This window comes from Scyliorhinus canicula, chromosome 17 (genome assembly GCF_902713615.1).
Source record: "Scyliorhinus canicula chromosome 17, sScyCan1.1, whole genome shotgun sequence".
In the NCBI taxonomy this organism is placed as follows: domain Eukaryota; kingdom Metazoa; phylum Chordata; class Chondrichthyes; order Carcharhiniformes; family Scyliorhinidae; genus Scyliorhinus; species Scyliorhinus canicula.
In genome coordinates, this window is record NC_052162.1 from 20,840,504 (window position 1) to 20,984,682 (window position 144,179).

The 144,179-nt window shown below is 48.1% G+C and overlaps 1 protein-coding gene across 2 annotated transcripts; it reads left to right on the forward strand.

Moving 5' to 3' along the window:
• The first annotated feature begins 21,776 nt into the window (after positions 1 to 21,776).
• LOC119951185 (tumor necrosis factor receptor superfamily member 19-like) lies at positions 21,777 to 72,730 on the forward strand. 2 transcript variants are annotated; one of them, XM_038774207.1, is made up of 11 exons: positions 21,777 to 21,865; positions 30,261 to 30,346; positions 32,157 to 32,267; positions 42,464 to 42,642; positions 43,880 to 43,965; positions 45,523 to 45,687; positions 45,979 to 46,119; positions 48,548 to 48,647; positions 56,222 to 56,753; positions 65,645 to 65,692; positions 72,038 to 72,730. In XM_038774207.1, the coding sequence occupies exons 2-10, from the start codon at positions 30,308 to 30,310 to the stop codon at positions 65,684 to 65,686; spliced, it is 1,395 nt and encodes a 464-aa protein (XP_038630135.1). In that variant the 5' UTR covers positions 21,777 to 21,865; positions 30,261 to 30,307; the 3' UTR covers positions 65,687 to 65,692; positions 72,038 to 72,730. The 2 variants fall into 2 exon arrangements, with proteins under 2 accessions (XP_038630135.1, XP_038630136.1); XM_038774208.1 differs by lacking the exon at positions 65,645 to 65,692.
• Positions 72,731 to 144,179: the final 71,449 nt, after the last annotated feature.

The following is a 144,179-nucleotide window of genomic DNA, read 5'->3' on the forward strand; positions in this document are numbered from 1 at the left end:
CTCCCGGGGCCTCGAACGGCCAGTGGCCGCTCCCATTTCCCCCCCCTCAGTCCACGTGTGGCCCATGGGTGCCGCCATCTTGTCCAGCCCCCACAACGTGCGGCCCATGGGCGCCACCATTTTGTCCCCCGCAGGGTCTTCAGGCGTCGCCATCCTTTCTTCCCTACGGGGCATGGACGCCGACAGCATTCCACGACCTGAGCCCCCCACGCTCTCCATCTTCTGATGCCAGAGATGACCGACCGCAGCTCGCCTCAGTGGCGATCGACCAGTCTCGTCCGCACAACCTGGCCACCGCTTCGACCAGTGTGAGAATCAACGGTCACGTGACCTCTTGCCTGCTGGACTCCGGGAGCACCGAAAGCTTCATCCACCCGGATACGGTAAGGCGCCGCTCCCTCGCGGTCCACCCCGCCAATCAAAGAATCTCCCGGGCCTCCGGATCCCATTCCGTCGTGATCCGGGGGTTCTGCACAGTCACTCTGACAGTCCAGGGCGTAGAATTCAGCGGCTTCCGCCTCTACGTCCTTCCTAATCTCTGCACTGCACTACTACTAGGCCTGGACTTCCAGTGCAATCTCCAGAGCCTTATATTCAAATTCGGCGGGCCCCTACCACCCTTTACTGTGTGCGGCCTCGCGACCCTAAAGGTCGACCCACCCTCCCTCTTTGCCAATCTAACTCTGGATCGCAAAGCCGTTGCCACCAGGAGCAGACGGTACAGAACCCAGGACAGGACCTTCATCAGGTCCGAGGTCCAGCAGCTGCTTCGGGAAGGCATCATCGAGGCCAGCAACAGCCCCTGGAGAGCCCAAGTGGTAGTCGTTAAAACTGGGGAGAAACACAGAATGGTCGTGGACTACAGCCAGACCATCAATCGGTACACGCAGCTCGACGCGTACCCCCTCCCACATATCTGATATGGTCAATCAGATTGCGCAGTACCGGGTCTTCTCAACGATAGACCTCAAATCCGCCGACCACCAGCTCCCCATTCGTAAATTGAACCGTCCATACACTGCTTTCGAGGCGGACGGTCATGTCTATCACTTCCTCAGGGTTCCCTTCGGCGTCACTAACAGGGTGTCGGTCTTCCAAAGGGAGATGGACCGAATGGTCGACCGGTACGGTTTGCGGGCCACCTTCCCGTCCCGAGACAACGTCACCATCTGCGGCCACGATCAGCAGGACCACGACGCCAACCTTGCCAAATTCCTCCACACCGCCACTCTCCTCAATCTCACCTACAACAAGGAGAAGTGCGTGTTCAGTACAACCCGCTTAGCCATTCTCGGCTATGTGGTCCAGAACGGAGTTCTGGGGCCCGATCCCGACCGCATGTGCCCCCTCATGGAGCTTCCCCTCCCCCACTGCCCCAAGGCCCTCAAACGCTGCCTGGGGTTCTTCTCCTACTACGCCCAGTGGGTCCCAAACTATGCGGACAAGGCCCACCCACTCATTCAGTCCATCCACTGTCCCCTTACGGCCAAGACACAAGAGGCCTTCGCCCGTATCAGAGCTGATATAGCCAAGGCCAGGATGCACGCAGTAGACGAGACACTGCCCTTCCACGTAGAAAGCGACGTATCAGACTTCACACTTGCCGCCACCCTCAATCAGGCAGGCAGACCCGTGGCATTCTTTTCCCGCACCCTTCATGCCTCAGGAATTCGGCACTCGTCCGTTGAAAAAGAGGCCCAGGCTATCGTTGAAGCGGTGCGGCATTGGAGGCATTACCTGGCCGGCAGGAGATTCACTCTCCTCACTGACCAACGGTCGGTAGCCTTCATGTTTAACAACATGCAGCGGGGCAAGATCAAAAACGATAAAATCTTGCGGTGGAGAATCGAGCTCTCCACCTATAATTACGAGATTTTGTGTCGCTCCCGCAAACTCAACGAGCCCCCAGACGGCCTATCCCGAGGTACATGTGCCAGCGCACAAGTAGCCTCTGGGCCCTACACGACAGCCTTTGTCACCCGGGGGTCACACGATTGTATCATCTTGTCAAGGCTCGCAATCTACCCTACTCCGTCGAGGAAGTACGGACAGTAACCAGGGACTGCCAGGTCTGTGCGGAGTGCAAGCCGCACTTCTACCGGACGGACCGTGCGCACCTGGTGAAGGCCTCCCGCCCCTTTGAATGCCTCAGCGTGGATTTCAAAGGGCCCCTCCCCTCCACCGACCGAAACACGTATATTCTCAGTGTGGTCGATGAGTACTCCAGATTCCACTTCGCCATCCCATGCCCCGATATGACGTCTGCCACCGTCATCAAAGCCCTAAACACAATCTTCGCTCTGTTCGGTTTCCCCGCCTACATCCACAGTGACAGGGAATCCTCATTCATGAGTGATGAGTTGCGTCAGTTCCTGCTCAGCAGGGGTATCGTCTCCAGCAGGACGACCAGCTATAATCCCCGGGGAAACGGGCAGATCCTCTCGCTGGCAGGATCCTCCCTGATACTCTACACTCCATCCGGTCACTACTGTGCACCACTACGAATAACACACCCCATGAACATCTTTTTGCCTTCCCCAGGAAGTCCACATCCGGGGTGTCGCTCCCCACTTGGCTCGCAGCTCCAGGACCGGTCCTGCTCCGTAGGCACGTCCGACTCCACAAGGAGTGGAGTCTGCTTGGTGCAGTCTGGTTGGTGGATAGGGTGCACTTGCTCCATGCCAACCCCCAGTATGCCTATGTGGCGTACCCCGACGGCCGCCAAGATACTGTCTCCCTCAGGGACCTGGCACCAGCAGGTTCCACCCATACACACTTCTCCGGCCCGGCACCACCCTCCCCTCCCCCAGCGTTCCCAACATTAACCCCACCAGGACCATTCCTCCTTCCCCTGCCCAAGCCAGAGGATGAAGAGGACTGCGGCACACTCCCGGAGTCATCCAACATCAGGCCAGCATCGACATCGCCAGCATCGACATCGCCGCCACCGCTACGTCGCTCCCAGCGGAACGTCAAGGCACCAGACTGGTTGAATCTCTAACTGGCACTGGACTTTCAAAGGACATTTTTTTTTTCTTTTCCCTGATAAAACACTGTACATAAATTCACTACAGTATATAGTTCTCCACCACCCCCGCCGGACTCATTTTTAACAGGGGATGAATATGGTAAACCACTGTTACACCTGTATTAGGTGATGTAAGGTAGGACCTGTACTACAGGTTCGCCGGTAGCCCCTGCCTACTGGCTCCGCCCAGTAGGAGGAGCGTGTCCTCTATTCAGCAGCCATTTCGCCAGCTGCTGTGGGAGGCCACACATCTTACTGCAATAAAGCCACTATTGTATCCAATCTTAGTCTTTGTACAATTGATCGTGCATCAGGGCCTCAATAAACAGTGGTGCAAACAGGTTGGAAATGGTCCTGCTCAGAGCCTAATTCTGGTAGAGGCGGGAGGTTTGTGAGGTTCCAGCCAACTCTCAATCCAATCTAGTACTCTACCCCCACCCACCCTGCGATCTCGCCTTTTGGATCAGTCTTTTATACGGCACTTTATCAAACGCCTTCTAGAAATTTAGATATACCACATCCACCACTAACTTTTGAGTCTGGATTAGTCTTTGTCAAAGCCTTGTCCAAGCTTTGAATCCCTCTTGGAAGTTCCCAGGTAAGCGTTTATGCAGCAATTGTCCAGAAGGGTTAAATTCCCCGGGACAATTGCGTTGCGCTGGGAACCATCTGACAAAGCGATTTAAATCACTAACTTCAGATTGTTCTGTCAGTTTTACATGAATAATCATTCTGAAAGAGTTAGAAGAAATAAAAGCACTTCTAACTTCAGCGTTTTAAATACCCAGGCAGCACGGGACATCTCCCAAAACCCAAAACCCTACCCAGCTAAGCTCTCCACCACCCACGGTATTCCCCACCCTGACGGGAATCCCCACCACCCACTCCCCCCTCGATCTGACTCCCACTCCCCTCCAACCTGACACCACACGCCTGTCCCGCACAGGTACCCCCCCCATGTCTGAATCGGCAACCCCTCCTCCGATGTCCAAACCCCGCAGCCCCCTACGATCTGCCACAATGTCTAACTCCCCCTTCCCCACGTGAGAACTTTAGCGCAGGTAGGTGGGTATAGATGGCAATCCACCGCTGATTGCAACTCCGAGGAAGTTACGGCCATTGTTTTCCTATCTGGAGGGTTAGAATTATGAAGGGCTTCGATGGAATAAATATCAATAAACTGTTTCCATTTGATGGAGAGTCCATGGTGTTTAGCAAAAGAACAAGAGGTTACATGGGGGGAAACGTTTTGATGCAATATGCGGTTTGGAACTGGATTGTGCTGTCAGAGGAGGGGCTACAGGACACAAAGATGCTTTCAAAGGGGAATTAGATAAATATTTGAATGAGGAAAAAATGGATAGGAATATGGAAGGAGAGCGGGAAGCTGATTGCTCTGCAAAAGAGCCGGTGGTGCAGCTATGATGGACCGAACGATCTTCTGTGTGGTACTCCTCTATAACTCTACGGGCGAGGTCTCCCAGCCCTGCCCACCGCCGGGATCATCTGGTCAACCCGAAAGTCAATGGACTTTTGGCTGAGCCGTCGAACCTCCCGCGGCGGGTCCCACCACATCGCGGTCAGAAAATCCCAGTCTACTGAAAACTCTCACTCGCCCATAACTCACTATGTCTCTTGCAGGAAGAATGTTCAAGGGATCAAATATTGCTGTCACGTTTTAGAAGTGTTTACAGTCAGTCTCGGGTCAGGATTTTCATGGCCCTGCTCCCACTTCATCGCTGTAGCTGCCAGACGTGCACTGGAAACTGCATTCACGTAATTAAATGAAACATCCATCACATTTGCAGTAAGGTTTCAGCTCTGGGGAAGTACTATGCATTTGTTTCCACTGGTTGATAAATTCGAGGATGGGGGCATAAACTCAATTCTGTTAATACAAGATAGAATGATGGGCGAGGGGGTGGGGGGGGCTAGTTAGAAGATTGAAGACATATTGTCACACAGAATGTTGTTAGGACATGGAGGAATAAAAATTTTCATTTCAACATGGGTGATATCACATCAGCTGTCTATCATACACCAGATGTAAGCTCGTGTTGGGAGTGTGATAATAACAATAATCTTTATTGTCACAGTAGGCTTACATTAACACTGCAATGAAGTTACTGTGAAAAGCCCCTAGTCGCCACATTCCGGTGCCTGTTCGGGTACATGGAGGGAGAATTCAAATTACCTAACAGTACGTCTTTTGGGACTTGTGGGAGGAAACCGGAGCACCCGGAGGAAACCCACGCAGACAAGGGGGGAATAAGCAGACTCCGCACAGTCAGTGACCCAGGCCGGGAATCAAACCTGGGACCCTGGCGCTGTGAAGCAACAGTGCTAACCACTGAGCTACCATGCCGCCCGTGGAGACGAAGTGCATAACAGGTGATCGAACAATATTGCCCCGTTTTTTTTGGTCAAGTCGGATTTCTGCCTCGGAATATGTTCGCGTGATTAATTTTGAAGTGACGCTGTATTAAAATATCTCGGCTTCTATTGGGAGAGTGTAGAGAAAGCCACACTCTGGATATAATCAGACTTGAGGGTATTTCCTCAGGCAGTGAGGTAGGTGTATAACCCTCAGCTTCTCAACCAGGAGTGATTGATGGTTAAAACTGTGAGAAAAGCAGAAGCCTTCCTTTCCTCAGCTCTGATATCTCTCATCTCAAGGGGAACAAATAAAACCCACACCAAGGAACCGGGCAGAAAATGAACCTGAGACCTTCCAAATCGGACCATCCCATCCAGCAGGGGAACCTTTCTTCCACTAAGTCTGTGGGATGAATTGGATCGGGATCTCAGTGGTTTAAATGTTCCTTACAAAGAGGTTTAAAAACATTTCTGCGTGGGTCTCACCCCCACAACCCAAAAAAAAAAATGTGCAGGATAGGTAAATTGGCCACGCTGAATTGCCCCTTAATTGGAAAAAAAAAGAATTGGTTACTCTAAATCAGGCATTGTCAAACCCGGGGGCACAACCAGCAGGTGGGTCGTGGGCGGGTGTCGGGAGGGTTGCGGAGCCGTCCGTCGCGGCGCTCCCAATCGCGCAAATCTGCGCACAGCAGCCGGCTTTTAATAATGCCAGCTGCGAGCGGCCTTCAAAATGGCCAGGAACAGATTTTTAAAAAGTCAGCCGCATTGCACATGCGTGCCCAATCATCGATGCCCATGCGCAGTGCGGCCGCATTTTTTTTTATATAGTCGCAGCCTTTTTTTTTCAAGTTCGGGGGGGCCAAAGGGATCAAAGGGACCATTGGGGCCAAAGGGACCAAAACCATTTCCTTCATTTTTGTCAGCAACAAATAAGGTAAGAGAAAATGGTAGGTCACGCAGGTCGGCCGGCGTGGGTCGCGAAGATCGGCTGGGTTGAGTCCCGAAGGTCGGCCGGGTTGGGTCGCGAAGGTCGGCCGGAATGGGTCGCGAAGGTCGGCCGGCATGGGTCGCGATGGTCGGCCGGCGTGGGACGCGAAGGTCGGCCGGCGTGGGTCGCGAAGGTCGGCCGGGTTGGGTCCCGAAGGTCGGCCGGGGTGGGTCGCGAAGGTCGGCCGGAGTGGGTCGCGAAGGTCGGCCGGCATGGGTCGCGATGGTCGGCCGGCGTGGGACGCGAAGGTCGGCCGGCGTGGGTCGCGAAGGTCGGCCGGGTAGGGTCCCGAAGGTCGGCCGGGTTGGGTCGCGAAGGTCGGCCGGAGTGGGTCGCGAAGGTCGGCCGGCATGGGTCGCGATGGTCGGCCGGCGTGTGACGCGAAGGTCGGCCGGCGTGGGACGCGAAGGTCGGCCGGCGTGGGTCGCGAAGGTCGGCCGGGTTGGGTCCCGAGGTTGGCTGGTTGGTAAAAATGGGTCCCCTGGAAAAAAAGTTTGAAAAACACTGCTCTAAATTTATGAAAAGAAAGATGTTGTGGACAGAAAGACAAAGGGAATATAAACAGGGGTGAATAAGGCAAAGAAGGGTGCTGCTGGTGGCACATGAAGAGATTAGGGTACGCTAATGGCAGATCAAAGGTGAACAGTGATGAAGAATGAGGTGGGAGCTCACCAGAACCGAACATTACTCATTATTTAGAAAAGTGTTGAAGATCCGCATATCAAATTGTTACACAAAGGGTGAGATTCGACAATGTACCTTAGTGGGTGACATTCATGTAAACATTGAATGCCAAAGTGGTTGATGTCAGATTGCCGAGTCAAACCTGAGGCCAAAGTCTGGAGAATTCTGTAAATTCTTAGCCTCAGTACAGTATGTACGGATGCATGGGGAATGTCAAATAGTTTGGATGTGTGCCTTGTGTGTGCACAAATTGTACTCAGAATTTTACATTTGAGTCTTGGGACCTGAGCCTGAAGAAAATGCTGCATCGGTTATTTCACTAATCTGATTGTCTGTCTGTATAATCAGGTCGTGCTGATTTGCAAAAATGATATTTCACCATAGACTCAATCAATTAATATGGTGCAGCAAGCACCCTAAAGGGGGCCCATATTTTGACTGCACAGAGTTCCATGTCAGCTTTCAAAGTGCAAATCAATTCACGCCAGATCTCTGAACCTTCTGGTAAGTGAGAAGTTAGATTGTTGTTTAAGCACCACTTTCCGGTAAAGACACATGGTTACTTATTCTACCTCTTAGTCAGGTAAATGTGTAGATTCTCCATTTCCATTCACTGGGATAATTGCACAGAAACACAGTGCGAGAGACAGAAAACCGAAGGAAAAGAGAAAGGAAGAGGAAGTTAGGAAGAAGATTACAAAGCACCTAAGAGATTGCCAGAGCAATATAGAGCTGCAAATTGCTGTGAGTGAGTAGTATGATGTGGCAGATGATAACTGCCCAAATGCCGAAGGGAAACTTGGACAAGCTATCACAACAATTTGCAATTTGTATTTTACCATGTGTGCTCAAGTCAGGAGCAAGAATTGCGAAACTACTTTTGAAGGTTTTAAATATTAAATTAGAGCATTTATTAACAAAAAAAAGCAAACTTAAACACACAAGATTACATTTACATAATTAACGGTAGTTCTACAAATATTTTCCAAAAGATTTCTGCTTCGTTAAGCTCAGGGCTAAACACCCCTTTTGAAGCAACAGTCTCTATGGATTTTTAACCTGTAAAAACCCCAGTAGCATTACCAAAAGACATTCACTGCTGCTATACGAGAATAATTTCACAGGTCTTCTCACTCTCATTCGATAATGGAAATCCAATACGTGTATCAAAACGTTACAGATGAAATATCCTTTCCTCTGACGGTGGAGAGGGCCCAGTTGGCTTCTTCCACAGCTTTCTCTGTGCATGTTCTTCAAGATAGCATGGCCTTTCCTCCTCAGACAACCTCCCGTACCAGCCTCCCCGGACAGGCGGCGGAATGTGGCGACTAGGGGCTTTTCACAGTAACTTCGTTGAAGCCTACTTGTGACAATAAGCAATTTTCATTTCATTTCATTTCATTTCCAATCTCTCTTTAAATATGTTTCTTTTTGCTTTCGTGTTTAAACCTATAGTTGTTTAACTTCTTTGGAAGTCCCCATCCCAGAATATAACCATGTTTCATGTTGCTTTTATGGATATCTCTTCTGGGTAAAAATAATCATAATACTTTACATTACTCATTTATGATCTTTGTCAGTTGTAAAGTTTCCTTTTGAAATACAATAGCTAAACTTCAATTCACCCCGTATATTTTGATGCAAATCTCTATTCATGCGGCTTACTGGTTTCCCATCTTAGCTTTGCTCACCTCAACTTCAACGTGCTACCTTTCACAGCTACCCACTTCTGATGTTTTTAACCTTGTAGCCCAACTATCTCCCGCTTAATTAAATCCCCCACCCACACAAACCACAGTCTACCACAGGGATATTAGGAAAATATGATATTTCTTTAGAGTGATGCTGCCACATACATTTGATTGAAATGATCTGCTTTTTAATGAAGACAGGCTTATAAGTGTGCTGGGACAATGGGTAGATGAATCCGATATGAATATTTTAAAACTTCATTTGATAGCACTGCATCTAGTGGTTTTACAAGCTACAGGCAACAAGATAGAATAAAGGGAGAGCAGCAAGAGAAGAACAAAGTCAGAATGAGTGTGAGTCAAAGTGAGAAGAAAACAAGAGTGAGTAAAATTAGGACTGAGAGAGAGGAAAGGACCGGGATTCTCCCCTACCCGGCGGGGCAGCGGGTCCCGGCGGGATGGAGTGGCGTGAACCACTCCGGCGTTTAGGGGCCAGGCCCTCACCTTGAGAAGCTAGGCCCGCGCCGGAGTGGTTTGCGCTCCGCCGGCTGGCGTGGACGGCCTTTGGCGCCTCGCCAGTCGGGGCCGAAGAGACTTCGCCGGCCGGCATAAGTCCGCGCATGTGCCAGAGCGTCAGCAGCTGCTGATGTCATCCCCGCGCATGCGCAGGGGAGGGGGTCACTTGCACCTCCCCTGTGGTGAAAATCATGGCGAAGGCGGAAGGAAAAGAGTACCCCCACGGCACAGGCCTGCCTACCGATCGGTGGGCCCCGATCGCGGGCCAGGCCACCATGGGGGCACCCCCCGGGGCCAGATCGCCCCGCGCCCCCCCCAGGACCCCGGAGCCCGCCCGCGCCACCTGGTCCGGCCGGTAAGGTAGGTGGTTTGATCCACTCCGGCGGGAGAGGTATGACAGCGGAGGGACATCGGCCCATCGCGGGCCATAGAATCGTCGGGGCGGGGCCTGCTGACCGTCGCGATGCGATTCCCGCCCCTGCTGAATCTCTGGTGGCGGAGAATTCGGGACACGGTGGCGGCAGGATTGACGCCGGCCCCCAGCGATTCTCTGACCCGGCGGCAGGGAAATATAGAAAATCTGGTATTTTACCAATCCAGCAAGACTTGGTGTTGTCGCTATTGGTGATGCTATTTTCAACACATGTTCATTTAGTCACTGGGCTCAAATGCAGAAGTGTGAGCTGGAAGATTATATGCAAAGTGTGAAAACGCCTTATAATCACAATGGAAATATGGGAGCAGTAAATCATGAACTCACCGGTTAGATGTCACTATTGCCGCATCTCTGTGACTTGCTGACCCATATGGTCAGAAATTCTGGTAGTTGTCCATCATCATGGGTCAGGGTGTTGTCAATGTACCCCTGCAAAGAACATACTCATCCTTCCTTCAGCTCTTCTATATGGGAGTTGTTCCAAAATCATTTCTTCTTCACCTGTCTGGTCATTAAATACTGGCCCAGACTGTTTATTTTGGCCGCTTCTGCATTTACCACTCCACCTCCCCCTCACTCTCCCCCTTCAGTTGTACTCATCTTGAAGCTGCTATACCTTGCCTCTTGCTGTGCTGACCTCCTCTAATCCTCTATAGCAGCAGTGCCAAACATTCTAGGAGCGAATCAGAAGACAAATTTTCTCCCCGGCAGGTTTTCTTTCCCATTACCTGGGAAAATATTGCCAAGATTTTTTATTTCAAACACAATCATAATGCCAGTGAGATTAGTGATGCACTATCAATTATGACGAGACGAGAGTAGAGTGTAATCGAGGCTCTATTACGCAGAGATCTGTAGCCTTCCGCAGCTGCTGCCAAAATGTTTACAAATTCAGACGATCGGGCGCCTTGATCCGTCGTTGTCAGCGCTGCAGTCCCGGTGCTGATGCAGGCGTTGGTTCGGTCACCGGTGACTCCTGGAGCGTGTCGACCTCATCTTTATCCCTGGGTGGGACCAAGGAGAGGACGGATCGTCCTGGAGCGGGGGCTGTGTGGGGTGTGGTGGTTGGGGGGGGGGGGGGGGGGATATGTGGGGACCCAGCTGGCGCCAGGTCGCTGAGGGAGACTGTATCTTGGCGGCCATCGGGGTACGCCCAGCATACTGTGGGTTCGCGTGAAGTAGCTGTTCCCTCTCAACCAACGAGTCCGCCTTGTGGAGCCGCACGTGCTTGCGGAGGAGAACAGGTTCTGGAGCCGCCAGCCACGTTGGGAGCGAAACCCCGGAGTTGGACTTCCTGGGGAAGGCAAAGAGACATTCACGGGGAGTTTCGTTAGTTGCAGTGCAAAGGAGCGACCGAATGGAGTGAAGTGTGTCAGGGAGGACCTCCTGCCAGCAGGAGGCAGGCCGGGTGATTTCTGGACCGTAGGGCCAACTGGACGGCCTTCCAGACCATCCCATTTTCCCGCTCCACCTGCCCATTTCACCGGGGGTTGTAGCTGGTCGTCCTGCTCGAGGCAATGCCCCTGCTGAGCAGGTACTGGCACAGCTCATTACTCATAAAGGAGGATCCCCGGTCACTGTGGATGTAGGCAGGGAAACCGAACAGAGCGAAGATGGTGTTGAGGGCTTTGATGATGGTGGCAGACGTCATATCGGAGCATGGGATAACGAAGGGGAACCTGGAGTATTCGTCGACCACGTTAAGAAAGTACGTGTTTCGGTCGGTGGAGGGGAGGGGCCCTTTGAAACCCACGCTGAGGCGTTCAAAGGGGCGGGAGGCCTTCACCAGGTGCGCTCGGTCTGGCTGGTAGAAGTGCGGTTTACACTCCGCGCATACCTGGCAGTCTCTGGTGATATCCCTGACTTCCTCGATGGAGTAGGGCAGATTGCGGGCCTCTATGAAGTGAAAAAAACGTGTGACCCCTGGGTGGCAGAGGTCGTTGTGCAGAGTCCGGAGTCGGTCCATTTGTGCACTGGCACATGTACCTCGGGATAGGGCATCGGGGGGCTCGTTGAGCTTACCGGGGCGAAACAAAATCTCGTAATTGTAGGCGGAGAGCTCAGTCCTCTACCTCAACATTTTACCATTTTTGATCTTGCCCCGCTGTGTGTTGTTGAACATGAAGGCAACCGACCGTTGTCAGTGAGGAGAGTGAATCTCCTGCCGGCCAGGTAATGCCTCCAATGTCGCACAGCTTCAACGATGGCTTGGGCCTCCTTCTCGACGGAGGAGTGCTGAATTTCGGAGGCATGGAGGATGCGTGAAAAGAATTCCACGGGCCTGCCTGCCTGTTTGAGGATGGCGGCCAGAGCGACGTCTGATGCATCACTCTCGACTTGGAAGGGGAACGTCTCGTCGACCGCGTGCATCGCGGCGTTGGCAATGTCGGCCCTGATACAGTTGAAGGCCTGGTGAGTCTCGGCTGCCAGTTGGAAAACGGTGGAGTGATTGAGTGGGCGGGCCTTGTCCGCATAGTTAGGGACCCACTGGGCATAGTACGAGAAGAACCCCAAGCATCGTTTGAGGGCCTTGGGGCAACGGGGAAGGGGGAGTTCCATGAGGGGGCCCATCCGATCGGGGTCGGGCCCCAGAACCCCATTTTGAACCACATAGCCGAGGATGGCTAATCGGTTGGTGCTGAACACGTACTTCTCCTTGTTGTAGGTTAGCTTGAGGAGTTTGGCGGTGTGGAAGAATTTGGAAAGGTTAGCGTCGTGGTCCTGCTGGTCATGGCCGCAGATGGTGATGTTATCCAGGTACGGGAAGGTGGCCCGCAGTCCGTACCGGTCAACCATTCGGTCCATCTCCCGTTGGAAGACCAAGACCCCATTAGTGACGCCGAAGGGAACCCAAAGGAAGTGGTAAAGGCGGCCGTCCGCTTCAAACGCGGTGTACTGGCGGTCTGCCTTGCGAATGGGGAGCTTGTGGTAGGCAGATTTTAGCTCCACAATCGAGAAGACCCGGTACTGTGCAATCTGATTGACCATATCAGATATGCGTGAGAGGGGGTAAGCGTCGAACTGCGTGTACCGATTGATGATCTGACTGTAGTCGACGACCGTCCTGTTTTTCTCCCCAGTTTTTACAGCTAACACTTGAGCTCTCCAGGGGCTGTTGCTGGCCTTGATAATACCTTCCCGTAGCAGCCGCTAGACCTCTGACCTGATGAAGGTCCTGTCCTGGGCGCTGTACCATCTGCTCCTGGTGGCGATGGGTTTGCAATCTGGGGTGAGGTTCGCAAACAGAGAAGCGGGTCGACCTTAAGGGTCGTGAGGCCGCAGACAGTAAGGGGTGGTAAGGGTCTTCCAAATTTTAGGGTTAGGCTCTGGAGGTTGCACTGGAAGTCCAGGCCGAGTAGCAAGGCAGCGCAGAGATTGGGGAGGACGTAGAGCCGGAAGCTGCTGAACTCTACGCCCTGGATGGTGAGGGTGGCGGTGCAATACCCCTGGATTGCAACGGACTGGGATCCAGAGGCCAGGGAGATTTTCTGGTTAATGGGGTGTACCGTGAGGGAGCAGCGCCTCACCATATCGGGGTGGATGGAGCTCTCAGTGCTCCCGGAGTCCAGAAGACATGATGTCTCTTGCCCATCGGCCTTCACTGTCGTCGACGCGGTCGCGAGGTTGTGCGGTCGTGACTGGTCGATCGTGATGGAGGCGAGACGCGGCTGGTCCGCAGCGGTTGCAGGCGATGAACAGACAGATGAGGTGCCTGATGAGCAGGGGTCCTGAGGCGGGGAAGATGGCGGCGCCCACGGGGCACACGTGATGGGCGGCATTAAAGATGGTGGTGCCCACGGGCCGCACGTCCTGAGGGAGGCAAGATGGCGGAGCCAATGGGCCGCACGTGTTGTGAGGCGAGCAAGATGGTGGCGCCCCGGGCCGCACGTGGTCTGAGGCGAGGAAGATGGCGGGCCCACGGGTCACACGTGGGGGTTGCAGGGACAATAGTGGCGATCGAGCGGGCCTGGCACACAGCAGCGAAATGTCCTTTCTTTCGGCAGGCCTTGTAGAGCGCGCTCACACCGGGCAGCGCTGCCGGGGGTGTTTTGTCTGTCCGCATAAGTAGCACTTGGGTCCCCCAGGGTTGGTTGGCTGCTGCGCGGAGCAGGCCTGGGGTTGGCTTGGGGCGTCCACTGGTGGGGTCCACGATGGGGTGTTTGCTGGCGGGGTCCACGATTCGCAGGATGGATGGGCCGTGCGGTCAGGGGCATACGCCTGTGCATTGCGGGAGGCGACCATAAGTGACATCACTAGCTTCTTGGTCACCGCAACGTCAAGGGTAGCCCCTTCTAAGAGGCGCTGGTGGATGTAAGCTGACCCTATGCCAGTAACGAACGTGTCTCTAATTAGACGTTCAGAATGTTCAACGGCCGAAACGGCCTGGCAATTGCAGTCCCTCGCCAGGGTGTGCAGGGCATGCCAGAAATCTTCCACAGATTCACCGGGGAGTTGATGCCGCGTGGGCAGGAGGTGCCTGGCGTAGATTTTGTTGGTCTGTTGAGCGTAGTTCTCCTTCAATCGCACCATGGCCTCAGCGTAGGTAGGCGCGTCCCGGATGAGGGGAATAATATCGGAGCTCAGCCGCGTGTAAATGATCTGGAGCTTCTGTGCCTCTGAGGGTGGCTCTGTCGCAGATCCGAAGTATGCTTTGAAGCAAGCTAGCCAATGTGCGAAGGCCAACTCGGCGTTGTCTGCTTAAGGGTGCAGCTACAGGCGATCAGACTTGACACGGAGATCCATTGTTGTAAAATCTCTGCGTAATAAATTAATGCACTATCAATTACGACGAGACGAGATTAGAGTATAATCGAGGCTTTATTACGCAGAGATGCGGAGCCTCCCGCAGCTGCTGCTGAAATGGCTGCAGCTCGGAGCCCACACATTTATACTCCGCCTACTGGGCGGAGCCAGCAGGCAGGTATCTACCCCCGTACCTGTAGTAAAGGGGCCTTACCGTATATGCGATATATACAATAAAACAGTGGTGACTACCACAATTAGAAAGTAATTCTCCAAAAAAGAGTTTGAACAAACGACTTGCGAATTGCAGTGGAAAGAAGATCAGCGACAGTGAAAAATCAGCTGCTGATTGCCTAAGAGCCTGTTTTGCACTGCTGCCAGAGACCACTTTCATCTCAATGCTCGTAGAAAATCCTGATCCAGGGAATTACTGAACCCTCGCATTTCATTTGTGGTTCTGTCAAAGGTGGGACTGGGAGCTCGGTGACACCGACCCTAATGTGCAGGACAGACTGATCAAGGACATTATCAGGGCGGCAGTGTCAAATGGAACAGGATCACTTTGAAAAGTTATTTTTGGGATAGGAGCAACACTCACAAGATAGTATTCATTTCCCACCCAGAGTTGACCTGAAGGCTTTAAGAGTCAGCTGTGCAGAGTGCGACTGCTGTCACGTATAGGTCAGACTAGGGACCTCTGAGTCATAGAAGGCAGGTGCGTCTTGTATCTTTCCCATTTCCTGATGTTGCAAAATTAGAAATAGAAGTTGTAGTCATTGTAATTCCTGATTGCACATTTCTGGCGACTCAGACATATTGTGCACTTTCATCATATGGCCATTCAGTATTTTATATCAGTAAAGAAGAACACATTTGAAACAGATTGACCAATCTGTGTGCAGATTGTGGGCATGATCAGCAGAGAATGGGCATCAAAGACAGCGCAGAAGAGGTCTACCTGGAAAGGACCACTTTTAACTCAATCAACCATTTCTACTGGTTATGCTGGTGTTTGATGCAGGCAGTTGCTTGTATTTCATTGTCCACCTTTTGCACCTCAACTGGCAGAGCAGCCTGCCAACTGTCTGCAAATGACTTAAATTGTGAATTCAGATAGGACCGAGTACACAAGGTATTGGTGAGACTGAAGTTTCCCATATAGCAGTAAACTGGATTCATTGGTTTTCAGGCCTGAGTACCTCTTTGGCTACTTGGAAGGACCAACAGCATAAAAAGTCATGGAAGTAATAAAATCCAATAGCCCGAAGCAATGGCTTCTAGGTCTGACACTGTCAACCTCTGTCATGGCATCCTTGGAGAATTAGAAGGATGTGTTTATCAGGGGTGGGTGAAGTCAGACCTTACTCTTGCAATGACCCACACCCTTCTTTGAACCAATCCCATATTTTGCAATAGGATGTTTGATTATAATAAAATGATAGGAATTTATTTGAAACCACCCTTGTCCATTTCACGTGGCACTCTTAAACTAAAACTTTCAATCTATCAGTTTGATATGAACACAAAACCAGACCTCAGAGGGGAAGGTTAGTGTCTAGCCCAGTTCACCACTTGTTTCATGTTATTTCTTCATTATCTGGCATTTGAAAAAATATATAAGTGGACTTGCATTGCTTCAGGACTCCTGAATATTTCCAGAGGATAATAGACAGCAAACTGGTGAAGCATTTATTAGAAACAGACTCAGAACAACTAGACAGTCCATAGGGAAAATCTGTTCATGATTTGGACTTTGGGTTTGAAAGACTCTGAAAGTATTATCACATTAACTGCAATCCATAGTCCAACAATGTGCCAAGTGTAGGTAGCATTAAAGAGCAATTTATCCTCAACTTCATGATAAAACATTTTGCAAGCATGCATTTCTTAGTTAGAACATATTGTCATGACATAAATCACATGAATAGTTATCATAATTACTTGTGACAAACATAACTCAAGGCTCCTCACTCTTCACTAGCCTCACCCTACCCACCATACAACGCACCCAAGGATAAAACTCTGCTGAATGCCAGAAACGTTCTTGTCTTTCCAACTTCCCTATTCCTTTCTAGAAGTCAGAAAGATGATACCATGGTGCAGAAAGAACCTTGCAATTGTAAAGTACCATTTATGATCATCGGACATCTCATAGCACTTTACAGGGTAAACGCAAAGCCATGGAAGTAATAAATTATTTTGTTTGAAATCACTAGCTTTCGAAGCAGAGCTTCTTCATCAGGCCTCACCTGATGAAGCAACTACCCTCCAAAGGCAAGTGTTTTCAAACAAACCTTTTGGACTTTAACCTGGTGTTGCAAGACTTCTCACTATGCCCACTCCAGTCCAACGCCAGCATCGCCACATCATAAAATTATGTAGCACCTTTAATGATGACAGGATATCCCAAAGAACTTTACAGCCAAGGAAATATTTTTGAAGTGTAGTCACTGTTGTAATATAGGAAACACAGTAATTGATTTATGCACAGCAAGTTCCCACAGCCAGCAATATGTTAATGAATCTATCATCTGTTTTAATGATACTGACTGAGGGATAAATATTGGCCAGGATATCAAGGGCAACTTCTATGCTTGTCTTTAAAATAGGGCGAAGGGAACTTGTACACCCACCTGAGATTGCAGTATGGGCCACGATTTAACATCTCAGCTGGGAGATACACAGTCCCATGGAAATTAGCCTCGTTGTGGCACCTCACCCAAGTAACCAATCTTCATGTGTGATGTTAACCAGAAAGGACCAGTAGACTAATTTGGTATTGATTTTGGCCTCATGTAAGTTTCATCTGTGCCTTTGCAAAACCTGATTGTAATCAGGAGTGGAAATACTGACTAACGTTTCTCCTCCCGAATTAAGTCATGCGACATTCAATTGTAATGACCTTACTTATTGCTGGCCTGACGGAGATCAGCTAAGTTAGCACACACCCACCAGAATTTGAATGTGGTCCATATGACTCAGTGCTGACTTAAGCAACTGAGCAATTGGAAGAGCAAATACGATCTAATTTGGCAATGGGGAGACTATTCACTTACTCCTACTGCCAGTAAGAAGTTTAGCTCAGTGGGCTAGACAGCTGGTTTGTGATGTAAAACTAAGGCCAGCAGCGTGGGTTCAATTGCTGTACCAGCTTACCTGAACAGGAGCCGGAATGTGGCGACTAGGGGCTTTTCACAGTAACTTCATACTTGTGACAATAAAATATTATTATTACAACACCAGGTTAAAGTCCAACAGGTTTGTTTAAAATCACTAGCTTTTGGAGCACAGCTCCTCCATCAGGTCTGTGCTCCAAAAGTTAATGATTCGAGACAAACCTGTTGGATTTCAACCTGGTGTTGTAAGACTTCTTACTGTGCCCACCCCATTCCAACGCCGGCATCTCCACATCACTTACTGACAGGAAATTAGATGGATATTTATAGGACATATTGGAAGCTTTGTATAGATTATAGTTAAAATATACGGCAATTTCGGCAACTCTGAGTCTGTTTTGAAAGTTTTTGAAGTATATATTAGCAATACTGTAATCTGCATTCAACTGTTGTGCCCAGGGTCTTTATTCAATAAGCAGTGTGCAAGTTTTGTGATTAAGTATTCAACATTTATTTATTTGCAAGCACAATATATTGCTGGAAATCACATAATCCTGAGTTACAATGTCATGTCTCTGTGACCACAATTACCTCAGCTCCTCTCCTGCCTTTCTCTACCCCCACCACCTTCCACACACCCCCACTGGCTCCCCGCCACTCCATTCCACCCTGTGTTGAATAACAAAGGCAGTGTGTAAAGTAATACTCCATGCCTCAGCTGTGCTCATTACCACCCCTTTCTGTCCTAAAGGCAGATATATTTGTACTTACTGAGGTACCACAGTGGCACAAATGCCAATCCCCAAATCCTCATGCCCTTGCTCCTTTGTCATGTATGTATGTAAGCAATAGATTCAACCATTCTACCTGGTAGTCCTTTATAATTGAGCCCAATCCTGTTCTCACCCAGTTTCCAACTGGTGCCTTTGGATAATGACCAGCCCTTTTCTCCCCAAAACTTGAGCACAAAGTTCAAATACGGACCAATCAATACACAGATGCAGGCTGTCTGGTCCATCCAGTCTGTGTTGATGTTAAACGTTCATATGTATCATTGTTCTAACCCCCTACCTGGTCCGTTCGCAGATCCCTTTATCCCCTATTTTATTCAACCAACAGTTTAAGATATTAGTTAATGTTGACATGGTCTTGGCTGCAGTCCAGAACTCTGATAATTCATTCCACACCCTTCACAATCCCACTTTCTCCCTCTCTGTGTACAAAATCACTTACATTTATGTTATCATGCAGAATCTGGAATTATTCTGTTCACATTGCTTCATAATTTTAAACAGTGCAATCAAATCTCATCCAAATCTATCATCATGCTTTGGGGACATGGGAGACGTCCGTTCCCTCGTGCTTTCCCCAAGGCACCGCCTTGACCAATCAGAGTCAACATGGAATTTGTAACTCTTGTCGTTGCCCTGATGAGTGCAAGAGGAAAAGCTTCGACAGCAAGTCTCTTTTTTCCATAACACACGAACGCAGGGCAGTACTTTGCAATATCCTGGCCAATATTTCTCTCTCAACCCACATCACCCTCTTTCTCTCTCTCTCGTTTAGATGGGGTCCACGCAATTTTATTTTATCACCCTAATCACCATTCATACCAACTACCATGATGTAATTTAGTGGGTGGGGTGCTAGTCTCTCCATTTATCTGGGCTGGGAGAATGACAGCAATACACATTTGCTTGCTTATGCTTTTATTGTATTGGCATCACAGACTAACATCCATATTCCATTTATCAATTAAGTATGTAAGTGACATAGTCACCATAGTTCCAGATGACCCTTTGAGGGGGAGATCTGACTGGTGACGATTAACCTGAGATTAACAATACCTCAGGTGAGGGGGAAGCTGGAGAAGTCGAGGTCTTGTTGAATAACTTCAGCTGGTTCGGGAATTGAACCCTCGCTGTTGGCCTTGCTCTGCATTGTGAACTAACTGTCCAGCCAACTGAGCAATAATGATGTGATGATGACCAGATAATCCCTTTGAGGGTTAAATATTGGCTTGGACACCGGGGATAATTCCCCTGCCCTTCATTGAAACAGTTCCCTGGGAGGCACTCGTGGTATTGTCACTGGGGCTCGTAATCCAGAGACCCAGCCTAATGCTCTGGGGACTTGGGTTCAAATCCCACCACGACTGATGGCGAAATTTGAATTCAATAAAAACCTGCAATTAAAGTATCATTGTGACCACAAAATCATTGTTGATTGTTCTAAAAACCCATCTGGTTCGAAAATTAACTTTAGGGAAGGAAATCTGCTATCCTTACCTGTCTGGCCTACATTTGGATGAGTTGGATGATCAGCCATCATCATAATGAATGGCGGGGCAGGCTTGAAAGGCCAAATGGCCTCCACATGCTCTTATTTCTATGTCACTCCAAAGTCACAGCAATGTAGCTGCCTCTTAGATGGCATGGCAAGCCACTCAGTTCAAGGGCAATTAGGGATGGGCAATAAATGCTGGCCCAGTCAGAAATGCACACATCTCATGAATGAATAAGGAAAATATTGTACATGCAGCTGAGCAGACAGATGTGACTTTTTATAATAATCTTAATTAGTGTCCAAAGTAGGCTTACATTAACACTGCAATGAAGTTACTGTGAAAATCCCCTAGTCGCCACACTCCGGCACTTGTTCGGATATACTGAGGGAGAATTCAGAATGTCTAATTCACCTAACAGCACGTCTTTCGGGACTTACGGGAGGAAACCGGAGCACCCGGAGGAAACCCACGCAGAGCGGAGAGAACGTGCAGACTCCGCACCAACAATGACCCAAGCCAGGAATCGAACCCGGGCTGTGAAGCCATAGTGCTAAGCACTGTGCTTCCGTGCTGCCAATCTAGATGTACGGTACATCTAGGATGTTAGATGCAGCATCAATGAAGACGGACAGCACGTAAATATTCAGACGATGTGTGATTTGGAGGAGAATATGGAGCTGATGAACTGAGATTAAGTCCAGAGGCTCAAACTTTCCATGTGGTGCTTGGAGGAGAACCTCTCCTCCTCCTGACCCTGCAACTGATAAGTTTAAATGACATTTTGGCACCTTCATTTCCATGTCACATTTTACTCAGCAAATTTGTTTTACAACTTTTCATTAATTTTTGGGTTCTGGCTCAAGGCTCGTAGTATGACATACATTCGCCTAGTTTAGATGATATCCTTGCACAATTCTTGTAGTCATTGACATTAGCTGTAACCAAAGTGTTCAACATGAAACTTCTGTTAGAATTCTGTTGGAAGCAACAGTGCTAACCACTGTGCTGACATCTCATCCACAGGAAAGATGTCGAGTAGTTCGGTGCACCCTCGGCATGGCACTGCAGTGTTAACCTTTGGTGGGACGTCAAACCAGGAACCGTATGGTTCCCAGGGAACAGCTGAAGCACAAGTTAATCCTCAGAGGTTATGGGTTCTGAGTTCTTCTCAACCCATACAATTAAAATGGGATCATCATGTTACAACCGCAGTGCTCCTTGTGGGAGCTCGGTGCAGGACCCTGTGACAGCCAACACTTCAGACGTATTTTGTGAGCTGCAAGACACTGAGGAATTCCCGAGATGATGCAAAGTCTTCTTCTTCCAATGCCCTGACTGAGATCAGCAACGACTCCTGATTGAGGGCAGCATGGTAGCACAAGTGGCTAGCACTGTAGCTTCACAGCGTCAGGGTCGCAGGTTCGATTCCCCGCTGGGTCACTGTCTGTTCGGAGTCTGCGCGTTCCCCCCATGTCCGCGTGGGTTTCCTCCGGGTGCTCCGGTTTCCTCCCACAGTCCAAAGATGTGCAGGTTAGGTGGATTGGCCACGCTAAATTGCCCTTAGTGTCCAAAAAGGTTACTGGGGTTACGGAGATAGGGTGGAAGTGAGGCCTTAAGTGGGTCGGTGCAGACGTGATGGGCCGAATGGCCTCCTTCTGCACTGTCTGTTCTATGCTTGTTCTATTATACCTATACCTTTGTGGATGAGGGGGAGGAGAAGGGGGTTGGGGGGGGGGGGGGGTGAGCAGTTTCATGCTTCAGGAGATGACCCGCCCCGATACTGAAAGCGAAAGTGCAACACCCACAAAGGGTTAAAGGGGGACTTTGCACCAATCACCGGGAAGGGGAAGGGGAGGGGGAGGAGTTGGAAACAGGAAAGGAATTTAAAATTTCCACATCAATCCTGGCTCCAAACATTGCATGGGAGTGAATGAAATCCAGGTTTAAGATCTGATGGCTGCGGTGCTCAGCACGATCCGCGTATAGACTGGCAAAAGGTAACGAGGGAGAGAGATGTCAGCAGTTAATTCAGCTCTGGATAAAAGAATATTTACGTTTGGAGAGCTGCCGAGTGATTCCCACTTCACTATCGTGTATAATATTGTTAATACTCCCCTTATTGTCCGGCACAGAGATGAATGAACACATCCAAACCCTGCAAAGAACCTTATTTGAACAAGGTTTCACTGCAAATATTTCGTTTTAAAATCGTTTAAATCGGTTAACAACACATTGGAGTTTGCAAGCCACGACCTGTTAGAAATCGGGAAGGTTTGTTCGGCCAATTTGATACGTTCCTACTAACTATCTGACGAAGCCGTTGGACTTGTTCAATAAGATAAAGTCACATTTTCGTTGCAAACTTGCTATGTGTCCAGCAGCAGGCGGCTGTTTTAAGCTCGGTTTGCGCTCCTGCCCTTTGCTGCAATATAAACGGGAAGTTAGTGGTTTTCCCATAACCAGCCCCAGTGTGTAAGTGGACATGTCGAGGCTTGTCGAGGAAAGCTCACTGCTGCTCTCTCCTCCCTCTGAAGGGGGCTCCAGCGCTGCTGGAGACAATGCTGAGTTCATGTCCCCGAAAGCTCTCGACTCCGATTATACAATACATAGGTGGAGGAGATTCGACCTCCGAACACTTGACAAGCTGGAGAATCGCATATAGATTTCCTATAGATTATCACTGGTTTGCAGAATTATTAGCCCACTCATGCTTGTCCAACCTGGTATGGAAAGTGAGGGGTGGTGTTCTCTGCATGAATCCATTTTTCATAGTGTTTCGTGGACTTATACATCACTTTAATGTAGTAATAATAATCTTTATTGACACAAGTAGGTTTACATTAACACTGCAATGACGTTACTGTGAAAAGCCCCTAGTCGCCATATTCCGGCGCCTGTTCGGGTGCACGGAGGGAGAATTCAGAATGTCTGAATCGAACGCCCCAAGATTCAGGGCATTGTAATCAGACAGCATTTTATAGCTGAGTCATTAGGTAAATATTCGGAGATGCGGCCAGGAGATTTTCAGCAGCATCCTGAGAGGAAGGGAACACAGAAGGGTTTATGGAGGAAAGCCCTGTTGGATCGATTAAAATCAGGGATATAAAAGCGGCCAGAATTGGTGGAGTACTTTTTCTTTCAATCCATTCGTAGGACATGGGCAGTGATTAGCATTGCTGCCTTTCAGCGCCAGGGACCCAGGTTCAATTCCCGCCTCGGGTGACTGTGCAGAGTCTGCACATTCTCTCCGTGTCTGCGTGGGTTTCCTCCGGGTTCTCCGGTTTCCTACCACAGTCCAAAAGATGTGCAGGTTAGGTGGATTGTCCATGTTGAATTGCCTTAGTGGAGGTAAGGTGAAGTTGCGGGGATGGGGTGGGGGAGTGGGCCTAGGTAGAGTGCTATTTTGGAGGGTCAGTGCAGATTCGATGGGGCGAATAGCCTCCTTCTGCACTGTAGGGATTCAGTGATTCGATGAGCATCGCTGGCTGGGCCAGTATTTATTGCCCATCCCTAGTTGTCCTTGAGAAGGTGGTGGTGAGTTGCCTTCTGGAACTGCTGCAATCCATGTCATGTAGGTACATGCACCAAGCTGGTAGGGAAGGATTTCCAGGATTTTGACCCAGTGACAGTGAAAGAATAGCAATATATTTCCAAGTCAGGATGGTGAGTGAGTTGGAGGGGAACTTCAAGGTGGTAGTGATCACAGGTGTCTGCTGCCCATGTCCTTCCAGATGTAATGGTCGAACATTTGCAAGGTGCTGCCGAATGAACCTTGGTTTATTCCTGCGCTGCATCTTGTAGATGGTACACAATGCTGCTACTGGTGGTGGAGGGTGAATGTTTGTTGAAGGGCTGGATGTGCCGCCCTTCTTGAATGTTGTTGGAGCTGCATTAATCCATGCAAGTGGGGAATATTCCATCACATTCCTCACGGGTGATTTGCGGGTGGCGGACGGGCTTTGGGGAGTCAGAGGGTGAGTTATGCACCGCAGGATTCCTAGCCTTTGACCTTCTCTCGTAGCCACACGGGATGTTGCAGGGAATGACCCAGTCTTGCCCTATTTCTATCTCTTTCCAGGCCCAGGTCATTCACCTCTCTACCTAAAGGCTGGAACTGGGATGTGTGTTCTGTTCATTTGGAATGCTGCCAACAGGCAGAGGTGACAGTGAACCCCAACTATCTGGTGCATTGTGATGGCCCTTATGCAACTTGCCCCATTTATTCCACTTGACTGGGCGAGATGGCAAATTTAGACTTCATTTTTGCACTGGCCATTTGTAACCTCACTGTACTTGCTGAGAGATTTGAGGCATGAGATCAGAGCAAATGTGCAGTTCCGATCTCAGCCCTACCCATGGATGTGTGCCATGCCCCTGTTTTAGACTGACCTAAAGCCAATCGACTCTCCACCCTGCTATTGCTGATGTCTTGTCCCAGCTTGAACGCGAGCAGGTAAATGTTATCTATATCTTTGATGCAAGATTTTGGTCTCGCAATGTCTTGCATTCAAAATTACTCCATGACCTCAACCTTCCTATCTCTGCAATCTCCACATTTGCACAATCCTCCTGGATACCTGTCCTTACTTATTCTGGGTTCTTGAGCGTCACTAATTTTAATTGCTTCATCATTGGCCATCATGCCTCCACTTGCCCCAGTCCTAAGTTCTGGAATACTCTCCTTAAACCTCTCTGGCATCTCTATCCCCCTTTAAGATCGACCTTAAAACCAATCTCTTTTTGACCAACGTTTTGGTCATTGATCTAATATCTCCTGCCTTGGTTCAGTGTCACATTTTGTTTTGTAACTCTCCTGTGAAGCGCCTTGGGATGTTTTATTACATTGAAGGTGCCAACATCAATATAAGTTGTCATTGTTCTGATTTTAACTCTTTCAGTGCAAATAGGGTGGATGGTTAACTTCCATCAAGTCAAGACTGATTTTAACGCCTAGACCCCACCCACATGGGCCCAATTAATCTTCTGTCCAGTTCCCATGGGAAGTGCTTGCGGGTTGGCAGTTGGGAATAAAAATTCCATCTGGAGGGACTACCACCTGGAACCAAAAGGAATGGTGTCTGACACTTGTAAGAGGGTAGAAGGCAGGAATTGAGAGGGCATTGCAGTCAGTGGAGGGACCAAGCATCGAGAAAGGGACAGCTCAAGATTAAAAGAGAAAGACTTTCATTTTCATAGCGCCTTTCATGACCACTGGATGTCCCAATACACTTTGCAGTAAATGAAGCTGTTTTGATGTGTTGTTTACTGGTGGAACATAGAACCATGGAACCCCAACAGTGCAGAAGGAGGCCAGTTGGCCCATCGAGTCTGCACTGATCCTCCGAGAGAGCACTCTCACTCAGCCCACCCCTCCACCCTATCCCCATAACCCTACCTAACCTGCACATCTTTGGACTGTGGGAAGAAGCTGGAGCACCCGGAGGAAACCCATGCAGCAACGGGCAGAAAGTACAATCGTCGTACAAACATAGACAGTCACCGAAGACCAGAATTGAACCCGGGTCCCTGGCGCTGTGAGGCAGCAATGCTAAGCACTGTGCCACCATGCCACCCGTGTTAATTTACAACAGCCAGTTCTCACAAACAGCAATATAATAATGACCAGATAATCTTTTTTAATGATGCTAATTTAGGGAATGGCCAGAGGGTGCCAGAGATAACCTCCCTGTTCATCTGCAGAGTAGGGCTTGATCTGCGATCTTGGGTCGGAGAGGTGAGAAGAGTCGGGTGTTGGGGGGGGGGGGGGGGGCTGTGTGGGGTGGGGGTGGGTGTGGGGGTGTGTGGGGGTGGGTGATGGGGGGGTGGGGGTTAGGGGGTTGGGGGGGGTCTGGAAATTCTGACCATTGTCTCAGATGGTGACCTTTCATCAGAATTGGATTGAGCAGTAAAAACGGCTTTATTTTCTGGGCCTCTCTTGCCTCCAGCCTGCTTACCAACTGGTTCCGGTGCTCGGTGTGACTCTTAGTAAAAACGTGTGGCATTGTGGCCTGATTTAAATCTGCTCACAGAGTCCCCTTCCCCGCCTATGGCAGACTCTAAAGCAGCCTGTTGAGAGTATGCCATTCAAACGGCAAAAAGCAGGAACGTAACTAAATCGCGCCAGTGAATTGCTCTTGTTCTAACCTTTGACCTCACTCCGTTCCTGTCAGGTGAGTCGGGTTAAAATTGAGCTGAAAGGTGGCTGCATCACAGAGAGGCAACAACTAAGTTAATTGGAGCCCAACGATGCCTGTTCTGAAATGATAGTCTGACCGCATCCATGATGTGGACAAAGCCCAAGAAAAACATGATGCAAAAAGGAAATACTACACCTTGTTGTAAAAGTTGGGTAATAAAACAAATCATTTGATGCAAGTTCAAATAATCTTCCAGCAAGATGTGCAAAGTTTCAGTTCCATCTTAGACTTTATTTTGGCTTCATTTTTAAACGTAATCAGGGTGACACCAGCGATGTGAAACTAGTTCTCAGACTTGAAACATTCGGCCCATTTTCACGAGAGCAGCACAGGGTTTTTATTCAACGACTGTGAACGACTGTGTTTCCTCGGGGAGTCAAGTGGTGAGAGCTGATAAATTTGACTTGTCCCCAAGTGAGGGGAGGGCTGAGGAGGAATTTCTTTGCAGCAGCAGGTTGTTGGGGGACAGACTCCTGTGACACCAGGCATGGCTGCGGCAGGGGCTGATCCACCTTAAGGGAAAATCGGGTAAATATTTGAAGCAAAGGAAGATTGGGAATTGAGCAGGATGTGGGTTTAGTTCAGGATTGCTCTAGGAATGCGTTGGCATGGATTCGATGAATCGATTGACTTCCTGTGCCATAGAATCCTGGGTACCCGAAAGCTTGTAGTCTTTGCTACGCCACCCTTGGGATCGTGCGCAGTCAATTCCAGTCCCACTTGACCCGGAGTCAGAACACAAGTGAATTAATCAAAATACTCAAGTCTTGGCTGCCCAATAATTACAGTCACCAGGCTTGTAGGTTCACACAATTAGTATTTATTTATAACAAGAACTGTAATGAAATATGCAGCAAATAAAATGGGTAATTAGCACACACAAGACAAACAGAGTGGGGAAGGTCGGGGTAAAAGACATAAGTAAAAGGAGAAAAGAGCCTTTGTTTCAGATTTTTTTTTAGCATCTTACTCCTTTTCAAACTTTGCTTTTAGTTTGAGGCTTTACTGTAGATTTATTCAGGTATCTGTAGTTTCAGACATGCAGCACTCACTGCCTTTCTGGAGAGAGAGAGAGCGAGTCCTGGGCCACGATTCTCTGAGCCTTCGCGCCGAAATGGTACTCGGCGCGGGGCAGAGAATGGGGCCTCAGACTCGCGATCGGGTCCGACGCCGGCACGTGATTCTCCGGAGAATCGGCGGCAGTTGCGTGCGCGCGGTTGACGTGGCGCGGCCCGGGGCCATTGAAAGAGGACCCAGCGGCGATTCTCCGCAGTTGACTGGCCAAATTCCCACCTATGGTTCCACCCAATGAGAGCTTGACGTCGCGGCTGTGGTTGCCGTGGCCGTCCTGGTACGGGTCGATGGGATCAGTCTCCCGGGGGGGGGGGGGGGGGGCTCCACGACGGGCGGGCCCCGGAATCAGGGGCCACTGATCGATGGGCGCACGCGATCTGGGGGGGGGGGCTACCTTCTTCCGCATCGGCCCGCTTTGTGGCTCGTCCATGTTGCGCGCCGCCGTGCGCATGCGCGGACCCGCGGCCAGCAGTGCAGGGCTGCTTACGGCAGCTGGAGCAGCACGGAGCACTCCGGCACCGGGCTGGCCCCCTGTGGGTCACGGAATCTCTGGGCCAAGAGGCCCGTTGACGCCGGCGTGAAATACTCTGGTGTTTACGCCAGTGTCAACACTTTGCCGTGTTTTTGGAGAATCTCGGCCCTGGTCTCTGTTTGCAGCCTGTAACGTTTTTCCTGGAGATTCATTCTTTTAGATTTTCTGCAATTCCAGAAATACAACACTCACAGCCTTTCTGGAGGAAACACTGAAGAGAGAGAGAGAGAGAGACCTTAACCCTGTGCTTCCAGGGATCAAACTGAACTCCTTGGGTCTCTGAAAATCATTCTAGTCAGACAGGATCCAATCACCACCTGTCACCAGGCAGAGTACGGCCTTTTGGCCAATTCATTGGCTACCAGCCAATCAATCAAATCGAATCCCACCCAATCAATCTCTCTCTGGTGCCGCACGTCTGAAGCTCCTGTTCAAAACAGCAGAGAGTGGCAGAGTTCCCTCCTGTAACTCCTAAATTCCTCATTCTCAATGCTGACTGACTTAAAGATACTTGTCCATTGACCACCCATGGATCAAAAATGATAATGGTAAAATAAAATAAATTGGAAATAAGGGAATAAACAGGATGGACTCTCACATCTTCAAACTGTGCAAGATAGGAAACTCGGGTTAAGCAAATTATTTTTGAGGAAAACATGTTTTTAAAAACAACCGCAAAAAGGAGCAATCAATGATAAATTGACAACTAAATAGACAGAAGTGTGCGATAATTTTGGCTGAGGAGTTATCAGTGTTTTAGCTAGCCGACTAATATTGGAAATCGTTGCTCTCTGTGCTGAGTTTAATGGAGTTGGTAGATATGTTTTTTTCCTATGGTCTGGTCAGAACATTTACTTGAGCTCACTCCCTTGTTTTTACAACGTAAGTTTTCATCGTTAAATCCTACAGAGGTGAACTTCACTATAGGCTACCCCATCGTTTTGTTAAAAACAAAACACAACAATGGATTTTACTGAACAAGTGTTCTATTGATCATTCACAATTGCAGTGACCACCTGTTCTTAATACCACTCCTCTCACCTCAAGGAGCAAAATATTTCTCTTTGTTATATAAAAAAAACCAAATCTCAGAATATTGAACTTTATGTTCTGTGGTGGTCCTTTGGCCTATGGATTCTAGGTGTGGCACTTGGTTAGAAGACAGACTGCAGTCATATTCTGGTATCTGCTTAAGACGTGTTTATTATTACTACATCTAAACAGCCATGTTCTCTGTAACCTGTTTATATGTCGTACATAATAATTAAGATGGGGAGGCAATGACGCAGTGATATTGTCACTGGACGACTAATCCAGTGGTCCAGAGTAACGCTCTGGGGACCCCGGTTACCTGGTCCTGGGTTTGAAACCCAGCAAATTTAAATTGTAAAAGATCTGGAATTAAGAGTCTTAATGATGACCATGAACTTATTGTCCTAAAAACCCATCTGGTCACTAATGTCCTTCAGGAAAGGAAATCTGCCAGCCTTACTCGGTCTGACCTATATTTTCTGCTGCCAAGTTTTCTTTCATTCTGTGGCTCCTTCGATAACACCAATGTATTCTTTACATCAATGTCTCCACTGCTGCTACCATATTCTACAATGACCCTTATAGAACATACAGTGCAGAAGGAGGCCATTCGGCCCATCGAGTCTGCACCGACCCACTTAAACCCTCACTTCCACCCTATCCCCGTAACCCAATAACCCCTTCAAGCCTTTTTGGTCACTAAGGGCAATTTATCATGGCCAATCCACATAACCTGCACGTCTTTAAACTGTGGGAGGAAACCGGAGCACTCGGAGGAAACCCACGCAGACACGGGGAGAACATGCAGACTCCACACAGACAGTGACCCAGCAGGGAATCGAACCTGGGACCCTGGTGCGGTGAAGCCACAATGCTATCCACTTGTGCTGCCATGCTGCCGCTTATGTCTAATAAACTTGAGGTGAGATGCTAAGTTAGACAGACTGCGGTCAAAAACTGGTATCTGCTTAACACTTGTTTATTAATACTCCATTCAGACAGGTTACAGAGGAGGCATGTTGCTTCCAAGCATGGTGTTCGAACAGATCTCTCTATTACTCTTTTGAAACTGTAATTGACTGATATCAATGATATATCATCCACACCATACATTAACATAACCCATCTGTTAACCCTGTATACTTTACTGCATATTTTCTCTTATTCTTAAAAAAAACACCAATCAGCAAAAGATTGGTCAAGTTAAAGGTCACAGGTTATACAGGACTGGTAACGAAGGTCCCCTTCTTCAGCAGTTTATCTTGCTGGTTTCCGCTAAGCAACCTGGCCTGGTGGAGTCAGGAGGGTGCTGAGCTCTTACTTGATGCATCGTGCAGGTGAGATAAGAAGCTCGGAGAGGGGCTTAATAATAATAATAATAATAATAATAATAATCTTTAATAGTGTCACAAATAGGCTTACCTTAACACTGCAATGAAGTTACTGTGATAAAACCTACTTGCATTGTAATCTATTGTGATGCTGCACATTTAGTGCAGAAAAAAAGTTGCATTTTACTAATTGCCGAATGGAAATGATTTTGTGTCTGACTCACAGGCTGCACATCCTGATCGGTTCTTGGATATTCGGGAAGAGTATTGGAAATGGGACCAAGGTTAAAGCTTCTTGTTTTTTTTTCTCTGGTATGTATTCCTCTGCTTCAAAGCACATCCACATTACAGACTGAATGGTGAAGTAGTCTGGAAGGCTAATCATTTAACCCACACCAGGTACTTTCACAAGTAATATTGAGCAAGAAGCTTTGGAAATCACTGGGCAGGTGGCTGCCAGTGCTTAATCCGCCCACTCCTTGCTACCTAAGGTAACAGAGAAAATTGTTTCGAAGACTGGTCTTTTGTGCACGACTGTCAACATTTGCTTGGACTGAGCACTTTCTGATCCTCAAAATCCACAGTGCCATTCGGCCCGTCGAGTCTACGTCAACCCTCTGAAAGCGCGCCCCACCCAGGCCCACTCCCCCACCCTATCCCGGTAACCCCACCTAACCTACACATCTCTGGGCACTATGGAGCAATTTAGCATGCCCAATCCACCTAACTTGCACACCTTTGGACTGTTGGGGGGGGGGGGGGGAACCGGAGGAAACCCACGCAGACACGGGGAGAAAGTGAAAACCCCACACAGTCGCCTAAGGCTGGCATTGAACCAGGGTCCTGGCACTAGTGGTAACCACTGCACCTCCGTGCCACCCACATTATGAATAAATCTGCCTGGGAATGCCACCTTGTTTGCTCTCTGCATGGATACTGAGTACACTCAGAATTTCCTTGTATTTTCTTTCAGTCACCATAGCACTACTTTTAATCCCTGCAATTCAGTTTACTGGGGTGGGGTTATTAATCAGGCATCTTGGATGATAACCTGCTGCCTCCTCAAAGAGTTCATGACCCCCTTCCTGACGGTTTTCATTCCTGGGTTTTTGGGTATAGCCACCTGCAGGTGGTGTGGGGCGAGGGGTCATGGCAATAATCAAATATTTGGGTTTGAATTACATCCTTGGGCCGTGACACCAATGTGGGGGGGAGGGGGGGAGATTAAAATGGGACAAGGTTGGGCCTCATATTGGGGTTGGGGCGAGGTGGGGATTGTTCGGGAGTGAGGGTGCACCTGTGTCAGTTGCTGTACACTTCCCTTATGTTCCGAGGATTTCTCCTCTCCCAATCAAAAGCTTGAGCTTTGACTTTGGTGAAAAGACATTTCTATGGAAAAGAAAATTCCCAAGCCACCTCTGGTTGCCATAATGCTGCTAGCTGCTGCTGGCTCCATTGGCATGCGCAGTTCACGCAATGTACAGCATTGCTGTCCAAATCGGATATCCACGTTTAAATATTTATGAACCCTGCCCTTGGCATTTGGGAATGATGCTCCTAAAAGCCCTAGATTTAAAATGGTGAGAAGGGGGAGCGTCTCTGGACTCCTTGTCACATTATGGAAATGCAGCACTTGGCCCCCAGCTGCCATTTTGATGTGGCAGAGTTAAAATCAGGACAAAGGTTTTATTGAATACAGGCTGTGAATCATTGTCAAATACACCTCCGGGCCTGTAAATAGAACGACACAATGGTTTCTACTGGTCTGATGCTGAAACTTTCGATGTTGATCCTCGGAACAGCTGGTATGTGCTGATCCTCCCAGTGTACTTGTGCACTGCTCTGTTCGAGAGCTTTTAATCTGGTGGGATCTTGTGAATGTTGCTCAGACTTCACATCTTAGGCTGATGCCAATGCCAGATATTTTTTTGTAATTGGAGCTGTCAAAGAATTGTTTCACCTTTGTTTGCTTTGTCTCGGTGTAAATCTTAAAACAACATTATGTTTTTAAAAAAGAGTAAAGATCAGACTCCTCATTCAGCGAGGTACTGGCTTTCAGCCGAGGACATACCTGTGCACCAGCCTAACATGTATAATTTATTCTTTCCGGCTCCTCCTTTAGCCTCTTGGTGTTTTTCCCAGCATGAAGGATTGCGGGGCAAGTGAATTTCGCGATGTCGACGGGAACTGCAAATTGTGTAAAGAGTGTGGACTGGGAATGGAAATGTCAAAGGTATGAAATTGCAAAACAAGCCAACAATAAGTTCACTCAAGACGCGGACACTTTACAATTACTGGCAACACAGGTAGAGAAGATAGTCAAGAAAGCATATGGCATGCTTGCCTTCATTGGCCGGGGCATTGAGTATAAGGATTGGCAAGTCATGTTGCAGCTGTATAGAACCTTAGATAGGCCACACTTGGAGTATAGTGTTCAATTCTGGACGCCACACTACCAGAAGGATGTGGAGGCTTTGGAGAGGGTGCAGAAGAGATTTACCAGGATGTTGCCTGGTATGGAGGGCATTGACTGTGAGGAGAGGTTGAATAAACTCGGTTTGTTCTCACTGGAACAAAGGAGGTTGAGGGGCGACCTGATAGAGGTCTACAAAATTATGAGAGGCATAGACAGAGTGGATATTCAGAGGCTTTTTCCCAGGGTAGAGGGGTCAATTACTAAGGGGCATAGGTTTAAGGTGTGAGGGGCAAGGTTTAGAGGAGATGTACGAGGCAAGTTTTTTTACACAGAGGGTAGTGGGTGCCTGGAACTCGATGCCGGAGGAGGTGGTGGTAGCAGGGACGATAGTGACATTTAAGGGGCATCTTGACAAATAGATGAATAGGATGGAAATAGAAGGATATGGACCCCGGAAGTGTAGAAGATTTTAGTTTAGACGGGCAGCATGGTCGGCACAGGCTTTGAGGGCCGAAGGGCCTATTCCTGTGCTGTACTTTTCTTTGTTCTTTGTTCTTACTGACAATCCCTGATGGGGTCCATTGAATTGACATAGGGGAAGACATGAGGGCATTGAGGACAGTTGCTTGCTTCCAAGGAAGAGCAGATTGTCTGCGGCTCTCTGCCTCTTGAGCTGAGTTAACAATGTAGAGATTCATCATTTATTTCAAGATACATATCAATTTTCCTATGATTAATACAAATCCAGCGATCAAACCATGCTTATAGTGAATGTGATGTGATATGCCTGCTCTAGTGAAATGGTGATAGAGAGAGAGAGAGAGAGACAGAGAGACCACATCTGAGTAGGTGCTTTGCATCTTTCTGAGTGTGCTCGAGATAATCAATTTTGAAGCATTTATAATGGAAAGTAAATACATTGTTAAAAGTGGTGTCATTAATCATTGTGTTTGCTGCACAATGTGCAGTGTGCAGGTCTCTGAAATATGCTGCAGGAATACAAACAAAACCCTGATGACTGGTGGCAAATTGTGGACATGAACATGAGAAAACCTCCACCCGTCATGTGTTCCCACTGCCGCATACTCCAGTACACCAATAGCAGCAATAGCTACATGGATCATCCAGCCAACTTTTCCATGCCCATATTTATGCTCCACATGATGCTCCACTCATCCTACTTCACTACTTCATCTTATTATTCTTATATTCTTCTATTTCTTTCTCCTTCATGCAATCATCTTAGCACAGTGGTCAGTACAGTTGCTTCGCAGCACCAAGGACTTGGGATCGATTCCCGGCTTGGGTCACTATCTGTGCCGAGTCTGCACGTTCTCCCCGTGTCTGCGTCGGTCCCCCACCCCCCGGAGTGCTCCAGTTTCGTCCCACAAGTCTCGAAAGATGTGGGGCGAAATTCTCCCAAAACGGGAGAAATCGTCAAACCGCCGTAAAACCCGGGCGGGTTTTACGGCATCGCGCCCCTTCCCGATGGGGGACCGATTCTGGTCCCCCGTCGGGGCTAGCAGCCCGACGTCGGAGGCTCCGACAAGTCGGGCTTAACGAAAATCGTTAAGCCCGCTTGTCGGACTTAGCGCCGGCTGACGCGTCATATGACGTCAGCCGCGCATGCGCAGGTGGGAAGACTCCACCCGCGCGTGCGCGGGTGACGTCATCGCGTTTTGCGCGAAACCCGCGCATGCGCGGTCCGGGTTGCCCCTCAGCCGCCCCGCGTATTGATACTGCGGGGCGGCGGAAGGACAAATAGTGCGCGGGCATCGGGCCTGCTGCCCGCGATCGGTGGGCACCGATCGCGGGCCCATGGCACCCTTGGCACGGCCGTGGTACTGCCGTGCCAATCGGTGCCATGGTTATTTTTTTCCAGGTAGTCACGACGTTTTTACGAACGGCAGGACCAGGTGTGTTTGCCGTTCGTAAAAAGGTCGTAAAGGGCTGGGACTTCGGCCCTTCTAACAGCTGTGAATCGCTGCCGGCCGTAAAAAAACGGCGGCAGCGATTCGTGTCGGGATTTCGGCGGGGGGGTGGGAGAATAGCGGGAGGGCGTCAAAAAAGTCGGGAAGGCCCTCCCGCTATTCTCCCACCCGTCGTGGGGGGCGGAGAATTTCGCCCGTGCTGTTGGGTAAATTGGACATTCTGAATTCTCCCTCAGTGTACCCGAACAGGCGCCAGAGTGTGGCGACTAGGGGCTTTTCACAGTAACTTCATTGCAGTGTTAAGCTTACTTGTGAAACTAATATAGATTACCTAGCTTCCTCCTCAGCCTTGCAACCTCCCAAAAGGTTTGAAGACATGCCCAAAAAGAGATTGTGAATGGAAGAAGCTGAGAACTATGTGGTAGAGGTCATTCCAAGACACCACACTGCTTAGAAAGACCCCTGCGCACCGGTCTTGTGTCAAAACTAATACTACGGGCAGAATCATCCCAGAAATCACGAAACCCAGTCTCGGGTGGGCTAATTGCCGTCTGACCCGCTGACGCCAATAGAGGCTTTTGCAACCATATTGTGCGGCACTTTGTTTAGAAAATGGATTTAATGTTGGATCATTGGATTGAATAGGATTTGGATTTTGTTTATTACGTGTACCAAGTACAGTGAAAAGTATTTTTCTGCGAGCAGCTCAACAGATCATTAAGTACATGAAAAGAAAAGGAAATAAAAGAAAATACATACTAGGGCAACACAAAGAACACAATGTATAAAAGAGAGAGGTTAGTAATTATGTTAGTCTTAGAATTAAATTTTAAAAGATTAGAATAATTGTAGGTAAAATGAGGATCCGTTAGGGAGAGCTCGCAGAGAGTCGCCACGCTCCGGCTCCATCCCGCACTCAAAAATTGATTGCTCTGTCACAATGTCAAGCCAGATGGACACCGGATCCATAACTGGAGCTCAGCCGACTTGTCGTGGTGGCCTTTGATTCTCCTGCCCTGCTGTGACTTCAGAGCTTCAGTAAAGCAGGTGCCATGGCTAACCCTGTGCAGAGCTCACACTCCTCGAGGAATAGGAAGTTGCTGGGTACTGGTGGCTGCATCCTCCTCACAGATCACCCTCCCACCCAACTTAGTGTCATATGCAAATTTGGTGATATGGTGTTTTGTTACCTCATCTAAATCATTAATATATATTGTGAAACCTGAGGTCCTAGCGCCGATCCCTGCAATCGCTAGTCACTGCCTACCAATTTCAAAAAGACCTGCTAATTCCTACTCTTTGTTTCCTGTCTGCCAACCAGTTTTCTTTCCATCTCAATTCCCCCAAACCCATGCGCTTTAATTTTACACGCTAATCTCTTTTATGCGGGATTTTGTCAAAATCCTTCTGAAAGTCCAAATACACCACATCCACTGGCATTCTCGAAGAATTCTAGTAGATTTGTCAAGCATGACTTCCCTTTCATAAATTCATGCTGACTCTGTCCGATCCTCCATTTTTCTAAATGCTCTGCGATAAAATCTTTGATAATGTTTCCCCATACTGACGTCTGGCTTACTGGTCTATAATTACCAGCACGGGGCAGCACGGTAGCATTGTGGATAGCACAATTGCTTCACAGCTCCAGGGTCCAGGTTCGATTCCGGCTTGGGTCACTGTCTGTGCGGAGTCTGCACATCCTCCCCGTGTGTGCGTGGGCTTCCTCCGGGTGCTCCGGTTTCCTCCCACAGTCCAAAGATGTGCAGGTTAGGTCGATTGGCCATGATAAATTGCCCTTAGTGTCCAAAATTGCCCTTAGTGTTGGATTGGGTTACTGAGTTATGGGGACAGGGTGGAGGTGTTGACCTTGGGTAGGGTACTCTTTCCAACAGCCGGTGCAGAGTCGATGGGCCGAATGGCCTCCTTCTGCACTGTAAATTCTATGATAATCTATGAAATTACCTACTTTCTCTCCACCTCCCTTTTTAAATAGTGGGAGTTACATTAACCCCCCTCTAATCTTCAGGAACAGTTCCGTAATCTATAGAATCCTGGAAGATGACCACCTATGCATCTACTATTTCTAGAGCCAACGCCTTCAGTATTCTCGGATGTAGATTATCAGGCCCTGGGGACTGCATTGTCAGAGTTAATATCCTCCCTCACTATTATGTTAATTTCTTCCTTGATCAGTAATGCACCCCACCGCCTTTTCCTTTTGGTCTGTCTTTCCTAAATACTGAATACCCCTGGATATTCAGTTCCTATCACTGCTCACCCTGCAGCCATGTGAAAATAAAAATGAAAATCGCTTATTGTCACGGGTAGGCTTCAATGAAGTTACTGTGAAAAGCCCCTAGTCGCCACATTCCGGCACCTGTTCGGGGAGGCTGGTACGGGAATTGAACCGTGCTGCTGGCCTGCCTTGGTCTGCTTTCAAAGCCAGCTATTTAGCCAAGTATGCTAAACCAGCCCCATGTCTCCATAATCCTGACTACAGCATACTCATTCACGTCTATTTGTGCGATTAGTTCATCCACGCATTATGGCACAAGCCTTTAAGCTTGTCTTTTTAACATTACTAGTTCCGCTCCCAATATTTTTCACTGTAGCCCTGTTTGAATCCGGCTCTTAGTTTAGCTGTCTATCACTTTTCTTATTCCCCTTTCTTTCTTTTGTTTTTGTCCTTATTTCCTCCTCTGATTCCTTGCATAGGTCTCCATTCCCTGCCATATTAGTTTTCTGCACTCCTCAGATTTCAGGTTATAGAACATACAGTGCAGAAGGAGGCCATTCGACCCATCGAGTCTGCACCGACACACTTAAGCCCTCACTTCCACCCTATCCCTGTAACCCCATCTAAACTTTTTGGACACTAAAGGCAACTTAGCATGGCCAATCAGACCTAACCTGCACATGTTTGGACTGTGGGAGGAAACCGAAGTACACGGAGGAAACCGGCATGCTTGTGAAGACTTTTTCTCTATTAACCATACAGCCATTCCAGTTGGCATGAATATGATACATGAATAGCTTGTTGAGTCTCACAAAGGTTAGACCGCCTGGTGTAACTGCAGTGTGGGTGCTATTTCTTTGCCGACACCCGTTGATTATTTGGGATTTCAACATGCCCCACACTAAATGTTCTTTGCAAAGACATATAATAATCTAAAATCCTTATTAGCGTCACAAGTAGGCTTACATTAACACTGCAATGAAGTTGCTGTGAAAATCCCCTAGTCGCCACACTCCGGCGCCTGTTCGGGTACACAGAGGGAGAATTCAGAATGTCCAAATCACCTAACAGCACGTCTTTCGGGACTTGTGGGAGAAAACCGGAGCACCCGGAGGAAACCCACGCAGACACAGGGAGAACATGCGGACTCCACAGAGACAGTGACGCAGCCGGGAATCAAACTTGGGACCCTGGCACTGTGAATCGACAATGCTAGCCATTGTGCTACCATGTTGCCCGTGATGGAGGAGGCCGTCCACCTTCAGACGGAGGCGATGGTGCTGACATGCTAATGCACTGTGGTCAACACTGGCATGGTGACCGCTGCCATGGAGACCTTGTCCAGGATATTAGTCCTGCGTTGCTGCACAAACTGCATTCCAGGGCAGAGGCAGTTGCTGGCATCCATCAACGTCAATTCCAGAGGGGCTGGGTCATCTCAAACCTGCTCCATTGCCCCTCTCTCTCAACAAGGCAGCCAGTATTAGCAGATGCACATCCTGGGGCCTTCAATCCAGGTGCCTTGGGTGTGTCCCGCCCTTCTGAATCCCCCCTTCCAGTGACTCTCTTTAGCTCCACAGGCTGAGGAAGGAAGCACTGCCTCACAGCAAGTCCTCGAAAACAGGTCAGGTCCCTCCAGGTCTTGACGCTCCAGAGGATGCCCGCAAAGGTCATCACAGATAATAGGCTACAGGAGTCAGCAAGTTGCCTCCCCTCCACTGTGAAAGTGGGGATGCACCAAAATGTATTGGTGGGGTTAGAAATGTCAACAGGGTGTAGTTGGACAGCATGGATATGAGTGTTAATGACTCCTACATAATTTCAATTTGTGTAAGTAAACTCTGTCTATGTCTCCTTGTTATGATGAGCAGTGTTCCTGGCAGTCTGAAGTGTAAACCTGCACTAGACAAAGGCAGATATCTCAGTCCAGGGCCGCCTCTCTGCACAATCTTCCCGGCCCACTGCTGCTGTGATTTCACTGTTACTGTGATGCCTGCATTTCAATGGGGCTTATTATTGCTGCCAGAATGTCCTGGGCTGGTGTCACAGACTTCCATCTCTCCCTGTGTACTCTCGGCACATTTTGGGGTGCGGCTGGCTCCCCCCACCCCAATCACATCATCTTCTGTCTCCGGTGACAAGTGTGGTCCTGATGTTACGAAGGATGCCGTGGGATCAGGAGAAGTAACATTTTGCCCGCTGCATCACCATGATATGACCCTGTTCATTGAAAGTGAGTGAGCTGGCATCGGCCAGACAGGAGTCTGAAGTTCATCGAAGCTCTGTGAGGTTCTGTGCACTGTCTTACCTGTATGTTGTCATTATGCTCCTGGAATACAGGACTATGGGCAGCTGCTACGCCTCCATGACATGAGCCTTATTGCAGAGGGTATGTACACTACCACCAGTCAGACCTGAACCTACGTGTGTCTATGGCATGTCCTCACTGCATGTCGTCATCGTCCTCCGCCAATCTAACTGCTATGAGGGCATCCCAAGCATGCCTGTCTTATCTGGACCTTGCGATGGCGTCATGACTGTCATCTACACCTTTGAGGACCTCCCCAGCCTCATTGGAGGAGACATATTCCATCTCCTCGGCAGCTGCTCCCACCATTGCAGTGCCAGACTTTGCGGGCACAGCAGGCGCCAATGATGCCTGACCACCCTCTGGTTTGTATTGCAGGGCTACACCAGACACTGGAACCTCACATTCAGCATCCCAATGGTTTGCCCCGCCAAAGTGCAGGTTACAGCATGAGCCTCATTGTACTTGCTTTCTACTGCACTGAGGCCTCCACAAGGGCATCATCAGCCATGTGCTGTGTGAGTAGCTCTTGACCTCGAGTAGCCAACACTATAACATCTGGACCCTGGAGGATATCGGGGATCTGGGACCAGGTAAACATTCAGAGAGTCCGAGCCTTTGTGGTTGACGGAGTTTCTACAGAGATCTAAGTGCACGTTGATGCACCTGTGGAATACAGAGATCTGTGCAAATCCCAGTGCTCTTGCTTCCTGGCCCTAGTCAAAATGGACAAAGTTGTGTGCCTCACGAAGATTGTGACTTCCGGATGCACTTGTGGATAGAAGCCTGCAAAATCCCACAGCGGTCACCTGTGGAGCCCTGGAAGGAGCCATTGGGGTAAAGATTGAGTGCCGCATTCACTTTCACGTAGACGTGACAGTTGATGCTCTCCAGGTCCCCGTGGCATGAAATCCTGTGGCAGGTGGCAGATGCAACCAAACGCTTTCCTGCGCAGTCTCCAGTGATACTAGTTCTCTTATCATCTGCAGGAATGGCCAGCGCCATCTGTAGACTCTGGGCCTATTGATGTACCTGTGAACGATGACTCTCTGGGGTTCATTCTCTGCGCGGAGGAGGCCCAGCCACCCTTTGCTCTGAGGTTCTGCTCCTGCCTTTGGTGAGCTGAGCCAGGCGCCTCTGTCACATTCTTCTTTGCCTTCTCTCCTGCCTATAAGCAATGAGGCAGACAGCGGTATCGCTGGGCTCCAATGTCCTGATGGTCTCCTCACTGCAGTGTCAAAGATAGAGAAGGATGGTTAACATTTGTCTTTTTAACAATCGCTCTTTTTTTAAGTCAGCACCTGCAGCTGCCTCTTAATACCCCTTTATCCATACTGCAGAAATGTGCCACCGCTTGGATCTTTGATGTCCAGTGTTTAGTATGCATGGTGGTTAACCAGGTTGCCAGACGCATACCTTTTAAAACCAGACGTAAATCACATTGTTCTAAAGTAACACCTGCACAGGGAAGGTGATTCTGGCCTGGGGCTGCAAAAATGAGATTTAAATGCATTAAAATTAAGCTTCCGTTGTTTAAAGTCGGAATATGACCAGCCATTGGGGGGGGAGGGGATAATCACTTCCCGAATTGATGTCAGAAAAAAACGGCTAGGACTTTCTCACAATATTTTCCAATCTCACCACAGAACACACCCGTCCCGCTCTCTTTTACTGTATTCCTCCCGTTGTCTTTGAGTTGTAAGGATCCTCCTGTTTAATCCCTGTCTGTTCCCTTATCCTCCTTGGTATTTCTGTTATGAAATGAAATGAAATGAAAATCGCTTATTGTCACGAGTAGGCTTCAATGAAGTTACTGTGAAAAGTCCCTAGTCGCCACATTCCGGCGCCTGTCCGGGGAGACTGTACGGGAATTGAACCGTGCTGCTGGCCTGCTTGGTCTGCTTTAAAAGCCAGCGATTTAGCCGAGTGAGTGAGCTAAACCAGCCCCTGCTATTTTATTATTTAAATTTTTGTACATGGACAATAATGTGCCTATGCCTTTAAGATGGACTGCACCTTTATTTCAAGTGGCTGGTAAACTGAGGATTGACCTATGAGCGGTTGCAAGGAGCTATTTATGTTTCAGATGAGCAGATTCCAGGAAGATCTGCACTGACCCACCTTGATGGACTTGGCTGTTGGCCAATGTACCATTTCAAATTGCCAGGCCTTATCAATGGCTGCTGGCAATTCTATGGAATGTTCCTTCCTCTGTGTGACTATGTTTTCTCTTTTATTTTTGTTTTGAAGTCAGAAGCTGGAGTGTCACAGCTCTGATCTTTCTTTCATCTAATGGATTCTTTCTGTTGATCCAAAGTAAAGACCTTTTTCTCTCCACAGCCAGATTGAACTGTAAGGAAATTTAATCCAGCCACCAGCTGAAGGCAGGGACAGTTGTTAAGACCTTTTTAAAATCTCGTGTGGGAGAACTCTTACCTCAGGAAGGCTATTGGTCATTTTGGTGGAGTTGGAAACAAGTATGAATTAAACAGGCCTGAGTCTGTTCCTCTGAGTGAAGGCCCAGGCTGGTAAAAGTTCAAGTGCCTCTCCAGAGGAAAACCTATTGTCTCGGAGTACTGGCTGAATGCTGCTGCCAGAGGACCTTCTCTAACGATATACTGGCAGCTCCCAAGCATCCTGGGTGGACAGCCTACGGCAACAACCTCGGCATCGGAAGCAAGGGCACTCATCTTTCATTTCATTTTAATTCCTATTATTTTCCTCTTCCCCTTCCTCTGTGTAAGCATGTCTTGTGTGTGTTTGGGTGGAAGGTGGGACAGTAAAGGGGGAGGAGTAGATTAGCTGGCTGTTGATCCGTAATAATTATTGCATATTTCATCTTTGTTCCTGTTATAAGTAAACAGTTATTGTGTTCAACTTACAAGCCGGGTGGCTATAACTTATTGAACAAAGGGGCCAAAGATTCTGCAAATTGTATGCAAAGTATTGGTTAATTCACTTGTGTTGGGATTTGGTGGTGTGGGGGGGGGGGGGGTGTCTGTGGGGTTGGAATCGACCGCGCACTCGCCCAGGGTGTTGTAACATAGGTACCTGCTGGTATTTTGGGATTTCAAAGAAGAACAGAATCAGGCTAGGTGTTTCAATGACTTCACCCAAGAAGAGTGCATTTGTCTTCCTGATTTTGTTACCCAGCCTTGCACACAATGGCTTTTTCAGCAAGATACTAAATGGCTGCCTGCACTCGTGAATACACCTTCTACAATGATCAATCATCTTCATAAGAAAGGGGAGGAGACCAGTTTGTTTTTTAATTGCTGACAACATTTTGTCTGTGTACATTCTCTTACTATCTGCTGCACTTTCTGTGGAAGGGGTTGAGACTCGAGTTCAACTCAAAAGGATAGTTCTGAGTTCCCATCGGGTCCCTGTAACAAATTTGGGGGATGGGGCAGAGAACAGGGGGTCCCACACTACCTTCGAATGGGTTTGTCCTGGGGGTGCGGAATTGTCCGTTGCATTGCGGAGCTCCTTATTTAGAAGCTTACAAAGTGGCTGATTGTTAATATTACTCTTGCAGGACTGTGGTTTTGGAGCCGGGGCAGGTGCGCAGTGTGTCATCTGCAGACCCAAGTGGTACAAGGACAGGTGGGGCCAGCAGAAATGCAAACTGTGTCTCTCTTGCGTGCTTGTGAATCGGATTCAAGAAAAGAATTGCACAGTGTCCAGCAATGCTGTGTGTGGGAAATGCTTGCCAGGGTAAGTGTCAGGACAGAAACATTCCTCCTGTTCTTCGAGGTTTATTTTCCCTGTTTAGTAATGTAATCCGGTTTATAGTTGGCAACATTTTCGCCAGCGACAAACAGAGGAAAATGCATCTCATGAATTCTTGATAGCTCTGCATTAGGGGGCTGTAAACTAATTGTGAATCCTACAGCGCTATTTGCGTTCATGTTATAAGGAGAACAATATTTGCGTTGGATGTATTACAAGGTAGGGATCTCGTTGGATTAAGAGGGTACATATTATTTATTTTAAAATTGTAGTTAAACAAGCGAGGGGTGCCAAATCGGCGGAACAGAGCTCCCTTCCAATTTGGGCGCGCAATCTCAGCTTCAAGGACTCCCTAGGTCAGGTTTCACATAGCCAGCTGGAGAGTGATGCTCCTGTTCGCTGTCCCAACTAAAAGACAGGGAGTGGAGGAGTTATTAAGGTTGTTGCATAAATGTGTTCGTGAAGACATTCCCTGTCCGTTGTCTTTGGTGAAGTCGTAAATACAATTTTCTTTTCATTGAATCCAGAAGGAGGCCATTCGGCCCATCATGTCTGCACCGACCCTCTGAAAGAGCACTCTGCCTAGGTCCACTTCCCGGCCCCAACCCCATAACCCCGCGTGTTGATCATGACCAATCCACTCACTCTGCACCATTTCGGACTCTGGGAGAAAACCCAGAGCACTCAGAGGAAACCCATTGGAACTTTCTGGCACTTTCTCAAAAAGACACCCCACTCTCCCAACCTCATAGAACATCCAGTGCAGAAGGAGGCCATTCGGCCCATCAAGTCTGCACCGACCCACTTAAGCCCTCACTTCCACCCTATCCACGTAACCCCAATAACCCCACTTAAACATTTTGGTCACTGAGGGAAATTTATCATGGCCAATCCACCGAACCTGCACGTCTTTGGACTGTGGGAGGAAACCGGAGCACCCGGAGGAAACCCACGCAGACACAGGGAGAACATGCAGACTCTGTACAGACAGTGACCCAGCGGGGAATCGAACCTGGGACCCTGCCGCTGTGACGCCACAGTGCTAATCACTTGTGCTACCTTGCTGCCCTTCTCCAGGCAGTCGAGGCTAGCGTTATCCAGTCACCATTCCCTGGTTCATTTCATATTTTCTTCTCACTGTTTCATCCTTAGTTGAGTCACTCCAAAGCTCGGCCCCTTCCGAGGTTTCTCAGTAAATCCTTTTTATTTTGCTTTCTTGTAGATTCTACAGGAAGACCAGGCTTGGAGGGTTACCAGACACAGAGTGCATTCCCTGCACAGATCCAGCTCCTCCTGGTGAACCTCCATGTAAGTGGTAGCTTCTGTCTGCGTGTCTTTGCCCTGACCTGAGAACATTCCGAATCTCCAATGTCGTGGGGAACCTCGCCAGGGTTTGCCAGCCCTGCTGTGGCTGGATTTGCGCCTGGAGGTTTCCACACCCTCCGGTGACACTGCCCTAGTCGCTGTGCTCTGCAGCACACTGACAACGATTCCGCTGGCTCTCCCGCTCCTGTTTTATCTACTGTGGAAAAACTGATTGATTAGCTCATCTGCTCCCGTGACGCACTACCTTTCTGTTCCAGTTGGGACTGGAGGATTTTCTTTATCCCTTGCGCAATAATTTTGGAAGTAATCAACACTCGTAAGACTTTTCAATCTGTCTCTGAGTTTTCTGGATCACTCATGGCATTGCCCTTGATATTAATCATCCAAGGCCTGGAGAGTCCAGGAATGGCAGCCCGAGTGTTGAGTGGTGACACTGGGGAATGCTGTAGAATATTGGAACATGAAACCCCTGCCTACATTCCCCCCTCACATAGCAGTCTTCTGATCTCACCTCCCCGTTATGAGGTAAACAAGTGTCAAACAAAGGTCAGGTCAGCTCCCCGCACGGCCAAGTGAAAAACGCTGCCTTCTGCTCTGCAAGGGCTATTAATAGAGACATACTGGCAGACTCCTGGGAACAGGTTGTACATCAATTCTTCCTGCCAGGCATGGTAAGCGGGGCAGAGAAAGATCGTGAAATTCTATATGTTCAACTAATAATATTGATACAAGCAGTAAATATTTTTTGGCCCAGCTACCTTATTGATTTTATTTTCTTGCCAAAATGAAAACTTCGAATCACAATGCTTCTGAACAGTGTTCATTTAAAGACAGAGAAAGTGATCGATCGCAGAAGAGTGAGGTTATAAAACCCCAGTGCAGCATATTAAATAGTTAACCAACAGCTCTCTCTGATTTTAATCTTCGCACCATCCCAATCCATAAATAATGGTCAAGTGAAGCTAAAAGGTAGTTCATCATTTAATTGGGCATCATGCTGTTTGCAGTGGCACCTGGGTCTTGAGCTGTGTGGCTGAAAATGCAGTGAGTAAGTTTCACGGGACATCTAATGTGTCTACATGATTATTTCAGCGTGGAATTGTCTGCAAGGTGAGAGGTCTGCCATGCTTGGACTGCAGTATCAATTATACGTCTGCAAAAGCATCGATCAACTCCTATCTGTAAGGAAACAAGAACATTTTAAAAATATAGATATTTGTAAATAGGTTTCCCCCCCTCCAAGACAGACATTTGTTAGAATCATAGAATGGTTACAACAAGTGTCTGCACACTAACCCTGGCTGTCAGAATGGATAGCTTGCCTGAATGCCCAGGCACCTCTGACCAGTCACTTGGAGGTAGGCAGGAGCAGGCACAGGTTGGGTCCTCCCTCTGACCTTGCTAGGACCTGATTTGTTTTTGAATTTACCAATTATCAAAGTAACTTGACCTCAGAGTGATCCTGATCAGGCAGCAGTCTCTCGGTGGCTACATGTTTGGTACATTTGGATCTCATGCAGTTTGCCCTCTGTTTCACAGGTATCTCCAGAGCAAATGTGGCGAGGGTCCTGAACTCGGAGGCTGCTCCCTATGACACTGCCCTTGTAGCTGTGCTCTGCAGTGCACTGACAACGATTCTGCTGGCTGCCCTGCTCCTCTGCTTCATCTACTGCAGAAAACTGATCGCAGACAAGCAGAACAACGGTAATCACGCTCGTACTCCAAGTTATGTATACACTAGTGTCAGCTGTGATTTGCTGGTCACTCTCTCAAAACTATTTCATAGCCTGTAAAACCTTAGAACATCCGGGGCTTGTAAAAGGCGTTGGCGGGTATTTCCTCTTTCTCCAGCACTGAGCCACATTCCGTCACCTGAGTGTCTCAATAACTAATACTTAAATAACAAACCTTTCCTCCTGGTGCAGTATGCTGGAAATTCAGCAGCTGTCGTGCCAATGAACATGAGTTGATTCATACAAATGCTTCACCTTCCAGGACACCCGAGACCCCACGCGACTGGAAGGTACAGAGTGGAATCTTTGTGTTCTGAGGCGCAGGTGGACGACGCGAGCACTGAAGGTTTGATTATGCACTGTCAGAAGATCAGTGCTGGCAAGAATGCAGCGCAGCGCACAGGTAAGACAAGCCAATCACGACAACGTCAGGAGCAGGCGTTGGCCACACCCCTAGCCTGCTCTGCCACTCAACACAATTCTGGTTGATCTTCTACTTTAGCTCCAATTTCATGCCCTAATCTCCACACGGTCCAAGAAACATTACAAGCATTTCAAAATGGTCATTCCAAATGGTGCAAAGTTGTCTACTTCGATCAAGTTGCACCCTTGGGTGCTTCCTTACAGTTGTGATTCTGATAATATTCAGTGTATACGTTCAATGTGAGTCATGTGACCTGAGGGTGTTCTGGACAATCCCACTCCCCTCTGTTCACGATGGCGGAAAGGTCAAACTGTCAATGATAACCTATTGTCACGTGGTAGATTTATGAGGTGAGGTGGTTCACTTTGGAAGGAGTAACAGGAATGCAGAGTACTGGGCTAATGGCAAGATTCTTGGTAGTGTAGATGAACAGAGAGATCTCGGCATCCAGGTACATAAATCCCTGAAAGTTGCCACCCAGGTTAATAGGGCTGTTAAGAAGGCATATGGTGTGCTAGCCTTTATCAGCAGGGGGATTGAGTTTCGGAACCACAAGGTCATGCTGCAGCTGTACATAACTCTGGTGCGGCCGCACCTGGAGTACTGCGTGCAGTTCTGGTCACCACATTATAGGAAGGATGTGGAAGCTTTGGAAAGGGTTCAGAGGAGATTTACTAGGATGTTGCCTGGTATGGAGGGAAGGTCTTGCGAGGAAAGGCTCAGGGAATTGAGGTTGTTTTCGTTAGAGAGGAGAAGGCTGAGAGGTGACTTAATAGAGACATATAAGATAGTTAGAGGGTTAGATAGGGTGGACAGTGAGAGTCTTTTTCCTCGGATGGTGATGACCAACACGAGGGGACATAGCTTTAAATTGAGGGGTGATAGATATAGGACAGATGTCAGAGGCAGTTTCTTTACTCAGAGAGTAGTAGGGGTGTGGAACGCCCTGCCTGCAACAGTAGTAGACTCGCCAACTTTAAGGGCATTTAAGTGGTCACTGGATAGACATATGGATGAAAATGGAATAGTGTAGGTCAGATAGGCTACAGATGGTTTCACAGGTCGGCGCAACATCGAGGGCCGAAGGGCCCGTACTGCGCTGTAGTGTTCTATGTTCTATGACTAGTAGGTATCCGGCAGTGTTGCTCGTTGGCGGATACATTTTTGGCTTTTACAAATTTCTCTTATTACGCATTAATGTTGTTTTTTGGTGAGAGTTACTGGTTCATAATAGCTTCTCTGATCTAACCATATTTGAGCAAATTAGCATGGATATTTTAACAATAAACAGGTGCAAATATGGACACTCAAGATGACACATTTGCATGTGTCACAAGTTGAAGTGTGGTTGATGCTGCTCTTTATCCCTTGGAATCTTGTGGAAAGGAAAGTATTTATATATAGATGGTTAGACACAGAAATGTCATACTGTTCTGAGGGGTATACGTACGACCCCATTGGGGCTTGGTTGGTTACGGTCGTGTTACTCTGCCCTGCATGCTCTTCCTCTTCCTTACAACCTCACTGTCCTTCTCGAGGGCTGTTAGGAATGTGTAATAAATGCCAAAGAAAGCCTCAGGGTGGGGGCACAGTGGTTAGCACTGCTGCCTCACAGCACCAGAGACCCGGGTTCAATTCTGGCCTTGGGTGACTGTGCAGAGTTTGTACACTTTCTCCCCGTGTCAGCATGGGTTTACTCCGAGTGCTCCGATTTCCTCCCGCAGACCGTTGATGTGCGGGTTAAGTGGATTTGCCATACTAAATTTCCCCTTTGTGTCGAAAGATGTGTAGGTTAGATGGGGTTATGGGGATAAAAGGTGGGGGAAGTGGGGTGGGGTGCTCTTTCAGAGGGTTGATGTAGACTTGATGGACCAAATGGCCTCTTTCTGCACTGTAGGGGACTCTATAGCACTCCACGAAAATGTGCTGAGTTAAATTATCTTAAATGAGCTTTACATGTAGGCGCAACATCTGGGCTGTGTGCCTTTGAGCTGATGTAAGGGAAAATCATTTAGTTGTGAGTGTCATTCAGTAATATCTGCTGGAAGATGCATTTGTACGGACATTAATCAGGGGAAGATCATGCTCAATATATGATGAACTGTTCAAAAGCCAGCTTCTATTGGCTGCCCATGCACAGACATGAGGACCAGCTGTTTTAACCAGGTTCTGGAGGTATTGTGAAACCCTTTGAATTGTATCGGAACAGGGCTTAGGATCTGCTGAAGGGCAAAGGAGAAATTATATTAGGAGAAGCTACTGGTGGCGTTGTATCTGGCTTGCAGTTTTCTGTTTTTGTGATGCGGTGGAAATGTAACTGAATGAAGTTACTGACCACCAGAAGCCAATGTAACTGCAAAATGTCACTTCAGTACAGTCAGCCCTCATGTCCTATTTTCACACTCAGGACCAGCAGATATGGTTCCACCTGAAGAAGCACCAGGGACCTTAAGATCATGTTTTGTGGCCTATCTGTCTCCGCCGGCATCTCAAGACCAAGGCAGAAGGTAAGCTTGGGAAAATTCCCTTCCAGTGGGAGAGCACATTGAGATGACACCGCCTGGTAGAGGCAAATTAAACTTGTGACCCAAAGTAGTTGGTAACAGGTATTACTCGCAACCATGAAATCACTGAGGGGGTGTAGACATTGATCAAATGGGATTTTAAAAAGCTCATTTGCATGGAATTGCACCATGAACAGAATTAATTTTCCATCAAAATTCTTACAGGCCTTTAATGTTATTGAAATGCTGATCTCCCAGTGTGTTATGCTGTAATACTATTAATGTGTATCTGTTTTAATAATAACCCTATTGAATTAGAAATTCATCTCATTGCTTTGGCACCATTGCAAATAATCTAACTGACAAGTATATGGAACCCCAAAGGCATTTCAGTTCCTTGGGCCACCGAGCGCAACGCTTGTGCGAGATCAGAGAATATCTGTGGAGAAACAAAGCGAAGATCTGGGCACAGGTTTCCCTGTCGGCTTCCAGGGCGCTGTCCTTAGGCTCCAATAGGGATCAGTAACCTGCACTGTGTCGGGAACGTTCACTCACCTGGCTTGAAGGGCTGAATTGCCTACTTCTGCTCCTCGTTCCTATGTGATGTTCTCTAATTGGCCACTCAGGGGCAAGAGGGCAGACTCTGGCCTATTAAGGATGGTGGGTGGGCTCTCTAAACTGAGGACCAAAAGGAAGCCGTCAAGTACTGATGAAGCATTAAAAGAGGGCACTCTATGATGGAGGTGATCTCTCCGACTATTTTAAATACAATGGGCTGGATTCTCCGATTTTGCGGCTACGAGCGGAGGAAGAGTCTGGTCTTGTGGTCAAACTGTTGGCGCCGCCTCTGCACCGATGCTCCGCCCGGTGGGGGGCTAGCAGCCGCGTCATGAAAAGTCCTCGGCTTTACCTCCAGAGACGGACGGAGAGAGGGCGGGTCCGTGGCCGTGCATGCACTAGGCAGAGAGCTGCAGCGGCCGCGTCGTACAACATGGCGCAGGCCACACGCTGTCCTGGCCTGCCAGAAAATGCCCCCACTGTCACCCTCCTCACCACCCTGCACCAGTGCCCCCAGCCAGCCTCAGCTGAAGACCCCTCTGCCAGCGGTACGGCTCCCCCCCCCCCCCCCCCGACCGTGGCGGCGCTGGACAGAGTTTGCAGACGCCGTGCGAGGTCCCCAAAAACTGAGATGCCGTCAGGAAGTCGACCCATCGGGGGCGGAGCATTGGGGGAGGGCCTCGGGTGACGTCCTGACGCTGTCCCAATGGCGTGCATCGTAATCAGCGATTATACCGTTTTTGAGGGGGCGGAGCATCCGATTTCACTGTAAAAATGGATTTTCCGGCCAATCGCCGAACACGATTTCGGCGTCGGCAATCAGAGAATCCCACCAACATTTTTTTTAAAACCCTTCGCATGGTGGCCTGTGGCGACAGCTGAAACCAGGCAGGCAGGGCGGGCCTCTAAGCTTGCCTACAGTGCTAACCCTCTCCCTGGCCTGCTACAACATAGCCACCAACAGACAGCTGGATTGCTGGATTCAGCTGGACAGCTGAAACCAGGCAGGCAGGGCGGGCCTCTAAGCTTGCCTACAGTGCTAACCCTCTCCCTGGCCTGCTACCCCCTGGTGGCCACCAACAGACAGCTGGATTGCTCCCCCATATCTCCAGGGACTAGAGGCCAACTGGAAAATGTCAGGGAGCACAGAATCATAGAATAGAATCATAGAAGCCCTACAAGTGAAGATGGAGGCCATTTGGCCCATCAAGCCTGCACCTACCCTTCGAAAGAGCACTCTGCTCATGTCCACCCAGCCCTATCCCCGCAACTCCATGATCTAACCTGCACATCCCTGGACATTAAGGGGCAATTCAGTGTGGTGATATGATTTGCATACCTGTCTGCCATTGGGGCAGAACACCGGCTTACCATTGGCCCTGGTCGGTCATATGCCTCTCGACCGATTGGTCGAGAGGCTGAGTTAACCACGCCTCCTTGCCGAGGTATAAATAGTCAAACGCCCGGCGGTCGTCCATTTTATTGTAGACAACCGCAGGGCTAAGTTCTAGTTTATTAAAGCCTAACTTTTGTAAAGCAACTCGTCTCTCGTGCAATTGATGGCACATCATTCAGCATGGCCAATCCACCTAACCCGCACACCTTTAAACTGTGGGAGTAAACCGGAGCGCCCGGAGGTAACCCATGCAGACGCAGGGAGAATGTACAAACTCCGTGCAGACAGTCACCCGTGGTTGGAATTGAACCCAGGTCCAGCAATAAGTCTCCATGGAATATAAATCGGGTCACTCTGGGACACACCTTTTGGACTTGACTTCAGGAATGTCGTAAAAGCCACAAAGAATAAATGGGAGTTTTTTTTACCATTTGAATCACTTCAACCAAACAAACTGGAAATAAATATTGAAGTTACTTTGTCAGATGGAATGAATTTAGTTGTTGGCCTCAGTTGCCCTGCGTTAAATTCCATTGAAAGTCAGATCAACTGGTCTCAGTTTGTGGTTACGAGAATGTTGTTCTCATGCACAACCTTTAAGATAATCTACACAGATTCCATGTGAAGCCTTTCATAGAGCTGCCAGGATGTCCAGCCTCTTGGCTACTAGTACTATTGCTCACAATATGTCCACATGAAAATAATATCTGCCACGAAGTTTCATCTGTTGCTCTGATTTAGGTTTAGCAGGAAGGCCGATGGTGGTTGGTCTCAGGGGAAATAATGATTCCTCTTTCTATTTCACCACCATTGCTGACAGTCCCCTCGATTTGTCCTGATCTTCTCAAGCTTCAAATTCACTGGGTGCGATCTACCTGCCGCGTTGCGCCTGAATGGGAGCGAGGCGCGGCTGGTAGATGCCAGGAAAGGCCTCGCAAGACATCACAATCATGATCCTGCACGCAATGGGTGGTGCCCGCGTTCCAGGGTGGCAGGGGAGCCTCACCGGGTCCAGTGTCGGTTTCTGCTCACTATCACATTTTGGTGCCTCAATTTAATGGCACGCTTAAGCAGGAGCACGACGAGGCCATTAAAGCGTGGGAGAGGCCGGAATCAAGAACCGTGCCAATCGGTTTGCTCCCAATGGCGAAATCGGGATCTCGCCCGAGCGTGGTGAGGAGCCACTAATCACCATATAAGCCCAATCTCCACACAATTAATGGGAGCGATCCCCTATCTAAAGTCTCCCGTAATCTAACCGACTCCCAGCAAGTGGTCACGCAGATGCAGATTAGTACTCCTTTTAAAACCCTGAACCTGGCAGAAGGGCTGCTGCCGGACCCGAGGAGGTGAGTAGCCATTGTCGCCCACCGGCAAAGTGCCCGTGGGCACTGCCTCCATGTGGCTGAAGGCCATTGCGAATAAGGAGTTAGCCATCGTAGTTAAGTGAGCACTTCACACACCCCAAGTGGATTTCCTTGGCCGGCGTGCCATGTAACATGTGGCAGTTATTGTCCAGCATCCCAATCAAACCATGCTGCCTGGACACTGAGAGGCAACACCTAGGACGCAGCGATTAACATCTGAACAACCAGAGGCTGGGCCCCAGTACTGGGGACATCTCCGCAACTAGAGGGTGGGTTGTGCACCGGGGAGGGGACTCGTGCCCAGTTCGGTTAACGTAACGTGCAGGTGTCTGGGGTACAGGGTCCGAGGTCCGGTGAGGAGTCACCCGATGAAGGAGCTGCGCTCCAAAAGCTACTGATTCCAAACAAACCTGTTGGACTTTAACCGGGTGTTGTCAGACTTCTTTCTGAACTTCAAAGCCGCAGGATCATTCCAGGGCATCTCACTAACTGCAGCCCACAAGTGCATCTGTGAAGTCACAGATGCCCTGGTGCCCGGGCAGATAACTCCATCGACTTTGACTTGGACCAAGCCCAACAAGATGCAGGATTGTCCGTCATTGCCTGGATGCCCCAGGTCCAGGGGGTAGTGGATGGCACGCATGTTGCCTTGCTCTCACCGTCCGTCTGGGAGTGCCCCACATCAACAGAAAGGGATCCAATTCCCTGAACATCCAGCATGTGTGCGACCACCACCTGAAGATCATGCGTGTGTGCCCGCTTCCCCGGGTGTGTGCACAACAGCTACATCCTGGGGCAGTCAGACATCCCTGGTCTCTTGTGTCCTGTGTCCTCCACCACCTGGCACAGCAGTGGGGCAACATGCTGGAGGTGGAGGGAGAGGAACATGTGGCCACCTCCGAGGAGGACGAGGAGGCGCAGGGCCAGGAGTGGCTGGAGGACGAGCCCAGGAAGGACCCTGAGGACCACCCAAGATCACCGGTTGGCTCATGGTGGATAAGGCGTACCTGCTGAGAACCTGGCTGATGATGCCAATACGGAGATCGGTGACCGATGCAGCGACCCGATACAAGGGAGTCTGGCAAACCTGGAGGGCCGGGGAGACCCTTATCTTCGCCCACTTCACAGAAGATATAGCCTTGTCCATCGTGCTGCCTCTCCCTGACCCCACCCAATTCTCTGCAAACCCCCCCCCCCCCCCCCCCCCCCCCCCAACAACGCACCATCCTTTACCATCCCAGGGTCTGTGTTACATCACTGCAGGGTGATAGGGACTGTCAGCGAGTCATGTTTGAGGGTTGGGGGCGTTGGTGGGGGGGGGGGGGGGGGGGTGTATGATGATAACCCGCAAAGAGCTGAGCGCTGGGAAATTTTCATTCAATGCCATAGTTTGACCCCTGCCTGTCTGCTGAGTGTTCCCTCTCAACCATCACCTGATTGTGGTGTGCCGAGGTGGGGGGAGGTTGGGAGGTGGTCGAGCAGGAGCCCATGACTGGGAAGATGGAGCATGGAATTGGTGCTCAGCCCATGTTAGACCACTGAAGGCTACGCTATTGTTCATTCTGGGGGGGGTGGGTGGTTTGGGAAAAGTGGAGGGGTGCTTGGGGAGATGGGATGGGGGGAGGTCGGGTGTCCGGTGCAAACTCCTTCGAGCGGCCCTGTGGAGGTCGTTGACCTTCTTGCGGCACTGGGTGCCGGTCATCCTCGTGATGCTGCTTGAGCTGAAGGCCACTGCCATTTCCTCCCAGGCGGTGGTAGCCTGTGGCTGACCTGGACCCCGGGGGGAACAGGGTATCCCGTCTGGCCTCAACCACGTCTCGCAGTCATCCCAGATCGGCGTCGCCACAACGTGGGGATGGTCTCCATGGCGTCATGGTTGCGAGTGGAGTTATGTTGGCTGTGCAGGAGCGGTTCAACTGCTGCTGTCACGTGTTAGCGGGCGGCTGGCGAGGGCGGTCCCGGGCGAATCAACTGGCAAACCATGTATTTGCGGCGTGAATCCTGTGGGGACTTTGGAAGTAAACCAATTAATGTTTAATCGTGGTGATAGCCTCGCTGGACTGAGAATTGGGAATCTCACGGCTGTTCCCCCTCCCTAGCACACTTGGAAATGTTTTGTTTACATTGGGCCCAGATTTGTAAGTGTGGGCTTGACCAGTGAGAAACTCCCCAGAGCCCAAAAAGGTAATCGAGTGTGGTTAGATAGCAGTGAGGAACTCACCGACAGAACTGGGGAGCACCTCCCAGCCAAACCTGCCTGAAATGACACTTTCAAAACGTTCCCATAGATCGCACCGACTGTTTTAAGTGCTCTTCTTTTATCTTTACTACAAAGAAATTGAGACTCATTGCGTTTCCCACACTTCTAATCTGGGAAATTCCTTAGCTGCCTTCTGCCAAAAGCCTGCACGTTTTTGAAAGAAAGAGCTTAGAATTGAGGAAACACCTTTTATGATGCTTTACAGACAATTATATCAAGAATATTCTTGATATTCAGTGACCATTGGAATGGTGTAATTGACCTCCTCAAGGGCATTTAGGGTTGGGCAATAAATGCAGGCCTAACCAATGAGGCTCACGTCCCTTGAAATAAATAAATAAATAAATGAAATGTGGCAATCAGGCTCCCACAATCAACAATGATCAGATAATCTGTTTTCTTGACCGTTTTGGTTGAGCAATAATTATGATGTCACAGGGCAGCCTGGATGGAACACCTATAATTTCCACATGCCCAGTAGCCAAACTGTGGAGTGGAAAAGTTCACAAACCGCTCTGGTGAAAACCACAGGACATGAGAAGACGTGATTCGCAGAGGTACGAGCCTGCATGGCTGATGGAACAAAATTAAAGCCTGTGGTAACTTCACAAATGTAAAACCGTGCCAAACATTGCGTTCCCTGCAGGCCATTGCGTGCGTGTGGACGGCGGAGGCTGGATGAATGAGGATGGAATGCAGCCGTGAATAATGTGTGAAATGAACATCTCGGTAGCTGATGGGCATCATTTTTCACCCCTCCATTCTGGTACCACCGAAGGCAGCCCCCACCCGCCCCCGTGGCGGGACCCCTGGGCGGGTTTGCTGATGGTGGGGCGGGTGAGCAACAGGAATGACCATTGACTTCGGCAGGACCAGAGGATCCCGCTGACAGGAGGGTGGGGGGGGCTGGAGAATAGAACATAGAACAGTACAGCACAGAACAGGCCCTTCAGCCCTCGATGTTGGGCCGAGCAATGATCACCCTACTCAAACCCACGTATCTATCCTATACCCGTAACCCAACAACCCCCCCCCCCCCCCCCCCTTAACCTTACTTTTATTAGGACACTACGGGCAATTTAACATGGCCAATCCACCTAACCCGCACATCTTTGGACTGTGGGAGGAAACCGGAGCACCCGGAGGAAACCCACGCACACACGGGGAGGACGTGTAGACTCCGCACAGACAGTGACCCAGCCGGGAATCGAACCTGGGACCCTAGAGCTGTGAAGCATTTATGCTAACCACCATGCTACCGTGCTGCCCCTAATGTGGACTGTGGAAAATCGTGGCCTATGTAAAGAACGCAGCTCATTAATGAGGGACGTATTCAGATCCCATACCATTGATGGCCGCCTGCAAAACAATAACACCCTTACTGCAGTTATACTGGGGGGGCGAGGCGTTTAATGTCCATAATTCAACCTTTGGACGTGTGCCTGAGTAAGTCATTCAAGGATCATGTTCGCGCTGAATGGAATAGGTGGATGGTTAATGGAAAGTAAATACTCATGGCACTCCACTTGGTATTTTTGTGATTTCATGATCAAATTGTGCGATGCTGACAGTACACCAGGTGCCATCAGATCATGACAAAAATGCAGACTATCCAATTGCATGGATGGAGAGAAAGGTGAGTTGTTGCGGAGGAATGACTCTGAAAGCAATCGTGCCACATCTGATCCAAAATGGGACCCTAATGATGATGCCACAGCCAACGTGACTCCGAATAAACTGAATGAACTCAATATGTCGGGTGTCAACCAATTTGATCATTTGAAAATGCTTTGATTGTGGAAAAAGTTATCCTCGTACAAATAGTCCATTCAATAAACTGTGAAATCCTGGTGTCGTGCTTCTTTATACTACTTTCAAAATGGTGACCGCATCACCCACGCCAGCCGTTTTTTGAGGTTTGAAGGGTTGATTTATCTGCTGCAATCTCCAGTATTTTAAATGATTCATTAATTACTCTTGAAATCTGTTTCCACAGCGCAGTTACTTGTCCTGCGTTATCTGGTCCTCCATCGCCAGAGTATCGTCAGGGTGGCACATCTGAACGACAGCTGCTGAACCACACATCTGGGGGCATTGACGGCTCTGCCGGTTGCCCACCCGTGGGGACTTCAAGTTGTGGGATGGATGCTGGGCCCCTCCCGGGGTGTGGCGAAGATGCTGGAGTTTCATCAGGGGGAGGAGGAATCTGCCAAACACCCGCACTGCACTGCGCCTCTGTGACCCGCTGTCGGCAGCAGCATGTTCCAGTGGAATGCACGGAGCTAGATCTTCAGGAGTATCTGACGGATGTGCGGTGTGAATGCCCAGAGTTGGCACAGGAAACCGCGGCACGCTCCCTGCCCTCGACAACACAGGAAGGGCGAACTACAGCATCCCGTAGCTTTGAACCTTGTCTTTGTATAAAGGGACCTTGCACGAGGGACCAGAATGAGAAGAGAACAGAAGAATGCTTCAGCAGTGGGGATGGCAACTCTCGACATCACAATCTAACGACTGGGAATAACTGGGTAAGTTGTTGGATCAATTACAATGTGCTTATTGATGTGATTTGGTGTCTGAGGCACTTTTACAAATAATTGCAGATTTGTTTCTTGTTTTCGCCTCTTAATGTAATTTTTCTGATTTTGATCTTCCCCTTTCATGCCAGGCACCACCAGCCCCAGCTGAGAAATGGGCACACATTAATGAACCTCTGCTGTGCAGAAATAGCGGAGCTTCTTTTTCTGTCCAAGTGTATTATTATTCTCCTCTCACTCGAGAAAGCCACAAAGGAAGCTGTACAAATACTGAGTTACGAGAAAAAAAATGAGTGTTCTTGCGAGAACTGACAGACAAATATGGACTGGCCACTAATTTGTGGAGGCTTAAGTCAAATTGTGATCTCCTTGCATCGGATTCCAGGGTTTGGGGTCTAATTCCTTGATTCCATCAATTTTCTAATGGCTGATAGCAACTGCGTAAATCAAATTCTGGGTTTGAGATTATGGGATTTTCCTGGATTTTTTTTAAGTACTTTTATTGAGGTTTTTCATTTTAGCAAATAATGCAACAAAACCACAGGAATGGGACAGCTCAGCACAAATTAAAGGTGTCAACATATATGGATACAGAGGGGGAAAGGAGAACAGCAATATAATCATTGGACTCAATCTAGGGCCTCTGTGTGCACCACCAGAGAACAAGGAAGAAAAGGGTACAGCCATGAAAATATGGTGAAATGGTGCGCACCTTCGCGCACGGCAATTGCTCGTAATGACCACGAGAGTTCAGGATACATTTTTTTTATTTTTTTATAAATTTACAGTATCCAATTATTTTTTCCAATTAAGGGGCAATTTAGAGTGGCCAGTCTACCTATTCTGCACATCTTTGGTTTGTGGGGGTGAAACCCACGCAGACACGGGGAGAATGTGCAAACTCCACACGGACAGTGACCCAGGGCCGGGATTCGAACCCGGGTCCTCAGCGCCGTAGGCAGCAATGCTAACCACTGCGCCACCGTGCTGCCCCAGGATACATTTTTCACAGCATGTTCGAATGCGCACCAGAATATATCTCCCTCAACTCCAGAGGCACCAATGACACACGCAACCTCCTCTCCTCAGATAACAGACCCCCTGTGCCTCTGCAGGAGCCAATCAAAATTCTTAAACCCCACCATAACAAAAATACAAAGAAAATAATAATATTTATTGTTACAAGTAGGCTTCCATTAACACTGCAATGAAGTTACTGTGAAAAGCCCCTAGTCGCCACATTCCAGCACCTGTTCGGGTACACAGGGAGAAGTCAGAATGTCCAAATTACCTAATACAGTAGTCCCCCTTTATAACGCGGGTGTTGGGGTCCAAGACCCCAACACCCGCGTTGTAACCGAGCCGCGGATATCCACGATGGGGGTTTTAAATTTATTTAAAAATCTATGCTAGCGCTTCCCATTGTGAGTCTACGGGGGGGGGGGGGGGGGGGGGGGGGGGGGGGGGGGGGGGGCGGGGGGAGAGGTCAGACCCCCGTAGACTCACAATGGGAAGCGCTAGCATAGATTTTTAAATAAATTTAAAACCCCCATCGTGGATCCAATTAAAATTTCAGCGGCCGGCTCACTTTGATCCGGAGAGAAGCTGCTCTCAGTGAAATAATCAGCCGGCCGCTGAAATTGACACTGCCCGCTGCTCTCTCCCTCCAATCCAACTTTTAAGTTTTAATGTTTCTGATTGGAGGGAGAGAGCAGCGGGCAGTGTCAATTTCTTTTTTTTCCCTCCGGCTTGCCCCCTCTCCTCCCACATCCTCCAACGAGACCCCTCTCCCCCCACACCCTCCGGCTCGCCCCCTCTACCCCCCAAACACCCTCCGGCTCGCCCCCTCTCCCCCCCCAACACCCTCCGGCTCGCCCCCTCTCCCCCAACACCCACTGGGCTCTGTCTCCTCCTCTCCCCTCCCCCCCCACCCCACCCACCTTACACCCTCCGGCTCGCCCCCTCCCCCCCCCCTCTCCTCCTCCCTCCCCCCCCTCTCCTCCTCCCTCCCCCCCCTCTCCTCCCCCCTCCCCCCCCTCTCCTCCCCCCTCTCTCCTCCCCCCTCTCTCCTCCCCCCTCTCCTCCCCCGTCCCCCAACACCCGCAGGGCCCTCCTCTCTCCCCCAACACCCGCAGGGGGTCTCCCCCACACCCGCAGGGGGGTCTCCCCCACACCCGCAGGGGGGTCTCCCCCCCACACCCGCAGGAGGGGTCCCCCCACACCCGCCCCCCCTCCTCTCCCCCCCCAACCAATAAACCAAGAATATTCAACCATGTCTAAAATCTCAGCCTCTCAGGATGTCCCTAATAAGCACCTTCAAGAAGGAACATCCCGAGCATAAGGAGTGTCACAGCAGCGGACTTGGCCCAATCCAGCACACTCTGAAACACAGGGGTGAACACCCCCAAAACAAGACACCCACCACCCAGCCGGTCCTGCACCTCATTAACTGTGGTGATACGCATCACTGTAGTTACACAAGGGGTTAATCAACATCACACCCACCACGTGGATTGTAGCAGACTGGTTCGTCAGTCTGAGTAGCTATAGAAGGATTAACAGTAGAGGCGAATCCGAGTAGGAGAATTGTAAATAGTTTAATAAACGTGCTGAAGTTATCTCCACGTCTGAACCTTCCTTTGTCAGAGTGAACATCAGGGAAGCAGCTTATGCTACGCCAAGAGCATAACAAGACATTAACCACAACCAGGGCAGTGCACCAACCCACCGACACCAGAGAAATCACACCAGTCTCGACCGAGGAGACCCACACCTAAGAGAAGAAATAAGACAACCCCCTCTCCTGCCCCCGGAACGATAAGAGGACTACACTTAACCAAAACAGGACTGATAACAGCATGTTTCTCACACAATTGAAGAGAATAAAAAACCCTATCTCAGGAAGGAAAGCCTGAGTAAACCCTCGAACATTAGACACATACCAGCACAGTGTGCCATTGCAAGAAGGATATTAGGGGACAGGGCAGCACTTCTTCAACAGCAACAAAGACACTGCCTCTCCATGGTGCACCCAATCACATCAAAGAAGGCACTCTGGAAACCACTATATGAGACCACCTGGAGGAGGGCTTCTAACCCCCCCCCCGGCACCCATTAAGCCTACCCCCCCCCCCCCCCCCCCCCCCCCAAGGTGAAGAGCTTCGACAACACAAAGGCATAGCATACAGACTCTCACTTCAACAAATCAAACGAGAATAAAGTGACCACACCCTGGCCTGCACCACCGCTCTTTTCCCCCTACCCCAATAGCCCAAAAATGGCAACCAAAAAAAGGAATCGAAAGGAAACCAGAGTATCTCTCCAGGATAGATACTCTGCACAGGCCCTCCAAGGAGACCAGTGCGGATTCTCCCAAAAAAAAAATTCAAACATAAAAGTGGATATCTGATATAATTAGCTCTAACTGGGGACTATCCCAATCCAAACCCTACCACCCACCTCCACACCAATCATCCACTCCATCACCATGGCCCCGCTCCACTCATCTTCATTATAAATGAGACAAGGGGTCTCTAAAATGCACTCCCCTCCCATGAATACAAGGATTGCAGTGCATCAACAAAAAGGATAAGACTGTGACAAACCACATCCCACCTCACTGATTTTTAAAAAAAAATTAAATTTAGAGTACACAATTCATTTTTCCAATGAAGGGGCAATTTAGCTTGGCCAATCCACCTACCCTGAACACCTTTGGGTTGTGGGGGCGAAACCAACGCAAATACGGGGAGAATGTGCAAACTCCACACGGACAGTGACCCAGAGCCGGGATCGAACCTGGGACCTCGGCGCCGTGAGGCAGCAGTGACCACCTCACTGATTCAATATGTTTTTTGTTAAAGCAGGATAACAAAACGACCCTTTCCCTCATACTCAAATATCACATATGGGCAGCACGTAGCATTGTGGATAGCACAATCGCTTCACAGCTCCAGGGTCCCAGGTACGATTCCGGCTTGGGTCACTGTCTGTGTGGAGTCTGCACATCCTCCCCGTGCCTGTGTGTGTTTCCTCCGGGTGCTCCGGTTTCCTCCCACAGTCCAAAGATGTGCAAGTTAGGTGGATTGGACATGATAAATTGCCCTTAGTGTCCAAAATTGCCCTTAGTGTTGGGTGGGGTTACTGGGTTATGGGGATAGGGTGGAGGTGTTGACCTTGGGTAGGGTGCTCTTTCCAGGAGCCGGTGCAGACTTGATGGGCCGAATGGCCTCCTTCAGCACTGTAAATTCTGTGATCTAATATCCTTGGCAGGAGAAAAGACAACAACATGAAATCAACAGGATAATAAAAAGGAGATAAAGTCCAGGATTATTGATGAACTGCAGGATAATAACGCCATCTGTGCCGCTTGGAAACCTCAAGGCCTAGGCCATGACCGGATCGTTGAACAACACTCAGGATCTCTCAAAGGTTCCATCGAAAGAAGCATCTTCACTTCCGTCATGCTGTCACCCCACGGCCCAGGCAACAGGGAACCTAGATGGTCAGGGAGAGGGGGGGGGGGGGGTGACTTGACATGATCAGCCATCTCAAACCCCTCACGACGAGCATCGAGGGCAGGACAGCATAAGACCAGTGGTCGGATACAATGTGCTCCGTCGAACCTTCGCTCAAGGATGCTTTGCAGTTTTTCACAGTGAACTGCAAAACCATGCACCACGGAGTCAAGATCATCATTCAAAATGGTGGTCAGCATCCCGATGCCGACAGCACCCCTGAGGCGCGGGCTCGTTCACCAGCTAAACCGTGACTACAAGCTGGGCCCCACCCCAATCACCTCAGTCAAACGAGGATTCTCTCTGATTCAACTCAGATCTTCACCATCTAATCCGACTCGGATCGTCAGGGCATGTAGGGCAAGATATGTGTCCCAACAAATCATGGACTGTGCATCAGAATAAAGTGAAGGATGGAAAGACGAGTGGAGCTAAAGGTCGCAAAAACGCGGCCGCTCCCTTGCAGACCTCACGTGATCCCCCCTTTTCCTGGATTCTTATTGCTGTTTTGTATTCCACAATTGTGAAGATGGCAAATCAGTGGCCTTGGAAATAATACATTTCTGCACAGCACTCGGAGCATTCATGAGCTGCTTGGAACATAATTGTGATTTGTTGAGTTCAGCGGAACAGGATTAAACAAGGTTACGTTGATATCCTGCAGTATTTTCTCTATTGCCTTTGAGTTCGGGGATAACTTTCAGACTTTTCTTTTGCTGCAAACGTTACTTGGGGTTAGCCACCTCCCTGAATCGGGAAGAATCCATGATTGCGCAAATTACTCCTCGTCTGTTGGGAAGAGTGGCTCAGTGAGCTGCAAGGTTCTTTCTTGTTCATTATTGCCTTTGTTCTTATAATTGCACGAGGGTGATGTTTCCATTTTCACACACTGTTTGACCTTGTAACTCTGAGTCATACTATCAATGGAACTTGGTCAACTGCCCAAACTTGTTACATTTGTGAACTGTTGACAGTGAAATTTATGATCAGTTACAGTGACACCCGCTGCAACCCCTATTTTAAGTGAATGAAGCTGCATTATTAGCGGTGACCTGTGTTTTTAAAGCAAAATAAGACAAAATCTCTTTGTGAGTGGCAGTTGGCAGACCTGCAGAGAGCATGGGCGCCAAATGTCTAGACATCTTAAAAGCTTTGACCATTGGAAATAAGGTCAACTGTGTTTTCCCACTGCTCGCCAACAACCTCTCTCCCTTCCTATCTCTATCCTAATTATCTCCATTTTATTCTTTTTATTACCTTGATTTTATTGATGCTGCTTTGTTGTTCCTTTTTGAATTTTCTTCTCTTTCTTCCTCCTGTGCCTCGTTGGACTACAATTTCTAAATCCTCTGATCGGTGGGTCCGGTCAGTTCATCTGCTGACCACTCCAACCTGAGCTGACTGTGTGGCCGGGTTCTCTCCCTCTTGCCTCTTTCAGCATGAATGATGACCATGGCGGTGAAAGGATGCTACTCTCCATCCTCTTGTTGTGGGGTGGTGGTGGAGTAATGGTGTTGTCACTGGACTCATTACCCAGAGTAAGGCTCTGGGGACCCAGGTTCGAATCCCGCCACTGCAGATGGTGAAATTTGAATTCAATAAAAAAGAAATCTGAAATTAAAAGACTAATGATGACCATGAAACCATTGTCGATTGTCGTAAAAAGAAAAAACCATCTGGTTCATTAATGCCCTTTAGGGAAGGAAATCTGTCGTCCTTACCTGGTCTGGCCTGCAAACGACTCCAGACTCTCAGCACTGTGGTTGACTCTTAACTGCCCCCTTAAAGGTAATTAGGGATGGGCAATAAATGCTGGCACAGCCTGCGATGCCCACATCCCATGAACAAGGTTTTAAAAAATCTGATCGATCGCAACCTGTTGTTTAAGACGACCTAATTCTTTTGGCACCAAAGTTCATGCTTAGGTTTATTCTCGGTGAATAAGCGAGCCCACCCTTTTGTTTTCTGCTAATAAGAGCACACTTTAGGAGTCGGCATCAATTTGTACACAACGTAGATTTGTGTTTTATTCAGGTTGTGATTCAGTGCATGGATCAGACAGGCAGTGCAGATGATGTGCAGGAGTCTAAGGCATGTTCAGAGCGCAGACTGTGAATGCAGAATGATGGACAGAAATGCGTTCTCCTACAAAAAGGTCGAAGTACGAAGCTGGTTTCAATAAAAAGCTGTAACATTTGCACATTCATTAAGTAACTGTGCTGCAGCGAGAGAATTTGGTGTTAGTGAAAAACTGGTGCAAGAATGGAAGAAGAAGAACTCCTCTCTGAAGAAGATGCCCAAGACCAAAGGCGTTTTGAGAACAGACCTGCCACTGGTTTGAACTTGAGAAGCATGTCGCTGAATGGGTCCTCAGAATGGTTACAACATCACCAGGAATGAAATAAAGTGTATCTGCGTTCAAGTGGGGCAAATTAAACCCTGAATCCAGTAAGGATCTCAGAGCAACAGCTCATTGGTGTAGTTGCTGTTTGGAATGAAAGTGTCTTGTGTTGACACAGAAAGCCATGTCCACTCAATTTCCAAAGGACCTCGGCCAAAATTCACAGAGATTCATCATCAGATGGTGGCAAAGACACGAGTATCCGTTATGTTACATATGGATGAAATGTCCATGGATTTTGAATTGCCAAGCAATCAAACTGTGGAGTGGAAAGGTTTGAAAACAGCTTCTAGTGGAAACCACAGGACACGAGAAGATCAGGTTCACTGTGGTACTCGCCTGCATGGCTGACAGAATGACGTTGAAGCCTGTAGTAATTGTAAAACCATGTTTAAATTCCCTGTGGGAGATTTTGTCCATGACAATGGTTGGATGAATGAGGAAGGTGTGGGTGGCACAATGGTTAGCACTATTGCTTCACAGCGCCAGGGACCTGGGTTCAATTTCCGGCTTGGTCACTGTCTGTGCGGAGCCTGCACGTTCTCCCCATGTCTGCGTGGGTTTCCATCGGGTGCTCCGGGATCATAGAATCATAGAATTTACAGTGCCGAAGGAGGCCATTTGGCCCAACGAGTCTGCACCGGCTCTTGGAAAGAGCGCCCACTTAATCCCACATCTTCACCCCATCCCCATAACCCAGTAACCCCACCTAACCTAACCTAAGGGCAATTTAGCATAGCCAATCCACCTACCCTGCACACCTTTGGACTGTGGGACCTCAGACAGGTCCCAAAAGACGTGCTGTTAGGTGATTTTGACATTCTGAATTCTCCCTCTGTGTACCCGAACAGGCACCAGAATGTGGCGACTAGGGGATTTTCACAGTAACTTCATTGCAGTGTTACTGTAAGCCTACTTGTGACACTAATAAGAATTATAGATTACTATATGTCTTTGCAAAGAACATAGTCCATTAGTGTGGGGCATGTTGAAATCCCAAATAATCGACGGGGTGTCGGCAAAGAAATAACACCCACACTGCAGTTACACCAGGTGGTCTAACCTTTGTGAGACTCAACAAGCTATTCATGTATCATATTCATGCCAACTGGAATGGCTGTATGGATAATAGAGAAGAAGTCTTCACCAGCATGCCGTCCCACCCGATGTCTTATCAAATCATAGCCATCGCGTTGTTCAAAAAATACATTTTGAATTATGAAAAATGACATAGGTAGTTCGTATTAAAACAATAGGGCACATAGAACATACAGTGCAGACGGAAGCCATTCGGCCCATCGAGTCTGCACCGACCCACTTAACCCCTCACTTCCATCCTGTCCCAGGAAACCAGTAACCTCTCCTGACCTTTTTGGTCACGGTTTACTGAATTAATTAATTCCAGAAGGATATCTTTAACCCCTATCAGCATGGATTAAGAGCCAATGCCTTCAGTATTCGTCACAAAAGAGTACATCAAATTTATCCTGAGTCACTTTGGTTTTGGTGTCATCATAAGGATCCACTCCTGATCCAATTAGGTGCTTTCTGATTCAGAATCATCCCCCCCCCCCCCCCCCCCCCCCCCCCACACACACACACACACACACACACACACACATAATAAATAATCTTCCTCTCCATCCATCAAAGTACCTACACCAACACTGGCAGTTCATGATTTATTCTCGGCATAAGTCGACTTCCGTTTTGAAAGGACTTTTTAAGGTTGATTTATACGCCTTAATGTACAGTAAATTTCACGGGAGTTTGTTCTGTAGCTTGGTGACCTTTTCGGAGTGGAGAGGCTTCTTGGGCCAAGCTCTCAAATCTCTGGGGCAATCTTTTTCTAGGGTATGCTCATACGTTCAAGAACCTAAAACCATCTCCTGTGTGGACTACAGATTCAGATTATTCAAATAATCATTTGATTATCTATCTAATTCACATCTTTTCTGTGTTAGGTTGGTGATGTACAGGACCTGTCCACCAAGCCTGTGAACTGACTCAAGGTGAGGCTTTTTCTATTCCATCCTCTTTTATTTCTCTTTCTCTGAATTACTAACCATCTTGGGAGAGGCTCGAGAAAGGAAAATATTTCAAAGTTTAATTGCTTCAGATCCATCACTGAACACGATCTGAATTTGAATCATCCTCTCAAAAACATCCACTTTCCCTTGAGACCAACCACAAGACCCCTCTGCCATATTTAATTTTGGATCAAGGGGGCATAACTAACCCCTCTGCCCCATTCCCCTTCATTTCTGTCCAAATCTACCCACAGTCATTTTTACTGCTATAATTGCCAATATGGGCCGGGATTTTCCACTTCGCATCTTATCGGTCGTGATGGCAGAATCCCGCGAAAGACCAAGAATCCCGCGAAAACCTTGACGCTGATGTAAAGGTGTGAGACAATAGTCCCCAACCCCCCACAACACCTCCCAATCAATAACTTAATGGGATTCCTGGCATTGAAAGTCAGGATCTCAATCATCATAAATTTGATTCCAATTATCAGGCCTCTACACCTAATAATCCTCCACCCCCCCCCCCCCCCCCCCCCCCCCCAGTCCCCCATCTCCATTATATCATCCATTCAGGTTTGCACGAGGGCATGCTAATGTGGATTACGACTTGTCTCCCATGACGTGCTGGTGGGGTTCAGGTGAATTAATCGCTTGGGGTGGGGGGTGGAAAGAGGGTCCTGCCTGGCCAGTATTGGCGGGGGGGGGGGGGTATTTTTACTTTCGTGTACCGGGCTGCCTTTAAAAATGGAGCCCCAATCTTTTAAGTAGGTTGCTGGCTGGGCTGGCCCAAATAGAGCCCATCCCGCCAATGTGACATCATTGCCCACCCTCCCTTGGATATTATTTCTCCCAAGTTCCTAATGATACGGCGGAGAAAGCCGCAATTGGGCCCGGCAGCTTCAATACCGCTCCCCCCCCCCCCCCCCCCTACACTGCCACACTCTGCAAAAAGAAAAGTTAAATTTCACCATATCGCCACAGCAGCAAGGTCTGCCGTGAGGTATATACCACCCTTGAGGAGGTCAATTGGTATGTTGCTATTAAAGATTAGCATTTCTTCACCTGAATTATTGTCTCCTTGACCTAAACATTGGGAAGACCATCATTTTCAATCCCTGACACCAACTCAGTCTGCTTCCACAGACTCCATCCTTCCCCTTGGGCTGAAACAGATGGTTCACACACTCCATGGGGTGAGCTGTTCCCATCTCGGCGTTGCCGACTTCCACCACCCTAACATTCACCATCACTGTCCACGTCTCAGTTTATCTCTAATTAAAACTTAATTTGTCCCTCTGTCAGTTCCAAATTCCTCTCATGCCCTCTTGACTAACCATCCGCCCTCTACCCTTTCGTAAACGTCAAAATTATTTTGCCGGTATCTTACGGCACACCACGTTCCACAAGCCCATCATTAATCTACAGTGGTTCCTGATCATCTTTGTGCTTCAATCCCTCCAGGGATTTACCCCTTCCCATCTGACTTCATTCAGCCTGCTTTGAGATGTGCTTTCAATAGTCCAAGCTCCACACACTAATTCCTTCCCTAAATTAATTTGCCCCTTCACTGCCACAAGGACGTCCTTAAAACCCACCTCTGGCTCAGCGAGCATTTAATCCAAGCATCTTTTGAATGTTTTTCTCTGCTGAGGGTATTAAATAACTGCAAGCTACGTTTGTTATGTTTGGAGAATGAATTGCCTACAAGCATGTAAATCGTATAAATGTGTGTACTTCTAATGCAATTAAAAAATTACACTCAAGTCTTTTCGAAAGTTTTCAATGAGATTTATTGTTGTGACTTAGCAGCGTCCATCACCTAAAAAGGAATAAAAGTTACTTACAATTGCTTGTGAAGTTGCTTTGAAGTACCATAGCTGTCATTCACTGCCAGTAATGTCCGACAATCAGCCAAGAGATAATTAATCAGCGGATTTATTTCTTGGCAGCATTTGTTGAGCGAGAATTGTTGGTCAAGACATCCTAATTCTCAGTATGTGTCAAGGGATTATTAATTTCCGGAAGTAGGTCTCATCTGAATTGCAGAGCCTCCTTCGGTATTCCACTGGAGTGCCACAGAATTATCGAGTGGGTACAGCAGGCGGAGAAAGCTGTTTAGCCGCTTGAGCAGACGCTGGCTCTTTGCAAGAGCAAATTAGCTTGTCCCGCTCCCCTGTCCTTTCCTCGTTGAGCTGCCCCCTTCAGGGGTGGCACAGTGGTTAGCACTGTTGCCTCACAGCTCCAGAGACCCGGGTTCAATTCCAGCCTCGGGTGACTGTCTGTGTGGAGTTTACACTTTCTCCCCGTGTCTGCATGAGTTTCCTCCGGGTGCTCCGGTTTCCTCCCGCAGTCCAAAGATGTGCAGGTTAGCTGAATTGCCCCTTAGTGTACTAAAGGTTAGGTGGAGTTACTGGGTTAGGGGGATAGGGTGGAGGCGTGGTCTTAAATAGGGTGCTCTTTCCAAGGGCCGGTGCAGATTTGATGGGCCGAATAGCCTCCTGCAGCGTAGGGATTCTATGATTCTAGCTGCTTATCCAATTCCCCTATATAAGTCATGAATCAGCCTCTGCTATATGCTTGGGCAGTGTATTCCAAATCATAGGCATTTATAGTGTGTAAAAAGAAAAATCTTCTCTCTTACTGCTAAATGTGATAATGATGCCGGCGGCAGAAAGAGAGGCGGAGATTGTGGTGGCATTGGATGCGGAGAAGGCCTTTGACAGGGTTGAGTGTGGGTACTTGTGGGAGGTGTTAGAGAGGTTCGGGTTTGGGGAGGGGTTTATTAAATGGGTGAGGTTTTGTTTTTAAAAATTTAGATTACCCAATTATTTTTTCCAATTAAGGGGCAATTTAGAGTGGCCAATCCACCTACTCTGCACATTTTTTGGGTTATGGGGGCGAAACCCACGCAGACACGGGGAGAATGTGCAAACTCCACACGAACAGCGACCCAGAGCCGGGATCGAACCTGGGACCTCAGCGCCGTGAGGCAGCTGTGCTAACCACTAGGCCACCGTGCTGCCCTTAAATGGGTGAGGTTGCTGTACGAGGCCCCGATGGCGAGTGTAGTGACAAACGGGAGGAGGTCCGAGTACTTCAGGCTCCACCGTGGGACGAGGCAGGGGTGCCCCCTGTCCCCCTTGGTTTTTGCGTTGGCAATTGAGCCTCTGGCCATGGCGCTCAGGGAGTCGGGGAGATGGAGGGGTCTGGTGCGGGGTGGGGAGGAGCACCGAGTGTTGCTTTATGCAGGTGACCTGCTGCTGTATGTAGCAGACCCAGTGGGGGGAATGCCGGAGGTGATGGAGATTCTTGCTGAGTTTGGGAGTTTCTCGGGCTACAAGTTGAACCTGGGCAAGAGCGAGCTGTTTGTTGTACACCCGGGAGATCAGGAGGAGGGGATTGGTAGGCTCCCGCTAAAGAGCGCAGTGAGGAGTTTTAGGTACCTGGGGGTTCAGGTGGCTAGGAGTTGGGGGACTTTGCAAAAGCTTAATTTTACTCGGTTGGTGGAGCAGATGGAGGAGGAGTTTAAAAGGTGGGACATGCTGCCGTTGTCGTTGGCAGGTAGAGTACAGTCCGTTAAAACGACGGTGCTCCCGAGGTTTTTGTTTTTGTTTCAGTGCCTCCCCATTTTCATTCCGAGGGCCTTTTTTTAGGAGGGTGAACAGCAGCATTCTGGGATTTGTTTGGCCGCACGGGACTCCGAGGGTGAGGAGGGTCTTTTTGGAGCGGGGCAGGGATAGAGGGGGCCTGGCGCTGCCCAACCTCTCTGGGTACTATTGGGCGGCTAACGTCTCGATGGTACGTAAGTGGGTAATGGATGGGGAGGGGGCAGCATGGAAACGGATGGAGATGGAATCTTGTGGAGGCATGAGCCTGAAGGCACTGGCAACGGCGCCGTTGCAGCTCCCTCCAACAAGGTACACTACGAGCCCGGTGGTGGCGGCTACCCTCAAGATTTGGGGGCAGTGCAGGCGACACAGGGTGGAAGTGGGGGGCTCGGTGGAGGCCCCGCTGCGGGCGAACCACCGGTTTGTCCCAGGGAACATTGATGGCGGGTTCCTGGGGTGGCACAGGGTGGGCATTAGGAAGTTGGGAGACCTGTTTATTGACGGGAGGTTTGCGAGCCTGGGTGAGCTGGAGGAGAAGTTTGAGCTCCCCCCGGGGAATATGTTCAGGTACCTTCAGGTTAAGGCGTTTGCTCGGCGGCAGGTGGAGGGGTTCCCTTTGCTGGCCCCGCGGGGGGGTAAGAGATAGGGTGCTTTCGGGGGTGTGGGTCGGGGATGGGAAGGTGTCTGACTTCTACCAGGTGATGCAGGAGGTGGAGGAGGCATCGGTAGAGGAGCTGAAGGCTAAGTGGGAAGTGGAGCTGGGGGAGCAGATTGAGGAGGGGACATGGGCGGACGCCCTGGAGAGGGTGAACTCCTCCTCTTCATGTGCAAGGCTTGGCCTCATCCAGTTCAAGGTACTGCACAGGGCTCATATGTCCGGGACGAGGATGAGCAGGTTTTTTGGGGGTGGGGACAGGTGCATCAGGTGTTCGGGGAGCCCAGCGAACCATGCCCATATGTTTTGGGCATGCCCGGCACTGGAGGGATTCTGGAAGGGGGTAGAAAGGACGGTGTCGGGGGTGGTAGGATCCAGGGTCAAACCAGGCTGGGGACTCGCGATATTTGGGATTGGGGTGGAGCCGGGAGTGCAGGAGGCGAAAGAGGCCGGTGTTTTGGCCTTTGTGTCCCTAGTAGCCCTGCGAGGATCTTGTTGCAATGGAAAGATGCGAGACCCCCAAGCGTGGAGACCTGGATCAATGACATGACGAGATTCATTAAGCTGGAGAAGGTCAAATTCGCCCTGAGGTGGTCGGTACAAGGGTTCTTTAGGCGGTGGCAGCCTTTCCTCGACTTTCTGGTTCAACGATAAGGAACTAGGTCAGCAGCAGCAGCAACCCGGGGTGGGGGGAGGGGGGAAAGGGGGGGGGGGGGGGGGGGTTCATGGGGGTATTGTTTATGTTAATTTAATTATTGTTAATTTATTTTGTTGTTTATTGGGTTGGGGGGGGGGGTTCGTTATATGCGTTGTTATGGGTGCCGGGGGGTGTTTATTATTGTTATTATTATTGTTCTGTTATACATTTTTCAAAAAATTTCAATACAAATTATTTTAAAAAATAAAAATCTTCTCTTGCCACTGTTGGTCCTTTTGCCAACCGCTTTAAATCTGTGCCCTTTCATTCTCAACCTTTTCACTAATGGGAACACTTCTTCTCTCCATCGACTCTGTCTGGACTGCTCATGATCTCAAATGCTGCTATCAAATTTATTCTCAGCCTGGTCTTCCCTAAGGAGAACAAACCCAGTTTTCTCCCATCTGTCCTTGCTACTGAAGTCCTTAATCCCTGGGAATATTCTCATAAATCTTAACCACCTCTAAAAGCTTCACATCTTGCTTCAGTAAGCCCAGAGGTAGATCTAATACTCCAGTCCTTTGGAATAGCTGACGCGGTGCTTTGTGAAGGTACATCATAACTTCCTCAATCAGCCTAGATTATGAGCTCAGGTGCTGGTATGATGTTTGAACTGACAATGTTTGCCCCAGAAATGTAGTAGCTCTATCTACAAATTGATGCTGCCAATTAAACCGGTCCTCACGATCTTGCTTGTCAAGAAATTGCCAGATTTCTAAATCTCCAGCTCCAGTGACATATTTTGGGTTAATTTTTCTAAATATTAGATTAGATTAGAATTAAAGTAGAACATTACAGGCCCTTCGGCCCTCGATGTTGCGCCGACCTGTGAAATCACTCTAAAACCCATCTACACTATTCCTTTATCATCCATATGTTTATCCAATGACCATTTAAATGCCCTTAATGTAGGTGAGTCCACTACTGTTACTCTTGTTACCATCTTGTTACTTTTATGGGTTAAGGGGGATGACGTTTCATTGCTGGATCTTAGATAAATGACACGATCAGGTTTTTCTTTAGCTGAAGGAGATTCTTGGAGGGTTCTCACAGTGGAAGGAGGTCTTATCAAGGGCTGGTGCAGATTGTGAAATTAAAGGAAAGGAAAGGAGGTAAAAGATGCAGCAATGGAATGCAAGTGTGGAAGATCAACATTGTGAAATTAGGAGGGAATGAAAGGGAAGACAAAATAAATGAACATAGGGAGTAATGGGTTTTCTTCACATTTCCTGCTCTCCTGAAAACAAGATGACTTTTGATTCCGAATGAAAATGCTGTCTAGCTACTTTGATGCTGATCTTCTTCTGTCATGCGTGTGTGTAATTTCAATATTAAATTGTTGCTGTTTTTTGCTGTCCCGTTTTCAGGTGTGCATGTAGCTCCTTCCGGTATTGGTCAAAGCTCGGCTACTCAAACTGAAAATCTGGGGAACATGAAGAGCTACGCCATTCAGAAAACAGGAGCTCCACAGGAAATGGTGAATGATGTGAAAGGGCTCGTGACTTCTTCAGCGACCTTGGCCCATGTACCCTGGCAGTGGTTCCTGAACTTCTGAAGACCCTTTACCAACTGCAGCATTTTGCTATCTTAGGTTGCCTCTGCAATTCCATTTAGAGTACAGAGACATGGACGTAATGGACATTGGAGCAATTGACTTTTGGTTCCATTTTGGGTGGCAAAGATGGTGCTCCATTTTAATTCCTTGCTACTATGGTGAGGTAATAGGATTTGGAAGCCTGGAGGGATTTCCATAATTTACTATGAACCATGAGGACAAATTGATCCTTAGCAATCCAGGTGATACCACATCTTGTTCAGGAATGTGCATTATCCATTTAGTCAATCAAATTGGGGATTGTTACTGAGGCTGTATTTCCACCTACGCTCTTCCTGCTTTCTTTCTGTAATGGGATTACTTTTAAGAAGATGTGGTCATACAACTTTTTACCTATGTTATACATCATTAGCTCGACAGTACAGTATATACTGGCGGGCACAGTGGTTAGCTCTAGGGTCCCAGGTTCCATTCCCGGCTTGAGTCACTGTGTGTGGAATCTGCATGTTCTCCCCGTGTCTGCGGGTTTCCTCCGGATGCTCTGGCTTCCTCCCACAGTCCAAAGATGTGCAGGTTAGGTGGATTGGCCATGCTAAATTGCCCCTTAGTGTCCAAAAAAGGTTAGATGGTGTTACTGGGTTATGGGGATAAGGCGGAGGTGTTGGCTTAGGTAGGGTGCTCTTTCCAAGGGCTGGTGCAGACTTGATGGGCTGAATGGCCTCCTTCTGGCACTGTAAATTCTATGATTCTTGAGAGAAACTCAATCAAAATACCATAGGGCAGACATTTCTGTGATAATATGAGTTAAGTTTCCATCTGGGGGCAAGTGTTAAGAACTTTACTTATGAAGCAATTATCTAGAGGAGGAACTAAATATTATGTTCTAGCACTGCAGAATTTTATCTTCTGCCAGGTTTTAACAATTGAGATCAACAATTGGTTTTCCTGTACATGCAACAAATTTGTTAGCATGAGGCATTTGCACGATATTTTTTGTTACTTCTGCAATGACGGTTGAGATTGAGAATCTTTGATGTAACTTGTTGGATTAGATGGCGGTTGGTGAAACTTCACAGGGTAAGAGTTTTATGTTCTCCAATGTTCTATTAAATGAAGAAAGCCTGGTCAAAGCGTGGCCACGATTTCTTACCCCTTGTTAGAATATCCAAACGATGATCTCATGGCTGTCTGATCCTGGGAGAGATATTGGGACGGTAAAACCAGACATCCACCACTCACTGACGATGTTAATGACCCACTCTATCTGAAACACAGGGATTGAGTTCATTTAATGTGTTTGAGAGGTCACCTGTGTTTCCAGCACCGCTGGGACACCCATCTGAAGGGTGGGGGAGAATTCTGTTGCAGCATTTTGCCTCGCTCCTCCTGCGCACCAAGGTTGGGAAAGAGACGGTGATTCCTTTAGTCGCTGAAGCTCTGGAGTAAACCCAGACCACGGAACTTTCCCCTTCCAGAGCTGACAGGCATCGCTAAAGGCACCACCAAAGGGAAACGCGTCAGACGATATCCCAGCCAATTCTGCAGGTGGGTGGCCATTCATCAACCACCCCTCAAAAGTGCCATGTTTCTGACAAGACTGAACTCGAATTAAAATATTGCCAGATTCGGGTTCTACCTGAAGTTGTGCCTCTCCCCCTGCCCACCACAGCTGCCATTTGAGCAGCGATCCTCGTTCCAGTCTTGGGCTTGAATTTTATGGCAGGGGCCCGACCCATGTCATCCGGAGACCTGTCATTTTATGCTCTAATGAGCACTGATTGGCAGCAGGAGGGACTTCTGCCCTCACTTGGAAGGAAGCCCCGCCTTGGTAGCTGTTGGCCAAACAGTTTGGCTGGCAACTTTCCAGTCCATCCAGGAAATGCACCGCTGTGGCCGGAAGAGGCACTGTAGCACCATGCCCAGGACTAAGGGCGGAATTCTCCCTTGCCTTTGCCGGTGGGGGTCAATGGTTTGAAAGGGGGCAGGGTGGTAGAATTCGGCAGAAGGCCCTAATATCAATTTTATAAAAGCGTGAATTTGCCGTGGGATCTGCCGTTGGTGTCCACCATGTCCAATTGGAAGTCCACTGGGGGCTAGTGTGGAAATGATTTGCATCAAAATCAACCAGAACCTTCCAGCCATGTCCAATTCTCTGAGACACCAGCGGGAAAACATGTCGGTTCAAAACTCGCCTCGAACAACACGGCGTCCAGATGTTGGGACTCACGAAAAATACCTGCAGCTGCGTCCGGAGTTCGAGAGGCAGCCAGCAACTCTGAACACAGGAACACCACAGCAGAGGGTGGAAGGAACATCTATGGCTGCATCTTCCATTTTCAGTGGCCTGGAGGGGGTCTATTTTCCAGCCTCATAATGTCCCTGAATGTCCACCTTTTTTTCTTCAGTAATGGGCCACTGATGCTGAGTGCCTTTTCAATATGGTGCTCAGATACGAGTGACGACTACACGCCTGCCCCACCGCCAAATAGAACGTAAAATTAGGTCAGGGCTGAAAGATATGGCATGTTTTCCCGCTGGCCACTGCAGTGGTAAGCAACTCATGTTCCCATCCCTGCTATGGGACTTGGGGCGTAATTCTCCTATCTGGAACTCTAGCATTATGGGACAGGACATGGAGGCTAGATAAGTGGTAGGAGTCCCAGGGAGGGGAGGGTAGGGAAAGGGACTCTGGGGGGAGGTCATAAAGGGGACGATGGGTTATCAAGGAATAGAACGGGTTGGGAAAGAAGTTCCGGAGGTGCCCAACCTTAACGGGGGGGGGGGGGGGGGGGGGGGTACGGGTTTGGTACGTTTCGGCGTAGCCCATTCGGCGTGACCCATTCGGTGTGGCCGATTCGGCGTCAGGGAAATAATTGGCTGATTCGGCGTGGCCGTTTAGGCGTCAGGACATTTCGGCGTCACTTTTAAAAATATTTTAAAAACCTAGTTAAAAAACCTTCATTAAAACGCCGAATTGGCCACGCCGAAACGTCCCATTCCCCTCTCAGGAGCAAAGGTGAAATGGTTCCAAGGTTTTGAATAAACCTTTTAAACCTTGGGGGTGGGGGGCTGCTGTCTCCCTGAACTGGACCACCTGTCCGCTTCACCTCGCCGGCTTCTGTCCCCCTGAACTGGGCCGCCTGTCCGCTTCACCTCGCCGGCTGCTGTCCCCCTGAACTGGGCCGCCTGTCCGCTTCACCTCGCCGGCTTCTGTCCCCCTGAACCGGGCCGCCTGTCCGCTTCACCTCGCCGGCTGCTGTCCCCCTGAACTGGGCCGCCTGTCCGCTTCACCTCGCCGGCTGCTGTCCCCCTGAACTGGGCCGCCTGTCCGCTTCACCTCGCCGGCTGCTGTCCCCCTGAACTGGGCCGCCTGTCCGCTTCACCTCGCCGGCTGCTGTTCCCCTGAACTGGGCCCCCTGTCTGCTTCACCTCGCCGGCTGCTGTCCCCCTGAACTGGGCCGCCTGTCCGCTTCACCTCGCCGGCTGCTGTCCCCCTGAACTGGGCTGCCTGTCCGCTTCACCTCTCCGGCTGCTGTCCCCCTGAACTGGGCCGCCTGTCCGCTTCACCTCGCCGGCTGCTGTCCCCCTGAACTGGGCTGCCTGTCCGCTTCACCTCTCCGGCTGCTGTCCCCCTGAACTGGGCCGCCTGTCCGCTTCACCTCGCCGGCTGCTGTCCCCCTGAACTGGGCCGCCTGTCCGCTTCACCTCGCCGGCTGCTGTCCCCCTGAACTGGGCCGTCTGTCCGCTTCACCTCGCCTCACCTCGTTTTAGAACTAAGAGCAAGAGCAAGACCGATATTAAATGTCTGCTCATTGCACTAACCTGTCTTTCTGAAGCCTGTCCCGCCGCCGAAAAATTCCTCCGCCGAAAAATTCCTCCGCCGAAAGGGCCACGCCGAATGGGCCACGCCGAATGGGCCACGCCGAATGGGCCACGCCGAATGGGCCACGCCGAAAGGGCCACGCCGAATGGGCCACGCCGAATGGGCCACGCCGAATGGGCCACGCCGAATGGGCCACGCCGAATGGGCCACGCCGAAACGTCCCATCCCCGGGGGGTACCACCAGCCAGAAGGGGGCTTCCAATTGAGGCACCACCACTGCCCCTCCCCCCACTTTCCCGCCTGAGATTGCGGATTGAAAATCTTGCTGTTTCACACCCTCAGCTTTCCGGCGTCCGTCAGCCTCAAAATTGAGGCGGCCAATAGGGGCCTTTATTGGGGCAAGGGTGGGCTTACTGTCCAAGGCTCTGCTCGCCCTACCATAAAATTGTGTCCAGGTCGGGGTGGGTGGGATCCTGGAGGGAATCCCGTCTGTGCAAATACAACTCCACTATCGTGCCCCTGAAAAAAACCCACCAGGAGGCGGAGGAGTTCAAGTTGACGCCTTTGAGGCCCTGTGTTTTCAGGCTTCAGGTTTGTCCTACAGATGAAGAGATCATCTGCCTCACAGGAAATTGTTTATGTTCTCCTGAAGGCAGTAATTAATACAGGGCCCCAGGCATGATCAGCGCATTGCCTTTCCTATGTGGTTATCCCTTGCAAGTAAGCCTGGGTAGCGATTGTTAGAGGAGATGATTATTCAATTATAGGAGCCATTATAACTGGGCCTAATCTTACTTCCATACAAGTTGACTTCTGTCCACTGCATCGCAAGCAGAAGAGGAAAATGTGCCTTATTCTTTTCCGTTTCTAGGCACTGCACAAATCAGGAATCAAACCCAGCACCGACCTCGTTGGTTTTAGCTTGGTCCTACTCTAAACCCTTCATTTCATAGATTATCATAGAATTTACAGTGCAGAAGGAGGCCATTCGGCCCATCGAGTCGGCACTGGCTCTTGGAAAGAGCACCCTACCCAAGGTCAACACCTCCACCCTATCCCCATAACCCAGTAACCCCACCCAACACTAAGGGCAATTTTGGACACTATGGGCAATTTATCATGGCCAATCCACCTAACTTGCACAATTTTGGACTGTGGGAGGAAACCGGAGCACCCGGAGGAAACCCACGCACACACGGGGAGGATGTGCAGACTCCGCACAGACAGTGACCCAAGCCGGAATCGAACCTGGGACCCTGGAGCTGTGAAGCAATTGTGCTATCCACAATGCTACCGTGCTGCCCATTTGTACCATGGGGAGTCCATTGGAGACATATGAATGAACAATCAAGGTCAATTTCATTGTTGTGTTGATCCCAAAGTGCCCTTTTAACTATAAAATTACCTTTTTAAAAAAATAAGGTAGATGTGAATCCATCCAAAACAAAGAGCATCTCTGATTGTCGGCTATCTACCTTGCTTCAGATAATAATGGCATTTCTCGTGCGGCATCGAAATACTTAGCATGTATCAAGTAAGTTCCTGAATAATTGTTCTGCTCCTGGCAGTGGAGATGAAATTCCGTAAGGAACGAAGATTTAGATCCCAAGTTCTGTTCAAATTGCAGTTACTAATGGAATCATCTGCTGCTGTTAATGGCCTCAGCAATTGTTTGTGCAAGATTTCTTTTGGCTCTGTGTGGTACTGAGATCTCTGGCTTCCTGTTTGCACTAGACGTTGTGAAATGAAGAGGTTAGACAATATTTAAATTGTGATGAGTTAGTTAATTATGTAAAAACGTGAACAGAGTCGCCGAGTGAACAGTGGACAAATTGGCCACTTGCAGTCCTCGTTTAAATGAATTAAGTTGAAACTCTTCAGATGTCAATGGTTGAAACGGACATGTGTACCTTGAGAGGATAACAGTCCCAGTTTTGCAATTTCTGAATTAATTTCATTGTACATCTGGTTTCTGAATAAGTAAGCCTATAATGCCCAGTATTCCAAATTCAGAAGAAGACTTGAACCCGATCACGAGTGAATGTTGCCAATTTTGGACATCATTGAATTGTCAGCCAGTACAGTCATGCTGGGTCAGGTCAAACTAACGTCCAAACTCTCATTTTTCCAGTCCATGTACCCCAAAAAATCATTGACTCAGTTTTCGACATTTTTGAATTTATACTTTCTATCAGCAATCTAGGATTCTGTGTAATCAATCTTCGTTTCTCAATGCTACGAGGATTCCAGGAACACAAACAAGTTCTCCTGCAACTCCAAGATGCATCATTATATAGAGAAGCTTAATGTGATTATGAAATGCTGTGTTATAGATCTAGGTAATCACTTTTTTTTATTCATTCAAGGGATGTGGGCTTCGCTGGCCAGGCTGTTCATTGCCCATCCCTAATTGCCCTTGAGAAGGTGGTGGTGAACTGCCTTCTTGAACAGCTGCAGTCCCATGTGGTGCAGTACACCCTCAGTGCTGTTAGGGAGGGAATGCCAGGATTTTCACCCAGCTACACTGAAGGAACGGCGATATATTTCCAAGTTGGGGTGGTGAGCGACTTGGAGGGGAGTCTCCAGGTGGTGATTTCATAGATTTCACAGTGCTAAAGGGGGCCCATCGAGTCTGCACTGGCCCTTGGAAAGAGCACCCGACTTAATCCTCACGGCCTCCGCCCTAGCCCCTTTATCCCCGTAACCCCACCAACCTTTTTGGACACTAAGGGCAATCTAGCATGGCCAGTCCACCTAACCTGCACATCAGGACTGTGGGAGGAAACCGGAGCACCCGGAGGAAACCCACACAGACACGGGGAGAACGTGCAGACTCCGCACAGTGGCCCAAGCCGGGAATCAAACCTGGGATCCTGGAGCTATGAAGCAATTGTGCTAACCACTATGCTATCATGCTGCCCATGATGTTCCCATGTATCTGCTGCCTTTGTCCTTCTAGCTGGTAATGGTTGTGGGTTTGAAAGGTGTTGCCTCAGGAGCCTTGGTGAGTTCCTACAGTGCACCTTGTAGATAATACACATTGCTGCTGCTGTGTGTCAGTGGTAGAGGGAGTGAATGTTTCTGGAAGGTGTAGCAATCAAGCGAACTGCTTTGCCTTGGGTGGTGTTGTTGGAGCTGTACTCATCCAGGCAAGTGGAGAATATTCTTACACTCCTGACTTGTGCCTTGTAGATGGTGGACAGGAGTCAGGAGTTGGGTTGCTAGCCTCTGACCTTGTAGCCACATTATTAATTTGGTTAGTCCAATTCAGTTTCTACTCAATGATAACTCCCAGGAAGTTAAATGTATTTAATGATACTTTACAGATCATAGTGGGCAGCACGGTAGCACAATGGTTAGCGCAGTTGCTCACAGCTTCAGGGTCCCATGTTCGATTCCCGGCTTGGGTCACTATCTGTGTGGAGTCTGCACGTTCTTCCCCGTGGCTGCGTGGGTTTCCTCCGGTTGCTCCGGTTTCCTCCCACGGTCCAAAGATGTGCAGGTTAGGTGCATTGGCCCTGCAAAATTGCCCCTTTGTGTCCAAAACCCTATACGGGCATAGGGTAGAGGTGTCAGCTTAGGTAGGGTGCTCTTTCCAAGGGCCGGTGCAGACCCGATGGCCTGAATGGCCTCCTTCTGCACTGTAAATTCTATGATATCTATGAAAAGAAGTGTTGAATCAGCCTCAAATACCAGCACCATCTGAATTACACTGGGCCTATTAAGTTAAAACAGTCTGAGATTTCGCCTTGCCCGTAGACCCTATTCGAAAGATTTCATTCATGCAACTTAACAAGAAAACAAATTTGAAAAGGCCATTCTGCTGACCAATCCTATACCTTGATGTCAGCAATCATGTTCTACACACAATTTGATACCTGCAGTTACTCTCTCAAACATTAATTCTACTCCTAACCAGATGCTAACCCAGTTCTATTTCTATCGGTGTTAATTGATACAGCATTAACTGCTTTGTGTCAAAATCTGAGACTATGCACAAATTCTACCGCTTCAGGCTCATTAGTTTCTGCTTGTCTTCCACTTTTGGTCTTGATATCCGACCCAAGGCGAACTCTCCATTTCATGTACATTATCCTTTTTCTTATTTAAAAAAAAAAACCGTAGATTGCTCTTGCTGTTTTCTCTCCAGTGAAAATAAGTTCATTTCGGCAAACCTCCAATCCCTATCAACAGCCTTTAGATGTGTAATCATGCACCCTTGAACTTTCTCCAAAGGCAACATGTAAGTTTTTTTTGCGAGAAGAGCAGTGATATGCCGATACTTTCGGCCAGTCATGCCAATTAGTGCAAGGGTTGGCACCATGTGTAAGAGGCTGGGGGAATGTGAACGCAGAAAAAAAACAGCCTGCGACATCAACCCAGGAAACCTGACACCTCGGTCAGGAGCAGTATATATGCATTTGCTTTAATTTAGGAATCATGTTAATATGCTGACGGGGTGGAGGATCGATGTGAGGGCAAGTCGGCCCGGGGGTTTAAAAAACAGGCCTGCAACTAAAATGTCAGGAGAAAGGCATCTGTCTGTCCTTCAGATTCACTTTTGCAGATATGCAGGAACAGAGGGTTAAAATGGTCCAGAAGAGCTAAATACATCAATATTCCCTCTTCAGGACATTTGGGGCATTAATCTTCTGGGGTGGCTGAGTGAAAAATGAAAAATGCTTATTGTCACAAGTTGGCTTCAATTAAGTTACTGTGAAAAGCCCCTAGTCACCACATTCCGGCACCTGTTTGGGGAGGCTGGTACGAGAATTGAACCCGCGCAGCTGGCCTGCCTGGGTTTCCTTTAAAAGCCAACTATTTAGCCCACTGCGCTAAATCAGGCCCCAGTGAAAGTGAGATTGAAAGAATGCCTGCTTGATCTCAAAATCTGTGCCATTCCCGGACAAGAAGACAGACGGCAGACTTGCTCACAGGCCTCAGTGCATACCATCTACAAAATGCCAACTTGCCAACACCCGACAAATCCGTGACGTCTACCATCTTCGCAAGGTGTAAGGGCAGCTTGCATATGGGAACACCATCACGCTGTATCCTGACTTGCAAAAGTGATCTCCGTTCCTTCAGTTTGGCTGACTTCTTCCCCAACAGCGCTGGGCAAATGCTTTCACCAGACCGGCTGCAGCAGTTTAAGAAGGTTTCACCACATGCTCAAGGGCAATTAGGAATAGGCAATACTCCCAGTTGGAAAGCATCTGCATGTTGGAAGCTTGCAAATACTGGGAGGACACTGTTGTTGTGTTATGTACTCTGTGATAACACGACCTGCAACTGGAGGCAGCTTTAACCAAAAGATACTCCAGACCTTGAAGTTAGTTCAATCTGATTTATTGAACCGGTAGCACAGCTAGCACATTTCTCCATGAGTTTGACTCTCTGCTAACCTAAGAGTGGTTACTCTGTCTGACTGGACCAGACTAGCTCTTCGCCACATGCTGGAGGTGTGATACTGTACATACACCCTGACTCACTCTGTAGATGTTCATCAGAGGAATGAGGCGGAGTGTGAGTGCCTCGTGCATTTTATAGTGAGATACCACCCCTGAGTGGCAGCACGGTAGCATGGTGGTTAGCATAAATGCTTCACAGCTCCAGGGTCCCAGGTTCGATTCCCGGCTGGGTCACTGTCTGTGCGGAGTCTGCACGTCATCCCCGTGTGTGCATGGGTTTCCTCCGGATGCTCCGGTTTCCTCCCACAGTCCAAGGATGTGCGGGTTAGGTGGATTGGCCATGCTAAATTGCCCGTAGTGTCCTAATAGTAAGGTTAAGGGGGGAGTTGTTGGGTTGCGGGTATAGGGTGGATACGTGGGTTTGAGTAGGATGATCATTGCTCGGCACAACATCGAGGGCCGAAGGGCCTGTTCTGTGCTGTACTGTTCTATGTTCTATGAGTGTCCTGCCTGCTCATTGGTCATGTCCTGTTCTCTGTGTTCATTAGCTGCCCGTCTGTATATCATTATCTCTGCATGTCTGCATATCATGACAACTGTCTTGTACTTAGCTTTGCATTTTATTTTTCCCCAGTTGGTGCCCCTCCCCTGCTGCGGGCAGTAACTCCTGTCAGAATGAAGACACAGAGCTCGTGTGCTGACAAGCCCTACCCAGGAGACTGTTCTTTCACGAGTTTGGATAATGAGTGAAATTAAAGATGTCTGCACAGTGGAGGCATTGACATTGATCGCTCGTCCTGCCTCTTCGACGTCCATATATGTGTGCTTGATAACAATTGGGAGCACGAACTTGCTCTTGTGCAAAGCTAAATTATAGTGTTAATGCTGCATCTCAGCTGTGATCATTTAACTGACCAGGAACAAACAAGAACCTTTGTAATCTATACAAGTCAATCATACATCACAAGAGGCATTTATTTACAAAAAGTCTCTGTTGCCTCTTGAACAGTTTTTTCAAGTTTCTCATTTTCTTTTGCTGTGTGGGTCTGGAATGGATGATTCTTTAGCTTCGCAAATGCACATTCTTTGCAACACCTCGTTATAAAGGAACTAAGGTGGCAGCACTTAACAGGATTTAACAGGGCTTCAATGTGCCAGAGAACGCTGGAACTAAACTATTGGAATTCTTGTGCCAAGTGCAATCCAGATGGATTTTCCGTTGTGAAATGTTGGGATATACGATCACTCATATTTTATTCCACTTGATTGACAAATATTCCACTATTGCTTTTGGGGAAAAAAAGAGTAATTTCTTTAGGGGAATGAAAATGCAACTTGCTCCCTGAAATCTGCTTTCATCCTTCGCAGTGAAATAGTTGTTGAGTAGTACAGTCTTCAACCAAATGTTTGGCAGATGGTTCTTTTTCCATTTATTTGCAAAGTTGCAAGGCCGTCACCTACATCATGCTGTCAATTTCCCGGACCTTAATTTGGGAAGTGTCCTGGTCAGTATCGGACCAGTTTCACCAGACCAGGCTGTACGTCGGGTGGTCCTCCAACTTACCTCAGTTGTGGGGGTTGGGTGGGGCAGAGAGGAAAAGATAATAATCACAAAAGTTGCTCAACCCTGGAGGGTGCTAATGTGCCCACGGGCTGAGTAGCCAGTCAAAATCAACCAGGTAATCTGGTTAGCACTGCTGCTTCACAGCGCCAGGGACCAGGGTTCAATTCTGGCCTTGCATGACTGTGCGGAGTCTGCACATTCTCCCCTTGTCTGCGTGTGTTTCCTCCGGGTGCTCCGGTTTCCTCCCACAGTCTAAAGATGTGCAGCTTTGGTGGATTGGCTATGCTAAATTGCCCTTAGTGTCTCAAAAGACTTGGTGGGGTTACGGGGATAGGGCTGGGGCGTGGGCCTAGCTAAGGTGCTCTTTCAGAGAGTCGGTACAGACTCGATGGGCTGAATGGACTGTCTGCACCCCAACATCTTCCTCAAGGTACAGGCGTTGCCTGAACCAGGTCAGCTCCTTCTTTAAATGTGCAGGTTAGTGTCCAATTATATAATCTGGCCCCGATTTTGATCTTAATTCTGGCACGAGTGGGCAAGAGGATCGAGGGTCAGAAGAGTCCGTTGAAGGTAAATTTTGTCCATGTGGAGCCAGGAGGTGAAAGATTGCTCCTTATGGTCCCGCAGGAAGACTTTAGGCCTTTTCAGCCATTGGCTTCCCTTGTACGACACTCCTCCGATACTCCCATTCCCAGAATGTACCTTCTTCAAGAGAAGACTTCATCTGCTGCTCAGCCAATAAACTCCTCCCGAATTTTCTCTCCTGCCTGCTGGCCAGCTGCCCTGCCCGGCTCCCTGGCACTGTGCCCTCAGGCAGGCAGTTAACCTGAATGTGCAGGAGACTCAGGGGATTACTCCACTCGTGAACCTTCCATTTTCTTTATCATCACTCGGGTATCAGGGTTGGATGCAACTGGTTCTTGCTGCAGTCCATTCCTCACCTGAGCCCAATACTGGTTGCACCTTTTGGTGACTATCCATAGCTCCAACTTGTAAATCAATGTACATTACTGTTGTACCCCTGCCTGCACAGGATAAATTCCAGAAGCTATGTGAGGATAGACTTGAAATGCCAGGAGCAGAGAGGGCTAAGTGGAGATTTAGTAGAAGTTTTTATAGAGCGCAGAGGGGAAGACTTTTCTCTCGTTGGACTGGTATTGAGGAGGGTTGATGACTTTATTATTATCAGTCGGAGTGCGGAAGAGAGAGGTTAGAAATACTGGATTTACAAAGAGTTGGAGTGTGGCGTATTTTGTCACAGGAAATGGCCAAGATTGAGACTATTCTCCTTTGATGTGGAGATGCTGGCATTGGACTGGGGTGAGCACAGTAAGAAGTCTTACAACACCAGGTTAAAGTCCAACATGTTTGTTTCAAATCACTAGCTTTCGGAGCACTGCTCCTTTCTCAGGTGATTTACCTGAGGAAGGAGCAGTGCTCCAAAAGCTAGTGATTTGAAACAAACATGTTGGACTTTAACCTGGTGTTGTAAGACTTCTTACTGCATTCTCCTCTGAAGTAAACAAAAGAGAAAATGCTGGAAAATCTCAGCACGTCTGCCAGCATCTGTAGGGAGAGAAAAGACCTACGTTTCGAGTCCAATGACTCTTTGTCAAAGCTAACTGTAAGAAGTCTTACAACACCAGGTTAAAGTCCAACATGTTCGTCTCAAACACTAGCTTTCGGAGCACTGCTCCTTCCTCAGGTGCTCCGAAAGCTAGTGTTTGAAATGAACATGTTGGACTTTAACCTGGTGTTGTAAGACTTTTTACTGTGCTCACCCCAGTCCAACGCCGGCATCTCCATATCAAAGCTAACAGACAGAGAAAGTGGGAAATATAAATATTTCTCACTTTCTCTGTCTGTTAGCTTTGACAAAGAGTCATCAGACTTGAAACGTTCGCTCTTTTCTCTCCCTACAGATGCTGCCAGGCCTGCTGAGATTTTCCAGCATTTTCTCTTTCGTTTCAGATTCCAGCATCTGCAGTAATTTGCTTTTATCCTTTGAAGTAAACATTGAATCAAAGAATTTACCGGCCCTTAGAAAGAGGTCTACCCTATGCCTGTAGCCCAGTGACCTCACCTAACCTTTTGGAAATGAAGGGGCAATTTAGCATAGCCAATCCCCCTAATCTGCGCATCTTTGGACTGTGGGAGGAAACCGCAGCACCCGGAGGAAACCCACACAGACACGGGGAGAAAATGCAAACTCCACTCAGACAGTCAGCCAAGGCCAGAATTGAACCTGGGACCCTGGAGCTGTGAGGCCGCAGTGCTAACCACTGTGCCACCATGCCATCCGGATATATTGGATAAATATTCAAAAGGAAGGAAGCTACTTGACACTGGGGAGAGCACGAGGCATTGCGATTAGTTAAGGATTGATTTGCAGACCGAGTGACCACCTGTCCTGTGCATTTTTTCTGGCTCGACCTCCCTACAGTCAAGTAAAAGACGACTTGGGTGAAGTACTGACTGATGATGGCTGGCACCTGTGGAACTGTCGTTCAATATGAGCCCATTGCTATTCGTTTTGGAGCAGTCACCATTGTCAACGCAATGAGTTATTTACTGGCTGCAAAATAAGTTGGAACACCCTAAGGATGAGAAGAATGATTTATAAATACAAGCCCTTTCGTCCTAAAGGGGAGCTGCTCAACCAAATAGCTTTATTCTGTTGTGTTTCACCATTTCTCAGTAAACAGTGCCTCAATGTGAAGTATAGGGGTCGACTTGACACGGCAGAATATTGTTTTGTTGTTCGTTCCCTGTGGCTTGATGATCCATTGATTGCAATTGTTTACAGGCCATGTGGCTGAGGGAGACTTTATAACTGCTGCAAAAAAACTACCCATCGCTGCGATGCTCACTGGCCTCTGGTATCTGATATTATAGTCGCAGCAGAAAGATTTGCCAGATCTCCGTTCAAAAAATAAATCGCAAACGTCCTTCATTGCTTTTGCATATTCATCCCATAAAAATGTCACGGGTCAGGATATTATTTTGTAAAGGAAATAATTTACTTGAATAACAATAAAGAGATATTTATGCATTTTCTGAAGCACGCCTGTCCACCAAATGGTGTTTCTCAGTCCATTCCTCAAGGAGTTATTGGCGTACTGGTGTTTTCCTACTCACACTGTTCGGTTTTCCCATCCTCACAGCTGAGTGTGTGGCTCGCATTGAAGAATGGCTATTAGCTTTTTAAAAATGAAATTGCTCCATTTGCACTGTTATTTCTGTATATTCAATATCACATCAATCTCCTTGTCACTATTAATTAATTATTGAGAATACCCGAGTGTTTTGCCATGAAGAAATGTGCTTTTGTTGGCCGATGAAAATGATTTCTTGATAAACTTTACCAGAAGCAGCTACAATGTGAAAGTTTCAATTACCCTGCTTCGCTAACGATGGCTTTGTGCACAATACTTTCCGATCAATTATTATTAAGAACAGCAAAGCACACAGGGTGCCTCAGGCAGTACCTTCCAAACCCACATCCACTACCATCTAGGACAAGAGCAGCAGATACCTGGGAACCCCACCACCTGGAGGTTCCCCTCCAAGTCACTCAGAACACCGACTTGAAAATATATCGCCGTTCCTTCACTGTCACTGGGACAACATCCTGGAACTCCCTCTCTAACAGCACAGTGGATGTACCTACACCTCGGGACTGCAGCGTTTCAAGAAGGCAATTCAGCACCACCTTCCAAAGGGCAATGAGGGATGGGCAATAAATGCTGGCCTAACCAGCGACGTCCACATCCCGTAAATGAATTAAAAAAATATATTTAAAAGATGATTAATAAGCCTGTGCAGCATTTTTCCTGGCTTGGAGTGAGGGGGATCAAAGGATATGCGGGGAAGGTGGGATCAGGTTATTCAGTTGGATATCAGCCATGATCATAATGAATAGCAGAGCAGGCTCGAAGGGCCGAATGGCCTCCTCCTGCTCCTATCACCTACGTGACATCCTTCACCCACATTCCTGCAGACATCCATCAACCAAGGTCTCCACCCCAGACATCTTTAGACTGCTGGAGGAAACCGGAGCACCCGGAGTAAACTCACTCAGGCACGAGGAGAGCGTGCAAACTCCACACAGGCAGTCACCGGAGGTTGGAATCGAACCTCGGGCCCTGCAGCTGTGAGGCAGCAGTGCTAATCACTGTGCCGCCGTGTCGCTCTGTGAAGAGTCTTAAAATCTTTAAACATAAAAAGATGTTATAGCTACCAGGCAGCCATGGTGGAGGGGGAGGTAACTACGGGAGTGGTCACCGTAGTCGTGGCCATCTTGACATGTCAGCTGAGGGGGGTTTAGGATAAAGCTGGAATGTTGGTCCCCAATTGGGGCTGTTTAGCTCACTGGGCTAAATCACTGGCTTTGAAAGCAGACCAAGGCAAGCCAGCGGCACGGTTCAATTCCCGTAACAGCCTCCCCGAACAGGTGCCGGAATGTGGCGACTAGGGGCTTTTCACAGTAACTTCATTTGAAGCCTACTTGTGACAATAAGCGATTTTCATTTCATTTCAATTGCCTTCAAAACATTGACCTAAAGCGGCTCTTTAATTCTTTTATATTTAATTGCTGTAATAGGCTTATAAGTTTGGAGAGGCTAGGTTTCCATCCATTCGAATTTATTAGAGTAATAGGTGACTTGATTGAAACCTGTAATATCCTGAGGGATATTGATAGGTGGATGGCGAGAGGATATTTCCTTTTAATTGGTGGCTTATTTAAGACGGAGATGAGAATTGGTTTCACAGAGGTTTGTGCATCTTTGGAACTCTCTTCCTCAAATGGCAGTGGAAGTATAGCCTGTTAATAGAGCAAGATAGATTCTTACTGGCGGGGAGGGAGAGGGGTGAGGGCAGGAATGTACGTTTGAAGTTAGAATGAGACCAGCCATGATCTTATCGAATGGCACAATGGGCACTGAAGTGTTTGACTCTTGCCCTTCATTCAGATCTTCGTACATTTGTACGTATGTGGCCTCTCCACCACTTCCAGACTGGTAGCCATTTATCGCCTCCCCCAACACCACCAGACTCTTCAAAATTTGACCCGAGGTGGGACCATGCTGGCAACCAGGCATGCCAGCCGGTAGCGGGAAATTGCAGGCCTGTGTGCCCCCCCCCCCCCCCCCACGCCCATTTAAAACTGGTTCCTAGATTCCTGCAGAGTCTGAAAATGGGCTTGGGTTCAATTATGAAGCCTCTTAAGCCACCCATCCACTCTCCAGTTCTATTAATGTCAAGAGAATTGAATATCAAGTGGGGTTGGGGGGGGGGGGGGGGGGGGGGGGGGGGGGTGTATTTTGGGTGACCGATGCAACCTGTTTTGCACCCACAGCCATGTCTGACATAACCTGCATACTTTGCGAACACTCGCTGACTGGAGTTCACACATTAGGATTGTCATCGGGGTGAGGGGCTGTTCACGGAGAGCTGGGTGGGTGGTGTCTGCTGACTTGTGGACCTTTGTTGCAGAACCATCGAGCAATTTGGGGAGAAGTTGGAGCAAAGAGGAAAGGAGACTTGAGAAGTTGTTCAACGTACTTTGTGTTTGCTGAACACCTGGGGTAATTCAGGTTGTAATGCATCATTACACTGCAAAAATGCCATTGTGTTGATACGGGGCATGACTTTGTACTGCATTTCACACTGCACTGCTGACGAAAGCAGTGCACCTGTCAGGAAAATTAAGTTCTTTAATATTTGCTTTCACCACAGGGGACAAATACCTGATAAATTCTGGCAACGGGATCTGACCTAGAAGAAGGTTTCACACTGACGCCGATGTTGCATTCTTTCTATAAAATCTTTGCTGGCAACCCAGGCTAGCTCGTATATTTGTTGTAATACCTTTTGAAGCTAGTTTGGGAGATAACTCAATGATCCTTCTATCCCTGACCTGGCCCTGTTCAAGTGCCAAAATAAATAAGTATTGTCTCGCAGAAGATACTTTAACTTCATCGGTAACTGCTGCACTGGCACCACCCAGTGGTGCCTAACAGTAAGAAAGTGTCTGTGTGTGTGTCGTGTGTATTTGTGTGTGGGTGTGTATGTGTGTGTGTTTGTTTGGGGGGTCTATGTGTGGGTGTGGGAATGTAGGTGTGTGTGGGTGTATGCATGTGTGATTTTTGTGTGCATATGGGTATATGCGTGGGTGTTTGTGTGGGTGGGGGGGTTGTATGTGTGTGTGTGTGTGGGGGGGTTGTATATGTATGTGTGTGTGTGGGTGTTTGTGTGTGGGTGTTTGTGTGTGAGGCTGTGAGTTTATTGTGTGTATCTGTATGTGGGTGTAGGTATATGTGTGTGGTATTTGTGTATCTGTATATGCGTTTGTGTGTGTATGGTGTATGTGTGTGTGGGATGTCTGGGGGGGTGTATGGGGGTGTAGGTGTATGTGTGTGTGTAGTTTTGTATGGATGTGGGTATGTGTATGAGTGTGTATATGGGTGTGTGTGGGGGGTAGTATGTGTGTTTGTGTGGGTATCTGTGCATATGTGGGAGTGTATGTGTGTGGGTGTTTGTGCATGTGTATCTTTGTGTGAGTGCATATGTGGGGGTTGTATGTGTGTATGTATCTATGTATGTGGGTGTGTGTATCTATGTATGTGGGTGTGTGGGTGAAATGAAATGAAAATCACTTATTGTCACGGGTAGGCTTCAATTAAGTTACTGTGAAAAGCCCCTAGTTGCCACATTCCGGCGCCTGTTCGGGGAGGCTGGTACGGGAATTGAACCGTGCTGCTGGCCTGCCTTGGTCTGCTTTAAAAGCCAGCGATTTAGCCCAGTGTGTTAAACCAGCCCCAGGTGGTGTGCGTATGTGAGTATATGGACACTATGTATTTGGGTATATATGTGTGTATCTATATGTGTGTGTGTGTTCCTATATGTGTATGTGTGTCTATCTATATGTGTATGTGAGTGTGTAGTACAAAGGAGCAGTGCTTGGTGTTATTTGCTACAGAGAAAGCTTTAATAAATTGTGCAATTGCAAATGATGTTTAAGGTGGCACCTGATGCTGGTGGTAATTATCAATGTCTTATCTTGAATGATACCGAGTGAGGGATGATCTTATTAAAAGATGTTGAAGGATGTCTTTGGGGTCTCAAAATATTTTCCTGTGAAATGTAAATGCAAGTTAACTTCTGGCTATTATAAAATGATCCTGCTGATTCCTTAAGCAGAAAAAAAGCACTCACAGTGGGATTTCTGAATTGGTCAATTGCATCACCCACTGTAAACTGACCTGCACTGATTGAGGAAATCTTAGATTGAATCCTGAGTCTGTTGTGTGTTAGTTGTTTCCAACCATAACATCTTAGAATGGCCACAGCACAGAAGGAGGCCTTCCAGCCCATTATGTCTGTGCCAGTTCTCTGTGAGAGGACTCACTCCCCTGCCTTGCCCCCTCAACCCAGAAATTCTTTCTCTTCAGATAATTTTCCAATAGCATTTTAAAAGCTTCAATCTGCCGCCACCGCAGTCTCAGATTCCAGACCCTAGCAACTCAACCATGTCAAGAAATTTGTCCTCACTTCACCTTTGAATCGAATGGTGGGAGGGGATAGCAACTCATGACTTGAACTAAGGAAATGTAAAATAATGTAAGGATACCCTTGACTGATTCCCCCAACGATCCCTGTTCCTGATATGTGAGTCTGCACCTGTGTATTAGGTAAGCAGAGGACTAGATGTGGCTCTGAGATGTTTATAATTTGAGTAACGTGGCAGGTTTGCCTCTCTTATGATGAATGCGATTGCCCAAACTACAGGTTTTGACGCAGGTTCAGCACTTGGAAGCGTTCCCTCTTACAAATTCAGCTGTGACGTGTTAGAATAGCAAATTGAAAATGTTGCAAAAAAAAGTGTTTTCCTCCGTCATAGTCTCTGGGCGCGATTTAAGTAAATGGGAACAAAGTCTCATAGCGAGTGCGTTTAGCCGTCTGTTTCCCTTCGCTCGCGGTGCAGAGAAACACAACGTTATAAAACGCGACTCGTGTTTGATAAGAGACCTCAACAGAGAACCCACGGCCGAGGCCTCACATAGCCCAGTTTTGCAAACTGAGGAACTCCGCTAGCCGGAACTCCTCAGTGTAGTGAGAGATTGGGGCGTTCCAATCTCTGAGGCCCTTGAAGTGACCCCTGACCCCTCCCCAGCTCCAATGCACTATTGGAGGGTCCTCCCACCACCCCCAATTCCCCCCCCAGCACCCATGCAGGGCACCCCCTGCCCAATGACATCAGTGCAAAAAGGTGCTAGCCTGGCATCACCAGCCTGGCTCCCTGGCAGTGCCACCTTGACAGCTTGGCAGTGCCAGGCTGGCACCTAGGTTCCACCCTGCCCAAAGGGCATGTACCCAACAAGTGCCATTCCGTCTTGTCTCCATTTGTGTACTGAACGGCGCTCACCCGAGGTTTCCTAAGCAAGGGAGATCAGGGAACTTAGGAATCTGCACATTAAAGTGAGACTAATAAATAAATAAATAATCTTTATTGTCGCAAGTAGGCTTACATTAACACTGCAAAGTTACTGTGAAAAGTCCCCTCATCACCACATATCAGCGCCTGTTCGGGGACATAGAGGAAGAATTCAGAAGTCTCAGCTGGTACGGGAATTGAACCCACGCTGCTGGCGTTGTTGTGCATCACAAACCAGCTGTCGAACCCACTGAGCTAAACCAGCCATAGTCAGCTAGACTAGCTGTCTAGCTTCAATATGTAGATTTGCTAAAATGTGATCCTGCCCACAATCAGTGGGATTCACATCGCAATGTCTCACAAGATTGCCTTAGATCCCGCGAGGTGTTGCAAGCCGGGTGGATCCCGGAGGTGGGGGTCTCCAGGCTTTTATCGGCCACGCTGCGACGTGGCGAGCTGCTTTTTGGGCACAGCGTGGCCATTAAATCGCGCCCTCTGTTTTATCTGTGAAGAGAAAATAGACTTTTGGACACACTTCCTGTTGGGTCTCCCAGTCAGATCAGACACACTCACGTGATGAACTGATTCCATCTTATTTTATTATCTATTTGTTCACAGGATATAGGCATCCCTGGCTAGGCCTACGTTTATTGTTCATTCCTAATTGCCATTGAGAAAGTGGTGGTGAGCCACCTTCTTGAAACGCTGCTGGTCATGTGGTGTAGGTATACCCACCGTGCTGTTGGCAAGAGAGTTTCATGATTTTGAGCCTGCAAAAATGAAGGCACGGTGATTGGTTCCAAATCAGGGGAATCTTGATAAGATGTTGCAAGTGCATCAAATCTGTGGATCAATTGAGTTGAACTATTGAATTGAGCACCCTTGCCAGTCCTTGGGTTCGAACCCAATGCAAGATCGTAGCATCATATCTCCTCAGCATTATTTGTGCCATGCTCCACAGAACATCCATTACTGATATTTGTTGGTTATTTTGAAACCACCATGTTTGAGAAACTAAGTTCAAAGGCCCAGCCATACAGTGGGACACCACTGAGGTTGTAAACAGCAGGAAATAAAGTGAAAATAGTTGGGTCACACTAAAGTAAAGTTTTAAAAGTATGAACCTTCTTGACTGAGGGAGCTGCATAGTTTTGAGAATCTTGGCAAAATGAATCAAGAGTCTCTCTCTCTCTCTTCAGGGACCATGCTTTGAAAGGGGAATTGGCAACCATTGTCTTCTGTGGCTGGTCCATGGTCAGTCTTGATAAAGTACTGCAGTGGGTTGCCGTTTCCTTCTGGAGATGGCTGACCAGGAAACTCTCCAGCTCTTATCACCTTCCATTTGTATATTGGCAGGATTTACAGATTGACAATCAACCTGTTTGGCCAGGTTATGAACGCACCTTTGTGGGCCATCATGTCGTGTAGTGGAACTTGAACCCAGAATCTCTGGATTAGGTGGAGGAGCACTACCCACTGGGCCACAAGACCTCAAATTCAGAGCAGATGTAATTTTTATTTTCTAATTTTTCAGGGTCCGTGTGTCACTGACAAGACCAGCATTTGTTGGCCCAAAGCTGAGTGGCTGGGCCGTTTCAGAGGGCAGTTAAGAGTCAGCCACACTCGTGTGGAACTGGAAAGGGCATGAGTGACGCGGATGGATTTTTATGACGGGCGCACGGTAGCACAGTGATTAGCACTGTTGCTTCACAACGCCAGGGTCCGATGTTCGATTCCTGGCTTGGGTCACTGTCTGTGTGGAGTCTGCACGTTCTCCCCGTGTCTGTGAGGGTTTCCTCCGGAAACTTCAGTTTCTTCCTGCAAGTTCCAAAAGACGTGCTTGTTAGGTGAATTGGACATTCTGAATTCTCCTCATGTACCCGAACAGGCGCTGGAATGTGGCAACGAAGGGCTTATCACAGTAACCTCATTTTAGTGTTAATGTAAGCCTACTTGTGACACTAATAAAGATTAGCGACCAGCTTTCAATTCCAGGTTGTTTTATGAATTGACTAAATTCTAACAACTGCTGTAGTGGGATGTGAATCGATGTCTCCAAAATATCAGCCCGGGTCTCTGGGGGATTATCAGTCCAGTGACATGACCACTACACCACCATCACCTTAGAGACATTAGCCCCTGATCCCTTTAAATAAGTATTGATCTCAACCTTGTGAAGATGAGGGAGGTGGTCCTATGTGCCAGATATGCAGCGTAGGGAGAACAAGGGGAAACAACGGGTGGGATTTACCTTGCAACCCGCCCCGTGTTTCTCGGTGGTGGAAGGCAGTCCGCCATTAGCTGGTCGGCGGGGTCCTCTGGTTCCACCATTGCCAATGGCATTTCCCGTTGAGTACGCTCCTCGCCGCCATGAAACGCACGGTGGGAATGCGGTATCGGAAGACCCCGTCGATGTGAATGGCCGGAAAAATCCGGTCACAGAGTTTAGTGAGCATAACGGTGTTAAACGTATTCGCCTTGTTCGACCGAGGAAACTCAGTGAGTGTCTAAATGTGAACCCTTTTACAAAAGACGCCCTAAAGGAGTTTCTCAGGTCTTCCTATAGATGTTTCTCAGCTTCTTTTTAAGAGTTAGCTGAATTATTTCTCGCTTAAATATGGGAACAATAATGAAACCATGGATGCGTTGGGTTGTGCAGAGAATTAAGAATGATAGAGGGGAAAAGGATGTATCATTTCCATCATTAAAGTACGACAACACCGCATTAAAATGAGGCAATGACTAGTTAGTAGATCCACCCATCACATTAGGGGCAGCAGGGTAGCATGGTGGTTAGCATAAATGCTTCACAGCTCCAGGGTCCCAGGTTCGATTCCCGGCTGGGTCACTGTCTGTGTGGAGTCTGCACGTCCTCCCCCTGTGTGCGTGGGTTTCCTCCGGGTGCTCCGGTTTCCTCCCACAGTCCAAAGATGTGCGGGTTAGGTGGATTGGCCATGCTAAATTGCCCATAGTGTCCTAATAAAAGTAAGGTTAAGGGGGGGTTGTTGGGTTACAGGTGGATACGTGGGTTTGAGTAGGGTGATCATGGCTCGGCACAACATTGAGGGCCGAAGGGCCTGTTCTGTGCTGTACTGTTCTATCTGTCAAAAAGTAACATTGATAAAACAACGTCCCGATCAATGAGCATTTGTTTGTTCAACACATGACACAAAGCTGTCACTTGTATTGCTGAATGTCTCTGTATTACTTTGTGCATAACATCAAATCAAATATCCCACACGGACCATATTCCTATAATGTTTATTGGAAACATCGATGAGTTTAGCCAAATGTCATCTGCTCTCTTTAATATTGACCATATTCTCTCTCACCTTTCTGAATGTTTGCCGATGTTTTCAGCCCTGGTTTTGTGGCCGGTCTCTTTGCTGCGATTGTGAAATGAATTTTTTTTTTGGCCCGGAAAACATTTGATAAAGGGCCGCTGCAAAAGATCAAAACCAGCCAGTTTAAAGACGATCTGGGAGAATGAGCAGTAAGATAGCTGAAGATTAGAAAACGGAGCACAAACAAAAGGATGAGTGGAACTAAAGGCCCTCCCCAAACTGGAGGTGGGGTAGGAGGCCGTGAGCGGGGTGGCGTGGGTGTTTCGTCAGGCAGGTGGAAAATCTGCCACCTTTCCGCCCCCATCACCACCCTTTCCCCGCTACCCCCGATCAATGTACCCACCCAGAAGCCCATCAAGCCCCCCAAGTAACTATTGAAGACCTCACCCACTGCTGCTGGTATTCTATTAGTGGTGGGCAGGAAAGCTGCCAGCTGGGAAGACTACCCAACAAACCCTTCTTGAGTGCGCCTGATGCCTGGCAGGGTGGGTCCCTTCTTCTCAGACACTCTGTATCTGATCGAGGGACTTACCATCATGGTCTGTGATGGGGGTGGGGTGGGGTGTAGCTAAAAGTCACAATGCTCATACCCTTTTCCCCACCTCATTGGCACCCCTCACTCTCTGTTATCCTCCATTCCAACCCTACACCACTGCCAGGAATGTATCAGCCATCCCTCCTGAAGATCTGTATGTAACATTGGCAGTGGCCACTATGCCCAGTGGCACTGGCGGCACTGGGGAGCTGCCAGCCTATGATTAACCAACAGCTGTCAGAGGCAAGATTTCCATTCTGCTTGGGTCTTAATTTGACAGTAGGCCCGATGCTGCCCAGGTAAGTGCCTGATCGCCGTGAAATAGCGTTGTATAAGGGCCCTTCCTGTTGATCCCCTTAGTTCCTATTTCTTTTGTTTAGTCTTTATGGTTTTTGGCCCATGGATCAGTAATGGGGGCAAACCTTTAAGTCGCGCAGAGGAAGTAAGGAATTCAAAGTGCCAGATTAGTACGCTGTGTTATAAACTTTTGTATTTTGAACAGAAGAACCCAGACTTTATGGCACCCAAGAGACTTGAGGGGTTTGTTTTGATTGGTTGGTTGGCAGCCAATGGATTGACCAGAGATTGTATTCTGCCCAGCAACTGACAGTAATTGGTTCCTGTTAAATGGGGTTTTTCAGAGAGAACCCAGGAGAAGCCACTGAACCCTCAAGGTGGAAGCAGCTCTCTCTCTATCTCTCTATCTCTATCTCTCTCTCCCTCTCTCTGCTCTGCTACCTACTGTTTGAAGGCAGAAGCTTCTAGACCCTGAAAGAAGAAGTTGTCTCTCCCTCTCTTGAATGCTGGCTGCCTGTTATTTTTGTGAGTCTACGGTGAAAACCATTACAAACTGAAAGAAAAGACAACATCCAACTGGAAGCCTCGACTGAAGAAGAAAATAACTGGAAGACGGCTATCTGAAACAGAGACTTTTATCCTTTCACTTTCATCATTATTTTATACCCCTCTTTCCCCTCAGTGTTTGTCCATGTGTGTAGAGGCTGGGGCGAGTTAAAAGGGCCCCTCGGGTTAGAGACTAGATTGTAGTTAACCAGTTGTTTTTGTTGCCCATTTATTTATAGTCACTTAATAATAAAAGGCCAATTGTGTTTAAATTTACAAACCTAGTGATTGTAGTTACTGGGCAGCCGAGGACCTCAAGTATTTTAAAATAAAAGTTAATTTCAACCGTGTTGTGACTCTGGTTCAAGTTGGGCTGGAATTGACCACTCACTGACCCAGGGTGTCTTAACAGTTGGGCCTCCTGAAGTAAAGCGACACGGCGTTCCCACCAGATTTCCAGCAGGTCCCACCATTGCCAATGTTAAATTCTGCCTGGTGTTTTCCATCAGGGAAATGTAGCAATTGGTGTTTCCAGTGATCTGCGTTGTGACTGTTGTTGTCCTTGTACATAAGTGATTGGGATATAGACACGGAGGGGCGAATATCAAAATTTGCTGACAATGCAAAATTATGAGGCGTGGCAAAGAGGGAGAATATGGTGGAAGGACTGGAGCAGAAAGAAATATGCAGGTGAACGGCAAACACAGTTCAACAGAAATAAATATATAGCAGGAGATTTTGGATGAAAGAGCAGAGAAGATATATAACCATAATAGTAAAATTGGCAATGGAGTTGGAAAGTAATGATCTCTAGGACAGTAAATACACAGATCTTTAAAGGAAGAATTATAGATGGGGAAAGTCATTAAAAGGGCAAATGGAATTTGGAGAATTATTTATAAAATAAAAAGGTGGTGATGAATTTTATGATGACAAGCCATTGGCCCAGCTACAATTGAAATATTTCAGGGAGTTTTGGGCATCCCCTTATAAAAATAATATTACAGCCGTAGGAACACTACAACCCAGTCTCAGAGGAACAAAACCACAGATTAGTTGGATTAGCTATGCTAAGGGGCATAGAGAAACTAGGGCCGTATTCACGGAAGCCGAGAATGTTAAAGGGATCTAATTGAGGTGTTCAACATTTCTTTTAAATGTTTAAGAAGGTAAATGGTGAAACATTTATTATTCCTACTTTTAATGTATTGAATTCCTACAAGGTCTACTGATAAGGATCTGCAGGAGTATGAGGGGCATAGATAGAGTGGATGGGCAGGCACGCTTTTCTAGGGTGGAGAGGTCAGTCACTGGGAGGCATAGGTTTAAGGTCTGTGGGGCAAAGGTTAGAGGAAATGCACGAGGCAGGTTTTTTACACAGAGGGTGGTGTGTGCCTGGAACGCGTTGCCAGGGGTGGGTGTGGAAGCAGATACATTAACGGCGTTCAAAAGGTATCTCGACAAACACACAGATAGGATGGATATAGAGGGATATGGCACTAGGAAGTGCTGAGGGTTTTGGCCAAGGGTGGTATCATGATCGGTACAGGCTTGGAGGCCGAAGGGTCTGTTCTTGTGCTGTATTGTTCTTTGTTCTTTGTTCCCTTTGGTAACAAGGGAGTGAAAATTCACACTTAATATCAGGAAAACTTAGGGGAGTGGGGGGGGGGGGGTCAAAAGTGTTTTCGCTCAAAGGGTTGTCCGAATGTGGAGTGCATCATCAGAAATGATCATTGAAGGTGAGTCAATCACAATATTGAAAAAAAAAATCAGAGTAGATTTTCACTGAGTTCGGGAGACTTTCTAGTCTGATTGCTGTAGAACTGTAGGACCTGGAGACCGAGTGGTCACATGATGACACGGCTATTTAAAAGGTCACGTGATGGATCGCGGGAGCTCTCCTTTGAGTGTGGACAGAGTATAAACATGTTGTGCGGCTCAGACTAGTGAATAAGCTATGGTTATTCTAAGTCCCTGGTCACCAGTTATTGGAACCCAGCACTTCGACAGGGACTATTGCAGGTAGTCCTGAACCCAAGACCTTGTAACCTCAGCATGACACCATGCAAAGTGCTGCCATCGAGCACCATCGGGAAACCCCAGACGAAGGTTTATAAATGCCATCTTATGAATTTACATATCAACTACCAACATACAAAGCAAAAAGTAAATCTTTTTGTCTGCAATTGATGAAAGTATTTTTGTGGAAAAACACATTTTCCATTGCATTTTACACATTCTTTTCTGGTTGCAAGTTTCACTCCTTTAGGGAAAAACAGTGAATTTGAAATTGTCAATCAGAAATAGCCACGAAAATCGGACTTGATGACAGTTTTAACTAAATCTGTACAACAGTAATTGAAATTACTTGGGCCAGGAATGCTGTTGCTTGGCACTGTACATTAAAAATTTCAGGTTTTGATCATCGTGAAAAAGATCAGATTTTCTCCTCCATGCCTAATATTTTTTGTCCTTCAATAACTTTTGATATTCTGTAAAATTCAAGTTCATCCAGGACATGAAAGTGAAGATTTTTCAGTTCCCTGAACGAAGGAGGAAAAAGATGTGGAGACACATTGTGCCCTGGTGTTACATAGGTTACATAGCTTTTAGGAGCAGAAGTAGGCAATTCAGCCCTTCGTACCTGCTCTGCCATTCAATCAGATCATGGCTGATCTCTTCCTGGTCTCAAATCCACCTCCCTGTGTTCTCCACATCCTTTTAACTAGTTTTTAAAAAAAATCAGAAATATATCTAACTCCTTCTTGAAACCCTTTAATTATTCGGACTCCACCACACTAATGGAGCAGCGAGTTCCACAAGTTCACCACCCTCTGCGAGAAGTAGTTCCTCCTCATCTCAGTTTTAAATCTACTGCCTCTCAACCTATATCCATGACCTCTCCTTCCAGGTCGCCACACAAGGGGCAACATTTAGTCCAAAGTTAACATCAATTGGTGGTCTGCGTTTCAGTTCTGCCAAATTTTCAGCCTTAGAAGTTTGGAATGTGGCATTGAAAGCTCTGGTAAATGGCAGCAGTATAGGTAGGATGCTTGATGGAGAAGGGGTTGTCATGGGTGGTGAGAATGTCAAGAGAGAGCTGGTTCAAGAATCAATAACAAAACTGATGCCGTGACTGGTGAGTGCCAGAGTTGGAAGTTGAACAATTGGTGGTTTTGGGTTTAACTTTACTCGGGGTGGTGGACAAGGATAAACTGTTTATTGGAGGCATACACAGAGGCCAATCACATTGTTCTCTGACTGGGAAATACTACACCAAAGCAGAATTTGTGAACCCATCCCAATGTTTCAGAGTGATTGGCAGAGAAAATAAAACACGCAAGGAAGACATTTAGTAAAATTCGAAGTAGCATGGTACCTCGGCGATAAAACGGAGGTCAGGCCACACACGTACTCATTGCTAAATAAAACCAAATTACTGCCGATGCTGGAATCTGAAACAAAAATAGAACCAGAACCAGCTTTGACCAAGAGCCATCCAGATTTGAACGTTAGCTCCCTTCTCTCTCCACAGATGCTGTCAGACCTGCTGAGATTGTCCAGTGTTTGTTGGTCATTTCTAAAATCTACGACATGACGCATCCTGAATTGCAGTCATTCTTTTTCAATGCAAACATTGAACCTTCTCTTTCCTTGGGAACCAAATTTCAACCCGAAACGCCCACCCCTGACCCTTGCTGATGTCTGCTAAAAACAGAATGTGCAACCAGGGGTTAATGCTGGCACCCACCTGATCCTCATTAACAGGTGTACTCTGGCCCACCAGGAGATCCCCCAGATCAGGCAGGCCTGAGCACCTTGGAAGCTGAAAAGCCAGGCTCTGATGATGTCATTCAGAATCAAACTGCATTGGTTTTGATTTGATTTATTATTGTCACATGTATTAGTATACAGTGAAAAGTATTGTTTCTTGCATGCTGTACAGGCAACGCATACTGTACAAAGGGAAGGAAAGAGAAACTACAGAATTTAATGTCACAGTCATAACTGGGATGTAGAGAAAAGATCAACTTAATACGAGGTAGGTCCATTCAAAAATCTGATGGCAGCAGGGAAGAAGCTGTTCTTGAGTCAGTTGGTACGTGACCACTTATTGTCACAAGTAGGATTCAAATGAAGTTACTGTGAAAAGCCCCTCATCGCCACATTCCTGACCGGGGAGGCTGGTACGGGAATTGAACCCGCGCTGCTGGCCTGACTTGGTCTGCTTTAAAAGCCAGCGATTTAACCCTGTGCTAAACCAGCCCAGCAAGTGGTGTGGAACCATTTAAATGCAGTACCCGTTGATCCCCTGAGTGAATCAGAAGCTTTGTGCCTCATGTGGGGAAATTGTCTTTCTCAATGTACCAAACAATTGAGGTCTGGATCGTGCTGGCGGGAATCGTACTGGTTATCGCACCGAGATTGCCAATTTGTGGGAAAATTCCACCCTGGTGTATTTAAATGATGCCTGGGAGTCAAAAAAGAATCTTCATATCAGGCTTCATATCATCAAACAGAAGCGGTCGGGAACAGCTTCACAATCCCTTCTCGACTCACACTGTAGGGGTTCCTTAATGAGAGTAACACAGAGCACGGGTCATATTTTACGCATCTGGTGGACTTTCCTTGATGTGTTCCCAGTGTCTGTCCTCTTTCAGCTCTGGCCTCTGAATTTCCGATTTTTATCGTTCCACCATTGCGGGCCATGCCTCCAGCTGCCTGGGCCCAAAGTTCTGGAATTCATATGGACACACGAATTAGGAGCAGGAGTAGGCCACTCGGGCCCCCTCGAGCCTGCTCCGCCATTCAATATGATCATGGCCGATCTGATTGTAGCCTCAACTCCACATTCCTGCCTAACCCCCATAACCACTCACCCCCTTGCTTATTAAAAATCTATTTTTATCGCGGGCCAGACCCCATCGGACTCCCCCCTCCCCCCCCGCGACCAGGACCAAACGCGCCGCTGAAAATGACGCCGATTCTCCGCTCCTCGGAGAATCTCATGCCGGCGTCGGGGCGACATGCCACGCTTGTGGCAATTCTCAGGCCTGGCACAGGGCTAGGAGAATCCCGCCCAGCATATCAGTGCCATGGTGGCATTGGGTAGTGCCAGGTTACCACCCTGCCCAGAGCCCTGGCGATTCATCTGGTTCACCTTTGTGGAAGCCAAAAGGTACCCGCTCAGTGTCTCCAGTGCAGGTGAAGTTAGATCCTGCGACTTGGCTAACTCCGATGCTGGCACATTCAAGTGAGCCGAACAGCACACTTGAATATGCAAATCTAGAACCTTAACTCAATGGGCTGAATTCAGATCGCAACGCATCGCCAGACCTTTTGTGAAGACTCTCGTGAGATTTACCTGCCTCGTCACATGCCGAGCTGTGCACGACCAGGCCAATACGATCCCGGCCTATATGTTTCAAAAAAAGTTGCCTCTTATTCTTCTAAACTCCAATCGAGTTTACTCTTCTAAACTCCAGGCCCAACCTGTCCAACATTTCCTCATAAGCCCAATCCAGGTATTAGTTTAGTAAACCTTCTGTGAACTGCTTCCAATGCAAATACATCCTTCCCAGAATGAGAAGATCAACACTGTACTCAATAATCCAGATGTGGCCTCACTGTATAACTGAAGAATAATTCCACCTCTACACGTCTCCTCCTTAAAGGCGACCCTTTTTAAAAACAACATAATTGGTCAAGCTTTTGGTCGCCTGTCCTCGTGTGATATCTCCGTGTATGGCTTGATCACAAACTTTGTTTGAGGACATTCCAGAGCTCCTTTTTTTTTTGCTGCATTATAGGTGCTAGGTAAATTCAAGTTGTTGTTGCAACTTATTTTGAAACATTCGCAGACCTCACACCTCAGCCAATAATGGCCTGCAGACTGTAGAGATTCTCCCGGACTGGCTTTTACACATAGATGCATCTTGATTTTGTGAGTTTCCCCAGATGACACAAAGCGCTGCTGGGATGGAGCAAGAAAGTGCACGATTTGCACGTGTAATCTGCAGGGCATCAGATGTTTATCCCTCCCAAACTGTAACCTGCAATTGTCTTTAGGTTTTCTCACTGGCTGTCGGGCTTTCCCTGTTGGAATGGGTGCCGTTGTGTTTGGGTTTCCCAGCCAGTAGGAGCGGGCTTCAAGTGGCAACCATCACGGTTTGATTTGTCTGGAAGCTTTAGCTCTCTCATGTATCTTTATTAGCTGTTTTATTATTGGTCTGTTACATTTTCTAATATTCAAACCTGATTATATTTCATTGCAAAACTCTCATTTCTGATGTTGTTTCTTACAATGTCTTCCTCTCGGTTGCATTCTGGCTTTAGAAACCGCAGTGCAGATGATTTATTTGTGGATTCCAAAGACATTGCCAGATTGGGAGACTGAAGAATAGTTCCAGAGGACAGAATTCTCATGACTGGCTGCCATTTGCTCCAGGATCCACATATGTCTGGGATACTAGACTGTCCTTCCTTGGAGTGCCAGAGATGTGTCTTTAACACCTCTACTTCGGAAAGAATCATAGAATTTACAGTGGGCCATACGGCCCATAGAGTCTGCACTGACGAAAGAGCACCCTGCCTAAGCCCACACCTCCACCGTATCCCCAGTAATCCCACCTAACCTAAAAGGCAATCTAGCATGGCCAATCCATTTAACCTGCACATCTTTGGACTGTGGGAGGAAATCTGAGCACCCAGAAGAAACCCACGCAGACGCGGGGAGAAGGAGCAAACTCCACAGAGACAGCCACCCGAGGCCGGAATTGAACCTGGGTCCCTGGAGCTGTGAGGCAGCAGTGATAACCACTGTGCCACCATGCCGCTCCGTGCCAAAGGTGGCTGAGCATCTCTCGCAAGATGTCGTTCAGACATCTGCTCCCATAGGGAGTGTTCTTGAAATAGTGAATGTCATGATCACGTTAAAGGTTTAAATCATGAGATACTTCCAATCCACTACCAGTGACCAAGACCAAATCATAGAATCATAGAATTTACAGTGCAGAAGGAGGCCATTCGGTCCATCGAGTCTGCACCAGCTTTTGGAAAGAGCACCCTACCCAAGGCCACGCTTCCACCCTATCCCCATAACCCAATAACCTCACCCAACACTAAGGGCAATTTTGGACACAAAGGGCAATTTAGCATGACCAATCCACCTAACCTGCACATCTTTGGACTGTGGGAGAAAACCGGAGCACCCGGAGGAAACCCACGCACACACGGGGAGAATATGCAGACTCCGCACAGACAGTGACCCAAGCTGGGAATCGAACCTGGGACCCTGGAGCTGTGAAGCAATTGTGCTAACCACTATGCTACCGCGGTGTCCAAAATCATTTAGTCTGTAGGCGCATCCAGCAAGTTTGGAGCAGGTTCAACTCTTTCTCCGTGGACTGGAAGCATTAGTTCAGTTCAGTACACTTGTCAGATGGTAATTCCTCAAGGGTTGAAAGGCTCGTAGATGCCACAAACGTACTTTACAGATCTTCACCTCTTTGCTGGGACATTGCATTGCTGGCCCACTGGAGAGGGTGCTTAGGGGTGCCTTACGGGTCATCAGGTGAGTTAAAGGCTGCCTCGCTCCTTCACTTGGGCCACAGACTCCATTCCATGCTTCTTGATTGACATTCCTTTCCATGCTTCTAGATTGACACTTGCCTTTCTTCTGATACCTTTTTCTCTGTTTCTCCTGCGTGAACTTGGAAAAGCCGACATCCATTCGGAAACTTTTATCAAGGCTGAATCAATATTTGCCGTGTATTGCAGCCATTTAGCGTGGTCCCATCCCATTACATTTGAGCTGCTCACCATATTTTCCACCTGTGCCAGCATAACCAGGCACCAAACACAATGTCAGAACTGAGGTGGGACCGAAATACTTAAATGATCTAACCCGACAACATTGTGCACAGCCCAGTCGATGCTTTGCTATTGCATTCCATTCCTGGTATAAACTTTTACTCTGGGAGCATAATTTAGGAGCTCAGATCACAGCCTCTTAAATTGCATGAATTCTGAACATTGTGCCAGCCACCAAAGCAGTTGTATCTCATTTGATTTCTGAACAAAAAGCCTTTTCCCTTCCCTGGCCACATATCTTCTGTCTTCGATTGTGTAACTAGCGAAACGAATAGGTTCCACGTTCCATGCCAGAGACTTGAAACAGAAATTAGAAATTGCTGTGCCATAAACTGCTTAATAGTTCTTATAAGGTCATCTGAAAACAGATGTTTTTGGTTGTTTAGTAGTGGCTGCACTGACTGTTAAAAACACTTTTTTCCCTGTTATTTAGTAAAGAGTCTTCTGTTGGAGATACACTTACATTTGTGGACGAGATACTGAAGCAGGTTGGGAGATTACTCCTTTCATTTATTGAATGCCCGTAAGGTCATCTGAGGAGGCTATTGGGAAGGAAAAATGTATTTCAGATTATCTTTTTAGGAAAACAAGATATCAAGTTAAGAATAAAATGCCTTTGCTTTACAGCACCTTGCAGAACTGTTTTGAACAGTTCGGCTTTGAGTTGTCGGAATCGCCTCGATGAACTGGAACTATTGTAGTAATTTACACTTGATTCCCCTTCTTCAAATGATGAAGAGATTAGATTCCAGTTAAATTATTTGAGATGGGAACGATTGGGAGAACTTGCGCAAGTGCAGATCAAATAGATAGGGCACGACCTAACGGCCGCATTGCGGCCGACTTGGGTCGCGTCACAGGCGGTAAATCTCGCAAGAGGCATCCCGTGAGATGTACCCGGCTTGCCATACCTCGCAAGGTCTAATGGGATGTTGTGAGACGTCGCAGTGTTGATCCCAGCCACAATGGGGGCACTGCCAAGGCTCCAAGCTAGCAGTGCCAACGTGGCAGTTTGCCCATGTCGGGGATCGGGCCAGGCGTGCCCTGTCCTTCCTTACTAGGTGGAGTGTGGGGGGGGGCTTGATGACCCCCCCCTTATAGGTGAGTTGGGGTGTTAGGGGATCCGGGGGTCATGTTAGGGGTTCTCGACAGTGGTGGACTGGCCAGGGTGTCAGCTTGCCCGATGGCAAGTGGGCCCCTGATGAAGTGGGCCCCCTATATCAAATAAAAATGTAATAAAGAAACAAACACAGACAACTGTTTTAGTAATAAAAAGGAATAAGAAAAAAAAGAGAACAGGACACAAATAAGCAGTGCATGAAAAGGAACGAAGCAGGGGAGGTAGTGGAAGATGTGTAATAGGGGGGCCCGGGTCGGGCATAATTAAGGAAACTCCATGTTTTCAGCAAGAGTGTGTGAATTTAAAGATAAAGTTACAATTCGTGATTTGAGATTGTCGGCAACTTCAAAGGATATCAAGCAGTAGTCTTGGTTCAGCCGGTACATCGGTCCAGGGCCCGGAGAGCCAAGAAGGGGCCCGTGAATCTCTGAAGGGCCCTTAAAAATTATAATTAATTAGATAAATAAATCTCCAACTTCATTCCTGAGATTTGTATTCTAACTTAATAAAATGTAATTGTTTTTAAAAAGAGCAATACCCAATAAAAATGCAATAAAGAAACAAACAAATAACCACTCAGTGTATGAAGGAACGAAGCAGTGTTAAACGGATGTGAAAAGGAGTGGTGGGGGGGGGGGCGCGGCGGGGGGGGGGGGGGGGGGGGGGGGGGGGAGAGGGGGGCTGGTTCACCCGGGTTGGACATAGTTGGAAATCCACGTTTTCAGCAAGAGTGTGTGAATTTAAAGATAAAGTTACAGTTCATGATTTGAGATGGTCGGCAACTTGAAAGGATATCAAGCAGTACATTGAGTCGTGAGGTCACCGAAAAGGAAAAGCGGTACCTTTGACCGTGAATTATGAGGTCAAAGATATTGAAGTGATAAGCCATGATCGGTAAACTCAAAGGGTTGCGACTTGTAACACTACACCGGTATCAAACTGGACATGTTAACTTTGGTTGTGGGACCATTCTTAATGTCTTACTATAGTCGGACCAAACTTCTAAGTTTCAACAGTTGTCTCAGTTGCTTGCTGGTGTGAACACTGGACAGTGGATTGTCTCCTCTTCTGAAGCTGTATAGGCCACAGTAGTATTGACTAATGAACATAGCCTATTGAAGTGTAAGTAAGTTATTTTATATTTTTTATCAAGTAGGGGTTTATCTGGCGTTCCTTCAAGTTATTCTTGCAATCATCAATATTCATTTTTCCCAATGTGGGCTATTTTTAATTACGTTTTTATTTCAGGAATTTTACCCCTACCAGCATGGAAAAGAAAAAGCATAAATCTGGGTCACTAAAACACAACGAACAAAAAGAAGCAGAAAGGAAGGAATCAGCCAAGCGATGCAGGCCTATTACAGAGTTTATAATACCACAAGCACAATCCACATCAATATCCAGTTCTGCAACAAATAATTAAGAAGCAAGAAACAATGCTCATGGTGATGATGCAATGACATGCGAGTGACAAGAACAGAGAAGAGCTACTTTGAATGTAGAGACAAATACAAGTGCATCCATTACTAATCAACCCAGGCCCAATATTTCTTCTGGCTTCCTTGTTCCGGTATCGGTACTGCCTGTAGTTGCAACATCTGAACACATAGCTTCAACTAGTGACAAGGAATCATATATTCCTTCAAGCATAAATGACTTGGTTTCTGAAGCACATCCTGTAAATGAACCTATGCAAGAAAATAAAAGATCAATTACTGGAATCTTCCAATATCCATCACGAGCAAAGCTAAAACAGTTTTTTGCTGCACATCCACTTCAGCCACTTGATGATCTGCCATTTGATGCTCGTTTGTATGAGAGGAAAATTATGAATGACTCAGTCCCAAGAAAATGACTAACATATAACGAAGAAAATAGATGCTTATATTGTTCATACTGCTTAGCCTTTGAGTTTCCCAACACTTGTAATCCATCACCCTTTGTACGTGGCTTTAGTGACTACAGGCGTATTAGCCAGAGCTTGACTTTACATGAATCGACAACAACACATGTCAGAAATGGTCAGCAATATATCAGTGTGGTTAATGATGGCACCTTAGATAAATTTTTTGCAGCATCACTAATTAAAAGGAAAGAAGAAGTATTGAAGCAGAGAAGTATTGTCATGAGGATTATAGACATCATAAAGATGTTCGGCAAGCAAGCACTTCCTTTTCGAGGTCACAGAAATGAATCGGCCTACACTCTAGATAATGAGGTTCTGAATCATGGCAATTTTTTATCTACAGTGCAGTTGATGGCAAAATATGACCCCATTATGGCAGCTCACGTTTCTGTTGTGCAAAACAAATCTAAACAAAGAATCAAACGATTAGAGCAACAAGGAAAGGCTCAAAGTAAAGGCCGTGGTGGACTTGTTACATACCTGAGTAAAACAACTATAAACATGTTAATCAAAATTATGAAGAATATGATACAAGAAAGAATTAGTCATGAAGTTTCTCAAGCAAAATATTATTCTATTCAGGTTGATTCAACACAAGATAATTCATCCATCGATCAGTTTAGCATTATTATTCGGTATGTGCTTAAAGGTATTATCTGTGAGCGACTACTTTCAGTTGTGCCAAGTAATGATGGTACAGGACAGGGACTTTTTGATCTATTGATTGAAACATTACAGCATCTTAAAATTGACCCCCAAAAATGTTTATCTGGTAGCACAGATGGCGCTGCAAACTACCATGGCCAGTATAATGGCTTACGAAGTAAAATTGCTCATGTGGCTGATCAACATGTTCATATATGGTGCTATGCCCATGTCTTGAATTTGGTGATAACTGAAACAACAAAATGTTGTGTGCCTGCAGTTTCTTTTTTCAATTTGCTCCAGAATATAGCAACTTTTGTGAAAGCATCATACAAGAGAATGGCTGTATGGATAGAAGTTGTTGGAAAACATCTAGGACAAGAAAAAATGAAACAATTAAAGCTAATTGGTGAGACCAGGTGGTCAGGAAAATCCAATGCAGCAACAACTATATTTGGACGTTTTGATGATCCCGCTGCCAGTACTTTCGTAAACCTATTGACATGCTTATCAATGATACAAGATTCAGAAAAGTTTGATGCAAAAACAAAACATGAAGCAACAAATGTTTTACTTCAAAGTCTTCTAAAGTTTGAAACCATATTGACAGCATTTACTTACTTGTATATATTTGAAACTACAACCCCGTTATCAAGTTATCTTCAGACAAGTGGTTTAGATATGTTTACTTCATGGAGTTTGGTAGATTCAGCTACAACAAAGTTGAAGGAACAGACAAGAACATTTGATAACGTTCACAGCAAGGCTTTGGAATTTGTAAATAAATGTAATGACAGGATTTCACAGATGAATATGGATGAAAATCAAACATTGGAAATTGATGCGTTGGAAACAGCATTGCCAGTTAAGAGGCAGAGGAAGAAGAAAAGAATGGCAGATGAGCTTATTGATGATGAAAGAAATTCCTCAGATTCTCTAGCTGATTTTCGAGTAAATGTGTTTAACCTAATAGCGCAGCACGGTACCATGGTGGTTAGCATCAATGCTTCACAGCTCCAGGGTCCCAGATTCGATTCCCGGCTGGGTCACTGTCTGTGTGGAGTCTGCACGTCCTCCCCGTGTGTGCGTGGGTTTCCTCCGGGTGCTCCGGTTTCCTCCCACAGTCCAAAGATGTGCGGGTTAGGTGGATTGGCCATGCTAAATTGCCCGTAGTGTCCTAAAAAGTAAGGTTAAGGGGGAGTTGTTGGGTTACGGGTATAGGGTGGATATGTGAGTTTGAGTAGGGTGATCATTGCTCGGCACAACATCGAGGGCCGAAGGGCCTGTTCTGTGCTGTACTGTTCTAAATTCTAAATTCTAATAATGGATTGCATTGTCCAGTCACTAGAATCACGCTTTGTACAACACAAACAGTTGTATAAAGATTTGTCCTGCTTGGACCCAGCAAAGTTTAAAACTATTGCTGAGAAGGGCCTTGAAGATGAAGCTTTGGAAGGTATTATTAAGCTGTTTCCACAAATCAGCAAAGATCAAGTAATATTGGAATTGTTTTCTTTTGCTTCAAACTTTGATGTATTAAAGCTATTGCTTAATGATGGTGAGAATATGGATTCCAGTTGCAACAATTGTAAAATTTGCAGCACTTGCCCATCGTGTGTACTAAAACTTCTGGCATCCAACAGACTTCATGACAAGGCATATGATAACCTTTATGAACTTTATAAAGTCACCTGCACACTATTAGCTACTAAAGTCCAATGTGAGAGGACATTTTCAAAGCTAAAGATCATAAAGACAAGGTTAAGAAATTCGCTGTCTGAGAAGAATTTGGAATCATACATGTTGCTATCCATTGAAAAGGAATTGTTAGATGAATTGGATGCAGAAGCAATTATTGGCAGATTCGCACAATCATCTAGTGAACACAAACGATTGCTCTTAATGTAGTGGACTGCATGCAATGCTGTATTGTGCTTTTGAACTATCTGTTAATGTGTAAATTGTGCAGGAAACTATTTAAAAATATCAACCAATTACTTAAAAAAAAATTTTAAATTAAAAATTCAATTATAACATTCTGTATTTACATTTGGTATCTACTGCCAGTAATATGTACAGTACATTGATGGGAGGTTTGCGAGCCTGGGGGAGTTGGAGGAGAAATTTGGGCTCCCCCCGGGGAACATGTTCAGGTATCTGCAGGTAAAGGCGTTTGCTAGGCGGCAGGTGGAGGGAGTCCCTTCGCTTCCCGCGAGGGGGGTGAATGACAGGGTGCTTTTGGCAGTCTGGGTCGGGGAGGGGAAGAAATCTGATATCTGCAAGGTAATGCAGGAGGTGGAGGAGACGTCAGTAGAGGAGCTGAAAGCTGAGTGGGAGGGGGAACTGGGGGAACAGATCGAAGATGGGACATGGGCTGATGCCCTGGAGAGGGTTAACTCTTCCTCCTCATGTGTGCGGCTTAGCCTCATCCAATTCAAGGTGCTGCACCGGGCCCACATGTCCGGGTCTAGGATGAGTAAGTTCTTTGGGGGCGAAGACAGGTGTGTCAGGTGTTCGGGGAGTCCAGCGAACCATGCCCATATGTTCTGGGCATGCCCGGCACTGGAGGAGTTCTGGAAGGGGGTGGCGAGGACGGTGTCGAGGGTGGTAGGATCCAGGGTCAAGCCAGGCTGGGGACTCGCGATTTTTGGGGTTGGGGTGGAGCCGGGAGTGCAGGAGGCGAAAGAGGCCGGTGTGCTGGCCTTTGCGTCCCTAGTTGCCCGGCGGAGGATCTTGCTACAATGGAAGGATACGAGGCCCCCAAGCGTGGAGACCTGGATCAATGACATGGCGGGTTTTATCAAGCTAGAGAAGGTCAAATTCGCCCTGAGAGGATCGGTACAAGGGTTCTTTAGGCGGTGGCAACCTTTCCTCGACTTTCTGGCTCAACGATAGGGTACTGGGTCAGCAGCAGCAGCAACCCGGGGGGGGGGGGGGGGGGGGAGGGGGGGGGAGGGGGGGGGACGGATGTTGACTATGTTTGCTTATTTAATTTTAATTGATTTCTAAGTTCTCTTGTTGTTTACTGGGTTTGGGGGGGGGGGGGGATGGGGGTGATACATGCATTGATACGGTATTGGGGGTGTTACAGTTATTATGGTGTTTTATTGTTGCTTTTCATTGTGTGTTATATTTTCTGTAAAAAATTCCAATAAAAATTATTTAAAAAAAAGAAAAATAAAGTAATATGTACAGTACATGTACACTGTAATTACTAAGAAATACACATTTTTTCCACAAAAATTTTAATTGTACCCTTTTTTCCATATGTATTTTTTGAAAATTTTATTTATTCGTTATGAAAATTAAATGATAGCATTGTAGTTGTGGGTGGGCCCCCTTTGTCTACTGGCAACCAATATTTTTAGACCCAGTCCGCCACTGGTTCTCGAGATCAGTGGAACCCCAATCTCGGCCTGCACTGGCGAGTGGAGCTCCTCAGTGCAGGAAATGTGACTGAGTGCAGCCTCGGGCGGGGGGGGGGGCAGCACTTCCCCCCCCCCCCCCCCCCCCCCACCCCCCCAGCCCTAAAATAAAACAGATCCCATTAGATAGTGTGGTCTTTCTCGGCGCTGCGAGCGCTGGGAAACACCCGGCTATTTGCGCTCCACACAGAACTCTGTTTCATTTCTGTTATACCGTGCCCATAGTGAGATTCAACGTAAAAAGCACTGCAATAAGACAGAGGGGCAGCGCGGTAGCACAGTGGTTAGCACAGTTTTTTCACAGCTCCAGGGTCCCGGCCTTGGTCACTGCCTGTGCGGAGTCTGCACGTTCTCCCCGTGTCTGCGTGGGTTTCCTCCGGGTGCTCCGGTTTCCTCCCACAGTCCAAAGATGTGCAGGTTAGGTGGATTGACTATAATAAATTGCCCTTAGTGACCAAAAAATGTTGGGTGGGGTGACTGAGTTATGGGGTTACGGGGATAGGGTGGAGGTGTGGGTTTAAGTGGGGTGCTCTTTTCAAGGGCCGGTGCAGACTCGATTGACCGAATGGTCTCCTTCTGCACTGTAAATTCTATGAAATCTATGAAACTTCATCCTGAGGTATAGGTGTCAAAATTGCATGTTGAATGCGGACTTCGGATTATGAAAAATCTCTTGGGCAAGGAGGACAATTAAATGATCGAGGAGAAGTTGTAGGTTGTGGTGAACAACTGTATTCATGTGAAGTAAAAGCAAAATACTGCGGATATTTATGTGTTTAGGGGCTTGGGAGGAATATCGAGGAGTTTTTCTCTGATTTCACTACTGATTTATTTATTTGCCTCTCGGTGGGGGAGAGGAGGGCACGGGTTGTAAGCGTTCGATGGTAACATTTGACAGACAGCAATTTGAAGGCTCCATTTGTTTGAAAGGCATTACTGCTGTCACGGATATTTCAGACCTGCAACAGTGGCTGGATTGCTGCTCCAGATTCTGTACATAGACTCTGCCAAGGGCTGATTGCATCCCTTCAAACTGTGGGGAATCTTAAACATTTAGAAATTACCCAAACTAGGAAATCAGAACTGGTTCAGGTCACAAAATGCTGGAGTCAATTATTAAAGATGAAATTACTGAGCATTTGGAAAGCGGGGAGAGAATTGGTCCAAGTCAGCATGGATTCACGAAAGGGAAATCATGCTTGACAAAGTTCAAGTTCATGGTATTGGGTGTAATATAGTGACGTGGATAAAGAACTGGTTGGCAGACAGGAAGCAGAGAATGGGAACGAATAGGTCCTTTACAGAGTGGCAGGCAGTGACCAGTGGGGTACTGCAGGGTTCAGTGCTGGGAGCCCAGCTGTCAATATACATTACTGATTTGGGGAAGGGATTGCATGCAATACCTCCAAATTGGCAGACGACACTAAGCTGGGTGGCAGTGTGTACTGTGAGGAAGATGCAAAGAGGCTGCAGGGTGAATTGAACAGGCTGGCTGAGTGGGCAAATACTTAGCAAATGCACTATAATGCAGGTAAATGTGAGGTTATCCACTTTGGTGGCAAAAACAGGAAGGCAGATTGTTATGGTGGCAGTTTAGGAAAAGGGGAAGTGCAACAAGACCTGGATGGAACAGTCGCTGAAGATCGACATGCAGATACAGCAGGCGGTGAAGAAAGCTAATGGCATGCTGGCCTTCATCGTGAGAGGATTTGAGTACAGGAATAAATATGTCTTGTTACAGTTATACAGGGCCTCGGTGAGGCCACACCTTGACTATTGTGTGCAGTTTTGGTTTCCTAGTTTGAGGAAGGACATTCTTGCTATTGAGTGAAGGTTCACCAGACTAATACCCGGGATGGCAGGACTGACATATGAAGAAAGATTGGATCGACTGAGCTTGTACTCACTGAAGTTTAGAAGAATGAGAGGGGATCTAACAGAATCATATAGAATCCTGATTGGACTGGACATGCTAAATGTGGGAAGAATGCTCCTGATGTTGGGAATGTCCACAACAAGGGGTCACAGTCTAAGAATAAGGGATAAGCCATTCAGGGGTGAGATGAGGAAGAACTTCTTTTCTCAGAGAGTTGTAAACTTGTGGAATTCTCTACCACAGAAATCTGTTGGACTAGTTCTTTGGATATATTCAAGAGGGAGCTGGATGTGGCCCTTGCGGCTAAAGGGATCAAGGGGTATGGAGAGAAAGTGGGAGTGGGATACTGAATTTGCATGAACAGCCATGATCATATTGAATAGTGGCGCAGACCTGAAGGGTCAAATGGCCTACTCCTACACCTATTGTCTATGTTTCCAGGAACAATTGGTACTAATAACCATGGGAGAGATGTCACTGGAATTCATTCCCTTCATTGGCTGAAATAGGTACAGCGACCATTTCAGGGGCAGCTTCTGGAGCTAGTTAAAAGGCCCGTCTCCTTATGCTAAGCAAGAACAAAGTTGTGGCCTGGAAAAGATCAAGTGAGAAAAAGAAAGAAATGGATAGCCTTCACAAAAGTGGTTTGAGCAGGATACTCGAGGACCCTAACCTGCATCAGTAATTGTGAAATAATCAGAGATACATCTGTGACCTTGGGGAAAATCGTATTCTTCAAGATTGTCTCTTCAAGAACATAAAGACTTAGAGGAAACTCTTCCATTGGTTTTTCAAGTCATTACATGAGATGTTTCCCATTCTAACAGCATGTAGTCATTAAACTCGGTCACATTTTGTAACACTGTATATTGTCATTGCATTATTAAAAGTAACTGCAAAATCACTGTAATTTACAGTGAAAGACCTTGATACCATTATGGTGTGAATGAGAATCCCATTAACAAGGAGAAGTAATATTAAGCTTGAACAGATAATACAAATGTACGTTACTTAACAGTATGTAGAAGCTCTGCTGTTGCAGTTTATAACATCATGTCAACTCTCAGTTAATCAATGGTTACCGATTCTGATCCTGTCATTTTTGAAGTTAGCTTAATGTGGCTGCAGATTTGAAATAGCCGCTTGTCGTTTCAAACCCCACCCCAAGGACTGAGCACATGATCTAGGATGGTAATCCAGGGCAGCACATAAAATGTGATGCATTGCTCGAAGTGTTATTCTTCGTGTGAAATCCTATTGTTGTGGTCTGCCTTTTGAGTGCCTGTTAAGGATCTCATGATGCTATTCAAAGGAGAACAGGGGATGTGCCAATGTTTTTGAACAACGTATCTCCCTGAACCCACGTCAGCAGATTATTTTCTAATTCATCTCTTTGCTGTTTGTGCTATTTTAATGTCCAAATTGGCTTCCTAATTTTTTTGTTGTGTGGGCGTGAAAGAGGAACAGCAGCACAATAGAGATGTCACTGGACAGCTAATCCACAGACATCGGTTCCACGGCAGATGGTGGAATTTATATTCAATGGGTTAAAAAATCTGAATTCAAAGTTAGTCTCGATAATGGTGACCATCAAATTATCATTTTTTGCATAAAAGCCCAGCTGGTTAACTGATGGCCTTTAAGGAAGAAAATCTGCCGTCCTCACTCTAGATACACAGCGATGTGACTGCTTCTTAACTGCCCTCGATAATGGCCTGGAGAGTCATTCAGTTCAAGTGCGATGAAGAATGGGCAACGAGAGAAAAAAGAAAAATAACACTTCAAATTCATGAAATGTGAAACACCTGGGATTTATTTCTGTTATTTTTTAAAATTTAGAGTACCCAATTCATTTTTCTCCAATTAAGGGGCAATTTAGCTTGGCCAATCCACCTAATCTGCACATCTTTGGGTTGTGGGGGCAAAACCCACGCAAACACGGGGAGAATGTGCAAACTCCACATGGACAGTGTCCCAGAGCCGGGACCGGGCGCCGTGAGGCAGCAATGCTAACCTACTGCGCCACCATGCTGCCCTATCACATTCTGTTTTGTGATGTTAGCTTCTTACCCTAGAAGTGATCTTGCTGAAGACAATGATTTTGTTGAAAACACATATATTTGCATACTATTTGCAAAGGTGAAGTAATACCAAGACTTAGCTGGAGCTAATCTCGAAGATGCCTCTCAGTTCTCTTCTCTCGAGTAAATCATAAGCACATGCTCAGCAGTTATCTTTAGAGTTACTCTATATCCCCCCCGAGTCTTTGTCCCCATACTATTGCACACATTTCCCCTAAACCTCCACCCAAATTCACTCCTCTTAAAGGGACGGTCTCTTTAGTGATTTCACCAGTCTTCCTGGATGAGTACAGATCTTCTTCTGAGGGAATAGGAATCCTGATGCTCTGAGGTCAGGTCATGGAGATTGTTACTCCTGGCTTCCCTCATTTGTAGTTCAGTATGTATGATGTTGTCTTGAGGTTCAAGGTACTCTGCTCATCTTAATTATGGAGTTTTGTCCATTGCGATTAAGGCAGCCCTGGTTTTTCGAATGACACCTGACTGTGTCTTGATCTTATGTGATCTCGGTTGCTGTAGCTTCTCAATTACTATTCCGGCACAGTTCTGTTCTCTGATCCATGCCCTCTCTCCCCGTCCAAGAATTGGAAGGTTTGAGGCTTTGGCTGAGTGCACAAGCTCGACTCTTTCGGTCTGCTTCTTTCCTCTTCCTAGCTCAATGATGGTCTTCCATCGTGACATTTACCAGTAAGGTGAGGAGCAGGAAGGGAAGTTGGATCTTTAGCTTGCAGCCCATCAGAAGCTCGCAGGAGGCAAACCCAATATCTAATGATGTAGCGTGATAACTACGCAGAGCGAACTCAAAGTCACCATTCTTCTTCAAGAAGTCTTTGACAGTGTGTACTCCTCGCTCAGCTTCTACTTTAGGCTGTGGGTATTTTGGGGAGTTTGTGGCATGTACAAAACCATTTGGTCTTGCGTAGGATTGAAGTAACCTGTTGGCAAATTGTAGTCTGTTCTTGGAGATGACAATATCAGGAATTCGAGAACATTTTCTTCAAGGAGGTAATAAAGGTTTCAGGGGTGAGGCTATGTAGATTTGCACCTCTATCCAGCGGGAATAGTTGTCTGCCACAATACGAAATATCTTTCCTTTATAGTCAAACAAATCCATGCCAAGTCTTTGCCACGGTCTGATGGGAAGGAGTTGGGCAGATGTGGTTCCTTCTGCTCCTGCCTGTCAATAGCGCAATACAGTGCAACCCCCTGGCCACCACACAGACTGCCGTAGCTGGCTCAATACTTGGTTTTCCCAAAGTGCTCTTGATGGATCTTCCAGAGAACTTTGAGAGCTCATGGTATCACGCCTCTTGCATCATATACTAGGAGGCTACCTACATTGCTGAAGTAGTGTTGCTGTTGGAAATATGCCTCAAGACAGGGTTGATTGGGATGCACTGTGGCCCGCATTCCAGGCAGTACCTGTGAATCTGGAAGCAATCTTCGCCTTGCCTTCGGGCCATACAAAAGCCGTGCTGGTCTGCTACACTTTAATATTCAACCAGCATTTGAGGAACATTTTACTATGATCCTAATTGATTGCATGGGACCACTGCTCAAAACCAAAAGTGGAATCAGTAACTCTTGAACCTAATGGATATTTCTATTAGATTCCCAGAGGCAAATCCATTACAAAACATTATGGGTGGGATTCTCCGTCGCCCGACGCCAGAATCGGGAAACACGATTTGGCAGAGAATTCACCATCAGCGGAACATCGAGATTGGTGCCGGCCGCCTGATGGAATGCAATGCTCCAGTGCTTTCGATGGCAGTGTGAATACATTCTATGGCACAGGTCACAGTAAACGCCATTGGCATATCATTAACCCACTTGCCCCTGTATTCCCCGGGGCTCCCGCTTCCGCCAGGAGGAATTAATCGGAAAACAGGCACAATTGCTGCTGGGGGAGAGAGCAGAAGGCATGTTCCCAGGTGCGTGAACGTGGTTTGCAGGTCCTGCCACTGCCATGGCTGGCTAGGGTGCTGGATGGATCTTCCAGAGAACTTTGAGAGCTCATGGTATCTGCACTGTGGCCCGCTGTCCAGGCAGTACCTGTGAATCTGTGCCTGCCAAGGCTGGGGTGAGTAGGGGGAGTGATCGGGGATGGACCGTGGCATTGGGGTGACCCCCGGGAACAGGTGTCCAGGCATGGACTGCCATTGACGCGGCCTGCAAGGCAGCCAGCTTGCTGCACACCCCACTGACTGCCCACTGCGACCCATAGTTGCGAAATGAGACCCTGGATATGGGTGCACCCACTCAACCTCCTAACCCCTCCCTCCATCCACCCCACCTCCACCCGACCAAACCCCACCCACACCCAGGTGCCACTCATGGGCGGGGCATCATGTAGCCTACCCAAGGGCAAAATCCATGGTAGCCTCTACAGGATGGTACAGGACAGCGATGACAGAGCATATCTCTGGCATGGGTGGTTCAAGTCACCAGTGCCCCTGATGTAGGGACAGTTGCAGTGCCCAGAGGCCCTCATGGGTCCGGCCACCAACGGGTCCAGGGATGCGGTGCGGAGGGCTGAGTGCCAGGAGAACACAAGGGGTGGATGTGGGGAAGAGGGGGGACGTATGGGGGCTGGGGTTACAGTTCAGGCTGGGGCCACCTAGTAGCCCATTGGATTTGGTTGAGCACGGAACTACGCACCATGCTAACATGTCTGCCTTTCACCCCCTGCAGACAATAGATTTCGGAATCCAACCAGGAATGGCGGCCTTCATCCTATCCGCTGCAGCCCTGGCTGATGCACTGAGGCTGTATGAGCAGCAGCTGCTCAGAGAGGACCCTGCAGCAGTGGAGCTTGGCTCAGAGTAACGTGAGTCAGCCGGTGCGGATGGAGAGCCGTCCGCCCAACAGGCCGAGGAGGAGGTGGGAAGGAGTCGCCGCATTAGGCATGTGTGTACTGGCAGCATCTGTCTTTCGAGGCCCTACCAGACTGGGCATGCTGTCGAAGACTCCAGCTGGGAAATTCCAGTCCCATGCCGGGACATGGGCTGAGGGTGGTGTCACTGGGAAATTCCGTTGACAACAGCGGGATTGGTAGATCACACTGGCGGGCTACCTCTATCCCTGAAGACATGCGGCAGGGTGGTCAGTAAATCCCACCCATTAAGTTTGTTATTAGCGTTAGGACAGAAACATTTATATTAGCAACCATAGGCAGGATCCTCCGCTTCACCGGCATCACACTCATGCCCGTAGATTTCCCGACGGCCTGATGCTGCCCACAATGGGAAACCCCATTGGCCAGCTGCCGGGATTGAATCCCGCTGCCAGTGGGGAGCGCTGCACCAGTACACGGGTGCAGTGGGACAGAGAATCCCTCCCCATATATCTGACACTGTTATATATACGGACCATAATCCATTAAAATTCCTGGATAAATTAAAAACACAAAACGCAAGACTATTGAGGTGGAGTCTTTTATTCCAACCATTTAATTTACAAATTCTACATGTGACAGGAAGAGAGAAGTTATTGCTGATGCCTGATCATGACTGTGACATGTGGGAAGACTAAAATGTACTATATTCATGTGTAAAAATGTAAAATGCTGTGTTTCATAGAATGTAAGTTGTATGTAATCTTAATACATTTTTAAAGTGAAGAAAATGAAGCCATCTGTGTGTGTTGCTGGTTCATTTTTTTTAAGGATAGAGGTGTGACGATTGGAAGATTTTAGGAATTTTGATTATACATGCAGTGGGCAATTTAAGGGTTAATAGCCTGGGGTTAGCATGCTCCGTGCTGGGTGGAGTTCAGTGAGATCAGAGGCATTTTGAAAAGCATTAGAAGATTTTGTGTGATTGGAGAACACTGGGCTGAATTCTCCATTCTGGAGACTATGTCATATCCCCACGCCGGAGTAAAAACAGTGGAGTTTTATTCCTGAAATTCCTGCAAAAAAGATAAATGCAGGGGGCTAGCAGGGACCCGGAATGAATCTTGCAGCTTTTGTTGCAGATTCCGGCCCCAGCACTTCCGGGTCAGAGGTTGCGCATGTGCACGGCGGTGGCCCCCAGTGGTCGCGCCGTGCTCCATGGCGGACTCAGGCCGTGGAGCCAGACCGAAGAAAGGGACCCCACTCCCCCAATCGGCCGCACACCCGAGCCTCTTCCCCCGCACATTAAATCCCTGGCCGCCCATTAATGCCCCCCTGGTCTCCGATCTGCCTGCCCCCGACCAGGACGGCCGCAGACTGAGTCTGCAACTGCCACATGAGCAACCCGACCGGCAAAGTAGGTTAGTTCAACACCGCTGGGAACTCGGCTGTTCGGGAGCGAATGATTGCTGTGCGGGCCTTTGGCAATGGCCCCCCGGCAGCGCGGCATGCTCCGCGATGAGGCTGATTTTCGGTGCCCGGAGAATCGCCGAACTGGCGCTGGGCACCGAAAGTCCACCAGGCTCAGCACCATTTCTGGCAGTGGGTGAAAAGACACTCGTCACTCTGACGGGAATTATTCTAGCTACTGTAGTTTTGAAAGTTGCAGTCAGCAAATAGTATCAGGGTAGACCAACATGATGAGTTAATGGTCTAAAATGGGACCTGTCCACAATGTTATCATACCGTTGCATCTAATTGACTCCAGTTCAAATGACAGTGGTAGTTTTTATGAGCCTTTACTCCCCACGGGCAATAATGCCCTTGTTCTTCATGGTTGTTGACCTCCTATTGGTGGCATGGCCTCCACATCTTTAAACCTCAATTACTACGTGGAAATACATAGTGACCCATTGGGGACAAGCACTGACCTACCCCCAGACTTAGGCTGGAGTTTTCGGGTCGGAGAGCGAGCATGTCATTTGCACTAGTCAAGGGGGCTAGTTGGGGGCAAGTGCCAATTCAGGTTCATCCTCAGTACCTGCCTCTCAGGTCTGGGGGGTAAAAATATGTCCAGTGTGCATCCGCTCTCTTGGCATTTAGCTGCCAGGATCCATCTGAGGATTACGAACAGGAATTCCTGGCCTAGTGAGTCCCTGTGCCTCAACCTCCACTTGTCATTAAACTTGTGAAGAGGCCAAAGGAACCCCATCGCCCTGGAAGGCTGAGGCAACATCAAAAAATGCAGAGACCTATCACATCCAGCCAGGGTTTTATCACTTTCCTGATGTTTTACCTAGTAATCCACAGCGTGGGATCAGTGGAAACTCAACAAAGGAAGTGGGGGGTGGTTATTTTTTCTGGAATGTGGATGTTGCTAGCTGGTCCAGCATTTGTTGTCCATCCTAAATTGCCCTTGAACTGAATGGCTTGATAGATTTAGTAACTTGAGGAAGCAGGCAAAAATGGTACATTATTTTAACGATATGCAAAGTTCTGTGTAAAGCAGACTCTCACTCCTAATACAATCCTTGCTGGGCAGACTCACCGGCACGGTGGGACAGTGGTTAGCACTGCTGCCTCACAGCTCCAGGATGCCGGGTTCAATTCCGGCCTCGGGTGACTGTCTGTGTGAAGTTTGCACGTTCTCCCCATATCTGTGTGGACTTCCTCCGGGTGCTCCGGTTTCGTCCCACATTCCAAAGATGTGCAGGTTAGGTGAATTGGCCATGCTAAATTGCCCCTTAGTGTCCAAAATTTTAAGTGGGGTACTGGGTTATGGGGATAAGGTGGAGGCATGGGTTTAAGTGGAGCGCCCTTTTCCAAGGGCCGGTGCAGAATCGATGGGCCAAATGATTCTGCCTGGGCCCTGTTTCGGGCTAGCTTTTATATCAATACACTACGAGCCCTAGGTGGATGGCCTCGGCCCCCTATCTGGGGGGTTTCGTACCCCATCAGTGCCACGATAAATCAATAAGGTTTCTCTGTGGGGGTCCTCGTGGTGGTCCCTGTGACAATGGGCCATTTCAGAGGGCAGTTAGGAGTTAGGTGGGCAGCACGGTAGCATAGTGGTTAGCATAAATGCTTCACAGCTCCAGGGTCCCAGGTTCAGTTCCCGGCTGGGTCACTGTCTGTGCGGAGTCTGCACGTCCTCCCCGTGTGTGCGTGGGTTTCCTCCGGGTGCTCCGGTTTCCTCCCACAGTCCAAAGATGTGCGGGTTAGGTGGATTGGCCATGCTAAATTGCCCGTAGTGTCCTAAAAAGTAAGGTTAAGCGGGAGTTGTTGGGTTACGGGTATAGGGTGGATACGTGGGTCTGAGTAGGGTGATCATTGCTCGGTACAACATCGAGGGCCGAAGGGCCTGTTCTGTGCTGTACTGTTCTATGTTCTATGTTCAACCATATTGCTGTGGGTCTGGAGTCACATGTAGAGCAGACCGGGGGTGAGATACTCCAGTTGCCCAGCCATTTGTTTCTCGGCAGCGCACCGTTCGCTGACAATGCAATTCTCTACTCCCGCCGCTTGCCAATGAGGTTTCCCATGGGATCCACCCCACACTGCCGGAAACCCATGGGCGAGAAAAGTGACTCGCAATGGCCTTTGATTTCCGGCCAAGGTAGGAATTTCCTTCCCTAAAAGAACACGAGTGAAGCAGATGATCAACAATTGATGATAATTTCATGGTCACCATCACTGAGACTAGCTTTATTTTCCTGATTTATTAAATGAATTGAAATTCCACCTGGTGGGATTAGCTATGATGCGGTTGGATTGTCAGCTGGCTACTTAGTCATCGAACTGGCATCGCAGAGCTGACCACCCATCACAGAAACTGCCTGATAATATTTTCTATTGAGTAACAGCCTTCCAGGTGAGATTAGTGGAAGCTCTTCGAAGAGGTATCAGTTGTGTTTATAGATTCCTCTCACTGAATGATTATCACACTTCATGCGTTCTTTTTTACTTGTCTGTGCATACTCAGGATTTATTTCGGAATTTGAACTTTAACCTTTATTTTTATAAGTTTGCAATAAAGGTGCATTATTATTATTATTATTACAAAATCACTTCCACATATGTTTCTGACTCAAAGCATGTGTATCTTTTAAAGTTTTTTAGGACATTCAGTACTGGACGGATTAAAAGGATTATTGGAGCAGCTATAAATTTTGTACACTTTAATTGCCTGGATATCTTTATGATCTACTATTTATTTTTATGTTATGGACTGATTCTGGAATATCTCCCTGGGGATGACGATCCTCCCCTCCTTTTCCTGAACTAAAGGCTGTGTTGACGTCTGTTTCAATATTTCCTTGCTGATTTCTGTGAATGGTTCTGCTGTGTGTGCAGTATTATTTCACCGCTGGGTGAGTGGTAACATCGAGAACGACCCCATCAAGCACAGCAAAAGGGAGATGTAGGGCTACATTCCATTGACGGCTCCCAAGTCAAGCATGTCACCGCGAGATTCAAGGTGATATGCCCCCACTTCAGCCATTCGAGGTGCGCTGTGCCGAGTACAAAATGGGCTAAATGCAGGATGAAGTTCCACTAAAACCCCCTCACTGAGCACTCAGAATCAATGATGACTTTGAGGAAAGCAGAATTAAGCCTTGCTCTCAACTTATATCATCAAACCAGTAGTGGCAGGGAATTCTACAGTTAGGAGGACAGGTAGATAATAATAATAATCTTTATTAGTGTCACAAGTAGGCTTACATTAACACCGCAGTGACGTTACTGTGACGATCCCCTCGTCACCACGCTCTGGCGCTTGTTTGGGTACACTGAGGGAGAATTCAGAATGTCCAATTCACCTAACAAGCACGTCTTTTCGGGACTTGTGGGAGGAAACTGGAGCACCCGGAGGAATCCCACGCAGACACGGGGAGAACGTGCAGACTCCGTACAGACAGTCACCCAAGCTAGGTATCGAGCCCAGTTCCCTGGTGCTGTGAAGCAACCGTGCTAATCACTATGCTACCGCGCCGCCCAGTTGTTCCTGCAGCCGTAAACGTGAATCCAGGATGGCATACTGCCTTCCTAATGCTGTAGCCAAGAATGTGCTAAGTAGCCACAGAGCAGCCTGTGGGAGGGCGGAGGGGGGGAGGGGGGGGGGGGGGGGGGAACAGCCAATGGCCGTGATCCATATCAAGCACATAATGTAGAAAAGGGCAGAACTAGGGAGCTAGGAGGGAAACTAGAAAGCAGGATAATCTCCAGGCAATTCCTGGTGCCATGCGCGAGTGAGCATAAAAACAGGAGGATAGAGCCCATGAACAAGTGGCTGGAGAAATGGGGGCTTTAGATTCCAGGGATATTGGGGCAGTTATTGGAAGAGATGGGACATGTTCAGGCTGGGTGCATTGGAGCTGAGCAGAGACACGACCAACTGCTGAGATTGTCCAACATTTTCTGCTTTTATTTCAGATTCTAGCCTCTGCAGTAATTTGCTTCTATCCTTGCGGGGCACTTTGCTCGTGCCAATGACAAGGTTTAAACTTAACTTGGCGGGGGTGTGGGAACCAGGAGGTCACATTCCAGAAGGAAAACAAAGGGAGTGGCGGATTTAGCACAAGTGTAAGAAATGGTCTTAACATCAATAAGTTTAGGGCCTCTTTCACCTTCAAAACCACAGGGAGCACCGTCCTCGCCCTGCTTTGAAGTTGCTGTTCTGGTTGCTAGAGGTGGCACAGTTCCATAAGCACTTACTTTGCAAAGTGCAGACGGCTCACACTCTGATCTGGCTTTAAGTGGAGGTGAGAAAAGTGCTCCCAGAAAACCCAAAGTGCAGAAGGCAGAGGTGAAAGTAAGCCGGTACGGTCCGGTATTACATACCAGCAAGACATTTGCGGAGGAGATACAGGAGGCGATTCACTGACACTTCCCTCCCCTCCTGCAGTCTCCCCTTCTGCCGATGGTCCACCTCCTTGATTTACAGCACCGTCATCCCCATGCTAGCTGGGGGACACGTAGCCCACACTCTACCAATTGGAGTGGTACATGGGTAAGAAGAGCATGCGCCAAAGAAGGTGCATCACGAGAGCTTCAATAAAAGGCGCCAAAAACCTTTGTGGGATAGGGGAGCATGAGGCTCCAGTCATCCTTCAGAGAGTGGAAGAGGTCTGTGCTATTAATATAACCGCATTGTACCTGAACCCAGAATTCCCCAGGCGGCTGGAGGACCGCATTACACCCGAACCTAGAGTTCCCCAGGTGGCTGGAGGACCGCATTACACCCGAACCTAGAGTTCCCCAGGTGGCTGGAGGACCGCATTACACCCGAACCTAGAGTTCCCCAGGTGGCTGGAGGACCGCATTACACCCGAACCTAGAGTTCCCCAGGCGGCTGGAGGACCGCGTTACACCCGAACCTAGAGTTCCCCAGGCGGCTGGAGGACCGCGTTACACCCGAACCCAGAGTGTTTTCTTCCCTGTAGCGCAGTGCAGGCGGGGTTATTGAATATATTCAAGGTTGAGCTGGACAGATTTTTGATCAACAAGGGAATCAAGGATTATGAGGCAGGCTAATCAGATCAGCCACAACCCTACTGGATGAAGTGAAGGCTGGATAGGCCGAATAAGCTACTCCTGCTCCTATTTTTTTAATGACCTTATGGAAGGCAGCACGGTGGCACGGTGGTTAGCACTGCTGCCTCACAGCTCCAGGAACCCCGGTTCAATTCCGGCCTCGGGTGCCTGCCGGTGTGGAGTTTGCACTTTCTTCCCGTGTCTGCGTGGGTTTCCTCCGGGTGCTCCGGTTTCCTCCCAAAGTCAGGTTAGGTGGATTGGCCATGCTAAATTGCCCCTTAGTGCCCAAAAAGGTTACATGGGGTTACTGGGTTACAGGGATAGGGTGGAGGCATAAGTGGGTTACTCTTTCCAAGGGCTGGTGCAGACTCGATGGGCCAAATGGCCTCTTTCTGCACCGTAAATTCCATGATTCTATGATTCCAGCTTGAAATTAATGCTCAGATATTTGTTCTCTATAAAACTATATGAACCAATTGATTAGGTAACATTTTGTAACTTGCGACTGGATATGTAATTATCCACATGTAAACTGTTTACTGCTTGATTAGATTCCAGCGAAGTAGCAGGTGGTAAATTAGCTCTGTGAAATGAGGCATGCAATCTTGTTGTGATGTGTGAGAACCTACGTGGTTGGCCAAAAAAGAATCAATCAAAATAAACATGAAACCATGTGCAGTACCACAGTGTCTCCACTGAGCCAAGGTTCCTGCTGGTAATCATAACCTCTATTTACTCTTGTCAGACACTATGAATAGGACGATGAAGAATTACAATCTAAGCAAGGGGAGAGTAAAGCAAAAAGCCTTTTTAAATTAAACAAAAAATCTGGTACTTAGTTCACTTGCACTGAGGAAATGTTCCCCGTGTGTGCGTGGGTTTCCTCCGGGTGCTCCGGTTTCCTCCCACAGTCCAAAGATGTGCGGGTTAGGTGGATTGGCCAGGCTAAATTGCCCTTAGTGTCCTCAAAAATAAGGTTAATGGGGGTTGTTGGGTTACTGGTATAGGGTGGATACGTGGGCTTGAGTAGGGTGATCATTGCTCGGCACAACATCGAGGGCCGAAGGGCCTGTTCTGTGCTGTACTGTTCTAATTCTAATTCTAATTCTAACTCTGATGGCATTTGTCAACGCACGTTGTGTACTTATGGATTATTTTGTCATTTGGCTTTGTTAGCTATCTTGTAACAATAAATCAAGACGTCTAAAGCTTTTCCCCCGAAGCTGTCTTTCCTCCCTTTTTCCCTCCTGACTTCAAAGTAACTGGTGTGGAGATGTGACAGTCTATCTAATTTCTTGTCAGGATTGTGTTACTGTTGTTGCCAGTAACTCAGTTCAAAGATGTACAGGTGATGTACTTTGGCTACGCTAAATGGCCCTTAAGTATCCAAAGGCTGACGGGGGGCTATGGGGATAGGGCGGAGAATTGGGCCTTGGTGGAGTGCTCTTTCAGAGGGTTGGTGCAGACTCGATGGGCTGAAAGGCCTCTTGCTGCACTGTAGGGATTCTATCGTTCTCTCCATTTATTTCTTATTCAGAAAAATGGACCTTCCTTGGAACTAGTTGATCACTTGCATGGTTCCTGCATATCATCTTTTTCCTATTTAAATCTTTTCCATTTATCTCTATCTGTAGTTCACTTTTTACCTCACTCACACTTTCAGGATTTATGCCTATTTCTCTCTGTCCGTCCGTCCACCTAACCTCTCCTCATTTTCTTCTGGTTCAACCCAAGGGATGCAGAAATAGCTTTTATATTTGAGGAGAATGATTAACATGACTACGGTTCGTCTGGTGCGCATATATTTGACATGACCCTAACAGCCCAGCCAAAGTGGGACGTGTCAAATCCAGGACCTATATTGAAATTCCAAATATATTCAGCTACCTCTGTGAATAGCTGATGATCACAGATCCATGGAATAATAAACACGGTGAATGCATTTTCACAAAAACACTTTGGATGCTTACACGCATTCCCAGAAGGAATTTAAATAAAAGGGTACATTTTCTGATGTTGCATGCCTGGCTTAAAGCCTTACTCAATGGAATTGAGAATTGGAGAATTAGAGAGAGGTCAGAGAGCCAGGTTGGTCATGTTCCTCCATGTACAAATTTCTGATCCACGCAGAGAGTCATGTTCCATACCGGGAGTGTACTCTTGAATAATTCACTTCTAAATTAAAATTAATTATTTTCCTTTCATGTGCTGGCTTCGGAACATAACCTACTAAACAGCAGATGTTGACTTAGCAATTGAACCATCACCAAAAAGTACACCCAAATCAGGAGACTAGAACCAAACTGTACTCAGTCCAGACCATGGCTGCACTTCTGGACCTCACTGATTTACTGCTATATGCACTGTCTCTCCCAATTTAAATTTGGAATCAGATATTATTCAGGAACTTAGAAATGATCTTCTCCATTAGTGAAGTTCAGCATTTGAGGCTTTGATTCACAGAATTGAATCTCTGCGATTGGCCAAGAACGATTAGTCGGGATTACTGATGTGGAAACTGATATATTATAAGAACAGCAGATTGTTTTTTTTTCCTGAATTTGTTGTGGCGAGGACAAATTAGCATTTGGGCTCTCGGCATTATGCTAAGGCTTTGTATTGTGGCTTTTTGGAAAAGACATTACACTGAGGCCCTGTCTGCCCTCCCAGATATTAGAGAAAGATCTCCTGGCACCATTCAAAGAAGAGTAGTTGTTTCTGCACTTCAGGAATACTTCATTGGTGGCAGAGGGCTTTGGGAAGTCCTGAGATTATGGAAGACGTTATCAAGATGCAAGTCTTGTTTCTTTTATGTGTCCATGTTATTCCTGGAGCACACTCATTATGAAGAATGGGGTAGAGTGAAATGAAAATGTTTTTCCCTCATTGTTATACTTCATCTCCATTGATCTGAGATGCGCCACTTTCCCACCTCTGCGCGGACTGGACAGCCATGTTGAAATTAGGTGATAACAAGGCGCTTAGACAAGGTAACAGAAGGTACCTCACACCTATATAACTGTACCTCGGCACAAAAATAGTCCCGAAAAATGACCACGTGTCATGTTGGGTGATTTCTGCTGGGTGGATGGGCCCGATCCAGATTGCGATTCACTCACATTTGTGCAACAAAAAGAACCCCCGCGTGAATCATGCTGAACCTGAGGCCCCAGGCTTGACCCCGGGCTCAGCTGTTTGCTGCTAATAACGGGAAGCAGCATTTAAATGGTCCGACAGCACTCACTCCCGGCCAAGCCAGGAGGGTGGCAACTCAAGGACCTGCCCTCGCTTTCTGGATGCAGACCTGGCCAGGATCATGGACGCTGTGGAGGGGAGGAGGGGGCCCCTGTATCACTGAGGGGGTAGGAGGCCCCAGAGCACCGTGACAAATTCTGCCTGGGAAGCAATGGCAGCTGCACTCAGTGCCGACAGCATGACAAGGAAGACCGCCGTCCACTGTAGGAAGAACATAGAACAGTACAGCACAGTACAGGCCCTTCGGCCCACGATGTTGTGCCAACCATTTATCCGAATCTAAGCTCAACCTAACCTACACCCCTTCAATTTACTGCTGTCTATGTGCCTGTCCAAGAGTCGCTTAAATGCCCCTAATCACTCTGACTCCACCAGCTTTGCGAGCAATGCATTCCACACACCCACCACTCTCTGTGTAAAGAACCTACCCCTGACATCTCCCCTATACCTTCCTCCAATCACCTTAAAATTATGTCCCCTCGTGACAGCCATTTCCGCCCCAGGGAAAAGTCTCTGGCTATCCACTCTATCCATGTCTCTCGTCATCTTGTACACCTCTATCAAGTCACCTCTCTTTCTTCTTTGCTCCAGTGAGAAAAGCCCCAGCTCCCTCGATCTTTCTTCATAAGACATGCCCTCCATTCCAGGCAAGCATCCTGGTAAATCTCCTCTGTACCCTCTTCAAAGCATCCACATCCTTCCTCCAATGAGGCCACCAGAGTTGGACACAATATTCAAAGTGTGGTCTAACTAGGGTTTTAGAAAGCTTGTAATTGAATATATGGAAAGATGTGTCATTTTAAACATGGAAGTCCGGCAATATCTGGTCTGAGAGAAACATGAGAGAATGTAGGGAAAGATCCCACGAAGGGTTAACAGCAGCTGCACAGAGCAGGATTGTAAAATGCAGATTCTTTCTCCCAAGCAGGCTCAGCAATCACATAGGATTTTTGTATGAAGCTAAAAACAATGGCTCACACCTTCATGGAAAGTAACTATCTTAGTAAGCAGCTGGAAAGGAAAGGATGAGGTTCAGTTGAATTTGGTGACAATTCTAGGTGTGAAGTTCTGTCGATATCAGGTAAATTAAAGAAAATTGAAGACTATCAGTCGACAAGAAACATAATTTAAAGCCAAAATCAAACTCAAAATTATGAGCTGAGGACACAATTCGAAAATAAAACTATAGAAATGATAGGAACCAAACCAAAATTCACACCTCTATTGAAACCAAAGCATTTTTGAATATCACAAAGGAACTTTGAAGATCACAAAGAAAACTATGTAATCAGAGACCTGAGAGGTGAGGTCATGTCAAAATGAATACTTAGTTGTATTAGAATGTTTAGATCAAAGATACTTTTTACAATCAAAGTGAAATAAAAGTTACTTTACAATAAAGTCATAAAAACCTAATAACTGTTAGAAAGAGAATGTAAACCCAGAGACCAGGGCAGGAACTACCAGAACTCAGAGAGAGAGGAGAGAAGCAGAGAAGGAACAAGAGAAGCAAGCAGAGTCATCTTACAGCCAGCTCGGTCATGGGAAAGATGAGACACAGCAGCCGAGCTAAAAGAGCTAATACATCCAAGGAAGACTAGAATTTAAAGAGGATGCAGAGTCAGCTCAGAGTCAGCTCAGAGTTAGCCAGCAGAGTCAGCTCTCACAGCTCGGTACATGGGAAAGATAGGACATAGCAACCGAGCTCACCAGCGAATACGTCTAAAGAAGACCAGGGCTGGGATTCTCCCTACCCGGCGGGGCGGGGGGTCCCGGTGTGTTGGAGTGGCGTGAACCTTCTCCGGCATCAGGCTGCCCCAAAGGTGCCAAGCCCTCACATTGAGGGGCTAGGCCTGCACCGGAGTGGTTCCCACTCCGCCGGCTGGTGTGAACGGCCTTTGGCGCCATGCCAGCCAGGGCTGAAAGGACTTCGCTGGCTGGCGTAAGTCCGCGCATGCGCCGGAGCGTCAGTGGCTGCTGACGTCATCCCGGCACATGCACAGGGGAGGAGGTCTCTTCCGCCTCCGCCATGGTGAGGACCATGGCAAAGGCGGAAGAAAAAGAGTGCCCCCACGGCACAGGCCTGCCCGCCGATCGGTGGGACTCGATCGCAGGCCAGGCCACCATGGGGGCACCCCCCGGGGTCAGATCGCCCCGCGTCACCCCCGGGACCCCGGCGCCCGCCCGCGCCGCCAATCCCGCCAGTCAGGTAGGTGTTTTAATTCCCGCTGGTGGGAGAGGCTTGATAGCCGTCGGGACATCGGCCCATCACAGGCCGGAGAATCGCCGCAGGGGGCCCACCGACCAGCACGGCGCGATTCCCGCCCCCGCCGAATCTCTGGTGGAGGACAATTCGGGACATGGCGGGGGCGGGATTGATGCCGGCCGCGGGCGATTCTCTGACCCGGCGGGGGGGTCGGAGAATCCCGCCCCAGATTTTAAAAAGAAGATTGATTGTCAAGTTGGGCCTGAAGGTCCCTTCAACCAACCAGCAGGATCCAGAAGCAAGATCTTTTTACCTTTCTGTAAAGACAGTGATTGCAGCTTTTAAAAGAAAAAATATAATAATAAAATAACTTAATTTAACCTGAAACAGTGGTTATTAGCCTACTTTACTTACTTAGCAATGCGGGACCCAGGATCGATGCTACTAAGGGGTAAGTAGGTAAAATTCTGCAGTGAAGGTATGGCTAATACCGGTGGATAACTTGAAAATATAGTTTGACCTGAATAGCACCCACCGAAGCCTGCATAGGAGTCAGGGAGTGAGAATCCCTGTTCACCATTTAGAATATCGACCCTTTTTGGTATAGGGGGATTTCTAAGAATAGTGGTGAGTTTTCAACAACAAGCTGCAGCAAAACCTCACGGCTCTTGAACCCAATCCCCTGTTAATGAAAGCCAACACACCATACGCCTTCTTAACAACCCTATCAACCTGGGTGGCAACATTGAGGGATCTATGTACGTGGACCCCAAGATCCCTCGGTTCCTCCACACTTCCAAGAATCCTCCCTTTAACCCTGTATTCAGCATTCAAATTCAACCTTCCAAAATGAATCACTTCACATTTATCGAGGTTGAACTCCATCTGCTACTTCTCAGCCCCGCTCTGCATTCTAGAAGATGAATGACTTCCTTTAAGGCGGAGAAGCCAGAGGCAAAAATCAAAAAGGGCGACAGTACAAGGTACAGTGAATGAGGGGAGCTCAGTGAATAGACCCAGTAATACTAAAAGGAATAAAATGGGAAGTAAAAACATAAATCGAAAGTGACGCGGCAGGTTGTTACATGCAGATATGGGTTCAATAACAAGGAAAATTAGGAGAAAAGTTAAGAGGAAAATAAATTAGGAGAGGTTACAGATCAAGGTGTTAAGATTCAAAACAGAGGTATAAAAGCCAATATAAGTGTACTTTACCTGAATGCTCATAGTATTCGGAATAAAGTAAATGAGTAGATGGCGCAAATTATCGTGAATGACTATGATTTAATGGCCATTACTGAAACATTGTTAAAGGATGGTCACAACTGGGAGTTAAATATCCAAGGATATCAAACTATTCGGAAGGACAGAGTGGATGGTAAAGGAGGTGGTGTAGCTCTGTTATTTAAGGATGACAACCGGGCAATAGTAAGGGATGACATCGGTGCTATGGAGGATAAGGTTGAATCCATTTGGGTGGAAATCACGAATAGGAAGGCGAAAAAGTCACTGATAGGAGGAGTCTATAGGCCACCAAATAGTAACATTATGGTGGGGCAGGCAATGAACAAAGAAATAATGGATGCATGTAGAAATGGTACAGCAGTTATCATGGGGGATTTTAATCTACATGTCGATTGGTTTAACCAGGTCGGTCAAGGCAGCCTTGAGGAGGAGGTTATAGAATGTATCACAATAGTTTCCTAGAACAGTATGTAATGGAACCTACGAGGGAACAAGTGGTCCTAGATCTTGTCCTGTGTAATGAGACAGGATTGATTAATGATCTCATAGTTAGGGGTCCTCTCGGAAGGAGCGATCACAATATGGTGGAATTTAAAATACAAATGGAGGGTGAGAAGGTAAAATCAAACGATAGTGTTTTGTGCTTTAACAGAGGGGATTACGATGGGATGTGAGAACAGCTAGCTAAGGTAGACTGGGAGCAAATACTTTATGGTGAAACAGTTGAGGAACAGTGGAGAACCTTCCAAGCGATTTTTCACAGTGCTCAGCAAAGGTTTATACCAACAAAAAGGAAGGACGGGAGAAAGAGGGAAAATGGGCCATGGATATCTAAGGAAATAGGGTCTGGCAGATGGAATACAATGTTGACAAATGTGAGGTTATCCATTTTGGTAGGAATAACAGCAAAAGGGATTATTATTTTAATTATAAAATATTAAAACATGCTGCTGTGCAGAGAGACCTGGGTGTGCTCGTGCATGAGTCACAAAAAGTTGGTTTACAGGTGCAACAGTTGATTAAGAAGGCAAATGGAATTTTGTCCTTCATTGCGAGAGGGATGGAGTTTAAGACGAGGGAGGTTATGCTGTAATTGTATAAGGTGTTAGTGAGGCCACATCTAGAGTATTATGTTCAGTTTTGGTCTCCTTACCTGAGAAAGGACGTCCTGGCGCTGGAGGGTGTGCAGAGGAAATTCAATAGGTTAATCCCAGAACTGAAGGGGATGGTTTACGAGGAGAGGTTGAGTAGACTCGGACTGTACTAGTTGGAATTTAGAAGGATGAGGGGGTGATCTGATAGTAACATATAAAATTATGAAGGGAATAGATAGGATAGATGCAGAACAAGGGGGCATAGCCTCAAAATAAGGGGAAGTGCTACTTTAGGACTGAGTTTAGGAGGAGCTTCTTCACCCAAAGAGTTGTGAATCTATGGAATTCCTTGCCCAGCGAAGCAGTTGAGGCTCCTTCATTAAATGTTTTTAAGATAAAGATAGATAGTTTTTTGAAGAAAAAAGGGATTAAGGGTTATGGTGTTTGGGCCGGAAAGTGGAGCTGAGTCCATAAAAGATCAGCCATGATCTCATTGCATGGCGGAGCAGGCTCGAGGGGCCAGATGGCCTACTCCTGCTCCTAGTTTGTATGTTCGTATGTAAGTCCCTTCTGTACTGCTGGAATCAGCCCCTCCTTCATTCACCCAAACCCCCTCCGCCCTCACTAATCCACTGGCTGACATCTTGCATGCTGCTAACATCGGACCTCACAGATTGTTCCTCAGAACCCCCTGTCACTCACCATCACACCCCTTAATGTCTAGGTGCATTGTCCGTACATGCTACCTGCTATAGACCCCCTGACCCATCAGGCCTGCGGCTTGCAATTACCTCTTTTTCACCTCACAGGAGAAGATAACTCATAATAAGAGGGAAAGGGAGAAGATGGGAGGCAGGATGCCAGATTTGTGAGTCCTCACCTCCCATGAGGAAAAGGCCCTGGAGATCGTGGGGTTATCCGAGGAGGAAACAATGACCAACAAGGAGGTTTGCACTAGTGAAGTGAGCATCCATTGCACCTTCTTTCAGATGACCTGTCTCAGAGGAGTTGTTGAAGTACCAGACAATTATTCTTCCCTTTCACTGAACCCATGTCCATTGTCTTGCAGGATCACAATCTGATGGGGCCGGGCCACCCAGAGTCGCGTCGCCCCTGCCACCCAAGAGACCACCTTGGAGGAGAGCACTGAGGAGACCACCGGCGATGCGTCACATCTATCACCCACACCTTCCACCATCGCAGAGACACACACCTCGGTGGCAGAGATTAGCAGGCAGGCTTCTGGGTCACTATTTGGTGAGCACCACACAGCTGCTGATGCACATCAGGTGGAGGCAGGACTATCCAAGGGAGACAGCAGTCGGAGGTCAGCTGGATCTCAGGACTCAGCTGCCCTCCAGCCTCCAGACAAGGTTCTCCCAGATTCCAGGGATGGTAATCCAGAGCTGTGAGATTCAGGAAGGGGTGGCAGCAACATTTCAGCAACTGCAATGCCAATTGGGGGAGTCCCAAAGGTTTCATGCACACGAGGCAACCATGCCAACTCTGCTAGATTGGTCACCGCCTGGAGCACAACGGCGGAGCCATACTTGGTGGTGTCCAAGATATGGTTCAGTCTCTGCTGATGATGGCTGAGGGCCTCAACATCATGTTCCATTCACTGGATGTACACGTCACAGACTCAGGTGGATATTGCTGAGGCACTCCAGAGTTTGGCCTAGTCACAGAGGACCGTCGCTGAGGGTGTTGACACCATGATGCAGGCAATGGGGGGGTGGGGGGGGGGTGCAGGACTGGCAGTGCTAGATGACTCAGAAACTTGTAGAGCTCACTCCAACTGCCCCTCTGTCCCATCAAGTCACCTAGGGCCTAACAAGCATCCAGAGGAGGGGGAAGCGCTGGATCCCATCCAGGAGCTTTTCATGAAGGAAACTCAGGTGGTCATCCTGATGTCTACCCCACACCCCCCACATTCTACAGTGGTTCTCGAAGACACTGAGGATTTCCAAGTGCCCCAGCATGCTCCCAAGGTAGTGTGCACGCATGTGTATCGTCCTTTGGCTGTGGGCACACAGGATTTGAACATTCAGAGAGTAGAACCCCCTTCCTGTTAATGCAGGGCACTCACTGATGTCACAGTGATCGCATGGCCACATGCCATCGATGGCCCCCTGCGCCTGGGGCATCCCAGCAATGATGGCGAATCCTGCAGCCCAGGCATCTTGGTGGGCCTGGTCCAGGTCTCAAGTGATGTAGTCGGATGCCTGGGCTTACAGAGCATTCTCCACCCCCCGGATGTACCTCTGGGCTGATGACTGTCAGGTCCCCACTCCAGCCCTGGAATGACCTAGTGGCATAAAAATCACTGGGAGTGAGTGCCCTCCTACTCCACGGGGTGCCATGTCCATGAGGATGTGGCACAGGTGCCACATTTTCTCCCTTATGAGATGCAGTCCTCTGCTGAACATGGCATCTGTCAGCTCATTGAAGGCCGTCAAGTCCTCTACACCCTTACTCGCCGTGGTGTACCTTTCCGGCTCCCTTCTCAGCCTGATGGTTGGCCAGGTCTTGAGCGTGTGTGTCAGCCCCCTGCAGATACGGTGCAGGCTCCAGTTTGTATTGGCCTTAATGTCTTCTGCAACGCCTGCCCACCTTGGCTACGACGATCAGTACCAAGGCAACCCGAGCAGGATTGATATCATCTTGGTATTTGGAAGAATTTGGAGAAGGAGGGAGACCGACAATCAGTTAGGTCTTTCATCCCGTGACCCCAAAATCCCCCAACCCTCTCCACAACCTTTGTTCTTATGCAGCTGACCACTCATCATTGTACCTGGCCCTCTTGGCTGACACTGAAGTTGACTGGCCCGTGACACTCAGCCCTTGCCTTTGAAGGGGTCTTCTCCTGACCCTGACTTGGAGAGTACTGCAGCTGAGAGTGCTGAGCATAACGATGATGGCACAGTGGTTATAATGGCCTGAATCAGTGGTCCGAGATGACGCAAGATCTAACAGAGTCAACGAGGGGACAAGCAACCTTGTGTGATCTAGATGCAGCCTTGGAAACCCAAGATCTTATTGCTGTCGTGCCATCACACTCAAAGCACCAGGGCTGCCAGAGCTTACACTGTCCCTTTAAGCCCAACAGAGTATTGGTGTTGCAACCCTCCCCATGACTGCCTTCTCTCAGAGTTCCATCCAGTGAGCTTCCTGTGCTGGCAACCTTCGCTCTGCACACTCACTCCTGTCCAGATCAGGAGCTCCTAGCTCCTAGACCCAGACCTCTCCGTTTGAGTGCTGGCAGCTGCCTATATGATGCTGATGCACCTAGAGTACAGGCACGCTGTTCAGGCATCAAAGGATCCAGTCCACAAATTATCCTCTCAGACAGGTCACCTGACCTTTCGAGGAGGCACTTCAGAGTTGAGGAACCGTCAAGCCCTATCGCAGCTTCCAAGGCTAATCCCTCCTTTAAGATAGTTTTCAGCTGCCAAGCTGGAGGCTTGTGACAGTCAATGAAGTATGCAATGGAATATCAACAGCAGTGAACAAAGGATGGAAAAAGGTAGACTGCAACATTGAAACTACAGAGCCTGTTGAAACTTCAAGGGGGCTGAAATGGACGTTCATGAGTCAAGCTGCAGCACGGCTTTGTCTTGAGAGATTTTCTCGGACAGACAGGCTGCAGCTGTGCTTGGCCTTGTTACAAAGATGGCTTGAACACATCACATACGCAGCCCCCCCCATCCCCCACCCCCTAAGCACACTTGAAGAACACCCCTCCCCATGCATGAGCCCCAGCGCTTGACTATAATTACGGTGCCCTTGAGCTTCATGAAGGTACGTGCAGAGTGCTACTCACCTCCTTGCACCCGCTCGGTGTCCATGGTGACTGACTGGTCCCCGCTTTTGTACATAAACGACGGGCATGTGGCGTCCCACTGTGGGGGGGGGGGGGGGGGGGGGGGGGGGGGGGGGGGGGTTAGGTGACTCCTGGCCTGCCACTGCACTTGACTTCAATCTCGGAAATGTGATTAAAATTAATGCAAATGAGTTGTGTTCAGTTTCTTGCCCTTCCTGGGTGCAATCCTGATCACACCAGTTAGAGCGAGCCTGGAGAATGGCAAACTGTTTGCCGACCGGCAGAATTTCCGTTTCAGGGATCTGCCGCTATTTCCCGACGTAGCGGGATCGGCATCGGGCACAACACGGCCGGAGAATTGCCCTCAGTGCCTTCTGCTGAGGGAAAAGAATGGGTCGCAGGGATTTGTTTTTAAAGCAGGTAAGGCAATTGGTTCAAAGAGACACATTTGCGAGTTATGCATTAATATTCAGTTGGTACGATGCCCAGCTATGAATATGTTACTCGGAATACTTAATGCTTTTTCCACTGCTAAAGCTCTGCAGGTTATTTCCACAGCCGATGTCTGCATGTATTAACCTTTCCTGGAACATTGTGTGAGATTGCTATTACGTCAATTATGTGTTGCACAAGTCCAGTATATACTACTTGGTGTGCCGATTCAAAGTAAAAATGAATGATCTGTAAATATGCAGCTCATGTGTAGTATTTCAGACCAGAAGAGACTTGGACAATGACAACGTCCATGATCCAAGCAGTTGTAATTCGTCAGGAGAATGGTGATTGATCTGAATCACAGATGGCTCCCTGGACCATAGATGTCCTCATGTTAGTGTATTCTTCTGTCAGATTATGCAATGAATGAAGTAGGAATGGACACTCGGTCACCTTTTCCAATCTGGCTTATGTCAGATCTCTCCTCACTCTTCCCACAGACTATACCATGCAGTCTATACGGATTCGGAAACCTTGAGTAAAGAGTGGAATTAGAAAGGCTAAGGAAACATTAGGGACCATCTTCCTTTCTTCCTCACCTGGGTGCAAATAATCACACAGGCAGAATAGAAAGTCAGGGGAGGAGCATTGCGCACCCTATCGAGCCTGGTGATTTTCAATCCGTAGGTGAATTGGAGGATCTGAATTCTACCCCAGTGTACCCGAACAGGCGCCGGAGGATTTTCATAGTATCTTCATTGCAGCGTTAATGTAAGTCTACTTGTGGCACTGATGAAGATTGTTGCTATTGAAATGAATAGAGAAACAGTGACTGCCTTCACTGTGATACTGACTGCAGGGCACACTCCCCAGACAGCTTCACTGTGATACTGACTGCAGGACACACTCCCCAGACAGCTTCACTGTGATACTGACTGCAGGACACACTCCCCAGACAGTGTCACTGTGATACTGACTGCAGGACACACTCCCCAGACAGCTTCACTGTGATACTGACTGCAGGACCCACTCCCCAGACAGCTTCACTGTGATACTGACTGCAGGACACACTCCCCAGACAGTGTCACTGTGATACTGACTGCAGGACACACTCCCCAGACAGTGTCACTGTGATACTGACTGCAGGACACACTCCCCAGACAGTGTCACTGTGATACTGACTGCAGGACACACTCCCCAGACAGCTTCACTGTGATACTGACTGCAGGACACACTCCCCAGACAGTGTCACTGTGATACTGACTGCAGGACACACTCCCCAGACAGATTCACTGTGATACTGACTGCAGGACACACTCCCCAGACAGATTCACTGTGATACTGACTGCAGGACACACTCCCCAGACAGCTTCACTGTGATACTGACTGCAGGACACACTCCCCAGACAGTGTCACTGTGACACTGACTGCAGGACACACTCCCCAGACAGTGTCACTGTGATACTGACTGCAGGACACACTCCCCAGACAGCTTCACTGTGATACTGACTGCAGGACACACTCCCCAGACAGTGTCACTGTGACACTGACTGCAGGACACACTCCCCAGACAGTGTCACTGTGATACTGACTGCAGGGCACACTCCCCAGACAGCTTCACTGTGATACTGACTGCAGGACACACTCCCCAGACAGTGTCACTGTGATACTGACTGCAGGGCACACTCCCCAGACAGTGACACTGTGATACTGACTGCAGGGCACACTCCCCAGACAGCTTCACTGTGATACTGACTGCAGGGCACTCTCCCCAGACAGTGTCACTGTGACACTGACTGCAGGACACACTCCCCAGACAGTGTCACTGTGATACTGACTGCAGGGCACACTCCCCAGACAGCTTCACTGTGATACTGACTGCAGGACACACTCCCCAGACAGTGTCACTGTGATACTGACTGCAGGACACACTCCCCAGACAGTGTCACTGTGATACTGACTGCAGGACACACTCCCCAGACAGTGTCACTGTGATACTGACTGCAGGACACACTCCCCAGACAGTGTCACTGTGACACTGACTGCAGGACACACTCCCCAGACAGTGTCACTGTGATACTGACTGCAGGACACACTCCCCAGACAGCTTCACTGTGACACTGACTGCAGGACACACTCCCCAGACAGTGTCACTGTGATACTGACTGCAGGACACACTCCCCAGACAGCTTCACTGTGATACTGACTGCAGGGCACACTCCCCAGACAGTGTCACTGTGATACTGACTGCAGGACACACTCCCCAGACAGTGTCACTGTGATACTGACTGCAGGACACACTCCCCAGACAGCGTCACTGTGATACTGACTGCAGGACACACTCCCCAGACAGTGTCACTGTGATACTGACTGCAGGGCACACTCCCCAGACAGTGTCACTGTGATACTGACTGCAGGACACACTCCCCAGACAGTGTCACTGTGATACTGACTGCAGGACACACTCCCCAGACAGCTTCACTGTGATACTGACTGCAGGACACACTCCCCAGACAGTGTCACTGTGATACTGACTGCAGGACACACTCCCCAGACAGCTTCACTGTGATACTGACTGCAGGACACACTCCCCAGACAGTGTCACTGTGATACTGACTGCAGGACACACTCCCCAGACAGCTTCACTGTGACACTGACTGCAGGACACACTCCCCAGACAGCTTCACTGTGATACTGACTGCAGGACACACTCCCCAGACAGTGTCACTGTGATACTGACTGCAGGACACACTCCCCAGACAGTGTCACTGTGATACTGACTGCAGGACACACTCCCCAGACAGCTTCACTGTGATACTGACTGCAGGACACACTCCCCAGACAGTGTCACTGTGATACTGACTGCAGGACACACTCCCCAGACAGTGTTACTGTGACACTGACTGCAGGGCACACTCCCCAGACAGCGTCACTGTGATACTGACTGCAGGACACACTCCCCAGACAGCGTCACTGTGACACTGACTGCAGGACACACTCCCCAGACAGTGTCACTGTGATACTGACTGCAGGACACACTCCCCAGACAGCATCACTGTGATACTGACTGCAGGGCACACTCCCCAGACAGCTTCACTGTGATACTGACTGCAGGACACACTCCCCAGACAGCTTCACTGTGACACTGACTGCAGGACACACTCCCCAGACAGCTTCACTGTGATACTGACTGCAGGACACTCTCCCCAGACAGTGTCACTGTGATACTGACTGCAGGACACACTCCCCAGACAGCGTCACTGTGATACTGACTGCAGGACACACTCCCCAGACAGCTTCACTGTGATACTGACTGCAGGACACACTCCCCAGACAGTGTCACTGTGATACTGACTGCAGGACACACTCCCCAGACAGTGTCACTGTGATACTGACTGCAGGACACACTCCCCAGACAGTGTCACTGTGATACTGACTGCAGGACACACTCCCCAGACAGTGTCACTGTGATACTGACTGCAGGACACACTCCCCAGACAGCGTCACTGTGATACTGACTGCAGGACACACTCCCCAGACAGTGTCACTGTGATACTGACTGCAGGGCACACTCCCCAGACAGCGTCACTGTGATACTGACTGCTGGACACACTCCCCAGACAGTGTCACTGTGATACTGACTGCAGGACACTCTCCCCAGACAGCTTCACTGTGACACTGACTGCAGGACCCACTCCCCAGACAGCTTCACTGTGATACTGACTGCAGGACACACTCCCCAGACAGCTTCACTGTGATACTGACTGCAGGACACACTCCCCAGACAGCTGTCACTGTGATACTGACTGCAGGACACACTCCCCAGACAGTGTCACTGTGATACTGACTGCAGGACACTCTCCCCAGACAGCTTCACTGTGATACTGACTGCAGGACACACTCCCCAGACAGCTTCACTGTGATACTGACAGCAGGACACACTCCCCAGACAGTGTCACTGTGATACTGACTGCAGGACACACTCCCCAGACAGTGTCACTGTGATACTGACTGCAGGACACATTCCCCAGACATTGTCACTGTGATACTGACTGCAGGACACACTCCCCAGACAGCTTCACTGTGATACTGACTGCAGGACACACTCCCCAGACAGTGTCACTGTGATACTGACTGCAGGACACACTCCCCAGACAGCTTCACTGTGATACTGACTGCAGGACACACTCCCCAGACAGCTTCACTGTGATACTGACTGCAGGACACACTCCCCAGACAGCTTCACTGTGATACTGACTGCAGGACACACTCCCCAGACAGTGTCACTGTGATACTGACTGCAGGACACACTCCCCAGACAGCTTCACTGTGATACTGACTGCAGGACACACTCCCCAGACAGCTTCACTGTGATACTGACTGCAGGACACACTCCCCAGACAGTGTCACTGTGATACTGACTGCAGGGCACACTCCCCAGACAGTGTCACTGTGATACTGACTGCAGGACACACTCCCCAGACAGTGTCACTGTGATACTGACTGCAGGACACACTCCCCAGACAGTGTCACTGTGATACTGACTGCAGGACACACTCCCCAGACAGCTTCACTGTGACACTGACTGCAGGACACACTCTCCAGACAGCGTCACTGTGATACTGACTGCAGGACACACTCCCCAGACAGTGTCACTGTGACACTGACTGCAGGACACACTCCCCAGACAGCGTCACTGTGATACTGACTGCTGGACACACTCCCCAGACAGTGTCACTGTGACACTGACTGCAGGACACACTCCCCAGACAGCTTCACTGTGACACTGACTGCAGGACACACTCCCCAGACAGTGTCACTGTGATACTGACTGCAGGACACACTCCCCAGACTGCTTCACTGTGATACTGACTGCAGGACCCACTCCCCAGACAGTGTCACTGTGATACTGACTGCAGGACACACTCCCCAGACAGTGTCACTGTGATACTGACTGCAGGACACACTCCCCAGACAGTGTCACTGTGACACTGACTGCAGGACCCACTCCCCAGACAGCGTCACTGTGATACTGACTGCAGGACACACTCCCCAGACAGTGTCACTGTGATACTGACTGCAGGACACACTCCCCAGACAGTGTCACTGTGATACTGACTGCAGGACACACTCCCCAGACAGTGTCACTGTGATACTGACTGCAGGACACACTCCCCAGACAGTGTCACTGTGATACTGACTGCAGGACACACTCCCCAGACAGTGTCACTGTGATACTGACTGCAGGACACACTCCCCAGACAGCGTCACTGTGATACTGACTGCAGGACACACTCCCCAGACAGTGTCACTGTGATACTGACTGTAGGACACTCTCCCCAGACAGCTTCACTGTGATACTGACTGCAGGACACACTCCCCAGACCGTGTCACTGTGATACTGACTGCAGGACACACTCCCCAGACAGCGTCACTGTGATACTGACTGCAGGACACTCTCCCCAGACAGCTTCACTGTGACACTGACTGCAGGACACACTCCCCAGACAGCGTCACTGTGATACTGACTGCAGGACACACTCCCCAGACAGCTTCACTGTGATACTGACTGCAGGACACACTCCCCAGACAGTGTCACTGTGATACTGACTGCAGGACACTCTCCCCAGACAGCTTCACTGTGACACTGACTGCAGGACACACTCCCCAGACAGCGTCACTGTGATACTGACTGCAGGACACACTCCCCAGACAGTGTCACTGTGATACTGACTGCAGGACACTCTCCCCAGACAGCTTCACTGTGATACTGACTGCAGGACACACTCCCCAGACAGTGTCACGGTGATACTGACTGCAGGACACACTTCCCAGACAGTGTCACTGTGATACTGACTGCAGGGCACACTCCCCAGACAGTGTCACTGTGACACTGACTGCAGGACACAGTCCCCAGACAGCGTCACTGTGACACTGACTGCAGCACACTCTCCCCAGACAGTGTCACTGTGACACTGACTGCAGGACACACTCCCCAGACAGCCTCACTGTGATACTGACTGGAGGACACACTCCCCAGACAGTGTCACTGTGACACTGACTGCAGGACACTCTCCCCAGACAGTGTCACTGTGACACTGACTGCAGGACACACTCCCCAGACAGCCTCACTGTGATACTGACTGCAGGACACACTCCCCAGACAGTGTCACTGTGATACTGACTGCAGGACACACTCCCCCGACAGCTTCACTCTGATACTGACTGCAGGACACACTCCCCAGACAGTGTCACTGTGATACTGACTGCAGGACACACTCCCCAGACAGCTTCACTGTGACACTGGCTGTGGGATTTTCAGGCTTTCTCCAGATCATGAAATTCCTGCCCGTGGTCAAGGGGCTTCTTGATTGTCCATCGAATTAGCCTTTGTGCTCATGACAATTCCCTCAGCAGGAGGGATCAGAAGACTTCCACCGATTCAAATTGTTCACTGTTAGTTAAGATCACGAGTCTTGTCTACCTTATCAATAGCATTTAATAGTTTATAACTTGTGCTGACTATTTGCATATTTCATGTAATGCATCCGTCATCAAATCCTGTTGATCATGTATTACAAACATCCTTTGTTTTTCCACTGAAATTTAGACCCAGTTTGTGCATAGACATTTTGCATAATCATATGTTGACCTTACAGAGATAGAACCTACACTGTACATTAAACAAAAGGAAAACCAGGTAAATATCGTGCCTCATTTAAACATCAGTCCAGTGACCTATCTAATGTTCCGAAAATACGAAAAACAACTTCAAAGCCCTCTGTGTGCTACCCAGAATATAAATGTTAATATTTACTTGGAAAATCGAGAGCTTATATTCAATCAGCTGACCTGCAAATTCATTATTTCAAAATGTCTGGCTGGATTTGTCAGTTCAAGTTCTACAGGAAGCAACTTCCCAAAGGATTACGTGGCAAATATTATGCTTAAAGGAGCATTTGTGGTTTTGAAGGTAAAACCTACATACAACTTAATAGAGATACTTCAGTCACTTCAACTTGTAGTTGGTCAAGCAGGAGGGGATGTTGCTTTACTGCAATGGCAATGGAAATATTACTGCAGGCATAGAATTGACATCACAGGAAAAGGCGATTTTGTGCAACTGATCTATTCTTGTGTTTATGTTCCACACAAACATTCCTCTTTGTCCAACGTTCAATCCATAAATTCCCAGCCCCCAGTCAGTGGGCGGGAGTCTCCGATTACTCACGGCAAAATCGCGTTCGGCAATCGGGCCGGTGAATCCGTTTTTACGCCATAATCGGGGGCGGCGCTGTTTTTCGGATGCTCCACTCCCTCAAAAACGGCAAACATGAGGAGTACGGCACATGCCGTTGGTACGGCCTCAGGACATCACCTGAGGCCCTCCCGCCGGATGCTCTGCTTCCAACGGCCGTCTTCCCGATGGCGTTGGTCGCGTGCCCTCTCAATTTTCATGAACCTGGCGTGCCGGCTGCGGACTGTGTCCAGTGCCGCCACAGTCGGGTGGGGGGGGGGGGGGGAGCCGTTCCAGCAGCAGGGGAGGCTCAGTCCGGAGTGGGGTGAGTGGTTGGGGGTGGTCTGGGTGTGGGGGGGGGGGGGGGGGGGGTGCTACAGGAGGGCACTATCTGGCAGGCCGGGTCC

What these genes read in the sequence shown, in the direction of transcription:
- LOC119951185 (XM_038774207.1), top strand. Translation starts at nt 30,308, where the DNA reads ATGGGACCAAGGTTAAAGCTTCTTGTTTTTTTTTCTCTG. An exon ending in CGCAGACAAGCAGAACAACG is followed by an intron (nt 45,688 to 45,978) that starts GTAATCACGCTC and finishes TTCACCTTCCAG; the next exon opens with GACACCCGAGACCCCACGCG. An exon ending in TCTCAAGACCAAGGCAGAAG is followed by an intron (nt 48,648 to 56,221) that starts GTAAGCTTGGGA and finishes CTGTTTCCACAG; the next exon opens with CGCAGTTACTTGTCCTGCGT.